At 45.2% G+C, this 138,306-nt stretch overlaps 17 protein-coding genes, 1 long non-coding RNA gene and 1 other non-coding gene across 31 annotated transcripts in view; 12 read left to right on the top strand and 7 right to left on the bottom strand.

The window, feature by feature from the left end:
- LOC100824061 (translocase of chloroplast 132, chloroplastic) overlaps positions 1 to 470 on the bottom strand; it is a 6,570-nt gene extending 6,100 nt beyond the window's left edge. For all 3 annotated transcript variants that reach the window (XR_002963615.1, XR_002963616.1, XM_010232309.3), the window contains exons 1-2: positions 280 to 470; positions 1 to 189 (exon numbers count right to left, since the gene is read on the bottom strand). The exon at positions 1 to 189 is cut by the window's left edge. Coding sequence is in view for 1 of the 3 variants with exons in the window: in XM_010232309.3 (XP_010230611.1) it covers positions 1 to 155 (155 nt within the window). In the remaining 2 variants the exon portion in view is untranslated. The remainder of the gene's footprint in view (positions 190 to 279) is intronic.
- A 2,676-nt stretch (positions 471 to 3,146) lies between these two features.
- LOC100833670 (probable pre-mRNA-splicing factor ATP-dependent RNA helicase DEAH9) lies at positions 3,147 to 14,210 on the bottom strand. Its single transcript, XM_003565401.4, has 23 exons — positions 13,991 to 14,210; positions 13,730 to 13,874; positions 13,052 to 13,126; positions 12,177 to 12,266; positions 11,969 to 12,048; positions 11,673 to 11,742; positions 11,487 to 11,572; positions 11,027 to 11,096; positions 10,844 to 10,939; positions 9,847 to 9,952; positions 9,304 to 9,350; positions 9,123 to 9,206; positions 9,003 to 9,056; positions 8,488 to 8,588; positions 8,264 to 8,354; positions 7,088 to 7,252; positions 5,850 to 5,939; positions 5,690 to 5,761; positions 5,033 to 5,131; positions 4,822 to 4,908; positions 4,289 to 4,342; positions 3,739 to 3,818; positions 3,147 to 3,650 (listed from the first exon to the last, which is right to left on the bottom strand). The coding sequence occupies exons 1-23, from the start codon at positions 14,101 to 14,103 to the stop codon at positions 3,503 to 3,505; spliced, it is 2,103 nt and encodes a 700-aa protein (XP_003565449.1). The 5' UTR covers positions 14,104 to 14,210; the 3' UTR covers positions 3,147 to 3,502.
- Positions 14,211 to 29,787: 15,577 nt separating this feature from the next.
- On the top strand, positions 29,788 to 31,834 carry LOC100823451 (basic leucine zipper 2). Its single transcript, XM_014898327.2, has 4 exons — positions 29,788 to 30,729; positions 30,819 to 30,909; positions 30,998 to 31,124; positions 31,297 to 31,834. The coding sequence occupies exons 1-4, from the start codon at positions 30,158 to 30,160 to the stop codon at positions 31,467 to 31,469; spliced, it is 963 nt and encodes a 320-aa protein (XP_014753813.1). The 5' UTR covers positions 29,788 to 30,157; the 3' UTR covers positions 31,470 to 31,834.
- A 5,285-nt stretch (positions 31,835 to 37,119) lies between these two features.
- On the top strand, positions 37,120 to 37,960 carry LOC104583043. The gene is made up of 3 exons (XM_010234712.1): positions 37,120 to 37,680; positions 37,746 to 37,893; positions 37,947 to 37,960. Exons 1-3 carry the CDS (start codon positions 37,120 to 37,122, stop codon positions 37,958 to 37,960), a joined length of 723 nt encoding a protein of 240 aa, XP_010233014.1.
- A 7,815-nt stretch (positions 37,961 to 45,775) lies between these two features.
- On the bottom strand, positions 45,776 to 47,726 carry LOC100827562 (cytochrome P450 710A1). The gene has a single exon (XM_003565382.4). It carries the CDS (start codon positions 47,632 to 47,634, stop codon positions 46,105 to 46,107), a length of 1,530 nt encoding a protein of 509 aa, XP_003565430.1. The 5' UTR covers positions 47,635 to 47,726; the 3' UTR covers positions 45,776 to 46,104.
- Positions 47,727 to 51,032: 3,306 nt separating this feature from the next.
- LOC100823146 (phospho-N-acetylmuramoyl-pentapeptide-transferase homolog) lies at positions 51,033 to 55,946 on the bottom strand. Of its 3 annotated transcripts, none has more exons than XM_010232308.3 (8): positions 55,591 to 55,946; positions 55,115 to 55,192; positions 54,808 to 55,034; positions 53,905 to 54,355; positions 53,751 to 53,815; positions 52,882 to 53,075; positions 52,206 to 52,414; positions 51,033 to 51,512 (listed from the first exon to the last, which is right to left on the bottom strand). In XM_010232308.3, exons 1-8 carry the CDS (start codon positions 55,741 to 55,743, stop codon positions 51,330 to 51,332), a joined length of 1,560 nt encoding a protein of 519 aa, XP_010230610.1. In that variant the 5' UTR covers positions 55,744 to 55,946; the 3' UTR covers positions 51,033 to 51,329. The 3 variants fall into 3 exon arrangements, with proteins under 3 accessions (XP_010230610.1, XP_024315419.1, XP_024315420.1); XM_024459651.1 differs by lacking the exon at positions 55,591 to 55,946 and adding an exon at positions 55,271 to 55,321; XM_024459652.1 differs by lacking the exons at positions 55,115 to 55,192; positions 55,591 to 55,946 and having other exon boundaries at positions 53,905 to 54,212; positions 54,808 to 54,947.
- Positions 55,947 to 56,993: 1,047 nt separating this feature from the next.
- On the bottom strand, positions 56,994 to 65,775 carry LOC104582518. Of its 6 annotated transcripts, none has more exons than XR_002963612.1 (6): positions 65,190 to 65,775; positions 62,712 to 62,790; positions 62,271 to 62,350; positions 60,896 to 61,185; positions 60,410 to 60,486; positions 56,994 to 57,728 (listed from the first exon to the last, which is right to left on the bottom strand). It is a non-coding gene; the product is annotated as an uncharacterized LOC104582518 (long non-coding RNA). The 6 variants fall into 6 exon arrangements; XR_002963610.1 differs by having other exon boundaries at positions 62,712 to 64,389; positions 65,190 to 65,750; XR_002963613.1 differs by lacking the exon at positions 65,190 to 65,775 and having other exon boundaries at positions 57,054 to 57,401; positions 57,494 to 57,728; positions 62,712 to 62,850.
- LOC100824787 (potassium channel KAT2) lies at positions 58,782 to 63,854 on the top strand. Of its 4 annotated transcripts, none has more exons than XM_024459650.1 (11): positions 58,782 to 59,345; positions 59,435 to 59,650; positions 59,755 to 59,910; positions 59,984 to 60,041; positions 60,149 to 60,466; positions 60,916 to 61,155; positions 61,261 to 61,359; positions 61,443 to 61,475; positions 61,556 to 61,741; positions 61,843 to 62,350; positions 62,712 to 63,854. In XM_024459650.1, the coding sequence occupies exons 1-11, from the start codon at positions 59,230 to 59,232 to the stop codon at positions 62,750 to 62,752; spliced, it is 1,971 nt and encodes a 656-aa protein (XP_024315418.1). In that variant the 5' UTR covers positions 58,782 to 59,229; the 3' UTR covers positions 62,753 to 63,854. The 4 variants fall into 4 exon arrangements, with proteins under 4 accessions (XP_024315418.1, XP_024315417.1, XP_010230608.1 ...); XM_024459649.1 differs by having other exon boundaries at positions 58,783 to 59,345; positions 61,843 to 62,476; positions 63,365 to 63,854; XM_010232306.3 differs by having other exon boundaries at positions 58,784 to 59,345; positions 61,843 to 62,476; positions 63,360 to 63,854.
- Positions 65,776 to 67,651: 1,876 nt separating the features above from the next.
- LOC100822009 lies at positions 67,652 to 68,620 on the top strand. Its single transcript, XM_003565367.4, has one exon. The coding sequence runs from the start codon at positions 67,875 to 67,877 to the stop codon at positions 68,367 to 68,369; it is 495 nt and encodes a 164-aa protein (XP_003565415.1). The 5' UTR covers positions 67,652 to 67,874; the 3' UTR covers positions 68,370 to 68,620.
- A 1,306-nt stretch (positions 68,621 to 69,926) lies between these two features.
- Positions 69,927 to 70,943, top strand: LOC100845676 (heme-binding protein 2). Its single transcript, XM_003565360.4, has 2 exons — positions 69,927 to 70,262; positions 70,386 to 70,943. Exons 1-2 carry the CDS (start codon positions 70,039 to 70,041, stop codon positions 70,822 to 70,824), a joined length of 663 nt encoding a protein of 220 aa, XP_003565408.1. The 5' UTR covers positions 69,927 to 70,038; the 3' UTR covers positions 70,825 to 70,943.
- A 996-nt stretch (positions 70,944 to 71,939) lies between these two features.
- On the top strand, positions 71,940 to 74,849 carry LOC100843247. Its single transcript, XM_010232305.2, has 4 exons — positions 71,940 to 72,341; positions 72,548 to 72,751; positions 73,644 to 74,225; positions 74,330 to 74,849. Exons 1-4 carry the CDS (start codon positions 72,056 to 72,058, stop codon positions 74,653 to 74,655), a joined length of 1,398 nt encoding a protein of 465 aa, XP_010230607.1. The 5' UTR covers positions 71,940 to 72,055; the 3' UTR covers positions 74,656 to 74,849.
- A 3,473-nt stretch (positions 74,850 to 78,322) lies between these two features.
- LOC100822837 (protein FAR1-RELATED SEQUENCE 5-like) lies at positions 78,323 to 81,003 on the top strand. The gene is made up of 6 exons (XM_010234711.1): positions 78,323 to 78,339; positions 78,436 to 78,562; positions 78,773 to 79,819; positions 80,260 to 80,559; positions 80,651 to 80,857; positions 80,944 to 81,003. Exons 1-6 carry the CDS (start codon positions 78,323 to 78,325, stop codon positions 81,001 to 81,003), a joined length of 1,758 nt encoding a protein of 585 aa, XP_010233013.1.
- A 2,211-nt stretch (positions 81,004 to 83,214) lies between these two features.
- Positions 83,215 to 84,964, bottom strand: LOC100822525. The gene is made up of 4 exons (XM_003565437.4): positions 84,252 to 84,964; positions 84,012 to 84,128; positions 83,816 to 83,896; positions 83,215 to 83,699 (listed from the first exon to the last, which is right to left on the bottom strand). Exons 1-4 carry the CDS (start codon positions 84,753 to 84,755, stop codon positions 83,541 to 83,543), a joined length of 861 nt encoding a protein of 286 aa, XP_003565485.2. The 5' UTR covers positions 84,756 to 84,964; the 3' UTR covers positions 83,215 to 83,540.
- A 5,843-nt stretch (positions 84,965 to 90,807) lies between these two features.
- On the top strand, positions 90,808 to 92,927 carry LOC100822215 (cationic amino acid transporter 5). Its single transcript, XM_003565436.4, has one exon. It carries the CDS (start codon positions 90,886 to 90,888, stop codon positions 92,749 to 92,751), a length of 1,866 nt encoding a protein of 621 aa, XP_003565484.1. The 5' UTR covers positions 90,808 to 90,885; the 3' UTR covers positions 92,752 to 92,927.
- A 2,637-nt stretch (positions 92,928 to 95,564) lies between these two features.
- On the bottom strand, positions 95,565 to 98,266 carry LOC112271067. Its single transcript, XM_024459974.1, has 2 exons — positions 96,695 to 98,266; positions 95,565 to 95,637 (listed from the first exon to the last, which is right to left on the bottom strand). The coding sequence occupies exon 1, from the start codon at positions 97,626 to 97,628 to the stop codon at positions 96,696 to 96,698; it is 933 nt and encodes a 310-aa protein (XP_024315742.1). The 5' UTR covers positions 97,629 to 98,266; the 3' UTR covers positions 95,565 to 95,637; position 96,695.
- Positions 98,267 to 105,426: 7,160 nt separating this feature from the next.
- On the top strand, positions 105,427 to 105,499 carry TRNAR-ACG. Its single transcript has one exon. It is a non-coding gene; the product is annotated as a tRNA-Arg (tRNA).
- A 270-nt stretch (positions 105,500 to 105,769) lies between these two features.
- LOC100829473 (2-hydroxyacyl-CoA lyase) lies at positions 105,770 to 109,883 on the top strand. Its single transcript, XM_003565318.4, has 2 exons — positions 105,770 to 107,370; positions 109,176 to 109,883. The coding sequence occupies exons 1-2, from the start codon at positions 105,961 to 105,963 to the stop codon at positions 109,488 to 109,490; spliced, it is 1,725 nt and encodes a 574-aa protein (XP_003565366.1). The 5' UTR covers positions 105,770 to 105,960; the 3' UTR covers positions 109,491 to 109,883.
- Positions 109,884 to 114,261: 4,378 nt separating this feature from the next.
- LOC104582516 lies at positions 114,262 to 120,664 on the top strand. Its single transcript, XM_014898505.2, has 6 exons — positions 114,262 to 114,300; positions 115,432 to 115,754; positions 115,914 to 115,921; positions 116,554 to 116,637; positions 118,313 to 118,396; positions 119,388 to 120,664. Exons 1-6 carry the CDS (start codon positions 114,262 to 114,264, stop codon positions 119,444 to 119,446), a joined length of 597 nt encoding a protein of 198 aa, XP_014753991.1. The 3' UTR covers positions 119,447 to 120,664.
- A 6,552-nt stretch (positions 120,665 to 127,216) lies between these two features.
- LOC100826640 (gibberellin 2-beta-dioxygenase 1) lies at positions 127,217 to 130,435 on the top strand. The gene is made up of 3 exons (XM_003565308.4): positions 127,217 to 127,833; positions 128,939 to 129,290; positions 129,872 to 130,435. Exons 1-3 carry the CDS (start codon positions 127,352 to 127,354, stop codon positions 130,112 to 130,114), a joined length of 1,077 nt encoding a protein of 358 aa, XP_003565356.1. The 5' UTR covers positions 127,217 to 127,351; the 3' UTR covers positions 130,115 to 130,435.
- The last annotated feature ends 7,871 nt before the right edge of the window (positions 130,436 to 138,306 follow it).

The following is a 138,306-nucleotide window of genomic DNA, read 5'->3' as shown; positions in this document are numbered from 1 at the left end:
CCACCCAAGATCCTGCCACCACCACCCTCGTTCGCCGCCGTCACATCGGGCGCCGGGTCGACGCCGACCTGCGCAGCCGCCGCTTCCTCCTCGGCGACCCCGCCAGGGCCTCCCCGATGCCCCGCCTCGGGCAGGGGCTTCTCCCTGTTGTCCATCGCGATCCCCGGTCGCGCGGAGCGAAACCCTAGCCTGCCACCAATACAGACGGGACGGATCAAACGACAGCGACAGGGGCGCGGATAGGAAATGGAACGAATAATAAAATTGTAATGGCGGCACCTTTGTGGTCGCGTTGGGTAGGTCAGTCGCGTCCGCGGATCGTCGAGCCCACCAACCTCGTCGGCGGCGAAGGCGTGGGAGATCGGAATACGGAACGGGACGCACGCGGTAGGGTGCTGGCGTGTTGCCTCGCGCGGCGCGGTCAGGAGAGGAGAGAGAGGCCGGGATGGCTCCGGGACGTTCGACTGGCTCAGGACGTCTGTAAATAGAGAATTGCCATGCTACCACTGCCAAGAAGCAATAAAGAACCAAATGTCCCCAAATACCACTCAAATAATTGCTTTCTTCAAAATACAACTACAATTTGGTTTTTGGACGCAAAGCAGCACTACTGTCAAATGTCCATCACATTCTATTAGTCAGATCCGTATGTCCATCACATTTTGTTAGTCACACTGTTAAAAAAAGATGTCCGTATCATTGGGATGCCGAAATTACTCTTCTCCTCCTATGTATTTTTTGTACCCATCCTTTTATCCCTGACCTTACCAGCCATGGCGCGACGACCAACTCCAACGCATGTATGATTTTGTTTGTTGCTAGATAAATTGCTAAATTATATGCACGAGCATTCTTCTTTAAATAGATGACACTGCTTAGTTATGAGGAAACTTTCACGTGTATATCCTTCGGATCATGCCACTATCATAACTTCAAGCCATCACATGTATAAATGCTAATTATGAACTTTTGTTTTTTAATTAATTAAGAGTCAATCACAGACAATTGTTATTTTTTAGAAAAAAGACAGTCGATTTCGTCATTCGATTAGATAGAAAAGAACGCCATAGATGTCCCAAGAGAGAAGGGGAGGAGTAAAAGAAGCAAAAAAAAATAGCCTGCCAACAATAGACACTTGTCAATGATTGTACTCCCTCCGATTCATAAAAAGTGTCGCTCATTTTATACTAAGTAAGTACAAATTTTGTACCAAGTGAAAGACACTTTTTATGTATCGGAGCAAGTATTTTATTTGCTTCAGATTTTGCAATCGAAAGAAAAAGGATGATACAATACTCATTAATCTCTAAACTAATTTTTTTGTTTCTGCTCAAGGACGAGCAGGACAACGTGGGAACACGCGTCATGAGTACGAAGACGTAGATCCTCTACCCAAGGAAACCTCGCTCATTTCCCCGATGAGAGTTTCCACGTGGGTTTTGCACCTAGAAACATAGTTGGGATCCAAATGGGATTACTAGCAACCGAACAAACCGCAACCGTAGGAAACTCCAACACTTGTTGCAAGGGAAACACATAACTTATTTTCTTCCTTTCTTGACTTGCCGATGTTTTGTTTCTTCTAAGGTTTTGTTTGGCACTAGTGTATACTATATTGGGTATTCATTCAATACTCTGAAAACCCCCTTCCACTACAAAACACTGGTATGAAAAATGTTTTTAATTGGTAAAAATGAGATGTTTTGTACGGAAATCTAGGAATAATCCGTTGCAATCCACCCCTACAAAACAAATCATTTGGGGGTTATAGTGTTTTTGAATTTTGAGGGGATAAAATTTTGAAAAACACCAGTGCCAAATAAGGTCTAAAGTGATAAGAATCTAGTGGTTATAATCCTGATAGAAAAGTTGAACTTGGAACATAACCGGAAACTCGGAAGATTCTGGCAGTAAGAAATGCAGCCAAAGCCGTCTCCGAAAGATGCTGACAGTAAGATATGCAGCCAAAGCCGATGTTATTTCCCAAGGAAGAAACAAGACATGTTTTCAACCAGTAAAAAATAGCGCGGTTTAGCATTGATATAGCGGATCTGAAGAGGCCACGTTACGTTTAAGCAATTTGGCTCGCTGTAACGCTGTTTGCAAAGTACTGACACTGAACCACACTAAACGTCCTAGTATGTAGTGTACCACTCCTTGTGGGTTGTAGATGTAACTACCTTAAAACTATTTAGTCCTTTAATCTTGACCGTGTTTATGAATTTATGTCTCATATTTGTGCTAATGCCATGGATTTGGTCCCGTAGACAATTGGAGAATTTTTTTTTGTTGGTTATGCGTTCATAGACAAGTTTTAGCTGTTGAAATCTTTTTTATTTTTTTTTATTTTTGGGCTATCTCGCAGTTTTTTTTTGCAGTAAGCTATTTGAAGTAACGCACGCTAGTGTTTATAGCATCTGGAGGCCGCCTCCGCTAAATCTGTTAGCACGCTATTTCAAACCTTAATTACCAGATGAACTTACGGTGTTTTTTTTTTCCATAGACAAGAAGAGACATCAGCGGCTGAGTTGGTTATGTGTCAGCTAATAGAAGAGAGCGAATTGTTGATAGCTACATACCTCACCTAGATCTGTTAGTATTGCTAGAGAATCTAGGCGCATGATCACTGAATAACTACCAATATCCACATATGTCATTATGTCCTTTTAAGTCCTATGTAATGAGTACTGAAAACCCCAAAGTGCAGATCATAAACTTAGAGTAGCTAGTTAACTTAAACTATTTATGTTTCATGTGCTGCACAATACCCTTCAACCGGGTTATTCTATTCTACTTCTAGATGGAGAAAAAAACAAAAGGGGAATGAATGAAGAAAGACAGTTTGGAAGTTAGCTGGAAGTTAGACCCTTTTATAAGACAAGTACCAGTACGTACAAAATGAATGGCGGTACCATATTGGCAGAAAAACGGGTGACAACAGTAGATATGTTAGGAAAAAACGCAGCTACGATTGTAACAAAATGAGAGGCATTCAACGGTTAAGAAAGCTAAGAAAGCTGATACCCGCTGTGCCATGAGCCCATGACATGCTATAGAGGATGAAGAATCTCCTGGTAAGACTGCAATGACGCATATCAGCAAATATTCAGCATAGATGGCAGAAAAAAAAATAACCATAAGTTTAGTTTATATACAAACATGATCGTTCCTTTCCATTGGCAAAATCGTGCCACTTAGAAAATGAAGTTCTCCGCATATAAAAAATACATCAAATCAATGTCTTTGCCCCAATTGATTGTCATCAAAGCAACTAATATTTAAAATAAAAGCAGGTTACACTGATCTTTATACTTTCCAGCTGAACTAATGAACTGACAGAAAGGGTGAAACCCCAGCCAACCTTAAGTATAATAGCCAACACAACAAAATGTGAAATTCCTCAGTCTTGCCCACAGCGCAGCAGGGCACTTAACTTCAGACCATTGTTACAATGAATAAATGGAGGGTAAACACAGTTGAGTAAGAAGTTACTACAATAAAGTTAGTGTGGAGCTGGATTGGGTGTTCGGTATTGATAAAAATGTGGTGCAGCTTCGGTAAGCCACGATGGTTCAATTGCGATAACATTACGCATATAGTGCTTGTCAGTTGAAACAAGAGACTGGTAGACAACCCACTTTGGATTAACCCTGAAATATCAGAATGATGTCATGAAGTGCACAAGGACTATACCACAAAGACAGCCAACAAATATTAGTAAATTTTTAAGGAACTCACCTAAAGAGCACGGAAGATGGATGGATGTAAACTTCTTGCGATGTCCTAATTGTTTTATACATTCCATTCTGGCCATATTCCTGCATAGTGGAGAAAGTCAGCAGGGTGACAGACAAATTACATATCAACTACATACATGCAGCGGATAGCAGCGCTTCTTAAAGATAAATGAAAAAATGTGCAAGGGAACGTCAACCACAAAGAAGTTAAGTTTTGTTTTTAAGTACTTGGAAGTGTGGTCATCCCAGGGCTTTTGCCCTTTATGTGCTTGTTGGTATTCTCATCTGTAACCTAAACTATCACTTTCCAGTGTCTAATAATTAAAGGACTTTTTTTGTGGGGTGAGGAGTGCTGGCCAGCTGAACCAAAAATAATCTTAGGATGATAGCTGCAGGGGAATTTCATTCCCGATATTTTGGCCAGTCTGGGCTCATACAATTCTATCAACCAATTTATATATAGCAGGCTTTTGTGGGGGAAAACAGGCTTTCGCCTACGTAATGTATGATAACATCAAATCTGCCGTATAATGTAATATCTGAGAAAATACCTCCAGATGACATGAATTAGCAAATGAACCAGCAATAATGGCCTTCCTAACTGCCTGCAAAATGTTGAGAAACAGAGCAACTAGAATAAGCACATGAAAGGTTCAATAATCTCTGGGCATTATAGATCAGAAATAATTGATTCAAGCAGGATAATTTTAAGCACCTCCATCACTATGTAGTATGAACTGGGGAAAAATATCATACAGAGCTGACACTGGAAACACTAATTTTAAAATAATAAATATGGACTAATCATTGTTGCACAAGATATCCCCCCAAAGGCCCAACCCCCCACAAACAAGCAATTAGTTGAACTATCTGGGTGGTGCTGATGCTTAACTGTCCAAATTGTGCAGTGTATATATATTATCCGTCTGTGGTGGATTGGATATAAGAAATGATAACATGGATCATAGGGATAAGAACCTTTTCTTTTTTGCACAATGGCATTAGCCCTAGTATCCCTAGTATGCACAGAGAACTTGTGCCGTAAGTATCAAACAAAAAATAATTTAAACTGGAAACATCCTACCTGCATATCTCTGTCGCATGATTTCAGCGGAATGCCAAACCTTTTCATTACCCTGACAAGCTGCGCCCTGATCTCAATAACCTTTTTCTGCACCAAAGAGCACAAAACATTATTAAAAAAAAGGAGGTGTGCAACAAAAGAGAACATTGCTTTGGATATGCAGGTATTCTTGATAAACATTAATTATGTCCTTGTACAATATAACACAGACCAATGCTTGGTGATTCAAAAAGTTCTTGTAACACCACTGACTAGATTTTCCAGACTGGTGAAATCCTTTGTAGATATTCAGGAACGTTACATGATCTCCCTGTGTTACAGTATATATAAAAGAGTCAAGACCATTAGCAAAGATGAAGAAGCAACCAAGAGCAAATCTAATCAAGCACACTTTTGAGAATTTGCACATGCATGTGCAGAAACACATGAAGGAGGCTCTTAAATAGGGATGGTGTTGGTCATAGCCTTTTCATGTTCTAATTTTTCATGTTTTGTTCAGTAACACCAATGCTAAGTTACCCAAAAGTCATTGGGTCTTGAACTAGAGGGTCTGTTACCAGTACCAGCTTACTGCTTGCATGCCCATAAGATCAGTGCATGAAAGCGTTTAAGCGGAATAATATTCATTAAGGATTTTGCTCAAATCTGAAAGCATGAATTGTCTAGTGTCTACTTTAAGAATTTGATCATAAACTAACTGAACTGAAGACAAAGATTTCAGTGACATGATATTCCTGTAATATGGTCTATGTCTGTCATATAATACTAGACCGCACTAAGCACTATATGAGCTTCAATATTAACAACTAACTAACATCAGGGTTCCTAAGTAAACAAACAAATTTGGCAGCAACGCGATCTTACGAACCTCAGCAGCAGCAAACCGAAGTTTGGCCTCATCAAATTCCTTCTTCACTCCCCTCATAGAAACCCACACAGACTATAAATTGGCGGGTGTCAGAACAATTCAAAGATTAAATTAATATAGCACAAAAAAAGAGGGACGCATGAGATATAAAAACCCTAACCTGAACAGATAGAAATGCTGCTATAGTCAATATCTCATCAGAGCATCCAAAATCATTGGCTGACAAGATCATTTTTGAAATCATGGGGTCCTACAAAAAAAATAGAAGTATTTTTAACAACCTCTTAACTTGAGAAGAGAGCGATATTCACCAGAAATGTAAGTAAAAAAATATGTACATAGCTCGTGCAAGTATAATAGGATATGCTGGTGCAAGTGTAAATAGACATAAAAGAGTAATTAGATGGCCAAAAAAGCATCATAATTTTCACATGTTACCATCAACTACATTCAGCAGAGTAACATTATATGCCTGATGGTTAAGTAGATCAACAAAGCATCGTAAGAATATAGACAAACTCGTCAAACAAGAGGGTGCAAGAACTAGAGTTCCTAAAGCTAGCCACGAAGTAAAGCATGTCAAAATCATTTTGGGTGCACCAGATACATCAGAATATGTAACCATATCGTACTATGAACCATAACTAGAAGTCTTCAAGGCAAACACGTACAGACGATATTCTTGAACATTAACATTAGTAAATTAATATTTGAACCTTACCTAGCAATCTACAAAGAAAAAAAATATCAGAGGTATTCTTGTAGCATTTTAAAATAGTAATTTCGACAAGCATGGATGCCTTTTTTCTTCTTAAGTAAATAGTGTCCTGTGCAATTGAACTTATTGATCCGTTCAGGTCACACTGACCTTAATCATGTTATATTTTTTACTTTGAGTATCTTTCATCGTATATACTTGTAGACTGAGATCTAACAGCAATCTAGGTACTCACTACATGATTTTGATAACCATAAGTCCAAATTCCTGGTCCACAGTCAGAAGCTACCGACATAACTAGCAATTTCCTGCTGGGAACCGGCAGTCACCGGCTCGGTCACTCTAAAGCTCCAACTCCCAGCAAAATTTAGTCAGATTTTGAGCATTTCACCTAGATTTCTATGGCTTGCACAATGTTTTTCCTAGAAGTATACCATTAATTTAAATTTTCATAGATGAACAGCCCAGAACTGAGACTGGCTAGCGAAAATGACTAACTTGCACGTGGCAAGTTCAGGAGCAAATCATTTGACTCAGTAGTCAACTAGTCATGACAGAACGCCTCGGTAGTCTGTGCATGTAGCAAACATCATTTACACCCGGATCCGTTTCCGTAAAAGGTTGGGGAAAAAACAAGAATATGTACGCAACAGAAAATAAATAAATTAAGATACACATACCAGAGGCATCTCAGCAACTTGAAAACCAATGGGAACTGTTAGTTTGGCATCTTCATCAAGGATTCCAAGTGAAAACAGAATTTCGAGAGCCCGAATCATTGCCTCGGGTGATGGAGAAGCTGGCCAATCAAATCCCAAAATGTTGTCTATTCCTAGTGCTTTTAACTGTCATCCGAGAACATAATTTAATAAATGGTATACAATTGCTCATAAATATTACATTATGTGCAAAAACCCTATCAACACTTTCCATTGTATGTCTCAGGAAATTAATTAAATCAATCATATTCAATGTGGAGGACATGCTTCAGTGCACACTTTTCAAAGAGATTGTGCCTGATAAACTACAGTATCTCTTATGGATTACATTTTTGTGGGCAACTGAAGCATTTTCCTGGTTTCATGACTCAGCAAGCCAAGTGTAAGAATAAATAATTGCATTGCAAACTATGGAAATTATACATGATGCAAGAAACTGACACATTTGTCATAACTCATAAGTTAAACATCCAGGGATGCTCGGTTCTAATCGTTGTTGTTTAGACAGAAGTGAAGACAAGCCCTAACAGTCTAGCTTAGTTGATGTGCTGATGAACATGAGATACTAATATATTTTTTATTAGTAAGTGTGTCTTCAATGACTTCCATAGATTAATGTTGCAGATAGTAACAATAAAGATTTAAATTTACTAACACATTATTTTGGTAATTGTATATTCGATATATACATGAAGACAATTTTATACTGCAGCATGACACGATATGCCATGCGTATGTCTTTTGCAATTTTATTCATACAAAGCCAAAAGTGACAAAAGTGCATGTGTACCGCATAAGCACCGAAAAGTAGGGTGACTGGTTGCAAGCTTGCCTACCATCTTTTATAATAATAACAATGCAGATTATGGCAAGTACTCCCTCCATTCCATAAAACAACTCATGTAAATTTCTGCACTTCAACCAAGATGAGCTCTCGTTTCTAGTGTATGGCCAACCAAGTTGATTTAGAAGTAAATGAGTGCGGGCACTTATTGGCTTGCAGCGGGAGTCAATGATAAATGAGGTACATAGGGGAATAAATAGAAAAAATAATATATGAGCTGTTAGAGTATGTGTTATCTACTTATCCTTTTACAGTATAACTAAAAGAATCACGAAACAGACCAGCCAAGATACCTGTATTATGCAGGAAACGAGGTTAGACCTTTGCATTTCTGGAATTCCATCTGCCTGCATTTCATTTAGGTAATATTCCTCTGTATAAAGCCTGCAGGAGATATAGCTTCTGAGATGCAAACAAATGGCACAATATTTAACACCAAGGTGAACAATGATAAATCAAGGACTGCCATAGAGGAGGCTCTCAATAACAAGCTCAATAACAAAACTGCTCAACATACCTAAAGCACTTCCCGGGTCGTACCCTTCCAGCTCTGCCTGCTCTTTGCCTTGCAGATGCTTTGGATATTGGTGCAACAACTAAACTCTCGATGTCAGAAATCTGCAAAAGAAATAGAGCTAAGCTGCGACAAGAAAGGCTAGACCAAACAACTACACGAAAAAAATTACACCAAACAATTTGATCTCGGTTTCACTTGCCATCAGGAATGTCAGTCACAAATAACTTCCAAATATTAACAGATCCACTATATTTATTTTAATAAGAAAAAAAAGAGAGGGTTCCTTAAGTAACTCGTCTGGATTGGCTCTTACAGATAGAGGTTAGTTACTAGATTGGCGAGTCAAGAGTTTTCTGATGGACACGCAAGTGAATGAGCACTGAGAAGCCACAGATTGAAGATTATTGTAGCAGTCGGCATTCAAATTTCAGCATTAGAAAAAGAAACAAAAGTAAAGCTAAGCTACATCTAGGATAGCCAGTTTGAAATATTAAAATAGAATGAATAGAATGTACCGGGTTATAACACTTCTGCTTGGAAAATCCACTATCAACAACATACACCACGCCCTACACAATATTGAGAGAAATCAGTTACAGTCAACATGGTATTTTGTGAGAATAGCCATGCAGTACCTCCAGAGTCAATGACGTCTCAGCGATGTTGGTTGATATCACAACTTTCCTTTTCCCTTTTGGAGTAGGAGCAAAAATTAGATCCTAGAAAGCCAATGAACACTAGATAGTATCAACATGGAATGGCATCTAATGACAACATAATTTATTATAACATGAATTAGGAGTGAGGACTACTTACTTGGTCTCCACGTGGAAGGCCAGAATATAAAGGCAGAATCACCAAATCTGACAATAAAGTAATCTGAATGCATTAGAAAACAAAATATACTACCGCAAGCAGGTAAAAGATTTGGCAATACATGGGTTTGCAAGGACCAGACATCATTTGAAGAACCTATTTTATCGTAAACATGAACATGATTTTTTAGTTAACTATTCTATAATCCCTCCTTCCCAAATTAAACGTCGTTTTAGGATTTTTTTATTTTTCCCAGAAAAAATGTCGTATTAGGCAATCGAGGCCAGCCAGCCCTTAACACTAATTAAGACTGTGAAGAAAAAGGCCTTTCGGCTGCATGCGTGGCCATGCAGTGGCTCAGAGTCCTGCATGCAGGAGCGTTCACATCTCTGCATGCCGACCAAAGAGACCTTTTGCCTTCCACCTACCGATATTACTCGTTGGTAAACGTCGTGCAGCCAGCGAATAAATCTCCTTGGTATCCGAGATAGAACTAAAACGATGTTTAATTTGGGAGGGAGGGAGTATGTGGAAAAGAGTTACCAAAATAGTGTTTTCGAAGGTGTTGAATTTCATCATTTAGCAACTTAAGAGCAGCGTCTATGTCATCCTGGCCTGTTAAAAACACCAAAATATCCCCTGGTGGTTCCTGCAGAAATTACATGATAGTGGAGATGAAAGAAAGCTATTGAATATTCAATGAATGGGAAGAGTATTTTTTTTTACGATAATACTACAAAGATGAATGATGATAGCTCCAAATTCACCTCAGAGAATACAACATTATCAAAAGAAACAGAAGGTAGTGCCTGTTTATCTGATGGACTATGGCCATATCAGCTTTGTGTTCCTTTAACCACTTTGTCTGATGTTATAAACTAATATTGATAAGAGGCACACCAATGCTTGCTGTGCAAGGTAAATTTGTCTGCAAATCTCTCTTAATTAAAAGTGATATAATAAGATATGTTTTTTTTGTCAACTTGGTTCCTCTGTAACTATTGTAGTTAATTATGTGATTTTGTCTCTTAATCAACAGCTATCATTTTGATGTGTACATTGTAAATTTTGATTTTTGTGGGCAGACATATTCACATTAGCTAATCAAGTATAGTTTGAGCTTTAATGCTTGCAAGATTGAGCATATAATTGCCCACATAACTTGTGCTAAACCCATAGGGTGACAAACAATTGACCACATGCATATAAGTCAGTGGTACCAAAACCTGAATATGCTTACGATTTGTACTCCCTCCGATCCAAAATAAGTGTCTTGGATTTAGTACAACTTTGATAAGTGTCTTGGATTTAGTACAACTTTAATACAAAGTTGTACTAAATCCAAGACACTTATTTTGGATCAAAGGGAGTATCATTTAAGAGAAGTAAACAATAACTGCTGAGTGACACAAAACAATGAATTCACAGACCAAGCAAATCAAACAGAAGTTCCCAAATTATCAAAAACATCTTAAGAAGCATAATAATCGGAGGGAGTAGATCACATCTTGTCTTTGTTAAACAGCATGAAACAACTAACCTTTTCATGAATAATAAGGACAGTACTGACAGCAGCCAGCAAGTAGTCTGAGACAGGTTCTTCCACGTAATGAGTTTCCACTGTGTACCCTCTACCCTACAGAACCAAATTATAATCAAATTCCACTTTCATCAATGAGGAGAACCCTTCCACATCTATACTTCAGCTACAAGTAAAACATACTTCAACAGAAAGGATAGCAGGTTCTGGGTTGGGTAAATCATCAGCAGACTCAGGCAAGGAATTCTTCCGCCTGTGGGTGAAAGAATATAAAAGAGATCAGTCCCTCACTAACTTGCTAGCGCAATTCGAAGTGTATATGATGCTTAAGCACAAGACAACAGTGCATTTATCAGAGTTAACAATTGCATCTTGATGATACCGCGTAGCGACTTCGTGGATACTGCAAAGGTAACCACGAATTGGGAACAATTAGCAACCATGGCCCGTGAGTGGAGAATATATAAGTTTTACTATATTTGGTAGCCAATTGTGTTCTTTGACCATCTTTATGACTAAAATTACTTTCTCGAGAATTTCCTGGTAGATGCACTGTACTGCATTTACTTGCTTCAGTTGCATAAAAAGTAACAAGTGCAAAGATGAAGGATGCAAAACTAGTTCTTACTAGACAGGGACTGACCTAATGCTGAAAAAGGTTGACATGGATCTTGCTTCAATTGTTGCCGAGGAGATGATAAGACGCAACTCTGGTCGACGGCGTTGAATCTGGCCAGATGATATAAAGAAGCATGCAAAGCAGGAAACAAAAACATTATCCACAGCCGAGTTCAAGAGAAATCAAACTTGCATATTCAAAAGCGCGAACCTTTTTTAGGAGTCCCAGCAAGATGTCGGTTGAAATGGATCTTTCATGAGCTTCATCTATCATAATTACACTAATACAACAGAAAACATGGATTGCTATGTGAATAAAATAAAACCAGCATAGAACAGTCCAACTGGAAAAGGAGTTCTCACTCCATTAAGAATATCATCACCAATGTATAACCAGGATAAAGATATACAATTGGATTGAACATGGTTGAGTAATCATGACAACGAGACATGTGACAAGTTGGACTTCAAGCTTATTATCTAACATTGAGGGTCATAGCAAGGTACCTATATTTGGTCAAAAGAGGATCTTCCATCATTTCTCTAATCAGTACCCCATCTGTGAGAAATTTGATCATGGTCATACCCTGTCAAACCGAGTAGGTCATAAGCAGAGTAATAGATTAAGAGAGCACAAAGCCGATAGAAAACAATGTGTTTCATGCTGGAGCATTCAGACAAAGAAACCAGTGAAAGGAGAAAAACTTAATCATACCGGGTTTGTTTGATCCTCAAATCGGATTGTATAACCTACTTCTTCTCCAAGTTTTACACCAACTTCTTCAGCTACTCTTGATGCAACCGTCTGTTCACATTATCAAGATGGGTTGAAAAAAGAAATGATCATAAAAACGAAAACATCTGCAAATGTAGTCTAACAGAAAATAAATTATGGAACATAAAAATTAAGAAAGAGTTTATAAGAACAGTAAAAAAATACTCAGACATCCTCAGTAAAACATATGGTTGGAATAAGCTGACTTCTTATAACTACTGGACCACGAGAGGTTGTCAGAAGAATGCTTTCCAACGCTGCATTGCTACATAGAGTAGTTCTCAAAGGTCACGATTTTGCCAGCATAAGTCCTTTTATGGACACATTTTTTGGCACCATAAAATTGCAACCCTGGGACGCACGCATGGACGGAGGGGGAGAGGGTGGATAAACCTTCATGCCCAAGAAAGACCAAGCGTATCTTTACAAAGTTATTTATCACTATGATGAAGATAGTCAAGAAAAGCCAAGCTTATCTTTACGAAGTTGCCTAACCCTATTATGATGAAGATATGTATCTCTATTTCTTAGTTCTGTATTGTTACGATTTGGTGTGTTCCAATTTAGGGTGGACCGTATGCTCTATAAAGAAAGGTAGATAGTGCTAGAGTCTAGAGATCATCCAGAAGAAAAAGATAAATTTGCCTCAAAGATGAGTAGCTAAGAGCCTCGCACCGTTGCATGCCATGGCTAGGGACGTATCCAAAAGAATAATATGGTGCATGCTCTTATAAGACAGTGAAATAGAGAGACCTAACTTTAAATAGCATCCAGAGAATGATGTGCAGCTGAATGAGATTAAAAACATTTGATACCTGCACAGCCAATCGCCTTGGCTGGGTGCAACCTATAAGTCGACCACCCTCAGCCCAGCCGGCCTCCTTAAGATACTGGTTCAAAATACAGTGAGGTAAGAAAGGAAAAATCATATGCAAGTAAGATAATGAGATATCAGGTAGTGCTTGCTCTTTTCAGGGGCTATTAGGCAATAGCCATAAGCGTTTGGTCGTTTGTCTCTTTACAATATTAGAAAAATAGCATATTAACCAACAAAAAATGAACTTTCTATTCAACCTTCAACTATGCAGGTTGAAATTCAAAATTTTGTAGCATATAGGTACAACCAAGCAAAGTATTATGGCTTCATTGTGGAGTTAATATATAAAAAATCCAAAATTAATTACGAAGATACATCTCAATTCAGCCTACCTTCATACAAATATTTGAGCCCAAACTACTGTGGCATACGGCGGTAAGACATGTGCACACGTAAAGACCCTCTAGGTGGTATGTACTGTTGTGTGACCGTTCACAAATTATCTTACATACCGCCATAAAGATCCTCATAGTAGGATAGCATGAACAATCAGCACACGCACACTCTGACACGCACATCAACTGTTCGACCAAATGCCCAGCACACAACCAATTCTCAAATGATCTGGGCACCCACTGTCCGTTCGAGGTGTGAAAAAAAAGCCTGGAGCACGTACTTGGGGGATTTGTGTGGACTTGCCGCTGCCGGTCTCGCCGACGACGATGGTCGTGGCATGCCGCTCGACAAGGTAGAGGATAGCCTTGCGGTACTTGTACACCGGCAGCCGCTGCCTTTGCCTCTCCAAGGACGCGTACCCAAACCTACCACCAACCAAAACAGAAGCAGCAGCTCTCAGGTGCAAGTTTAGGAACCTCAAGTAGGGAGCGCAAGTGAGAGGGGGGAGAAGGCACAGGGTTTAGGGTTTGGGGCAGCGCACCCTGAGGAGGAAGAAGAGTTGGTGTTGGTCGGGAGGAGCAGTACACCACCCTCCTCGTCGTCGACGAGCGAGGCGCTCGGCTTCTCCGACCCCGGTCTCCAGAACCTCGACATGGCTGCTGCTTCTCGTCGCTTGGCAACGGCTGATGGCGGGGTCGGTGCCTCCGCCTCGGTGTGGCAGAGGAAGCGGGGGACAACGACCAACGAGAAGCTCCGTTAGAAACTCTGAATTCTTTTCTGCCCATTAACCGTTGGTTTATGTGTTTGAGTGGGCTGTGGCCCATCAACAGCCCATCATTGATGGGCCACAGCCCACTGGGCGAATGACCTTCACTTCGATAGTCTCACTTACAACGACGGCATCCTCTAAAAAAATTTACAATGACGGCATGGCCCACTTGCAACGAGGCGATTTGGTCATTTCGCGTCAGGGACGGCCCCCCCACCCCAAACAATTCTGCCGCAAGGTAACGAATAGTGGTATTTTAAAGCAAGAAATGAAAAATTGCTAGAACCTAAGCTTAATTGCCCGTTCCAATCTTTCGGTGTTCTTATTTGCTCTCCTTACGATTCAATTCTGGCTCCGTCCCTGTTTGGCGTATTTTACTTTGCAGTTTGGTCATTTGTCCTATCTTGTCTCACTTACAAGTGGCCACATATCTCATATGTAAGTGGCACATGGCTAGTCAAATCACCGAAGTGTAAAGTAAAGTGAGACATATGATCAAATCTGTTAATATTACAAGTGATGCTCACACCAATACACTAAGTCTTACTGTCCTAGTAAAAGGCACACTAGATATAAAATGGAGCTCGTTGCGAGACACAGGATTTAGAATTGAACGCGCACATGTAGGAATGGCACACGCTCTTGAATGATTGAACCAAAGTTCGTCGATAGACCTATACGACGACATGGCTTAGCGGTGAATGGTGCCTCGCTTTGGTATTCTCTTGCGCGGAGCACTTGCCTTATGATGTTACATGATGTTTTGGTATGAAATCGTGAAAATCCAACTTAAATTTATGATGTCATAAGAAAATGTAACCTTGACGAGATCTAAATTAAACAAGATTCATGGATGTGAAATACCCACAATGCCTTGCATTGGACGGTTGATCTGGCTTGTTACCACTCGCCCATGGCACTAGTAAATCATGTTGTAAAGGACATACGGAAAATATACTCCCTCCGTCCAACAAAAGATGTCTCAAGTTTGTCAAAATTTGGATGTATTTAGACATAACTTAGTGTATAGATGAATTCAAATTTGGTCAAAGTTGAGACATTCTCTGTTGGATGGAGGGAGTACATATTGTTTTCATCCGGTCAAAATATTTTTTGAAATATAAATACGGAGGGTCAGACCAAAACAATACCCAAAATGTCATATTTTGTAGACTGGAGTACCTTTTCCGTGTGATTGGAAGGCCCATATGTACACATGCATGCTTCATTCGCATCACGCTCATGCGACCATACGTCCATGGCACATGCAGAGTCTCCTTCGCAGCGAGTGTTGGATCATTACTAAATATAATGATGTTTTTGTCCTAAGTTAAACTTAGTTTGACCAAGTTTATGCAAGTGTACACTGATATATACACTGACCTAAATATATACACTGATAAAATAGTGTACCACAAAATTGTACACCATGACAAATTCCGATTTAACAAAGCTAATTTGGATAATTTGTGGATGGTTAGATTGCTCTACAAATCGGTCAAATTTTATCAAGTTTGTTTTAGAGCAAAGCTAGGACATGTTTTATGCTTCCTCCGTCCGGAAAGATGTGACGTGGACCGAGTGAGTACTTAGAAACAGAGTTGAGTTGGATCTCAACAATAGAAACTTGGATTTGTTTCGAGAGCAGAGTCCTGACAGGCTTGTGCGTTCTCCCGTTAGAACATGCAGCGGTAATTAAGCACCTCTCGGCCAGTAAGTTCATTGGAGTACGTACACCATAACGCCAAACGGCAACAAACGTCAAACGCCTGCCACGACGCCCGTGCATGACTTCCATCTAGGCTCTAGCCTTCTTTACATTGCGCTCGAGGATTCACCGGCCACTGGCATGTGGCTACACGGCCGGCCGGCCAGTAGCTTTTGCGATGTTTTCCATGGTTCCAACCACATCGAGTTAACCGGTGATCACGTACGTGTGCGCTCGTATTGTTGAATAATTAGATAATTTTGATGAATATTTTATTCAGAAAAATAATGTGTAAAATAAGTAGCATATTATATCATGTAAACTATACAAATTAAATACCAACGTACTGCAATAAAACTCATCTAATTTCACGGTATGAATAATAGAACTAATAATCAAAATCAACAAGAAAGAACAGATTACGTACGGTACTGTACTTTTTTCTTGTGTTTGTTTGTTGAGGTCGCTGACGAGTCCGGTGGCGTCGATGTTCACGCCGGCAGCAGCAGCAGCCTTGACTACCTCCTGGGCAGCGGGCAGCGCCTGCGCTTGCGCCTGTACAGCAGCAGTTGCCTGGGTTTGGAGTTGGGCAGCCTGCTGCTACGGATCTAGAGCGGTAGCCTGAGCCGCGGGATCTCCGAGGTCGTCGGCCATTGGTGATGAAGATGCCGACGAAACAGGGACGTGAAGAAGCGAGCAGTCACGTAAGAACGCTCCCCAAAAGCCTTATCGACCGTCTCCCGGGCAGGATCTCGAAGGTCGGGGTTCCGGAGGCCTGCTCTCCCGACGATCTGTGCACGAGGTCGACGGGATGAAGTACCAGTTATCGGCGAACGGCAAGATTGGATCGTGGGCGTGACGGCTAGGGTTGTGGCATGGTACGTCCGGAGGCCGCGATCGTCTTATTATATAGGCACACAGGCGGACTTCGGTTTGGTTTAGGAAATAAAAACCGAGTCCGCAATTATCGGGATTTGTTACGCGTCTGCAAGGGATTCCGATTGCCAAAAAAATAAGCACGACCTCGCCCCGCCCCGCACCGCACCGACCCGGCACGGCTCGAAATCAAAATCGATCCACGAAGCGCGCGCGCGTCGTGACGAGGCGAGGCGAGCGGAGGAGGACGAGGAGGAGCGCGCGTGGGGATTTTCCTTACTCACTTGCTCAAGAGGTGAGAACCAACATATCTTATATATTGGTCCAACTCCCCCTAAACTAGCAAGGTGAGACTATTCCCACTTCCTCATCCCACTCCATGAAGGGGTTTTTGAGATTTTCCAGAAATTAATTTCAGATTGGGCCTTGGGCCTTACCCAAAATTCAAACAATCCTCCACAATATCTCATAAGCACATACAATTGCCCTTGATCCAAAACTCTGTTTTTGATATACCAGCGTTTCAGTGGAGACCGGTTAAGGTTGAACATCCACCTAAACAAATAGCTTCACTCACGCACAACTGAACAATGGACAAATCTTGAATTGTCAGTTTTCTGTGTTAGAGCTTCGCTAAATTGTTGTTTGTTACTGGGCTGCCGAATGCTACCCCGCGGTGTGGAGCATATAAGTCATTCTCCAGGCTTTTTCATGAGCTTACTAGAGACCACCCAAATCTCATAGACTGTGACCAACAGTCAGGCTCATATAGGTGTGTTCTTTAGAGACTACTCTGTTGACAGTATCTCCCTTGCAAATTAATGCAACGCGTTAGAACACATTAAGTTAACAACTCACCATACAGTACACGAGAGTAATGCATCGTCAAGGGAGTGGGATAAAGAATGTACACTCTTCTCAATTATCCAATGACTTGTTTCCCAGGTCCTAATTCACGGGATCTCCGATCACATAGGTTGGTTTACCGCCATGGTAACTCACGTGGGTCGCAACCCCATCTCCCTTGATGCAGATTCTATCACATTCCTTGATAGACCCTTTGTAAAGGGATCTGCCAGATTTTTAGCCGTTGGGATATATCCCAATGCTATTATTCCGGAATTTCTCATTGCTCTGACAGATTTCAGACGTCTCCTAACGTGTCTTGATGACTTCATGTTATCTTTAGAACTGTTCACTTTGACTATCACAGTTTGATTGTCACAGTTCATAAGAATCGCTGGTATTGGTTTTTCAACAATCGGCAAGTCCATCAAGAGCTCACGAAGCCAGTCGGCTTCAACCGTGGATGTATCTAATGCTGAAAGTTCTGCTTCCACTGTTGATCTGGTTAAGATCGTTTGCTTGCAAGATTTCCATGAAACAGCGCCCCCTCCGAGTGTGAACACATATCCACTCGTGGCCTTTAGCTCATCAACATCAGATATCCAGTTTGAATCACTATAACCCTCAAGTACCTTGGGGTACCCAGTATAGTGTATACCATAGCTCATTATGCCCTTTAGATAGCGCATGACCCTCTCGAGTGCACTCCAATGATCATCTCCCGGATTCTTATTGAACCGATTCAGTTTGCTCACAGCAAAAGAGATGTCAGGTCTAGTTGCGCTAGCCAAATACATGAGTGAACCAATAATCTGAGAATATCTCAGTTGGTTTCTTCCAATTCTGTGATTCTTTCGAAGCAGAACGCTTGGATCATAAGGAGTTCGAGAATGTTTACAATCAGCATAGCCGAAACGACTCAAGATCTTCTCCACATAGTGAGATTGCAACAAAGTGATCTCACCATTGTCGCCTCTCACGAGCTTGATATTCAGAATAACATCAGCTACACCAAAGTCTTTCATGTCAAAGCACTTCGACAAGAAAGTCTTAACCTCTTCAATCACTTTGAGGTTAGTTCCAACTATTAGTATGTCATCGACGTACAAACAAAGTATAACTCCCTCACCCCCACCATGGCGGTAGTATACACATTTGTCAGCTTCGTTTACAACAAAGCTGACAGATGTTAAAGTTTTGTCAAACTTCTCATGCCATTGCTTAGGAGCTTGTTTCAGGCCATATAGAGACTTTAATAACTTACAACTTTGCCTTCATGATCCTTTATTACAAATCCATCTAACTGGTTCATGTAAATTTCCTCGTCCAACTCTCCGTCAAGGAAAGCTGTCTTAACGTCCATTTGATGGACGATCAGATCATATGAGGAGGCAGCCAGTGATAGTAATATTCTGATTGTGGTCAATCGAGCTACAGGTGAGTAAGTATCAAAGAAATCTTCACCTTCTTTCTAGGTAAAACCCTTGGCCACAAGCCGCGCATTGTACTTCTCAATAGTACCATCAGGCCTAAGCTTTTTTTTGAATATCCACTTGCATCCTACAGGTTTGCACCCGTACGGATGGTCAACGACCTCCCAAGTACCATTAGCCATGATAGAATCCATCTCACTACGAATGGATTCCTTCCAATAGTCTGCATCCGGAGATGCAAAGGCCTCATTAATGGTTTTAAGGTTGTCATCCACAAGGTACACAATGAAATCATCACCAAAGTATTTAGCAATCCTTTGTCGCTTACCCTTAATAGGGGCTTCATTGTCATACCACTCAGGAATCTCATCAAGTGTTTGTTCAAAATTTTCCACTGGGATGGCTGGTTCAGGAGCTACACCATGATCCTGATTTTCCTCTGAACTGACGAATTCAGCAGGTACATCATGATCCTCTCTAGATGTGCTATACATATCTCTCATGGGAAATATGTCCTCAAAGAATGTAGCATCCCTGGACTCCATAATTGTACCAACGCTAATGTCAAGTACTACAGAATTTACAACCAAGAATCTATAGCCAACACTCCGAAGTGCGTAGCCAAGAAAGACACAATCAACGATTTTTGGTCCAAGCTTATGTTTCTTGATAATTGGCACATTGACTTTCTCCAAACAACCCCAAGTCCGTAAGTAAGAAAGTGTGAGTCTGTTCTTTTCCCATAGCTCGTATGGGGTGACTTCTTTATCTTTTGTGGGAACACGATTTAGGACATGACATGAAGTCAATAGCGCCTCCCCCCACCATGCCTTGGATAAACCAGCCGTGTCTAACATGGCGTTGACCAAGTCAGTCAGTGTGCGGTTTTTCCTCTCAGCAACCCTGTTTGACTGGGGCGAATAGGGAGGCGTCCTCTCATGGACTATGCCATGTTCCTCATAAAATGAATTAAACTCACTGGAGAAATATTCTCCACCGCGGTCAGACTGCAAACGTTTAATTTTCTTCTCAAGTTGATTGTCGACTTCAGCTTTATAGATCTTAAAATAATGCAATGCTTCATCCTTTGATTTTAATAAATACACATAACAGAATCTAGTCGCATCATCAATGAAAGTCATAAAGTAACGTTTTCCACCTTTGGTTAATACACCGTTCATCTCACAAAGATCAGAATGTATGAGCTCTAACGGTGCTAGGTTCCTCTCCTCAGCAGCCTTGTGAGGCTTGCGAGGCTACTTCGCTTGCACTTCGAACCTTTAGCCACAATGATTTTAGGGATTAAACTCAAATTTGCTAATCACGTCATGCAACCAAAATTAATGTGACAAAGTCGTGAATGCCAAAAATTAGACTCGTTATTAATAGAATTGACGCTGTTCACGACCTTATTACAAAAATCCGAAAGGGATAAGCGGAACAAGCCTCCACACTCATAACCTTTACCAATAAATTGTCCATACTTAGATACAATAACTTTATTGGACTCAAACACTAACTTAAATCCGTCCTTGCAAAGGAGGGATCCACTAACAAGATTCTTCTGAATGGAGGGCACATGATGCATGTTCCTCAGCTGCACGATCTTTCCCGAAGTAAACTTCAGATCCACCATGCCAACACCATGAACAGAAGCATCGGCGCCGTTCCCCATCGTCACTGAGGAGCTGACGGCCTGATATGAAGAAAACAAGGAAATATCAACACACACATGAATAGTTGCACCTGTATCGACCCACCAATCGGTGGACTGACATACAAAAAATATAGTAAATAAATTACCATACCCGCCTGCATCTTCATTGTTGCCAATGATAAAATTAGCAAACTTTTGCCGAATCTGTCCTCCTTTGCGCTCCTTGCAGTTACTCGCCCTGTGGCCGAGTCCTCCGCACACAAAGCAAGGATCCTTGTCCTTGTTGCCCCCTTTCTTCTTATTATTGAAAGTGGTAGTGTTCTTTGGACCAACATTGTTGAATGCCTTTCTCTTTCCCTTGTTGTTACTGTTGTTGTGGTTGTTCCTCTGAACCATGTTGACAGTGGACGTACCTTCTTGTGTGTTGCCTTTGGGGCCAGCATCTTTTACTCTCGCCTTCTCCTCAACATCAAGAGTCCTAATCAGGTTCTCCAGAGAGATTTCTTGTCTCTTGTGTTTTAGTGAAGTAGCAAAGTTCCTCCACGAGGGGGGAAGCTTGGCGATGATGCCCCCGCCGACAAACTTGTCGGGTAGTGGACACTTGAATTGTTCAAGTTCCTTAGCCATAGTCAGTAACTCATGAGTTTGTTCCACTACAGATCGGTTTGCAACCATCTTATAGTCAAAAAACTGCTCCATGACGTATAGCTCACTACCAGCGTCAGATGCGCCAAACTTAGCATCGAGCGCATCTCACAACTCTTTGGCATCCTGATAGTGCAGATAAGCATCAACGAGCTTATCTCCAAGCACATTACAAATCGCACCGACGACTACAACACAAGCCTCAACATACAACTGCTGAGGAGCAATTGTTTGAGTCTTCCCGTGTTGTACCGCCCACCATGCGCCCATAACCACGAGCCACATATGACATTTATAGTGCCATCTCTTAAAGTGCAGTCCAGTAAACATAAGTGGTTTCAATGCGACAACAAATTGAGACATCAAAAAATGCTTACACGAATAAGGTTTTTGGATTGTTAAATAATTAGGTAATTTCGATGAATATTTAATCCAGAAAAACAATGTGTAAAACAAGTAGCATATTATATCATGCAAACTAGACAAATTAAATAGCAACGCGCATCAATAAAACTCATCTAATTTCACGGCATGAATAATAGAACTATTAATCAAAATCAACAAGAAAGAGCAGATTACGTACGGTGCTGTACTCTTTTCTTGTGTTTGTTTGTTGAGGTCGGTGACGAGTCCGGCGGCGTCGATGTTCACGCCGGCAGCAGCAGCAGCCTTGACTACCTCCTGGGCAGCGGGCAGCGCCTGCGCTTGCGCCTGTGCAGCAGCAGTTGCCTGAGGTTGGAGTTGGGCAGCCTGCTGCTGTGTTTGGAGTTGGACAGCCTGTTGCTGCGGAGCTAGAGTGGCAGCCTGAGCCGCGGGATCTCTGAGGTCGTCGGCCATTGGTGATGAAGATGTCGACGAAACAGGGACGTGAAGAAGCGAGCAGTCGCGTGAGAACGTCCCCCAAAAACTTTATCGACCGTCTCCCGGTCAAGATCTCGAAGGTCCGACGATCTGTGCACGCAGTCGACGGGATGGAGTAGCAGTTGGCGGCGAACAGCCAGATTGAATTTTGGACGTGACGGCTAAGGTTGTGGCGTGGTACGTCCGGAGGCCGCAGTCGTCTTATTATATAGGCAGAGCGCGCGTGGGGGTTTCTATTACTCACTTGCTCAAGAGATGAGAACCAACATACCTTATATATTGTTCCAACCCCTAAACTAGTAAGGTGAGACTATTCTCACTTTCTCGTCTCACTAAGGTTTTTCAAGATTTTTCAGAAATTAATTTCAAATTAAAATTAGTACTTTGTCATGACCCAAAATTCCAACACATATCACATCCATCGATTGGTCGAAAGAGGGCCGGTGTGTTAAAAGGCGACACGTCAATTGGTGACCGAGGCTCCGTGCATATATATATGCACGCACGTCACCTCATCATTGGAGATGTCCGTAGTTGCACTGCACGGCAAAAGCTGACCGGGGGCGGGAGATGTTGGGCGTACTAGACTGAAGGGACAATCCCAGTAAAATACTCGATCGGCGGTTTATCGAGTCTAATCGTCTCTGCCTGGCCTTGTAGCAGCCGTGTCTTTGTGCCAATTTCGTGCATGGTGTGTCACATCAGGATTGGATATCGATTAGCCTAGCACCTAGCTAGATCCATTATTTTGGTGAGCAGGACCCAAGAATTAGATATTCAGGGGACAGGTAATTGTGTCCGTACTTCTTAATCATCCCCCACATGCGACTGTTCTACAGCTCCCCTCTGTTACTTCCGTGCTAAGTACTAGTTTATACAAAACATAGCAATATAATTGGACATTCAATCAAAATGATCTCGGAACCGATGCTAGCAGCCGCGGCCACGGACATGGCACCCAGTCCACACCGTCAGAGCACACGGTGGTGCAGTGCACGAGGAACGGTGGATAGCGCCGATCAGTCCTGGACCCTTTTGCTCGTCTCTTGCACGATAATCTAATCTGGCGCCGACGCGTATCGAGAGCGGTCACCGCAGGGAGGTGCTACGCGGTCAGTTGAGTCGGCGGCGGCGGCCTGAGAAGGCAGCGCTGTGAAAATAGAAAAAAGAAGGTTCGATAGAGTGTAAGGAGACACGAAAAATCAGAACATGCACGGAAATTGATGCACGGCGGACGACGACGAAGAAAACCTTCCTGCTTTTATTATTAAGGATAGACTCCACGGTCCAACAACAGGAGTCAGTTGATCAATCCTTTGACCACAAGTTACTTCATGAATATGTGACTAAGTGATCAAAATCATAGCCTATAAACAAATATATTTGAGTAGAAATATAATGAATATGAATCTATATCATATAATTATTTATTAATAAATAATTTATAGTAAACTAATACGTCTAGTATTGTTGGACCAGTACTCCAAAAGACCTCTCATCTCGTCATGTGTGCTTGTCGTATACAGCAGCCATCGTCATGTGCCGTTGGCAGCCCGTGTACGTCCCACACTGCTCCGTGCTGTCGAAGGGGGCTAATAATGTATTATACAGTAAATTCACCGACATTGCACTGCATGATTGCGCAGCGCAGTGAAAAGCTCAGAGGAGAGCCGTTGTTTGCGAATTTGTGAGGGAGAATCCATTGTACTACTCCGTACTAGAGTATTCCACACAGGGATTTTGGGAAAGAAAATCAGAAGCTATAGCTAGCTAGCTAGTACTGGTAGTGGATCGTACAGGTCCGTTCCTGCAGCCGTACCCATAAACGTCCTTGCTACTTGCTGCTGCTAGCTCTGTCGGGTTGTGTTCTTAATGACTTCCTTTTCTTAATTTGAGGCTGACATGGCAGGATTTCCAAGATCTGGAGAAACACGTTCAGCCTGCGCCCAGATCTGGAACTCGTTGGTACTGCATGGTGCGGAGAGGATAACACTGGTACTTAAGACTAATGGCCAACTGAAAACAGGCATCTGGTACGTACGATCAATCCATAAAGCAAACCACGATTTGCACTTGGCAGCTCATGTCATTGCAACCCAGCGTCGAAGGCGTCGACCCGCCAGAAGGAAAAAGTTCGTTCGGCCGGCACAAAGCACCATCGTCTGACGTCTGTACGTATTCAGCTCTAGTCTCACCAAGCATAAAACCGTGAAGAACACCGTCGACGGTAGGTAGAGGTGCTAGCTATAGGCGCTAGCGGAGAAAACAATACAACTCGTTTGTCAGCCCTCGTTTCATTTCATTTGGTGAAAATAAGTCTTTTGAGAGGATCTAATTTGGTTGAATTTGAATTTCAGATGCAAAAACAATTATGTCATCTCTAAAAAAAACTGTCTGACACAAAAATTTGTAGAATGAGAGACAAGTCCAAGGAAATAATTTCTTTTTGGAGAGGAACTTGGGTTTGGTATAGGTGCAACTCCACGAAAATTCAAATTGAAATCATGTACCCAATCATATGTGTCAGTCAAACAACTTGGTTCTTGAAATCCAAAATAGATATCAGGATTCTATGCCCAAATGATGGGAACCAAACGATTTCTTAAGGCTTCTCCATCTTGTTGGTGTCACTTTCCACAAGTAAACTACAAACAACCATCAACTCTAGCTTCGTCTCATGCAAATCTAACTTCCATTGTTTTTGGCTGCACCTCTATTCTTGCTCCTGTGTCGTTTTTTTACTCCAGGTCTTGCGTCTATGATGACGTGTCACGACGCATTTTGGTACCAAGTAATGTTATGTTATCGATGTTTTCTCTTCAACAACCGTACGTCCGACGTGGAGCAGTTCCTATGTTCCATCTCATGGCCGGAGAATGGTCGGATAGAAATTGGACACAGGAACGCGCTATGCACAACAATTTCGTCCGAACTTCGAAACGGAGACGCCGTTAATTCGGTCTTCCGCTTTGTGTTCTGGACTTCCGATGTCCGAAAAAAAAGGCATTGTGTTCCGGCGTGAGGTTTTTTCCTCTTCAAGACGAGGAGGAAAAAGTTCCATAATTCCTCATTGCAGTTTTACGTAATCGATTTGCAGCGTTTGAAAACCAAACATACAGGGGTGTACAACAAATCCGATGAATTACGTGCAGCATCAGCAAATTCTGGACCAAATTAAGATTACGTACCCGCCCATGAGAATTAACGTATCTTTGGCGCCCACTGTGGCGCGTGCATGTGTGGAATTGATTGACATCTAGCGTTGTTCGATCGAGATTTCGTGACCGGCGGGGTTTCCGCGTGTGCGATCATGGCTGGTAGGTGGCGGCACGTGGGAGGGGACGTCACATGCATGCAGCCGCCCCAACTAATCCCATGCAAAGCCTTGATACCGCCCGCCGTCCCTCGACCGTTTAGCTTTGTTAATTAATTAATTCGGACAAAACTTCACCAGAGCCGCTCCACGAGAATTTTTAGGCTACGTATAAACGGAGTATGTCCTCCACTGCTCGACGTGGATTTGCACGTCATTTATTTTCCGGACGGAGTTAGTAGACGAAGACCATGCACTAATATATCCTGATTAACCAATATATGCACCTTGCTACGTGCCCTCATTATATATCCAACCAAACGCCGCGCCGGACGACTCATCATTTTCTCCTTTCCTTGATCAGTTAACTAAGCAGCATGATCGCCATCACTCACCTCACATGCACGATCACATCACATGATCAAGCATGACCTCTCTATCGATCTATGATCCATCGTCCCAGTTGTAGTTTTGCCTCGCCCCCATGCCATGCACGCGTCCTTTCACCATCAACATGCGCACACAAATTAACATCGATCATAGCCATACGTGTCGCCAATATCATCCACGCATGCATACTCGAGCTAGCTAGCTACTCACTGTCTCAGTGTTCATGCACGGAAGGGGAGAGGCCAGGACGGACGACCACACGAGTACTGATCCCAATCCAACCACTGTAGGCGGCAGCCAGTAAGCAGGGCGCAGCAAATGCAGAAAAGAAGAAGGTCGACAAGAAAGCTGGACACAGGACACACGCTGCATGCATATGGAAGCTCCAGAGGGCCCGCCATGCAAGTAGTTGCTAGCTGCCGGGGAAGCCCATCAATATTGCATTAAAACGAAAAAGGGACACGGCGCGCGGCAGTGCAATACATGATTAATTAGGACGCAGGATTACGGCTATATCAACATGTTGATAGAGATATATTGTCACTACTTCACTACAGGTTAGAGCATGTATGGTTAATCTTCTATATCTAAGTAGAAGCAACCCACTACTAGATTTTTCTAAACATGCAAGGATGCCACATCATCATGTAATTAATTTGTTCACACATATTTAGTGAAAAAATCATATTTTGCACATGCATGCATATTACTTCCATCAACTATCCCCACTAAGTGAAAAATGTACAGTTTCATTATATTTTTCAATTTTGAATACTCTTCGTGTTAACTAAATTTTTTCGCAACAACATGCGGGACATCATCTAGTTAATGGAATGTGACATCCGCGGCTGTCTTAATTAAGCTTCGATACATTTGTGGTATTTGTCTATAATATTAGGTGATGCATGCTACAATGATATACTCCTATATATGGCGGCGTACGCGAAAGAAACTTTTTAATCTACTAATGGAGCAAATGAACAAGTTCTGAAAGGTGGGCAAATTAAGCAAATTCATTTTACAAAAGGCATAAGAGAACGAAAGAAAGCATGCATGTGTGGTGCATGTGGTGGATCATGGCTAGCTTGAGGGGACCAACAAGGGGTTGGAGATTAATCGGTGTCTGTGTGTGTGATCGATGCCACGAGGAGGTGGCACATGGTGGAGACACCACTTAGTACGTACGCCTATACCATGCATGGACATCCATCCATATACTCCAATCTTGCTGTCTGTTCCTGTCCTGTTATTCTTTCTCCGTAGATCATCAAGGAATAGTATGTATCATGTCAATGTCGAACCGTCGAGGTCAAGTTCTAATTTGTAGCTCCGCGCAAAAGCTAGCTAGTGCATGCTATTTCTCTAGCTCTGTTGTGTGATAACATTATTGATCCGATCCTTGGGTAGAATTAATTGATCCCTAGGAACGTGCTATAACTGAGTAACTAGCCTATATATATGTACAATACATGAATGCAGCACCGTACTTAAACACCCTTTGGATTTCTGTTCAACGGCCCACCGTTGGCCCTTGGTTTCTAAGAACGACCACCGGAGGGCGTCCACCAGAGCTATATTCTGGCGCAGTGATAGTGTCGTGGAGTAAGTCGATCGATCGAGTAACATCTTGACAACAAAAGGACTGGACCTCAAGGTGATTTTGGGAGGGCAGATTTATTCGTTGGAGTTACTACTATTATTTTTTTCCGGAGAATTATTCACTGGAGTTTTCCCTTAATCTTGGGTGGAATGGAGTTATAGTTAGAGTGACTGGCAGGTATATATGGTGGCATGCATGCACTACGGTTGCAAGTTGCTAACATTAAGAACCGCTCCAATTATCCAGAAGCTAGAGAACTGGAAACGCTCACCAAACACAGCACTAGTAGATCCGGAGGACGAAGGACCAGAGCTACTACGAGACAAGCTGCTGGCTGAGCCTAGCATGCACAAACCACAAGAGCTGCACGCATGGGGGCGCAAATTTATGTGGCGCAACGCGCGCATGCATAGATCTAAAGCAAACTTATAGCAAGCCAAATACGAGCCAATTGATCCTGCACTTTGTGGTCCACTGATCATACTAACGCTTTGTCTGCTGCGGGCCCGTACGTACCAAAATACTTTTTTTGGAAGAATTTTTTTGGGAAGAAAAATAACCAAAATAGTCAGCTTCTCTATCTGTTCTATAACCAATATACTCCTGGATTTTGTTAACCAAAAATGCCCAATGTTCTATAACCAATATACTCCTGGATATGTGTTATACTGCCGGAGATCTATAGGTCAAAACATTACTCCGATCCTACGCAATACACAACTCGATCGATTTATGATGTCTTCATGACTGATATGCAAGGGACACCCCTACCACAGAATTGCAACGCAGAGCAATTCCCCCTGAGCTTCCTGATGATTTCTCGTTGTAGCTCGACACAACACGAGAGGGGAGGCCGGTCAATGGGCCCAATAATGAACATGTAGAAAAAGTAAAGATAAAAACACAATCAAACCGAGAGGCGGCCGAGCCCACCGGAAAACCCTATGGGTCACGTCAGCACGTGGGGGCCGGTCCCGCCCGTCCCGTTTAATTTAACCGCCCGCCGGCCATGACTTTCGAGCGCAGCCGTTTAGTCCCAGTGGGTTTCAGTTTAATCCGGCCGGTGGCGGCCTACGGACCGAGTCCATGGCGCGCCTTCCTGCGCCGATCCCGATCCGTCCATCTGCATGCGCGCGAAGGTCCCCGGGAGCCGTCCGTACCTCGATCGGTGAAAAGGGTCTAAAAGCGCTGTTCATGAATCATGTTTTTTTCTTTCCTTGCGAGCTCGGTACTTTATGTCACGGTTTCATGATAAAAACAAGCGATTTTGTGGTTTTGCATGAATGTTTTTGATTATTGGGCAAGCAGTGTTTGAGTATAAATCTCGTTTGGGGATCCAAGCCCCTTTTGCCAACTTCGGAACCAAATGCGTTCTATATTTCATTTTTGCTATTTTTAAGACGACCGAGAAATAACTATTTCTAATTTCATGCTAACTCATTGGGATTCGTGCAAAAACAAAAGGTGAGAACAGTATTAATTGGATGGTCGTGATTGTCAATGAGAAATAATTATTTCTTAGACGACCGAGAAATAGGGGTACCATTCTCTTTGCAATCCATATATATTTACATGTAAAATCCTAAATTTTCTCTAAATATGAACCACATATTAGATCTTAGAAGCAAACCCACTGATCTCTCGTCTGCCCATTGTCTGCGTGTGACAGCTCAGCTTATCACCAACCTCCTCTTTTCGTGTTAGATATAGTATTTTCCATTGACAAATAACCATCGTTTTCAATTCGACCATGCGACACAACTCATTATAGAAAATGTGTTTTTTTTTGTTGCTCTCTTTTGCTCACTCCCACACCATTGAGGTTGGATGGGGCTGAGATCAACGGTTCACAAGCAATGAGCCTGTGGCTGTTTGCTGGGGTGAAACTTCATCTCCGTGCGGAGGGATGGCCCAACATTTTCAACAAAGTTGGTTAAATCATTTTTTTTTACTTAAAACAAAAACCTAGAGGTATACTCTTTCGTCGAAGGAAGGTGTACCCATCGTCGCCCTCCGCTCTTCCTACCATCTTTCACTCTTGCTAAGCTGCCTTGACGCCAAATTGCAAGTCATTTGACAGCACAAGAACGCGCGGGCCCACGTAGCAGCGAAACTTGGTCTACCAGTGAACCCCATGGGCCTATTCCAGGCAGCAAGCGTTCTTCGTTCTCCTCCCGCCACTTCACCTTGATCTAGCCAACAGCTGGTGCTAGCTGTTTCTCTCCTCTCGTCCATGTGACCTCCCCCTCTCTCTCCGCCAGTACTATTTCTCTCCGCGCAGCCCAAATCGAGTTGCTCCTCTCTCTCTCTCCTCTGTCCCTATCATTCCAAATTGCCCGATTTAGTTCAGTGACGAGCCGAAGGCACCCCCCCCCCCCCCCCCTTCCTCCTCCTTCTCGCCATCCATTCCGCCGTTGTTCGCGCTGCAGCGGCGGCGGCGGGCGGCGCGCGGCAGCAACATAAACGTGAGCTAAAACGTGGACCGCACAATCTCCGGCACCCCCAACCTACATTACCGCCGGAGCCCCCGGCGCTGCAAAGGTTTGGGCGTTGCGCCATCGATCGCACAGGCTCGCGGTTGCGGTCGGTTGATCGGTGCTTCCTCCGGCCATGGCGCAGCTGCCGCCCAAGATCCCCACCATGGCGCCGGCCTGGCCGGAGTTCGGGGGCGGGCACCACCACAGCGCCCGCCACCACCATCACCACCAGCGCAGCCCCTCCATGGGCGCCTTCCTCGCTGCGCCGTTGCCGCCTCTCCCGCTCCCGCCCCCGGCGCCGGCCGCGAACGGGGCGCAGCAGCAGCAGCAGCCGTCGTGGGTCGACGAGTTCCTAGACTTCTCGGCCGCCAAGCGCGGCGCGCACCGCCGCACCGTGAGCGACTCCGTCGCCTTCCTCGACGACGACAATGCCGGCGCCGGCGCGGCCGCGCACGAGTTCGAGCGCCTCGACGACGCCCAGCTCATGTCCATGTTCTCCGACGACCTCACGCCGCCGCCGCCGCCACAGCAGCCCGCGGCGCCGAGCGCGTCGTCGCCGTCCGATCACAACAGCAACATCAACGATGAGAAGCAGGACAACAAGGGCGGCGAAGCCGAGGAGGCGCAGAGCGGCTGCAATGGCGGCGGCGGCGGCTCGGCGGCGCCCTACTCACCCGCCACGGTCGATCCCAAGCGGGTCAAGAGGTGATTCCCCCCGCGCAATGCGCGTCTCCAAATGGCAGAATTCTCCCCAAAAATTTCTGAGCTTGTCGTGGCCGCATGAAACCCCGCAGGATCCTGGCGAACCGGCAGTCGGCGCAGCGGTCGCGTGTGCGCAAGCTGCAGTACATCTCGGAGCTGGAGCGCAGCGTCACGTCGCTCCAGGTACGTAGTACGGAGCTTCTGAATGCCCAATTTCGAGCTTAAAATTGCCCGACAGACACCGTGAATTTGCTTCCCCCGATCCAAACAGACGGAGGTGTCGGCGTTGTCACCGCGCGTCGCGTTCCTCGACCACCAACGCTCGCTGCTGACGCTGGGGAACAGCCACCTCAAGCAGCGCATCGCGGCGCTCGCGCAGGACAATATCTTCAAAGATGGTGACCGCCATTGCATTGCATAGCATTACATTGTCAACTCAATTATTATTCCTTGCTTCTACCAGCATCGCCAGTCATTGTCCGATGTCAGCTCACGCTGCAGCGGCCATGATGATGCTTGCTTTCTGGAAAGAGTATCTAACACTGACTGCATTTTTTGTGATCTGCTCAGCTCATCAGGAGGCACTGAAGAAGGAGATAGAGAGGCTGAGGCAAATCTACCAGCAACAGAGCCCGAAGAATGCGGAATCCCCAACGCCCGACGCCCCCCTGCAGGTCCGCAGCGACAACGGCTTGATAGCAAACGAAGGGACCGCCGGGCCTGCGCCCTGCCTGCCCTCGTGATCGAGATCCGGCTTGGACCGGAGGCGTCGGCCTCAGGACAACAAATCAAGTGTTGTCGCTGTTCTTCCTCTTGTCGTCTTCGTCGTCGTCGTTAGGATCGATCGGTCGATTTGGTGTGTTGGTTGGATTTGTTGCATTCTTTGGGGTGTGATGTATGTAACTCGATTTGTTCATTCCGGTTCCTTTTTTCTGTCCATTCTTGCATCCCTCTGATTCTTCTCTACTTCCCTGATTTGTGATTTTTTGTCCCGGCATTTTGGGCGAAGGTTGTAGCTAAGAATTGTAATTCAGTTTGGTTGAGGTCGAGTGTTCTCCGTCTGGCTGGTCCTGTATCTAATCAATCATCAAATGCATGCTTTTCTACATCTCGGTTTCTGCCTCTCCTTCTTTTTTACTACCTTTTTCTCTTCTGTTAACCTTTTGATCAACCGACGACCGATCATGATGAAGCTCGTATAAAGCAATCTTCGTGTCTTAACTTACCTCACTGTAAGATTATGTATAGCGACTTTGCAATTAAGCTGATTTATTACCGTGTCACATGCAAGGCGATTGGGCCCTGAATCGAACATGCAGGCATCTCATTCCTTGCTGTTCCGTCACAGGATTTTAAAACACAGCGACAGCGAGAGGTGGTGCTCGCCTTGATGCCTTCCTTTTGCTGCAAGGGATAGGCATGTTCCTCTGTGCCAAGCGCATGTGCGTGCCCCCGGTGTTGTGCCCGTATCCCCCGGTGCAAGTTACACCGCCACGGCAATAACACTGGTTTTGGGTCTTGCGTAGATACCCGGTATCCGGCTGTGTTGGTACGGTTGGTTCTTATCGTCAGCTTGCCCAAGAGGGGCAAACATTTTGGACTAGTCCCCAGGTACCCCATGCCATTTTGCCAGTAATGGATTGCGACTCATGTTCTGCCTTTGCCCAGTATAATGTAATACTCGCTCCGATCATAAACTGTTGTCGAAATATTACATTTATCCAGACGTTTTTTAATAATAAATGCATTCATATTTTTTTTAAGAAACACAGTACACTATGAGCATCTTCGGGAGACTGGTCCTCGTCCGGCACATCATCTTGAGATTGACGAAGTCAACATAGGTGAAAGCACAATGCCGGTTAGGTTCGGTTAGTTTCCACCACAAGGACCCAATCATCTGAGCTACGCTCAGTTCGCAGATACATTCATATTTGAGCAAACTAGCATGGTGTCCCGCGCAATCGCGCGGGAAATATCTTTAATACATATTTAATATTTTGATTAACGTAAACATATATATTGTTGTATTATTTCAAACGCCTAGCAAATAAATGATAGGTGTATGTGTCATCTGTATGTGCTATTTGATCAGTATGAAAACGAAATTGCATCTCAGATCATGAGCATGATTGTTGTTAGGAACGAAAATTAGTAAACCGCACTACATATATGCACTCAAGTAAAGTTCGAAGAGCGCTCGCTATATAGTCAGCTAAACAACATATGTGTTTTGAATATGACACAATATTGTTTATGTGGTTTTAGATCATAGCACATAATTTAAAGTTCACAACATGTTACTTGATCAATTTTTGCATCGAATTAATTGATCGTTGAGGTGATATTAGTTGTGTATTTCGATTAAAGTCCGGATCACGTGCGAGGCGATGGTCCTTACCTAAGGTGACTAATCATGTGTGGTATATAAATCACATATGTTCAAAACAAAAGGTTGGCAAGCCAAATTGGTCAATCACTTGATTGCGCCGATGGGTCATGTGTACGCCAAACTATATTAGTAGGTGAATTCTTTTTGCTGAAAATCATGATGTGAGATTAAATTTTTACGCAATTATGATATCGATACCTATATTTCCGTTTAGATCGTGAGCTAATCGTTTGGTTTTTGACTTTGTAGCGAAATATGATTAGTAAATGCTTTCTCATTTGTTATCTAGCCAGTCGCTCGTATGTGATGTTAATTAGTAGCCATAGATAAATTTAGATCATGTGTTGGAAGTAGAATTATAATTCTTTTAATACTTGTTAATAAATCTTGTTTACATAATATAGACTTTGGCAAATTGAGTGAGCTTCTTACTTAATATTCTCGTGATTCGTGGAAAGAACAATGAAAAATTTGTCATGATCGGCTAATGCAGAATATTGAGTTTAACACTATACATATAAATTTTGGGCTTAGTTAGCATTGGGCCTATGTGGGCCTCAAACCATTTTGATGTTTTGTTCCTAATCCATCAAATATGTCCTCTGACGGATCCAGAGCAAGAGGATATCTGGGTGCATCCATTACAAACCCTGATTATTCCACATTCCTTCACACAAATACTACTCCCTTTGGCCGGAATTACTTGTCAAAATATTACATGTATCTAGACGCGTTTTACACATAGATACATCCGTTTTTTATCAAATTTGAGACAAGTAATACGAGTCGGAGGGAGTACTATATTTCTATTTACTTTCTGTGATTTTTGTGGGACCTTACCTTCAGAGCTTTCAAGGAATATTTTATTCTTGTTGGACATAGAACTAAACCAAGTCTGAAAGAGGTCATGAGTGCTTGGGTGACTCTTTGTGATTCCCTTTCATGTTACCCTGTCTATAACCTTTGTACATACCATATTAAATCTATATAAAATGAGGGACTTCCCCACTGTTTTTTGTCAAAAAAAAATGTGGGACGTGGATCCGTCACGGGACATACCCAACGTAAATTCAAATGACGTGGATCGGTGTGAAGCCTTCTCTCGATACCCTCATATTGATTTTAGTTATGTAATAGATAGATAATAGATATGAAACGTAATTATATATAGATTTTAGTTTCTAATACTCTGTCTGATTCATAATAAGTATTTCAGATTTAGTACAACTTTGTACCAAGTTAGTACAAAATTTAAGAAAGTTTCTATGAATAGGAAGGAGAATTAGATTTCATGGCCGTATGAAAACTTGAAAAGTGAGCTTTGCTAATTCACCAAATAACCCGTAGTCCCAATTCGTGAGTGTAGTTAGTGAAAGCACTTAATTGCTCTCGACAAATGCCCGTAGTATTTTTTTTTTACATCATAATACATGTCCGTAGTTGCATATAGGCTGAGCAGTGAATTGATCGATGAAGCATGCATGCACATGCCTTGACTCGCCCGGCGATTCTCCTGAGCTCTCACCGATGGATGGGTTCAGCGCATGGACGTGACCGGTGGATGGGTTCAGGGCATGGACGGGTATGTATGGATGCAAACTGCACGTACCGCGTCTGTTTCAAAAATAAAATAAAATAAAAATAAAAAAACAAACTGCACGTACAGCGTTGGAGACTTGGAGTCCGTTAGGATTAAGATACACGTGACGTTAAATCCGGTTTACGTTTAAAAAAAATTGTGTGTCACGTAGATCCAACGGTTGTCTTTCTGTATATCTCAGATCTAACGACCATAATAATTCAGCTGATGTGGATCAACGTGGTGGTTCCTCTCGGTACCCCTCATATTGCTTTTAGTATATAATAAATTTGAGTGAAGAATTTAGAATAAGAGTAGCAGTTTAGCCTCTTTCTCGGAGGCTGGCTGGCCTGAGCTTGCTTATGTTCAATAGCCAGTATGTGTTCTTTTTCTTTTCCGAAGGTACATATGTACAGCACAAGTAGTGTAAACCGTATCGGAGATAGAAGGAATACGATGAAAACATAACGGACAGTTTCGTCTGTTATGGGAAAAAAGGGAAACGGAATTCAAGTCCAGAAACAGAAATTCATGTGACGAATGAAGATTTTCTTCAAGAAATAGAAACAGAGATGTTTTTTTTAGAATAAGAAACAGAGATGTAAACTGAATTTCCGTATACCGTGCAGAAACTTCTGTTTTTCTTATGCATCCCATAGTGGGTAGACAAATGGCCCAAAGGCCGAGGCCCAACTCTCCGGATCGAGCATTCGAGCCCCCTTTCTTCCCGGTCATGCACCGCCCCCTGGCTGCTGGCCTGTACCAGATCAACCGGCGTGCCTTCTCGCCAAGGCTGCGTCCGTTTTTATACGGGTTAATTGGATTTATACCACTCTCTATTTCACCGGTTGGAGATATGCCACTCTCTATTTCACCCAACAACCAATCTTCTATCCCCGAACCAACCCCGTCTACAGCCTCCAGATCCAGGCGTCCTCATTGCAATGGTGGCGGCAAACAACCTTGGCGCCAGCGGTAGGGGTGCCAAGCGTGACGATGTGGAGGATCTCCTCCAGAAACTCCAGATCGGCAATGAGAGCTTTAATGACCTCAACCTTGACGAAGAATCGGAAGATCTAACGATCAAGACGAAGTGGCTGGCGCTGGCCATGGTTCACTCTCCAAAAACGTTTAGCGTGACGGCCTTCCAGGATACCATGCGCTTTGCATGGAACCTGGCGAAGGAGGCTGAGGTCCAAGAACTTGGTGACAACCTCTTCATGCTGCAGATGTTCTGTCTTGGAGATTGGCAGCGTGTGATGGATGAAGGCCCCTGGAACTTCAAGAAGTTTGCGGTTGTGATCGTGGAGTATGATGGTGTAACGAAACCATCTCTGGTGGCTCTAGATCGCACGCCGTGGTGGATCCAGATCCATGATCTGCCGCCACAGTACAAGACCGAGAAGCTCATTCGGGCTCTTGCGAGTAAGGTCGGGGAGGTGATCAAGATCGATGAGACCCCAACCCGCGGGAACTATGTGAGGATCCGCGTCTGGTTGGTGGTGGCGAAGGTGCTAACCCAGTTATCGACGGTCATCAAGGACGGGCGACGCCAGGCGTTCAAGATCCGGTACGAAAAATTACCGAGGTTCTGCGCGGTCTGTGGTCATCTTGGCCACGGCCACCTGGAGTGTGGTGACAGCGTGCATCCGCCGGAGAGCCTAATATTCGAAGATTGGCTTGTTGCTGATCCAGTCTGGCGTCCTCGTCAGACGTCCCGGGGTGGACGTGGTAGGGGACGCGGAGATGGTCGAGCCCAGGAATATAGACCTGTCCCAAATTCCTATGATGCTGATGATGATGATGGCAATGAAGTCATGGACTATGAGATCAATGATCCAGCTAAGTCGGCACGCAAGCGGCTTGCCCTCGAGAAGTCGCAACCCAAATCCTCGGATGTTCCCATGCTGGCAGATGGTGCAGACGGAAGGTCAAGAGAGGAGCTGCTGGCAAGCAACCAGAGCACACCACAGAAAAATCAAGATAAGAAACGCATGAAGAAAGGAGGTGAGGACGAAACTTCTGACAACGGTGGACCGACGGACTCCTTCGAGGAGTACCGCCGGGCTCAATGAAAACCTTGAGTTGGAACTGCCATGGCCTTTTATCGGACGCGGTAGTTCGTGCACTTCTAGACCTCCAGAAGGAAGTTAAGGCTGATGTTATTTTTCTTTCTGAAACGCACCTAAATAGAGATCGGGCAGATGTAGTCCGCATTAAATTAGGTTTTTATTTCATGTTGGTAGATGAGAGTGATGGTCGTAGTGGTGGCCTTGTTTTACTTTGGAATAAAGAAAATAAAGTACGTTTGCAGTATATGTGTCCCAATTTCATTGATGTCGTGATCGGCCAGCCGGGTGCTGAATGGAGGCTTACTGGTTTTTATGGGGAACCTAGCTGGGAGAATCGTGACAAATCCTAGATGTACATCAGGCAACTTAATGAAGAGCTTGATCTTCCATGGCTCATGCTCGGAGCTTTTAATGAAATAATGTATGCTTATGAGAAGGATGGTGGTAATCCGCGACCTTTGATTATGATGCAAAAATTCAGAGAATGCATTGCGGACTGTGGCCTGGAGGATATGGGTTTCTTTGGTGATGTTTTCACTTGGAGCAGAAATGGAATCAGAGAGCGGCTAGACCGAGCTGTCTGTAACGAGAGATGGGCGGCCTTGTTTCCCATGTTTGGAGTAATTAATGAAGCCCCTGTCCATTCAGATCATCGTCCCATTGTGGTGGATACTGAGGTCCATGCTGGGGCTCTTGCTCCATGGAGCAGTGGCACAAAATTCTTTGAAGCTCGCTGGCTAAAGGAGGAGACTGTTGAAACTATTGTTAATACTGCTTGGGCCAAGGCTGTGGCTAGTGGCGCGAGAGGCATTGCTGCTATAACTAAGCTTGTTCATGAAGACATGCATACTTGGGATTGCCGTGTTTTGAAAGGTCCAGTGAACAGAATCAAGAGATTGAAGCAGGAACTTGTACTGCTGATTCCATTGCAAAGCAGAAAGAATTGCAAGTGACTATTGAGAACTTACTGGAGCAGGAGGAAATATACTGGATGCAGAGAGGTCGTGCTAATTGGCTCCTCCATGGAGACAGGAATAATGCCTTCTTCCATCATTCTGCTACTCAAAGGAAGAAGCGGAACCACATTACCAAGTTGATTGATGAGTCGGGTATTTGGCATGAAGGTACGATACCTTTGAATAATCTGATCTCTAATTATTTTGTGAATTTGTTTCAGTCGGAGGTTCATGATCCTGACCCGGCTGTGATTAATAAAGTCAAGCCGATCGTTTCGGCTGAAATGAATGAATTTCTTCTGGCCCCTTTCTCTAAAGAATAAGTTAAAAAAGCCCTCTTTTCAATTGGGGATATGAAAGCTCCTGGTCCGGATGGACTTCATGCCATTTTTTTCAAAAGATTTTGGCATATTCTTGAAGAAGATTTGGTCCGCGAAGTTCTTCATGCTGTTAATACGGGTGTGATTCCTCCTGGATGGAATGATACGGTTATTGTTCTGATCCCCAAAGTCCAGAGTCCGGAGAAAGTGACACAATTCCGCTCTATTAGCTTGTGCAATGTGGTGTATAAAGTTATATCTAAGATGTTGGCTGCCCGTCTGAAAGTCTTGCTTCCGGAAGTGATTAGTCCAACGCAGAGTGCTTTTGTTCTAGGTCGTCTGATCACTGATAATGTGTTGGTTGCATATGAATGTTTCCACACGATTAAGAAGAAAAGAGATGGTAAATCAGACCTTTGTGCAGTCAAGCTTGATATGCATAAAGCATATGACCGAGTTGAATGGACTTTTTTAGAGAAAATCATGCTGAAGTTGGGGTTTCATGAGAGATGGGTCAAACTTATCATGTCTTGTGTTACTTCTGTCGAGTACTCGATCAGAATCAATTCCCAAGAAACAGATGGTTTTAAGCCGACACGGGGCCTTCGCCAAGGTGATCCCTTATCACCATATTTATTCTTGCTTTGTTCGTAAGGTCTTACAGCCTTGCTTGCCCACGCTGAAACCTCTGGTCAGTTGCAAGGTGTTCAAGTTTGTAGAGATGCTCCTGCCGTGTCCAATCTTTTATTTGCGGACGACTCTCTAATCTTGATGAAAGCTGATGTCCAAAATGCCAATTGTCTGAAGTCTGTTTTAGATCAATATTGTGCTGCTTTCGGTCAGCTCGTCAGTGAGGCTAAGTCCTGTATTTTTTTCAGTCCATCTACTCCCGCTGACCGGCGAGAGCAAGTTTGCACCATCCTAAACATTTTGACTGAATCTCTGACGGATAAATATTTGGGGCTGCCTACCCATGTTGGTGCTTAAAGAAGTGATTGTTTTCAATATCTTGTCGACAGGGTCAGTCAACGGATCAATGGATGGAAGGAGAAAACTCTCTCACTCGGAGGGAAAGAGGTGCTTCTCAAATCTGTTGCACAAGCCATACCATCGTATGCAATGTCTGTGTTTAAAATCCCTAAAACCATTTGTAAAGGGATAACCGACACAATATCGCATTACTGGTGGGGTGACGAGGAAAACCAGAAGAAGATGCATTGGATGGCGTGGTGGAAGCTATGTGTGCCAAAAGAGAAAGGGGGAATGGGCTTCCGGGATATCCATTGTTTTAATTTGGCTATGCTAGCTAAACAAGCGTGGAGACTCATTGACAATCCCGAGTCTTTGTGTGCAAAGATTCTGAAGGCTAAATATTATCCGCATACCGATCTCACTTCAGCCAAACTTAAGAAAGGGGCGTCTTTTACTTGGCAGAACATTATGGCAGGTCTTCAGATGCTGAAGCGTGGCTGCATTTGGCGAGTAGGCGATGGCACTAAGATTAATATTTGGGAGGACCCTTGGATCCCACAGAATCAGTCGAGGAAGATTATCAATGTCCTTCTGTCCAAAGTCAGCGAATTAATTGATCCGGCGACCGGGCAATGGGATATAGAGCTCGTGGAAGATTTGTTCTGGCCAGTGGGTGCTAATAGTATTCTGCAAATTCCAGTGAGCAACTCTATGGAGGATTTTGTTGGTTGGCACTACAACCCCTCAGGCACCTTTTTCGTTCGTTCTGCTTACCATGTAGAATGGCAACATCAACATGGGAAGCGACTGGTACGGAGTTCTGGTCAGGACTATGCGACACTTAACCCTGTGTGGAAAAAACTGTGGCAGATCCGGGTCCCGGCAAAGGTGAAGATTTTCTGCTCGAAAGCACTTCACAGTACAATTCCGGCAAGAGCCATTTTGGCAGATCGTCACATCAAGGTTAGCCCCCAATGTCCTGCTTGTTGTAAAGGACCGGAGGATATACGACACGCCATGTTCACCTGTGATCGAGCGCAATCTGTTTGGAAGCATCTAGGACTGCAATCGATCATTGACGAAGCCTGCTCGGTGGACAGATCAGGTTCTGTGTCGCTAGAACATCTTATTTGCCACAAGAATTCCAAGTCTCCCATTCTGGGCCATCATCCGCTTCAACCGCTTGTTGCAGTCATGGCGTGGTATCTTTGGTGGGAACGCCGGCAAGTTGTGAAGGGTGAGCAGGTGCAGGAGACTAAGCGGGCTGCTGCATCAATCCTTTCCCTAACGGTGAATTATGTCAAATCATACAAAAAGGATGCTGCTCCTCGTCGCCATGGTTGGTCGAAACCTACAGGTGGTATGGTGAAACTCAATACAGATGCAGCTTTTAATGTTGAATTGGGCAGGGGAGCTACAGGAGCTGTTATTCGGGACTCGGCAGGCATTTTTCTCGGCGCTTCGAGCCATATGCTGATGAATGCTGCAGATGTGATCACAGCTGAAGCCTGGGGACTCCTTCATGGCCTTCAGCTCGCTGGACAGATTGGATGTACTCGGGTGATAGTCAACTGTGATAACCTGAGCCTAATCCAAGATCTCCGACAAGGCTACTCCAGAGGTCCAGCTGCGGCTGTTGTTGATGAGTGCCTGACACTTACCAAGGATTTCAATAAGGTGGTGTTCGAGTACTGTCCCCGCGAAGCTAATAATGTTGCTGATCAATTGGCACATGATGTTACTCTTCTTGATCAATTTTGGCTTGATGATCCCCCCAATTCTATAATTCCCCTGTTGCTCAAAGATGTAACCATTATTTGATGAATGAAAGTTTTACCCATTCAAAAAAAAAACTTGACTTGGAAAAATGCTGCTCTAACTTTCTCATACCTCTATCAATGTCATTATATCCACTTAAGACCAATAAGTGTTCATAAAATACATGTATTTCAGCGTGTACAACAATATTTACCATAATAGCCAGTACGTTCGAATCTTCCAGGCGCCATAAAGGTAAAAAAAAAGTCAAATTTGGCCCAAAATTCAATCTTCTCAGAAAATCTATAAAAATTACAAAAAAAAACAGTAATATGAGTCCACCGTTGAGGACAGGATATGAGGAGCGCGTGGGGAATAAGAGGAATAGAACTGTTTGACTTGGGATGGAAAAAAAAACTGTTCCTGTAGAGCTATGTCTATACGTATTTAGACAGTATACGTGCTGGTATTGGACAAAATGGCATGAATAGAGTTATAAAAAAGCTAGTGTCATTTCTCCAAGTCAAGTTCTTGTGATGACATATCTCCAATTGGTGGAAATTATAATGGCATAGATCCAATTAACCCTTTTTGTATTGCTTTTGTTGTTGTTTCCAACAAGGTTTCCAGGGATTTTGTTCTCTGGTAGACTTTCACTTTCATTTTTTAGGCGACCGAGAAAAAACTACTCCCTCCGTCCCATATTAAGTGACTTTTTATTCCATGTATCTGGATGCATTTTAGTATATAAATACGTCCATATTTAGACAAATTGGAGTCACTTAATATGGGACGGAGGGAGTATTTCTCAGTCGATGAATAACAACATTTTGATTCAATCATTGAGATTCGTGTAAGATTAATATAGGTCCGATGGATAAAAAATCTTCATTGGATGACTACGATTGTCAAGTGAGAAATACTATTTCTTAGTCAGCTGAGAAATAGACGCACCCGACTGAGAAATAGACACACCCTTTTTTTAATGTATTCACTCTATGTTTGTTTCTGACGCTATTCCATCCCGTATTTGTTCCGAGATTTATGTGTTTTCGCTTCCACACAAAAAATGAAATGGTGCAAACTGCAGAGTTTTTTTTCTTTTAGTGGATGCGAACTGCAGAGTTTAATACTCCACATGTTCCGGACTGGCAGAATACGCCCCCACATTTTGAAGCCCAACATTAGTGGATAACAAAGCCCAAATCGTTTAATGTTGGATTTTCGATCCCCAACAAGCGAAACTAGAAAACGATGGGTGTAGTCCAGTGGATAATTTTCAAGCCTGCTGCGTACGAATAATCTGTTGCAGCAAGAAAAATATGTCCATGCATTACTAGTGCATATTTGCATAACACGTTAGAGCATCAGCCTAACCGTACATGATTCTAAAAAAAATCAGCATGACCGTACATAGGAACTAATCACGTGCCACACACGAACGGAATACCGAAACCCTAGCAGCCGGCCGACCAAAGAGTCCACACTGAGATTTGTGTGTTTCGGTGACAACGTGATATTTGTGGAGATGGCTTGGTAGTCATTAGTTTGTAGTTGTTGAAGCTGTTTTGAAACATACATACGAAGGTAGAGAAACGTTGTTTAGCCGAACAGGTAAAACAAATGAGACTTTAAAAGTCCACCGCAATACCAGATTCGGCTGTTTTTGGCGTTGAGGTGGACTATGATGATAATCCAGCCTATCCAACCAACTTTTGCCTATTGTTCTATTTGGCTTACAACTTTTTTTTTGTTTTCATGTGTTTTTTCCCATAGTAGATTGTAAAATATGTTCAACACAAGTACACAACACAGTTCAGCAATGCCAATCTAAAGCTCTCCATGCATCTCGATGATCCCATGACTTTTGAGTCTTCTTCCTCATCGAACTTCTAGACTGTCCTACTCGTGGTCCTGCGTCTATATCTGACAGTTTCGCTTCCTAGTAGTTTATATATTAGGATCAAATTACAAATGTTCTGACTTCAAACCTAACCATTCGTGTACATGAGTCCAACTGTAGTCCATGAACATATTTACCACGACTTCAATAGGGTTCATCTAAAAAACATGGAGTGATATCAATATGCGGGCGAAGAAGTTTGAGATGTGTACTTCAACAAATTTTGATGCAACCTTTAGTTGCCCCTTTAGTTTTTGGAGTTTTTATTAGGTATCTTTGTTGTTCGTTTTTTCTTTCTTTGATCCATTCTATTTTGTTATTGGATGAACCGAACAATTATTTTTAGAAGGAAAAAAAATCTGTAGGAAACACTCGATGTGTGGCGGCGGCTCATAAGTACATTGATCGAACGGTTGCACTCCCAGTATCCGCGATAATGGCTAGGACTCTTGATTCTAAAATATAACGCGTTTAAATTTGTGGACGTAAAAAATTATGAAGATTTACCAAGCTTATAAAATGATATAAACATCCACTTTACCAAATCAATACATCGTGAAAACATATTTCATAATGGATCTGCTGATGTTGGTTTAATCCCTAAGATGTTGATAACTTTTGCTATAAATTTGGTCAAACTCTGTAAAATTTACTGGGCAAATTTATACTGAAAACAAAGGTACTAACACGTAAGTTCAGTTTGCACGTGTTACATGCAGATTGTTGGGTGCATTTGACTAGGCGCATACATGGTTGTCTGTTGTCGTGGCAGTGGCACTCGACGGCGCGTGATGCATTCTGTGTCGATCTTGGCCCGTGCAGTGCTTGCAAACACGATGGCTTCAACCACACCCGCGGATGCTGATGTCAATCAGTCGATTACTTTATCACTTTACTTGCAATTTCTTTTTCTAGGCCCACTTTACTTGCAATTTCGATCTACCCGACAGGCACACGACTACACGAGTGCTTTGTCAGATCCAGTGCGCACCCTGACAGGATATTCATACATCAGAGTATCATACATACCCCTCGGATGATCAACCGACCGATTATAAAAACATCTGGAACTCGTGGATCGATCGATCCTGGATGCATCTCACGTGCAAGCTTGCAGCGGTGTCGCGGCCATGTCAGCGGCTATCATCAAATCCATCCACCACAGATCACGAATCCTGTCCTGTGCACGCCGTATGTAATTTGCGAGCAAATATATGGCCAAAACAACATTAGCCCTTTTTCAAAAAGTTGAGACAAAATAACCCTTCTTCCAAACTATTTTTAAATCTGATTTTTTTTGAAAACGTCACTCGTCCTGGCGTTTTCGATTTGACTGAAACGCCACACCTTATGGCGTTACGTCCGATGGGGCAATAATTTTGCGGTGCGGCGGCGGTGGCCGTGCCGTCTCGTCTGCTCCTTGAGTTTTTTTAGCTGTCGTTGAGGTTGTTTTGATTGGGGTGCAAACATAGACTAAGGTGAGGGGGACTAGGAAAAAAAAGACTGTCTGACGTGACGTCTTACATGTGGGCCGTAGTTATCGGTTTTGCCGTTATAGACACTAAACCGGGTGTTTTCGGTTTTCTGAAAATAATTACCCCAAAACCTATGGCAAACTGTTACAAACCATTAGACCTCTGTCTCCGTGAAATTCTAATCCCAAAACCTGTGGCTTTCTGAAATTTACTCATTAGAAATCGAGTTACAGAGTTTTTTTTTTCTCATATCTGGCTCGCAACCATATCGAATCACTTTGATCGGTTAAATAATTGGGAACTTTCACAGTCTATCAACCAGTTGTGCAACAGACACACACAAACAGAAAAAGTATATGCATTTTCCACTTTGTGTTTGGAAGTAAAAGACCGAAGGGTCCTAAAATGTAGGGTATGAAAGAGTAGCGGATTAGGAGTGTTGTCCTAATCCACGGGTTAGGGTTTCCTAGTGTGACTAATTGCTGCCCATCACCCATTCAGAACGCCACTTTTCGACATTGTACATTCCGCTGTTGGAAAAGCAACAATCGAACAATCATTTTGACGCAAGAACCAAGCCACACGTGCCCTGCTTTCACCAATTTCAAAACCTTACAAAGTCGACGCTCAGGAATTTTTTTAGTTCCTATATCTTCCCACACAAAGGTTTTGGACGTGCTCTGCACCGGTTGGCACAGATCACCGTGCATTCGTGCGGCATCGCCTTACGTGCGTCTGTCGGGTCCCTTGCCGTCTAGTCTGTTCGTTTTCGTGCTAACCCAGCTCCGACTTGTTGCTGTATCTTACTCTGCAATAGAGTTAACATGCAACGTAGGAATTGACTAATCACCCATTTAACTGCTCCAGTATGCGACTATAGAGAAAGGCTATATCATCTTCTGGTTGGTAGAGCTCTCTCTCTTTAGGAAAAGAAGACTATGATTGGTAGTACTGTAGTAGGGTAGCTGGATACGTGCCACCATATATATATATACAGAGTATATTTTGCTTCAACTCGTCTCACATTTGACATTTTGGCATTGGTGTCTCGCCTCTTTAGGAAACCTGGCAAAGAGATGCCGTCTAAAGAGTGGCCCAACTACATATTGCGTCGTTGGGTTAATCTTTAATTCTTGTCTCGTCTGGAGGAGAACACCTTAACCAGCAAGCCGTTCGCTGGTGAGAGCTCACATACTCAAGTGAGTATAGACAAATGGAGTATGTAGGACCTATGGTTTCTTTTATAAGTAGAAATCCGAGGGAGCCCCACTCCTTTTTCAGAAAGTAAAATATCAATGTGATCGATATCGTCATGGATCATGCTAGGTCCGGAAGCATAAACAAAGTAGCCCAGCAAACCCAATAATACCTGAAACAAACGTACTATAGTTTTTCTTTTATTTACTCATGTTGGCGGGAATGGCTGGTTATGGCATCACAAATAACATACTCCCTCCGTCCAACATCCGACAAAAGATGTCTCAATTTTGACTAAATCTGAATGCATTTATATTGACAAACTTGAAACATCTTTTATTAGACGGAGAGAGTACCACTATCGGTGAACAGACAAAAAAAAAGGCACAATACTGCTGCAGACATAAAGACCAAGACAAGAGTCGTCGACCCAAGCCAATCGAGCAATTCCATTTCAGATATGATGAGTATGACCAGTTTAACTTTAACACTACCTGCAGTACACCACAGTCCACAGCAACCAAACCAAACCCATTTGTATTCTGCCAGTCTACGAAACCAATAACAAACGAAACAATCGATGAATGGACCAACCCCCACTGGACAACAACGCACCGGCTGACCAGTGCCTACAAATCATCATCACATCGGCACGGCACGACCGGATAACAGGAGAAAAGAGAAACAAAACACGAAACGGAGCGTTGGGGGGAGCAAGGGGACAAAGAGACAGACAGACGGAGACGCGACGAGATCAGAAGGACGGGAATCTGGCGCACCGCTGCTGGAGGTACACGGCGCAGCCGTCCCTGGGCACGATGGTGGGCATGTACACGGGGTCGTCGCAGCCCTCCGTCCGGTCCCGGCGGAAGTCGGCGACGGAGACGAAGAGCGCCATGAAGAGCACGAGGTGGTTGAGCGCGTACCGCTGCCCGACGCACTGGTGCGCGCCGGCGCCGAAGGCCAGGAAGTTGCGCCTGTAGGCCACGTCCTCCCTGCGGTCCTCCGAGAAGAACCGGTCCGGATCGAACGCCTCCGCCTCCGGGAACCCCTGGAACGACGACTCGTACACCGACGGGAACACGATGGCGCCCTTGGGCACCGTGTACCACTCCGTCAGCTGGAACGATTCCCCGGCCACGTGCGGCACCAGCGTCGCCGGCGGCCGGTGCCGGATCACCTCGCGCGCCACCGCCTGCGTGTACTTCATGTTTTGGATCTTCTCGGCGGTGATGGGCTCGCAGGACTCGGGCGACCAGGCCGCGGCCACCTCGGCGCGCACGCGGGCGAGCACGTCCGGGTGCGCGTCGAGCGCGGACACCGCCCAGCAGAGGGACGAGGTGGACGCGTCCTGGGCGGCGAAGAGGAAGTCGAAGAGGAACCCCCCGAGCTCCTCGTCGCCCGTGTGCGCCGGCGGCTCACGCCCGGCCGCCGCGGCCTCGTCGGCCTCGCGCAGCGTCTCCTGCATCCAGTAGTCCACCAGGCACTCGGGCTCCCCGCCGGCGCGCATCCGCGCCTTGCTGGCCCGCGCGCACGCGCCGAGCGTGCGCACCAGCCGGGCCACGGCCAGCCTCGCGCGCCGGAACGCAAACCCGGGGAGGTCCACGGGCATGGCCATGAGGCCGACGTTGAAGAGCGTGTAGTCCTTGGCGAACCGCTCCCTCGCCTTTTCGGTGAGATACGGCCCAACGAAGACCGTCTGGGAGGTCTCCAGGTTCATGTCGCGGCAGGGCACCCGGATCGGCATCGGCATGGCCCCGGCGCCGGCGCTGCTCTGCTCGTCGAGCCACCTGCGGAGGTGGGCGAGGATGACCCGCTGCTGGAGCGCGGCGTAGGTGGAGAGAGCGCGCGGGGTGAAGTTGGGCGCGATCCGGCGGCGCAGGTCCTTGTGGTCCTCGCCGAACATGTAGATGAGGTTGTGGTCGCCGAAGAGCTTCTTCCCGAACGGGTGGCCGATGAGGTGGAAGGCGTCGGGCCTGACGTTGGCGAACACGCGGTGGGACAGCTCCGAGTCGCGGATGAAGACGATGAAGCGGCCGATGAGGAAGTCGGCGGCGAGCCCGGCGCCGGACTCGCGAGCCCGCGCCGCCTGCGCGTCCCAGAACCCGGTCGGGTCGCGGACCATGCGCGCCACGCTGCCGAGGAACGGCACCACGAGAGGAGGGCCTGGCAGGGGGCCCTTCTTGCGGTGGTAGGAGAGCTGCTCGGCCAGGAAGTAGAGCGCCACCGCCGCCGCCAGGAACGGCGCCAGGTCTGAGAAACCGGCGGACAGCAGCTCCACCATTGCGGCCAATGCTGGCTGGGTGGCTCCCAGAGGTTGTCGTGGAGCTCAAGGCTCAAACTCTCTTCTTCTTCCAAACCTGTACACTAAGACTAAGAACACGGGTTTTGTGTTGTACGATGTGTCAACCGGGGAAGGCATATTTATGCCATGCGTGGAAGCAGGGGAAGGAAGGTCGGGGCGGGCATTGGTGGTCACTGGTCAAAGGCTGGCTGGCGCTGGGCAAACGAAAGGAGGCTGGCTGCATCAGGGGCCTCGGCCTGATTGGCTGATGCATGGCTGCCGCGCCGCATGCGTCAGGAGTACAAAACAGCCGTCGTCTGCTTGCGCGTTGTAGATGGTTCTTTTCGGTTTTACGGAACCGGAACGGGGAATCGCGAATCCTAGGTTGGTAGCGACAGCAGGATGTGGGCGATCTGGGTGGCGGGTAGCCGGAATTTGAAAAAAGGCTTTTTACGTTGCAGCGGGAAAGTTTTCTCCGAGCCGAGACTGGACTACCGTGTTCCGGCCGGGTGAGGATGCGTCTAGTCTAGAAGAGAGGACACATGAAAAATGCGTCAAACGAACTCGAAACTCGAAAGTCGATAAAGGCGTCCATGCCGATTCTCTTCGTTTCGTCCTGCAGGATTATTCCTTTGCTCCGGAAGTCTCGTAGCAGCAAGTTTTTCTTGGCCTCGGAAGCTCCAGAAATTCTCCCTTTTTCCGTTGTTTCAAACCTAGGATGCGTACAATTTTGATCGCTTCCTCTTCATACAGTAGGAGTACAGTATACGACGTTTCCTTAATCGGTTAATCGGTTGGGTGCAGACGCCATGGATGATGACAAACCGGCCACCACCAAAGCGACAAAGTCACAGCTCTCCGAGTCCATCAGTCCATGGTCCAAACCGTTGGCGCCTCACCGTGCTGTCATGCATGGCGCGCGCTGCCACACCCCCAGCGCTCGATTGATAACAGCGATCCTCGTCCGACGACTGGCTGGTTGCCTGAGATTGATTCCTGCAGCTACTCATCTGTGACGGCGACGTTTTCTGTAAAATTGCCTTCGACCGATTCGGATCGACTTTGACCCCGGCGGCGTAGAAAGCTGGCTCCTGCAACAAGTTAAAAACCAGCGCGCGGAACGTTCTGGAGTGGCGGCTTGGATTGGATGGAAATGGACGGTCGAAGCGTTGAAATGAAGTTTAGTCGTTGGATACATTCATTTCATGCATGCCCGCTACGGCCTTAAAACGGGGTCAAACGTGTCACTATATTTTTTTTAACTTTTGAAAGTACTATTGTGTGATGCGCCTGACGCTAGGTATTGCTGTAGAGAGAATTTCATATCTGCCACTCAAACTTTGCTCCTATGTCCAAATGTCATAATTATTGCCAAACGAATTTAATATACCTCCCGATATTCAATGCTTGAACCCATGGAAAAGACATAGCAAAATTTAAACATAGATACATCCATATTTGGGTAAATTTGAGACAAGTAATATGTATGGGAGGGAACAGAACATCTTATGATACGTAGCCTTGTGAGTAGATTTTGTCACAGTACGGCACTGCAGCATCGACATCCATCCCACCAGCGCGTGACTCACGTTTCTTGGGTGCCCATATTTTTTGTTAGCACGGACCCTACCACATATACCACATCCGTCCGTCGTGCTTGAGCGGTCGAGCCCACTGCAACGCACGTACACGCCACTGTGCAATGCACGTACACGCCACCGTGCAAATGCAATGCAAACTCCACTGCTAGCAGAGGACGTGCAGGTATATTGCAGAGGACGGCAAGGCCTGCGCCGCAAGCCCGTAAGCATGCGCGCACCCACGCACGCGCTGCTGCTGCTGCGCGGTGCGTAATTCGTTCAGAAGTTCACGTAATCACGTAAGATGGAAGGAGAAGCGACACATGCGCGTCAGGCCGTCAGCTCGGTGATATGCACATTCTAGATTAACTCTTTTGACGGGCCTGGCAGTTGTACTGCCTTCATTCTAGATTAACTCTCAACGTCGGACTTGAGAAAGTTCCCAATCTCATCTACTCGTGTCTCGAGGGGATCAAAAGGAAGTACTCCAGTATGAGACTAAAGTATTACACAGATACCGAGATTTTGGGATTCCTCAGGTCTCAGTTTAATGGGTCTGCCGGCAGCTAGCCGCGTCATCTGATATATACTGTACCCATGTATGCACTGATACGCCTGACGCTCGCGTACCGTTCCGCGTTTCTGGATGGAATTTCGAGCAGTGAAGGCAATGATTGGAAGTCAGCTATAGCTTTAGTTTCATAGTGCTCGTGTACCAATTGATGCTTTCATGCTTAGATTGCTAAGCACATGTGCTGCAGGTCAAAATTGAAGCTTCAAGGTCTCCCACTGCTGTGGCATAAGTTAATCGTGGACACGCCTCCAAGCTGACCCATATAGCCATTGCGATCAAGATTCCTACGCCCATTGGTTGGGCTATCCCTATACGAGAAGCTGACCAGCCGAAGGCTAGATCCCATCCAGTAATGATCTTATAAACAAAGGACGCACATGCAGCGCAACGGGGTTACCGCCCGCCCGAAGCCACCCATATTAGAGTCTGACGTTCGACGTCAGGTGTGCCCCTCCGGACGTTCGCTCTGTGCATAAACTAGACAAAGATGTAGCTTAGGGGACACCCCTCTGAATATACAGTATCCCACGTTATATCACATTGAGTTTTGATAAGAATATTTCAGGACCTGCAGTGTTACAGAATTAGGCGAGGAATATTTGCTTTCGCAGTTGTGGGGTGATATCTAAGCAACTGAGCAAATTCTTAATGCTTCTGACCAGATACATTTGCCTGATCGGCTGGCACAGAGGATAACACAGAATGGTCAATCCATAGTAACTTCCGTTCGCGGTGTGCATAAACTAGACAAAGATGTAGCTTAGGGGGAACTCCTCTGAATATACAGTAACCCACGTTATATGACATGAGTTTTGATAAGAATATTTCAGGACATGCAGTCTTACAGAATAAGGCGAGGAATATTTGCGTTCGCAGTTGTGGGGAGATATGTAAGCAGCTGAGCAAATTCTTAATGCCTGCCTGTGACCAGATACATTTGTCTGACCACAAGGATAGGCTGGTACAGAGGTTAACACAGTGCCGCGTACCAGAGGAGTAAACCCAGGTCTGTAGACACTTTGCATTCCGCACCAAAATGCCACTGGTAGTCTTTGGGCTGAATTGCTTCATAAGCTGAAGACCCGCCACAACACACTACCAGACACTACGGAGTGCTACACCCTACCCCAACCCAATCTCAACCATTTTAGTGATTATAATCAGCAATTCAACTTACACTATATCGTTTCATCTTTCAAGTTGGCACCATTGATATCTCTGTGCTGAAAAGAACAAATGCAGAGTAAAGCTTATCTCCGTTGTGAGTTCTTTTATTGTTGAGAAAAGGGAACTATATTCTGTAAGTTGTAACAACAGTGGTTCAGTTTACTAAAAGTAAAAGGTTACAATTTTGTGCAAGTCGGAGGATACCACGGGCCATGGTGTACCATACTGGCACGGTTTCATTTGAGGTGTTCTACAAACTCCACATGACAAAATTTCTGCAATTCTGCGTATCAATGATTCGTATAGGTTGGGCAATGCTGAAGAAGCTGCCATTCTACAGGCACACTAGAAATTAGATAGAGGTATCTTTCTATTTACGCTGAGACAAGACCAAGGTATCCTGCCAATACTGTTAAGAAGCATGACATGACGTATGCACCTGCCACGATATAAGGTTCCTTTACACCCCACAATCTAAGATAGTAATGAGAGGGAAGAGTTCGCAGGAAATATCTGTTAGTCCCATGGACGTGCTTCAGAGTCAAATTTAAAGGAACCTGAGACAGAAAAGGAGATGGAACATTAATGATCTTTGCCAGCGGAAATGCTAGAATCAAATAAATACGGTTTCAAAGGCCACGATCTACAAAGTGTTATGTTCCTTACAAGATAAAATGGTGAAAATTATTAGCAAACATATATACAAACCCATATACAAATATGTAGCAAACATAATTAAGACCTGAAACCTTTTAGTAAAGATGGAAATAAACTAGGATGATCAGGGTGTTACAGGATGATCAGGACACGACACGATGAAACCAACAAAAATACATCCATGGCGCAAAAGAACAAAGTAGGGTATTAAGGAAATTTAACATCTCCTCTTCTTATGCTAAATTAATTCCAAACTCATTTGTGATTAATTTTGGCAACTCGAAACAAAATACTTTATTGAAATCGAGTATGTTGCAACATCCTTCGCTTAAAAAAAATTGAACCCTGAAAATCAGGATGTTACAGTTTGCTTGTTCTAATCAGAGCAAATATCGATTATGACTAGATACAGGTTCATGAGAAAAGAAGGTGTAAAGCAATACCATAATTTAACCACAATCCAAATGAAAGCAAATAAATATCATTGCTTAATTCATGCAGATGCAAATCTCGTAGAACAGTAACTAAAGGGAATCAACAATAAGCAAGTATCATAATATTAGGTAAAACAAGAAATACAAATAGTACTATACCTGCAATATTACCAACAATAACTCGAGAAAGAAGACACTAGATGCAATTAGCATAGGAATGAACATTCCACTACATGCTGCAATGGTAGCAAGTGCTCCTCCAAGCGCAAAAGAACCAACTCGACCCATAACTATTGAGGCCCTATACCTGTTATGAAAAAGAAAGCCAGTGCAAGCGCCTGCCATTGATGTTCCAAAAACACTCAGTTCTGCAATAATCATGAATAGATGATTCAGCCAAAACCTTACTAGAATCAACACTAAGTATTAAACTTGCAAGTGTTTTTAGTAGAACTAAAAGATCAAGGAGATGGATTAGACAAAGTTAACAGGATAGTATCCATTTAGCACAAGTTAAATTCAGACATGCCATCTATCCTGACTAATGACTACACATAACATCTTTTTTTCCAAACTTCTTTTCCCTTGTTATTTTCCATATTATACACTGCAAGAAGACTGCACTGAACCCTTTTCAGCAAATGGATCACGTATCCTTCAAAAGCTCCAAAAATAAGTAAATTAAATGGGTACAATGCACCATTGACATGTGTCATGAGTTAAAGAGGTTTGTTATGATAGCAAGACCAAAAGTTAGTTTGATGTAAGGAATTAATTATGGTGTGGGATTACTAACTTCGAAAAAATATCTTAACAAGATGAAATAACAAAGTACCTGAGCAAATCGGGAGAGCAGCAACAGACAATCCAGAGAGTGCTAAAGCAGCAACACCACCGGCCAAGCCATCAAGACCATCAACCAATGTTACCCCAGTACCCATGGAAAGAGAACATATTGTAGCCAAAACCAGATAAAGTTTTCCCATGAGTGCAAGACCAAAAGGAGGAGGTAGAGGAACGAGGAATTTCCTTCATGAACAAATTGGAATCAGTAAAGTTGAGTGTTCAAAAAGCCTTGAATATTATCATGAACCTGAGTATAGATTATAGAAATGTCACGAAGATTTTGCTTCATATATCTGTTACTTGTGATATGCTTGATCAGAGAATTTAAGGCCATATGATGTGCCCGATATACCAATATATTAGCTAGGGAAATAGTCATCTTTAAAGTACCAATTGGCAGATCACCCATCGGCTCTAAAATTAACATGTAAACATTATTACTAGCTACTGACTTGAGTTGAAAAATCAATATTTGTTGTGTAAGTCAGCAACAATATAAGATGACACCACAGAATTCCACCTAAGAAATAGTACCGTGGGTGTCACTCTTCTAAATGTACCAGTGTTAATTCATATTTTTAAGAGAAGTTTGTTTATTCTAAAGTAGGTTAGTGAAAATTCATTGGTGTCATTTGACACCAATGCTTAAATGGTAGTTCCACCCTGCAGCCTTCATGTGTTGTATGATTCTGTGCTCTATGACAATCGTCTGTATAGGTAGTTAAGATAGATTTTGCTTTTGATGTTAAGAACAACAAATCGGAAAGACAACCACAATCACAAGATCGCATAGTTGATCAAGCTCTAAATCAAACTGCACCTGGATTCAAGGCACATATCAGTTGCCGTAATGCTTACATGCTGTATGGTGTTGAAATATCTGCAGAACCCAACCAGATAAAGAAGTAAATCCCAGCAGCAGTCTGCACAGTGAACAAAGTTGCTTCTAAGTTGCATTCAATGTAACATGTACATGGAACCCAATAGTCTAATATGAGAAATCGCCACTTACCTGAATCAAGAATCTTATCCACTGAGGAACTTTACGTTTGCGATCCATGGTAAGGTTTGAAATATCATCAAGTAACCCAACTATTGCAAATATGAGGGTTATTATAGTTGCTCCATTTACTCCACTTGAGTTGGAACTAACATGTCTTCTTGCAACTAAAATACCAATGGGAATGAAGAACAGCCCTCCCATTGCTGGGGTTGGCTTTCCATAAGATGGAGAAACGGGCTTCCCTCTCCTCCGGAAATGATGAATCTTCATGCTATCAGCAATTGGTGCAAAAATAAATCCAGCTAATGCTGATAGAACTGCCGATATTAAAAAAGGGCGTGTCAAATAAAATGAGTCCAGAGGAAGCCTAACAATCCTCCAAGAACACCAGTCGACAAACAAAAGTAATGTTGCTAGGAAAGCAATCAGTCCAACATTATTCATCAGCCCTTGTTGAGTTCTGGGAATTGATGTAAAAAATTTCAGTCAGAAACTAGCCATACAGTTCTAAAGGCCTATCTTCTTATTAGTTGCCTTTCTGTTCCACTTAGTACAAAGAAAAGCCTATTTGTTCATATTGGTTTGATAGCTTTTGTGTTTCACTAACCACAAAGAACAAGATTTATATGATCTTTCATAGCATATTCTCTTAATGTATTACTATTACTCCACAGTAGTATTTAACTGTGTACTATTCCAGGAAATTACACTACGGAATCTGTTGCCAAATAACGCTGATACCTAGCCATATTCCTATGATAGTATATGACTTTGTCTTTACAACTGCCTGAATTAGCTACAATTGTTTGTATTTCACTTGCCAGATGCAAGTACTTCATCCATCTTATAAACAAGGGGGGTCTACATAAGCAGCCTCTGAATAAGTAATATATGAAAAGCCAGATATCTTACCTGCTCTTCCTGTGCCCTTTCTCAATGCTGGCGAGCCTATGGGCAGCAATAGTTATCGCACCCTCTGCCCCCTTGAAGCGTCTATCAGTCATCACTGGTAACTCAACATCAGCAATTTGAGTTAACACAGCCTCATCATCGCTCCATTCGCTCTCACTTGAATATAGGGCAACACCAAATGCCTCATCCCCATCGTCATGATGCACCAGTGAGAAATCCCCAAGATCCTACACCAAGTCACTTCAACTAGTAAGATATTCGTGGTGTATGTAACACTGCTATTTGAAGAAGAGAAACAAAACAGTACCTCGTCAAATGCTGTGGCAATCTGAACAGAACCACGCCTCCTTGCGGGTCTTGATGCCATGCTTCCGAATTGGGACTCCTGCAAAAGGTAATGGCAGCGAGATCAATTCAACCGCACTTCCATCTGATGAGATGCAGGTGAATTACAGCCGCATACATTAGTTTGACGCTGCAACACAATCCGCATACCCATCATACCACTACCGACCCAAAATGCGTTATGCTGCCATGATACTGCAACAGTAACCAACCTGAATATTGTACATTCAAATCTGAATAAAATAGCATCGAATCGAATCACGCAGACAACCTTGCGACAACTTGGATTATGTAAATTAAAAAAGAGAGATCACTAGGCGCGACGCCGCCACCGGCCACCCGTGCCGACGCTTTGGCGAATACCAGATAGGCGGCAATCACGAGGCGAAAGCCTAGCTATACGGGGAATGGGGTTCCGCGGGAGATCTAGAAGCTCACCTGCACGGGGGAGGATCGGCGGGAGGACGACGTCGAGGAGGAACGCAGCCGTGGGGGAGGCGGCGGCCGAGGAGATCGCCGGAAGCGCGGGCGTGTGTGGTGGGGTGCGGGGTATGAGGAGGAGTAGGAGGAAGAGGAGGGAGGAGAAGCCATAGCTTGCGGCTCGTCGGCGGTGGGGAAAGGGGAGCAGGAGATGGCCCGGAGATCGATCCCAGGGGTTTGTAACGTATGTTCAGACCGCGACCGGAGGACAGCGACTACTGTTCTTCTTCGACCGTGGCATCGCAAGGAGAATTGGTTATGGCAACCTTTTTCGTTTCGGACTTTTCGCTGGTCGCTTTGCTTGCTTCTATGCGTTGGACCCTTTTGGGAATGTCGAAAGGAAGCTTTGCCTTGAGCAACTCCCGTATGCATCCATGCCCGATCGTATTCGTCCAGCTGCTACCAGCTCTCTCGTGTATAACTGCTGAACTCTCGTGCTTAATTTGGTGAAAACCAGTGCTACGAGTTGTGAAAGCTATGAAAATGTTACAGTACCATGTATGTGGAGAATGCGTAGAAACCTGTCCCTGAAAATCATGATAAGGGAATCTGAACATTGGCGTGCTCTGCAAAAGTCATAAATTGAGTCGGGGTCTCTTTAATTCAAATAAATTTTATGGGAATTTTGAGAATTCTATTCCTAAGCAAATTTTCCTACTCCATATACTAATTGCTTGAGTTGTAGGATATGAAACCATAGAATTCTTTCCTATGAACTTTTTTGCATGCCGGAAATTTTAGTGAGGCCCAGCCTCATTAAAAAATGTCTTTGTTGCTATGACAAACATGGCTAGCAAGTAGGATCTAATCTAATCCTTCAAGTAAGTTCCAGTATTTCTTTATGTGCTACAATCAAATGTCGGGGACTTGGTACAAAGTATCATTTATATCTGTAAGGCATTTGGTGAATACAATTATAGTCAAAGTTGTAAGAGAGGACAATGTGCACTGGGGACCCATGAAAACATTGTGCAACACAGAAAATAAGTATTTAGATTATATTAAATGGGGAAATATGTTTCAGTAAGTTTTTGAGGGAAAAAATTTAGAAATGTTTTTGGGACATGTTTTGGAAAAATCTCATTTGTAATGAACTATTGTGGGTTTCATATGGGCCAAATAGGTTGGGTTTGAGGCCCATATTGTTAACACTTTTCTTGGTTTTCCGAACCACGGGACGACCGTGGTACAGTAATTATCACGATTTCGCTAAAAAAGTAATTATCACGATTATCCTAAGAGAGCGTTGAATTCCTTGAAAACGTTGGATTTATTATAGGCATACTAGCGACCAGGGAGGACGGTCGAATCTGGTGTCGCCGTGGCAGCACGACTTATTTTTTTTCTTTCGAAACGGAGGCAACCAAACAGTTCTGACTTTAATTACAGTATTATTTTGTGACAGTAACAGACCCGACTTATTTAGTTCGATTGTGAACGAAGGCATTGGATTTTTCAGTAAAAGATCAGGATCAACTCAGTCAAAGCTAACTGCCTATTCCCAATTCCATATGTTTTTCTTGGAGATGCATCCAGTGCAGTCTTGACTCTTGACCGGTAACGAGCTACAGTACATTCGTTCATAATTTCAGAGCCCGAAAAACATGCAACATCTGCAAGCTGACACTTCAATCCAACCGGTCAGTAATTTCCCAATTCCAAACATATACGGAGTTCCTGGTTAACAGTATGCAAGACAGTTCTGCACAAATGAGCTCGAGAGAAAGCACAGAATCATCTCCTTACACCGCGAATAGGCATTTCTTTGCCTGAAAGTTCAAAAAAAGAAATCATTTCCAGATGACAGTCTCTAGAATTCAAGTTAGCAAAAACTGAAGGTGACATATGAAAGAAAGACAACCATCAAATAGCTACACGTGATGAAGCTGGAAAAAGTATTGGACACAGATAAAGGTCGCTCCACCAGGCTTCTAGACAGATGCAAGCTCCCAGGAAGCCCGTGATGGAAGTCTGTGGATTGTGAGGCAAGTTAAGCTGAAGCCTTGTACATTTGCTATTTATTTATTTTTCAGCTCCAGTACCATAACCCAGACTGTTTGGCAAACTCCTGATGGTAAACTTCACTTTTAACAATCCTGCAAAGGCAAATCAGTAAGACATTCAATACAATACAATACAATACAATACTTCCAATTTTTTTCATGTGATTGTAAGTTTTCCAGTAACAGACATGCGTTGCAAGAAAGGTGTATCAGGTTGTGCAATCATGGAGATAATGTTCAAGTACCGTGTACAAGGGTTTATTTCACCTAAAATAGCAATTCTTACCCAAGTTTTAGAGAGAACAGAACAATTTGTATACCAAATAACACGAGATTCTTCGCCAGCAGCCAACGAGGACAGATATTTATTTTCTGGTTCATGTATAGATTGCTCAGGGATCATAAAGTAATGATAGTGTTGACGATCATTTACACTATTATCGAAATGGTCTCAGGCATATTCAATAGACCTATTTACTGACCAGAAGAAGTACGACGTAACTGGCAAAAATGCAGACCGAGGAAAAGGAAGACTTGCAACGACTTTTAAGCTTGCCTCGTGTTGTTACATTGACAGCATCACAGATCACAAGCTAAAAGCAAATGGGGAGCAATTCTAGTTAGATAAACACTCAAGCAAAAGAGGAACTTTGTAACACAGTACACTTTGTGGTTATGTCCTCCCATTTCTTAAGAACAAGTACAGTAGATGCATGGTGTAAACCACTCTTCACGAAGGGGGCACAAGTTGAATTTTCTTGTCATTTAACCCAGAACCTTTGGATTTTAAAAAAAAGATCCAGAACCTTTCTGAGGCATTGACCATAACAATGGTTCAACCATGCTTAGCTAGCATGTATGTATCAATCTTTTCTCTCCATGTAGTAATATTATATCCAGTTGATATCTTCAGATGCCACTAAAATGATTTCAAATAACTTCACAGCAAAAAGTAGAAGCTCGTAGAGCATGACTTCATGCTGATAACAAAACACGATTATTTATCTTGGGAACAAACTTTCACTTCACTACTAGGGAGTCCTTACAAACAACATAAGAATGAACCAAATAAATGATATTTTATCTTCTAAACTTCAAAATTGTATGCCTTTAATTAATTCAGCCTACAACTCTGCAAGACCTGTCTGTCAAATCTGAAAAGACTTCCCAAAAGACTGGCATACACCTTCTCCTAAACCCTGACCACACTTGGTACACCAGAACATTTACAGCCCATTCATAGCTAACCTACCAAAATCATGAGTAGTAAGCCCAGACCACTTATTTGTTTTATTTTCAAGTAGAAACAAATAAAACGTCACTATCTTTTGAAGTCCACATCAAGGATCTTACTTCCGGTGTTTCATTCATCCTCTTCTTTCTTGGAGCTAAACCCAAATCTTATTTATGCTGCACTCACCACGCATCAAAATTCAAAGGCATGCCAATTGCCAAGATCAATATCTTCCGCAGTCCAAACATCTCGTAGGAACTAGCATCATTGAGTTAGGTAAATCCTGCTTCTAACTAGAAACTCCAATGGAAAAGTCCATCAAGTAGGAACTAGGAACGTCAGTTCTAACTAGACACTCCAATGGAAAATGTTAGCAATATCTTCCACAATGACCTACTCCCATCTCTAGGAGCAAGAGCAAACCAGTCTATCAAGTTGAGGAAATTCATCATTTCTCCTTATGATTCCCGTTACAGGTAAAATCACATTCTTTGTTTTCTCTCACTTCATATGTGCATGTTTATATGAATACTTAACATAATTTCTCGCTCTTCTGTGTCTGTAGGACCTGGGAGACGTTCTTGCTTGTGCTTGTTGTTTATTCAGCATGGAACTACCCATTTGAACTAGCATTTCTGAGGCATATGTCATGGAAACTTTTCCTGGTTGAGAACATTGTCAACAGTTTCTTTGCAATTGATATTGTTCTCACCTTTTTTCTAGCCTATCTTGATCGCAAGTCTTATCTTCTAGTGGATAATCCAAAACAGATAGCAGCTAGGTTGGCACTTGCACCTCAAGTATTCTCAACTATGTTACTCTGAATGGTAAAACACAAACGCGAAGTTAACAATTTGAAGAAAACTGACAAAAGCCTTTACGCAGATATCTCTCTTCATGGTTCATTTTTGACGTTTGCTCAACTATTCCATATCAACCATTTGGGCTACTATTTAACAAGCATGGAAATGGCCTTACTTATAGGATACTTAACATGCTTCGATTATGGCGTCTTCGGCGCCTCAGTGCTTTATTTGCCAGGTGCATATCTTTTTTTACTTGAAACTTGAAAATAAGATGGATGTAAATTAATAATTTAAATCTCCCCCTCTAGGCTTGAAAAGGATATCCGATTAAACTACTACTGGATAAGGTGCACCAAACTAATTTCTGTAAGTTTGCATGCTCTCTTCTCCAAGACTCCAAGTATGAAATAAATCGACGTATTACTGCCCCAATGAAGGAAACTTAATCTTATATGTTTGAGTGAACATTGCAGGTTACTCTTTTTGCAGCACATTGTTCAGGATGTTTCATTTACTTAATAGCTGATAGATACCCTGATCCAACAAGAACCTGGATAGGAGCAGCAATACCAAACTACAGATCAGAGAGTCTATGGGTTAGATATATTACAGCAATTTATTGGTCCATTACAACACTCACGACAACTGGTTATGGGGATTTACACGCAGAAAATCCAAGAGAAATGTCATTTAGCATATGCTTCATGCTATTTAACCTGGGATTGACGGCATACCTCATTGGAAACATGACAAATCTGGTTGTCCAGGGAAGTTGCCGTACCAGGAATTTTGTACGTACTCTTCCAAATACCTTCAAAAAGTATTGTTGTTATTCTGGTGATGTGCTTAGCTTTAGAAAAGGACTGGAATAAATAATGAAAGTAAGAGGTTATTTGTTTCTGTGGGATGATCTTATCAAAGGGAAGTTACATGCTAACTTGATTGTAATTAACATAATGCAAATGCACCTATAGATTATAGGCCAGGATAAGTTAAAATAAAATAAAATAATACCTCGCTTATACATATGTTGCTAGCATGTCTTGACTCTGGATTCCCAGTTGCCCAAAGGCCTTGCATGTTCAGATATGCGCAAAGACTCTAGCTAACTGAACACACATAAACACGCCTGTGCACTCCCACATGTATCGACATGCATAGATGCAAGACCTTCTATTTCAAGAATACCATACGGAATAGTGTTTTTTGTACCTACTAACCTTTCTGGTCAATTCTTCAGAGGGATACCATCCATGCAGCCTCTCAGTTTGCTGCAAGAAATCAGTTACCAGCACAAATTAGGGATGAAATGCTAGCTCATATCTGCCTAAGGTATAAGACAGAGGAGCTGAAACAGAAAGAAACATTGGATAGTCTTCCCAAGGCAATCCGTTCAAGCATAGCATGCCACTTATTCCTCCCTGTCCTAGAAAAGATACATCTTTTCCATGGTGTTTCCTTCACTTGCATGCTCCAATTGGTATGAGCACATGAAAGCTAGTTTGTTATCCTAGAGCAATTGTAAAATAGCGCACCATGAATACAATCAACAACTGCAAGGTCATACATTACTGTTTGAATGTAGGTTAACGCAATGGAAGCAGAGTACTACCCACCAAGAGAAACGGTCATACTCCAAAATGAAACACCGACAGATGTTTACATATTAGTCTCAGGAGCAGTGGTTAGTCTAACTATAATTTTCACAATTCTGCAGTTTCTTACATCCATGTATGCTATTGTAAGTTTTGCTATTTTATTTGGCAGGAAGAACGGATAATGATTGATGGGACAGAAAAGGTACGAGACAAAAAAAATGTCATATGATTTAAAGGACAGAAGTTAATCCAGAATTTGATGTGTATCATTACAAAATCCAGGTTCAGGAAATACTATCTGGTGCTGACATATTTGGTGAAATAGGAGTTCTCTGCAACATTCCCCAGCCATCCACTTTCCGCACTTCCAGAGTTTCCCAACTACTAAGGCTGAACACAACAGTGCTCAAAAACATAATTCAGGAAAACAAACATGACAAAGAAATCATAATAAACAATCTTTATCAGGTGAGTTCGCGATTTGTCATCTTTATGGCATCATGTTTTGATAATTTAGTTGTCTATGCAGAAAGAAAATTGGTGATTTAGTATTATTGTGCATTTGGCAGAAAATGAACACAGATCAAAGGCTCTCTACTGAGATAGCGGACATATGTCAAGGGATGCTCAATCAACACTCTGGAAAGTACAACAGACGTTCTGCATTCAATCAAGTCAATGAAAACAATGAATCAAAAGCAAGAGAAACAGTAACATTATGTTGCAGTGGAGAACACCATAATGAACACAATGGATCAGATAGACATGGAGACATTTGCAAGACTGTCAGTAGAAACATTTATTGGCCTGATAAAGGTGAAGGCATGGAAGATCATATATTTACAAATTGTGTTATGGACAAAGGAAAGGCCAATGCACATCAACAAATATTAAACGGCAACAACACAACAGGAGATATAGAGGCCCATGACAGGTTTAAAAACACATGGCATGACACAAAAACAAGACAGTCAAGGATCCCATGTGAAATGCTTACATGCTCAGTTGCTGAAGAACTCCAGGAGATCACAGATATACACACAGAAGGTGGAATTTGCTCACATGATTATGATGGTTCTGTGGTGTCAGAAAGAAAAAGAGTGATAATTCATATCCATACCCAACAGAACCAAAGTTCAGGGGGTCCATGTGCAAAAGTTATAAATTTACCAGGATCTCTTGATCAACTTTTCAGCATAGCTCGTAAGTATTCATTAATCAAATACATGATTAATATTTAAACTCCATATACAAGGCCTTAGCTTTTTCCAAAAGACAGCTTCTCAGATATTTGGTCCAGAGGGGCTTCAGCTTCTCAGTATATTTGGTTGCTTAGGTTTCTAATAGCCTATCACTAGTTTTTTTTTACTCTAAATTTATATGAGAACTGAAAAGAGCTGTATAGTGCTACATCATAACCAGAGCATAACTTTCTTACACAGTATTCGTCCGGAAACACCACTTCCAGGCTCCAGCTGATAACCTGTCTTAGATCAGTATGCTAATATACTTGCCTGCTACAGAAACACTTAAAGGTTAAGCTGTCCAAGTTTTAGTTATAATACTCTTGCCTGCTAAAGAAACATTTAAGGTTAAGCTGTCGAAGTTTTAGTTACAATTATTCAACTAAATCTTACTCCAGTAAGAATTTAAAGTAGTCCTGCAACTGAGTTTAAGTGGACCCCGTTGCAGGGCCCTAGCCCAGTAAGTAAAGTGATGTCCATAATTCTAAAGGACCAACTTCTGGCCCTAGGTAACACAAGAGTTTTGATTTCAATGCTAAGTTGATGAATCGATGCCGCACTGGGTTTGTATTAGCCCAGTTAGCTAATAATGCAACCTTGTAGCATCTGTCATTCATAGTTGATATCATAGTGGAACATTTTCTGGATAGAGTTGTGCCCTGGCTTCTTTTGGAGTTCTTCAGTTCTTTTGCCATCCCAAAAAACAGCAGCAGTTGTACTAAGCAAATAGCATGAAAGCCTAATTAGGCATAATTCAAGATACTAGCACTGGGTACTATCTAAATCACACAGAGCATTCCTTGTTTTAGTTCCAATATACTTATCCTGCAATTTTTCTGTAGGTCAGAAGTTTGCCGGTTATTATCCTACGAAACTGTTAAGTCGAGATCTTGCTGAAATCGATGATATTACAGTAATTCGAGATGGCGACCATTTGTTTCTTATGGAGATTTGATTAAGGAAGCTGAAAATCATAAACTGTACAAAGAGTAATGCATGGGGATTGGGGAGTGCGGTAGGGCTCGGATTTGAGAAAGTTGCCAGTTTTAGATTGAGCAAACAAACTGAGCAACTTGACGAAGTCATGAAGAAAATGCCAACCAGGAATTAATTGGAGTTCCAGTTTATTTTAGAATGTAAATATGAAGAAGTGATGGAAAACGTTTTAAATCTGCTCTTTTTTTCATAGAAGTTTTAAATCTGGTCTACAGACCAAATGTTTGAGGAGGGAGGCGTCGACTAGATAAATCTAGTGAGAGAATATCATCTCTCCTTGAAAAACGATTACAAGCACTGCATGTTGGACCTGGTATTAATTCTAGCTAGAAGGTTGATCATGTACTGGGATTGAGACAGTGACAAGCAGTCTCCCATTCAAGTTATTAACCTCTGTGCTTTGAGATCACAGCAACTATTTAGATGATAATCATAAATATATGGTCAAATTCTTCAACATATTAGCAACGGTAAAAACTGACATTTCAAGTTGTAAGAATTACTTAATTTTTGGGGATTTTTCTTATAGACAAAACCTTAAAGATTAAAAACTCTGGAAGTTGCAAGAAGTCATTGTATATCAAAGATTATTTAAATGAGAAAGGGCTTTTCATCCCTGCTTTACTGGAAAACACAAAGGTTCAGTGTGTTGCGGAAACAGGAAAGTTCAGGGAAGACCCAGGAAGCGAAACCCTGAATCTGTGATACAGCAAAAGGAAAACAACAGACATCACAGTTGATCGAGCAAACTAAAGCCAACACTATCTTACGCCCTGCGCCTTGTGCACGCCATCCCTTGAAGTTTAGCTATCACCGCCCAGGGCCTGTCACCGTCATGGCCTCCAGCACTTTTCTTGCAGAAAGCAGTCCCTTCCACTGAGCAAGAAGCAAATTTCTTCGTAAAGAACATGCAGAGGAGATGCACAAAGTTTTGGTTGGAAAATCATTTCATTTGGAGTAGTCCAAACTGATCATAGCACCGCCACAAAGACCCTAACAGCTCGTTTAGCATCCATCCTTTCATTTCATTTGATAAAAACGAAAAGAAATCCATTTTTTGATAGGATTTCATTTGGTTGAATTTGAATTCCGGGTTCAAAAATCATGTATGTCTACCACATGGATTTGAAGAGTGAGAGACAATTCCAGAGAAATGATTGTTTTTAGAGAGGAATTGGGGTTACTTATAGGGTGATTCCATGAAATTTGAGATTGAATTCCTGTCCTGTGGCCAATTCCATGCCAACCAAACAAGTTGGTTTCTGAAATTCAAAATGAATTCGAGAATTCCAGGCCCAAATGATGGGTGCCAAACGAGCTGTAAGGTTATTTATTATTGGTTTTGGCCCTTTCCCATAGCCAGCCCCACGTGAATCAGATCATCAAAGGACACCGGCACATGTCGACACTGTATATATCACAGATTCACAGCAGCAGCTAGGTAGCTACTGTACTTTGGAAAAACAACTGTTAAGTTTAATTTCTGTATTAGCATAACCAGCCTGATGAGGTGAAAGACCATACAGTTATTTGACTACCATTTTGTTAGAACATGACTAAATTTATATGAAATCACACAGATCAATATTGCTAGTCCAACTCACCAAAGTAATCAACTGAAGCTATAAGCCTGCAACTCAGCACATCGAACGAGTCAGTTTAAGGCAGAAACTTACAGCTCTAATCCGACACGGAAAGAGGCCAATTGGAACCAAGTAGCTGGACTGCACATTCAATTTTGGCCCAGAGTCGCTGACGGACGCAGATCGACGCGCCCACTTGAACAGCGCAACGGAAATCGACTTGTCAAAATTACAGGTCGAATCCGAGATCAGTGGCAGCGAGATGGGGCCATTTCCAGCTCCAGACCTCCCCACACTTCAGGAGCCAACTCGACGTGCTCCCACCAATAGCCCCCTCTCCCCCGCGCCTGTTTGAAAAACGAATCCATGCGCTCCTCGACCGCGGCCGCCATTCGCCGCTGCTACTCTAGGGCTAGCAGGTAGGCGCGGGTGCGCCGCCGCTGCCGGGGGTTTCTAGAAGGTTCTGTCGCGGGGACCGGGGAAGAACGGCTGGCGGGCGAGCAGCCGCGGTGTGCAAATCTGAACAGCCCACAGCGCAGCACACGGGACTTGAAGGCTAGGCCGTTAGATAGGAAATCAACTATCCGGATCGAGCGGGTAGCCCATCGCAAATTCGCAATCGCTGATAAGCTTGACACGATGGTGAAGTGGTGATGCATGTCTGTACCAGCTTCGTCATGCGCTTCTTGTTTTCTACGCAAGCCATCGATAAGATTTTAGAAAGTGCACTACGTACATGAATATTAACACTGTAGAGAAAATATGTGTACTTCCAACCACACGAGAGCATTCACGCAGAGTCCAGACTCAAGAGCCACACGAAAAACGGTTTTGAGTGCATGAACCCCAGAATTCAGAGTTGCCAACTGTTGAGCAGTACCACCAGCACCATCTCGTACTTGTTTCAAGGAAATTGCACATTGAATCGGGTAGTTGTGACTATCAGGCGCGTGATTGATCCCCAGTCGCTACTGGCCATCGATCATGGAAACTATTCCTTCCCCTTTTTTTTTAGCTTGTATTCCCTTCCCTTGTTTGTTTATTGGGCTCGTCTTGAAAAACACCATAACCAAGATAGAACTAGAGCAAACACAACCTTTGAGGTTGAAGGGGTCATGGATGGGATCAGACAAACATCGCCCTTCTTGCATCAGTCGAGAAAAAAACCAGCATGCGGAGATGCAAAGTCCAAGACGCATCTAGTCCCTACACTAAAACCATGCCAAAATTTTAGAAATTTAGAATCGGAGGTAGTAGCAAATTATGATATCCTGATTTTGAAGATGAGCTTAATCAACTAAAAAGGAGGAAGTATTTCGCTATAGTAGCAAAATTCCACGCTCATGACTGTCTATTCATGCATGCATCCAAGAATATTTTAGATCGTCCCAGCCTATCTAGCCATCTTTATCTTGATCCACGTTTTCTAAAGTTTTACCATAATGACTTCCATATAAGAAAATGGAGAAGATGGTTGACAGACTACTTTCCATCAGTTGACATCTTTATTTTTACTGAAACTAGTACATTACACGTGCGCTTCTATAAAAATACATTAACCACACTTTGAGAAAATACTTGGAGTAGAATGATTCACTATATAATTTATCATCTGTTGGGACATAGAATTTTTGTCTTAAGACCTTGTAGACCATTTATGTGGTTTCGTTAATGAAGCCGAAATATTCCTTTTTTCAATGAAAAAAGGATTTATTATCTCGGATCAAACATTTCTTATTTGTTTTCATCTCAATGTTAATGTTGGCGCGGGGTTGTTGAACCGCTACAACCAATTAAGATCTTAATACTGTTGAAGAATATTATGTCCTCATGGCAGAAGCATAACCTAAACACGTTAAAAAAAAAGAGAGAAACATAACCTAAACAACTTCGCGACATTCTTGTTCAGATGGCAAACTCAAGCTGGCTTCTGGCCTTTTATTGGTGGGAGTAACATTGTGAAAAGATTGTGTTTAAATCCGAAAGCTCATCGTGTATCCGATCCGAGAATCCAAATTTTGTGTAAAGTTCATGTTCGAATTGTGAGAGTTTGTTGTTTAATTCGCAAGTTTGTCCTCGGAGTATTTTTTTTGTTCAGAGCTCCAGCGATCACAGTCTATCCATAGCAGGAGAATGCCACACCCCAAATTAGCAGCTCCTAAGAAAGGCAAATTCTTTTTTATTTTAAACTAAATAAAAGAGGCAAATTCATTTGAGGGGACAAGCCCTGATCGTGGCGTTCATTAAGAAAGAACAGCGGCGTGCTTGCGACACCCAACTAACTCGTAATCTCGTACAGTTGCCCTTCCCGGTCACTCGTTTAAATAGGCTTGCACGGTTAACAAGCCGATTCGACCGTACGCGGCGGACAAACTAACCCTGGACTCCAAAGTCTCCGGTAATCAAACCCTCTCCCGCACCTGCATCCATCCACCTCCGCCGCACGCGTCGGAGAGTTGGAGACCGACCCGGCCTGAGAGAGACCCAACCCAACCCCCACATGCCCAACACCCCGCGCCATTAATAAACCCTCGCCTTAAATCCCCCTCCCAACCGTCTTCCTCCCCGACTCCGCCTTCTTCTATTCATCCCGGAACGGGAAGCACCAATCCAACTTCCTCCTATAAAATCCGCCTCTCCCCCAGCTTCCCCAATCCCACAAACCACCACAAGCCGTCAAATCTCGCTAGACCCAAAAAAAGCCCCGGCAACCGAAGTCGAGCTCGAGTTAAATCTGAGCTTACTTTCGAGGGGATCCAGCCAGCCAACCAAACCGAGATGGGGTCTCAGGCGATCGAGGCGAACAGGGAGGGCGCCGAGGTGTACCGCGGCGCGGCGCTGTGCCAGGAGAAGTCGGTGGAGCTGCTGGCGGAGACCAACATGCCGCTGGGCCTGCTGCCGCTGGCGGAGATGGAGGAGGTCGGCTACAACCGCGCCACGGGCTTCGTGTGGCTCCGCCAGAAGAAGGCGCTCACGCACACCTTCAAGCAGATCGGCCGCCAGGTCTCGTACGCCGCCGAGGTCACCGCCTACGTCGAGGACCGCAAGATGAAGCGCATGACCGGGGTCAAGACCAAGGAGCTCCTCATCTGGGTCTCGCTCTGCGACATGTACATCGACAAGGACGACCGCTCCAAGATCACCTTCAAGACGCCCTCCGGCCTCGGCAGGACCTACCCCGTCTCCGCCTTCGCCAAGGAGGGCGCCGCCGCCGACGGCAAGGCCAAGGCCCCCGCCGCCGCCAACGGCAGCGAGACCGCCGTCGCCAAGTAAGGAGGCCCACGTCTGCGAAGGTTGAAAGAGTGCTCCATGTTTATGCTTTCTCAATTGCTACTACTATTCCGGTAAAACTGTTCGTAATAAACAATTATTAAGTCTGTAATACTACTCGGCTCCGCTGGGTTGCCGAGGGCTGTATCATATAAATCGTCAGCTGCTTATTTTTATGTGCTGTGTACCAAAGAAGCGTGAAGCGATCGTGTGAATCTTTTGGTGTCACGAGGGGTACGTGACTACGTGTTTCAGATTTTATTCTGGGCTTCAAAAGTTCCTCTCCGCCTTTCCCCTTTCCAGACACAGGCCCACAGCCCACAGGGACAGTTGCTCGCTTCTCTGTATTTTTAAGTGATGTCACGTATGGGTAGATAAGTACAGCTATCAGCCCAGTTAATACAGGTCTGTGAGTGAAGTCACATACAGTAGTCAGATAAGTATAGTTGTCGACCAGTTAATGCAGTGTGCTATTCTCAAAAAAAAAGTTAATGCAGTGTGCTAGCTCGCCTCAAACGAAAAGGGTCTTAGGATGACTAAACGAGGCTTTACGTACTCCATCTGATTCTAAATTTTTTATGTGATTTTAGTATAAATTTGAACTAAAACCATGATAAAAATTTAGAATCGAAGTGAGTACAATTTTGATAAGACCTACAGCCAAAATTAATCCTTTCTGCACGATAACCGCCCGAGATCTTTCGCCACGATTGCTGTCAGATTAGTAGGTGTGAAGATCTTTTTGCTTAGCAAGAACAGACCTGATGTTGAGCACCAAAAGTAATGGGTTTTTTTACATTTCAAGCCGAGTTGAGCAAGCAACTTCGCTTTGACCGGCAAGCGTGTAAACATTGATATTATACTCCCAGCGACACCGATGTTACTTACCGAGGGGGTTTGTTTGGATGCCCCACACAGGCAGTCAGGCACATTCGTTGGTGAAGTCGAGAAGTCGAGAATGTTCCTGGCCGCGCTGCGCTGTTAAGGAAAGAAAAAGGAAAAAGAAAAAAAGAAAACTCCTGGTCCGTTGTAAAATTGATTCTTCAGCCGAGGTAAACTGATTCTTCAACGGTGTGACGACTGACGATGCAGAATTCGTCAATTCGTTTTCAGAAGCTTTAATCATCTGATGGCTACACAGAATTCCAGTGAAGGCTACGTGCACCAGTTTCTTTTGTTCACTGCACAACTTGTCCAGTTGAATCTACGCTAGTACGTCCGATTCTAAAGCAATTCGCTCGAATGTCTCTAGCATCCTCAAATTTCAGAGAAATCCAAAGGTAGAGTAGCAAAGAAGAACGAATTCGTCCCGTCATGCATGATGATCTACAGAATTCAGTGAATACGGTGCGGATGTGTACGCCGTACGCAGAAACCCGACCATCACGGCTTCACGGAGGAAATCTCAGAAACAGCCAAACGGTGGCGAGATGTTTCTGCTCTCTACGGTTGTGTTTCCCCTCCACGCTTCGCAGTCTCAATCCCCAAACTCGAACGATGAAGGCCAAGTGCTTGAACCCCATCGACGTGGAAGCACCGCCGCCGCGACCGTCCTGTGCCGAAGCGTGTATTTATCCCACCAACCAATCGATACCCAGAACCCCACAAATTCAATCACAACCCGCTCCGCTCCACAGCCTTCAGCTCTGCAAGCGAGGGAGATAAACAAACTATGGCGAGGCGGAGCGGCATGTTCCTCCTGATCGCCGCGGCCGCCCTGCTTGCCGCCGGCGCGGCCGTGCCGCCGTCGTGCGAGCGCAGCGAGTGCCCGGCGTACGACGTGGTCGACGCCGCCAACGGGTTCGAGATCCGGCGGTACAAGGACGCCATGTGGGCCTCCACCGCGCCCATCGAGGACATCTCCTTGGTCGCCGCCACCCGCTCCGGCTTCCTCCAGTAAGCAGCACGCCGCCTCTCCCTCCCACCATTGTTGCCATGTCACAACCTGGAACTTCTTGGGCTGGGCTTAATTCACCATGGGCCTGAGCTGAACACCTGTTGTCTTTTTCTCTGGGCCAGGCTTTTCAAGTACATCCAGGGGAAGAACGCGTACAACGCGACGATCGAGATGACGGCGCCGGTGCTGACGCGGGTGTCACCCAGCGACGGGCCCTTCTGCGCCTCCTCCTTCGTCGTCAGCTTCTACGTGCCGGAGAAGAACCAGGCGGACCCGCCGCCGGCCGAGGGCCTGAGCGTGCAGAGGTGGGCCGGCGCCAGGTACGCCGCCGTGCGCCGGTTCGGCGGCTTCGTGGCCGACTCCGACGTCGGCGAGCAGGCCGCGATGCTCGACGCCAGCCTGCAGGGGACCAGGTGGGCCGCCCCCGTGTCCGACGGCCGCAGGGCCGACGCGGCGACCGCGTACACCGTGGCGCAGTACAACTCGCCCTTCGAGTTCAGCGGCAGGGTCAACGAGATATGGATGCTCTTCGACGGCAACGACGCATCTTCTGACATGTAATGTGTGAGCTAGCTAGCTGCTGCACAAATTAGAGTGGCATGATCTTTAAGCTCCTGAGGCGACGAATAATGTTTAGCTTAAAAACTGCGAGTAAATAAAGTGCATCTTTTGGGGGGAAATGTTTGCAACTTGGTCACCAGGCTCGCGGTAAATTGATCTGCATGTTTTGTTTAGTTTTCAAATAAGATTTGGGAAGCTTTTTCTGATGATACGTATCCTATGACGTCCCTCGACCATCACACTGCCACTGCTGCTATTCGTTGCAACTGAACACACGGGAAGAATCGAACAGAGGTGGCCGAATCACTGATTTCGTATCGATCGTACTATGTTTGGCGACGTTGAATTCCTCCCAATCGTTTAACTAAACTATGGTTGAATGATTTATGATTGGATACTACAGTCGAGGCCATTTCCGAAGAAAAGAGAGGGGGTGTAGCCGAGGCAGAATGGAAGAGCAGATCTGGTAACCTTATCACAGTTGACCCTCTCTGCCTTCTGCACGCTCCGAACTACAGCACTGTAGTCCTTATGTCTCTAGTCTCAATGATTGTTTATTCACTTGATTCAGGGTTCGGACTCAGCAAGTGGAAGGTTCATCAAATATAGGCAGAGCTGTTAGCTTGCATGAAGTGACGAAAACATGGCAAAACCGCCCCATCGGCAACGCGAATCCACTCTGAAAAGTTCTTCGTATCAGAACATTAAGACCCGACAAATAATTCCTCTCGTGATTCAGCTAATCGCTGAAATAAATGTGAAATCCATCACTGGACGCTGGCGCCCGGCGGCAGTGCAATAGCTCGTGGTCAAAGCAGGGGAGGCCGTGGAGGAACAGCCACTTCAACGACTGGCCTCTTGCTCTAGCCTCTAGGACCACCGTCACCGACTCACCGCAATTCTTGCAGGATTATGCGGCTCGTCGCTGGCCGTTGCATGCGGGCATAGCCGCTTGTGCCCGCGGAGAGGGCAGGCCCGCGCGGCTTGTAGCTTGTTGTACCCCTAATTTGAACCCCTCCGCAACGCAAGGATCGCGGGGAGGACTGACGGAACCTCGTTCTTTTTCCCCCTCCGTTATACACGCACACGATCCGATCATGACTCAAAAGGTCAAAACAACCACACGCCACGCTCCCGGTGCACTCGTAGCGGTTGCAGCGTGCGACCCGCCACTCTACCCGCGCGCCCGTTGCCAAGGCAAGGCATAGCAAGTGATGTGATCTGAGACGCGATGGGGTGGTTGCGGATGCGGGTGCGGAGTCCCCCGTTGCTGCAGTCCAAGCTGCTCTGCCTCTCCCTGCTCTACCTCCTCACCACGCTCCCGCTCGCGCTCTACGTCTCCTTCTCCGACCCCTCCCGCTGCCCTCTCCTCCACCTCCTCATCCCTTCTTCCTCCTCCGCCTCCTCCTCGACGACGACGAAGACGAAGCTCTTCCACTACCCGCGCGACTACGGCGAGCACAAGCACGCGCTCCCCGCCCCGCGCGCGCTCTGCTCCGACCCCGCCGTCTTCTCAGGTCCCCCTCCTCGTCTCTTGGTGGCTCCTTCACCTTTTCTCCATCTTCCATTTTGGACTTGTTGTTCCTTTCCTTTTACTACATTTCTAATCTATTGACGTACGTATGCGAGCAAGAAAGACGGTGGTACTGTTTCATTCCGTTTCTGACGGATCGATCATGTTGATCTGGAAAAGTGATCCGCGAATCTTTGCTTCTTGGAGCAGACTACAGGACTGTTTTGGAAGGGATCAATGGCCTCTGCCGCGGCAACCTCTCGGCGTCCCCCGCGTTGCGGTACCAGAACGGCAGGAAGGGCTCGTTTGCCGGAAATCTGTCCACCGAGGAACGGAGATCGTTCTTCGGTCGCACGGACGGTGCGGTGGAAATCCCCTGTGGGTTCTTCAAGGAGTTCCCCGTGACACAAGCAGGTGAGCTCTTCCACCTCATTAACATTTGCACACTCCCTCCGTCCCATATTACATGTCTCAAATTTTCTTAAACATAGATGTATCTATAACTAAAAAACATCTAGATACATGTAATATTTTGACATTTAATATGGGACGGAGGGGTATATATTACGGAGTAATAATTATTCGGAATGTCCTTGTAGCGCAATATTTCTCTCCATGATTCATGATAATCCCTCGAGGCGCATAGCATACACCATTCGTTTTGTTTTCATGTTTTTTTTTCTTTTTGCCCTACAAGTCAACTGCATTAACGCATCATGTGGTCTTTTGTAATCAGACAAGTTTGAGCCTCAAATGTGTTTAGTAAATGATACAGGTTTCGTCCCTCAAAAGATTGCAAAGTTCTTTAAATAACATGTCACTGCCAATGATTTCGCACACGTGGTAGCCATTCACCATGCAAAGTAACCAGAAATATCTGGAGCAGTTAAGGAAAAATGTAGAAAAATAGAAATCCTCACACCAGAAAATCCACCAATTTTGATTTTCTTGATATGCATATTCCTTAGTACTACATGTGAATTTTCTTGATTTTCCTTGTTTTAAAGGATAATTATGATCTCTTTTCCTGGTTCTCTTTTCTTTCTTTTTTGATTCCAGATCCCTTAAAAAGTTGGAGTTTCCGCTAAAAGAGCGAAATTTGGTCTGTTACGTGCGTGAATGAAAGCACCTCCATGCCATTGAAAAATGTGTTGCGACGGTTCCGAATAAAAAAGATGTCTTGCAACGATCTAAGAGTCAAAACAATTCTGATTTACATCTCAATTTCCTTCTGATTTTCAATTTCAGAAAGCAAATAAGCAATACTCCCAAAGTGTGCTACTTCAACGTTGATGATTTGTTTCAGACAGACTGGCCATGGAGAGCTGCAGAGGCGTGGTGGTGGCCTCGGCGATCCTGAACGACCACGACAAGGTCCGGCAGCCCAAGGGGCTCGGCTCCGCGACGCTCAAGACGGCTTGCTTCTTCATGTTCGTCGACGACCGTACCCACGGGGTCCTCACTAGCCACGGCATCCTGAAACCAGACGACCCTCTCGCACCGTCCAGCACGGTCGTCGGCGCGTGGCGCGTGGTGAAGCTGCAGCAGGAAAAGCTCCCCTACGAGAGCCCCGCCATGAACGGCGTCGTGGTGAAGCACCTGCTGCACAGGCTGTTCCCCAACGCCAGGTTCAGCGTGTGGGTGGACGGGAAGATGCAGCTGACGGTGGACCCGCTGCTGCTGGTGCACTCGCTGCTCCTCCTGGGCAAGCAGGGCGCCGACATGGCCGTCTCCAAGCACCCGTTCAACCTCCACACCATGGAGGAGGCCATCGCCACGGCGCGGTGGCATAAATGGGGCGACGCCGACGCCATCCGGGCGCAGATGGAGACCTACTGCCGCAACGGCCTCTCGCCATGGTCCCCCAGCAAGCTCCCCTATCCTTCAGGCATGCACTTGAGAATCGATCGAGAAAGAGACAGAATTGCTTCCTCTGCATGCGTTTCTCGTTCGATTCTGATTCGTTTGTCGTTTGCCTTGGCGGTGTCACAGATGTGCCGGACACGGCGATCATCATCAGGAGGCACGGCTCGGCCAGCGACCACTTCTCCTGCCTGCTGTTCAACGAGCTAGAGGCGTTCAACCCGCGGGACCAGCTCGCGTTCGCCTACGTCCGGGACCAGATGAGCCCCAGGGTGAGGATCAACATGTTCGAGGCCGAGGTGTTGGAGCACATCGCCGTCGAGTACCGGCACAACCTGAAGCGCGGCAACGGCGGGAGGAAGCAGGGGATCGCCAGGATGGCGTCCTCACGAGACATCACGGGGAGCAGCTGCGAGAAGTACCTTATGAAGATGTGGGGGGAGCCAACTGAATAAGGTGTATGAAAAATGCAGCATTTCATTCGTTTATTTTTGTCCGAAGATTGCGTTTCCGTAAATACATATTGTAGGAACTGAGAGAGTATATATTAGTATTTGCTTGGTTTTAGTAATCACAGAATGCAAATTCAGTGTTCCACTGTCTCCTTTTCCAGTTCTAAATATATTACCGGGACAAATTTTCTTATGTATCTAAGTAGGGGATCCCCAGTGTCCTATTTTCCTGCCCTCCCGTGAGTCCACGTCATCCACTCACCTTAATCTTCCACTCTGTGCGTGCATCGTTTAACTTGGATGTAAGTTTCCTGTGAGAGTCTTAGCAAGCTTTTGGTCCAAAGTTATTTCCATAGAAAATTCTTTCTCACACTTCTGAGCAGAGAGAGCTGCGGGTACTTGAAGATGATTTTCTTGTTGTTGCTCTTAATTTTGCAGCACATATCCTAGTTTCAACTGTGCTCTTCGGATCATGTTGTTTGTCTTTGATCAAACTTTTTTTTTGTTGGATGTAATTTCTGGGCTTTATTCGTATAGTAGATCTGTTTTCATGACAGTTGTGGAAAGAAAATCCTAAAAGAGGGCGTAGAACGAAAATGCTTTTCAGGTCCCGATCGACTGACCTCCATTTATCCTGCACGCAGAAGTCTCATCGAGATCCAGCTTGTTCGGACCCCGCGCGTTTGTATTCGGCCGGCCCACCCAGTATTCCTGCGTATCCTTTCCCTCCCCAACGGTAGCATGACCCATCCAAAGTGGCACCACTAGTCAAAACATTAACAACATTCTAGATGCTGATTGGGGGGGGGGGGGGGGGGGGGGCGAGCGCCCTACGCTGTCAGTGGAGGGGGGCTCTGGCCCCCTTCGGGACATACTGTATAACTTTATGTGAGTTTGTTTTTCGGTGTTTCTGATTACATCGTAAATAGTTATGGAACGTAACTTGTGTCACTACATAACAAAAACTACAACTTTTGTTGCAAAAGTGTTTTATAGTGGTGCCGGAATGTACCGGCGCATCCTCCTTCCTCTCGATTGGTGCTGCCAGATAGTTGCGTCAGACCGTATCCAGTATACTACCTGTATTTCTTCTTTTCCGCAGCTCGGCGTTTTGTGGGCCGTGCGTGGGGCTGCCGAGAACCAAAACTACTCCCGTCTCTTTCCTCCTCAGTGGGTCCCATCTTCAGTTATCTGCGCCCGAACAAATTAACATGTTGGGAGCGGGGAGCCGGGGAGACACAGCTGGACCTGGCGGCCCTCCTTGATGGATTTCATTTTCAACTTTGTACCTAGGCGTTGGTGGTTTCTATAAATTATTTGAAAGTTCAAATGAAGTCCGAATCCAATGAAATTTTGAGAGTTGGTTTAGGATGGTGTTATCCAGTTCCAGTAAAAGTTTCAATTATTTTGAAGCAAGTTAGAAAATCTGGAATTTATGTGATTTCGAAAATGGTTTAATTAAGTATTTAAGTAATTCTGCTTGATTTGAAATTTTGAGGGGGATCAAACTCTATATATATACTTAATTCGCTTGTACACAAAGTTTCAGGTCAACAATTTGTGGCGCAGGATTTTGAGGAAATTGATGAAATGTCATTATGCCGCGCTAGCCACGCGTCGTCACCTACCGGTGGCATGCCGTGCTAGCCACGCGCCGCCTTGTGTTGCCCAACATACCATTTGTATATCAATTTTCGGGTCATTACACTGAGGTTCTCAAATTTGTCGAAATACCATTTGTATATCATACACAACATACCAATGAAATATACCATTCATATACCACAAACCAAATAAATATACCATTCATACATCATGTACCAATAAAATATACCAGTGAGATACCGTCGTAATATCATATACCATTTGTATATCATATAACACCGTAATATCATATACCACGTACCAATGAAATATATCATTCATATACCATGTACCAATAAAATATACCAGTGAGATACCGACGTAATATCATGTACCATACGAATGTAGTATACCATTTTTATATCATATAACACCGTAATATCATATACCGCATACCAATGAAATATACCATTCATATACCACATACCAAATAAATATACCATTCATATACCATGTACTAATGAAATATACTAGCGAGATACCACTTAATTTCATATACCACAAACCAATGAAGAAAATAATATCTTCAACCTTGTCCCGTCGACTTAAAACTTTTTGGACAAGCTCACATATATATAGTTCGAGCCTCTACAAAATTTCAAGTTAAGCTGGATTACTTTAATACCCTTTTTGAATTAAAGGATTTTCGAGGTCACATAAATCCCTGAATTTCAAACTTGCTCCAAAATAATTGAGAATTTTACTGGAGGTGGATAACACCATCAGAAACCAACCCTCAAAATTTCATTGGATTCGGACTTCATTTGGACTTTCAAATTATTTGTAGAAACCACCGAACGTGTAAGTACAAAGTTGAAAACGAAATCAATCAGGTGACCCCACATGTCATAATCTCACGTCTAACTTATTCTCTTTCTCAGTTCTCTTCTTCTCTCCGCAGCATGACACGCGCCGGAACTTAAACCGCATCGCCACTGCCTGACATCGCTCGCCATAGTGTGTGCCGAGGCCTGCCCATCTACTCGCATTGCGCACTCCAGCGGAGATGTCAGCCACGGATCCCGCCGGATTTGGAGAACAACGCGGCGGCGGCGCACTCCGGCGGCGCGGCTCGCGATCTTGGGAAGAACGGCACAACGACGCACTACGGGAAAGTAATTGGGGCAGCAATGGATCCGGGGAAGAACTGCGTGGCGGCTCGGTCCAGTGGCTCGCGACTATTGGGAAGAACGGCACAACAGCGCACTGCGGGAAAGAAATTGGGGCGGAAATGGATCCGGGGAAGAACAGCATGGCGGCGCGTCGATGAAGCCCCCTGCGGCAGTGGCATAGGTGGCGACGATGCTAGGCACCTCCGGCGATAGGAGGGAGGGAACAACGCGATGGCGGACAGGCGGAGGGAGACTGGGAGAGAGATGACAGTACGATGGAAACCAGCCAAAATATCTGCTCCGTGAAGGACAGCGACAAACTCGAGTGGGCCCAGTAGCAACAAGTACGATACACAACTGAAATACCGACTGGGGCGTGCGTTGATTTCATAGCGCTCATGGGGACCCGGATCGTCTAACGTGAAAAAAGAAAGTCAGACGTTTGGCCTAATATCTGCCGTTGGCTGCACGTGAAATACATCCAACGAGTCTGGCGAGTCCTTGATTGTTCTCGGTCGATGGCGCGCAAACAAAGAGCTCCACAGCGCGCGAAATCCTTAAATGGCTCTTTGCCTTCTTGTTTTTCTGGCGCCAAAACAAAAACGTGGTTGATCATCTAAACTTGGACGGCGGAAGAAGCCGACGGCTCAGAGCACCGCACGTCGTCGCCGCCGCCGCACTGCGCTCCGTTGTTACTGCCGTCGTTGTAGACCTGTAGTTGCTGTCAACTGCTCTCGATCTCCAATAAGGTAAACGACGATGAGATCGTTGGCTTTTCTTTTTCTCATCTTCTTCCTTGGACTTCCTTCTTCCTCTCACCTTGTTTCCTACTCTTGCTTGTTTTCTTCGTCGGACCAGTACATCGAATTGTTAAAACCATTATGGATAGCGAGATCAACGAGGAAAAGCAGGCCATGGCCGGTTTGAACAGGTAAGTGACGAGCATTTACTAATTTTCAGGCAAAAAGTTCGCACTCAGCTAAATATTGGTTATTGATTTACTATTTTTTATTTTACTATTGTACAGAACAAATGACATACCAAGTTGGGTACCACAAATTGGCATGAAATTCAACACTTTGGATGAGGCTTGGTATTTTTGGCAGCATTACGGGGTTAGGATTGGGTTTGGTGTCAGGAAGAGATACTCAAATGTAAGCAAGTTTGATGGAACAATTACTTCAAGCAGATTTGTGTGTCGTAAAGAGGGTCTTCGGGCAAAAGACAAAAGAGATAAGCACATTAAGCAACCTTGAGCAGACATTAGGACCAATTGCCAAGTTCGTATGAGTCTTATAATAGACCGAGAACTTGGAAATTATGAAGTTTATGATCTTGATCTTGTACACAACCACATGTTGCAGCTGCAAGAAACATGCCACCTCATGCCATCACAGCGAAAAATATCTGAAATTCAAGTTATCGAGATTGACATTGCTGATGATTCAGGCATTCAGCCCAAAGTTGCACATGAGGCAGCTAGCCGGCGAGTTAGTGGATCATCCTTTATTACCTATACTCGCCAGGATCACAAAAATTACTTGCGTACCAAGCGCCAAAGGGAGCTAGCATATGGTGAAGCAGGGAGTATGTTGAAGTATTTTCAAGATAGAATTGCTGAGAACACATCATTCCAATATGCCATACAATTGGACTGTGAAGAGCAGATCACAGATATATTTTGGGCTGATGCTAAGATGATAATTGATTATGCTAATTTCGGTGATGTTGTAACTTTTGACACTACTTTTGGAACAAATAAAGAACATAGGCCGTTTGGTGTATTTGTTGGGTTCAACCATTTCAGAGAAACAATTATTTTTGGTGCTTGCCTTTTGTATGATGAAACATTTGATTCTTTCAAATGGCTTTTTGAAACGTTTGTGTCAATTCATAATCAGAGGCACCCTAGAACCATCTATACAGATCAAGATGCTGCAATGGGAAAGGCAGTGGAGCATGTATTTTCAACAACACAACATGGGTTATGCACTTTTCACATAATGCAAAATGCTGTGAAACATCTATCTCGTCACAGGGAGAAGGAAGAGGAAGAGGAAGAGGAAGAGGATGATGGGTCAAATATTCTTGCAGATTTCAGTGCTTGCATGTTCGAGTATGAGGACAAGGCAAAATTTGAGGAAGCTTTTGACATCATGAGAACTAAAGTAGAGAAGCATACTTGGTTTGATAGCATCTATAAGGTGAAAGAGAAGTGGGCTGAATGTTATATGAGAGATGCTTTTACCTTGGGAATGAGAAGTACACAACTAAGTGAAAGCTTGAACAATGACCTCAAGCATCATTTGAAAGCAAATCTTGATGTGATTCGTTTTTTCAAGCATTTTGAAAGAGCTGTGCAAGGGAAACGAGACATTGAGTTGGATTCAGAGTTTGAGTCAAAGGAACTAGTACCTCGGATCAAAATGAGAACACCCATGCGGTCCAGGCAAGTCAAATTTACACTCCTGGTATATTTGAATGTTTCCAAACAGAATATGAGAGATCTATGGCAGCCTGCACTAAACAACTGAATGCAGACTACGAGTTTGCTGTAACAATTAGTAGTCCTTTTGTAGACCCAACATACGAAGAAGAATGCAAAGTTATTGGCAATCCATTTGAACAAAGGGCATCATGCAGTTGTGGACAATTTGAGAGAGCAGGGATATTATGTGCACATGCCCTGCGGGTTCTTGATTTGATGAGTATCAAGTTAATACCAACACATTATATTTTGAAGCGATGGACTCGGGAAGCACGGTCCAGAACTATTCAGGACAGAAGCGGAAGGAATGTTATTGAGAATCCAAAGTTGGATGCTGTTTGGCGCTACAAATTTCTTCAACAGAAATTTTCAAACTTGACCACTAAGGTAGCTGGTTCCCAAGAATGCTGTATTTTACTTGAGAATGCACTTGATACTGTTGGTAAGGAGGTTGAGGCTAGAATGAAAAACGGAAGTGAAAGTAAAGACAATGAAGGATGTGATACGCAAGTGATGCCTGAATCAAATGAACTTTTATCAGCTGCACGCCTAAAGAAAAAATCTCCAAAGAAGAAAACTGCAAAGAGAAAGCTAAGTTGGGTTGACAAGTTTCACAAGAAAAGGAAGACAGGACGAGCTACTGGATCACAAGAGTTACCAAAGGTGCAACAAAGTAATTACTTACATTTTATTGGTTTTCCACATATATAGAATAATAATTTGCTAGAATTCTTATGCTCTATTTGGTTTGCAGCAACAAGAAAATAGGAGGAAAACTTCCCAGCGGCAACATAATGATAGGAGGAAAAAAACCCAGCAACAAGAAAATAGACCAAAAACTTCCCAGCAAGAGGAAAACAGAATGGAGACATCACAAAGTCAATCAGAGAGTGGTCTTGGGAGCATTCTGAATGATTCTGAAGGTCATGGATTCCTTACAAGTTTCACTGATTTGCTGACGGTATATTTTAATTACCAAGAGTTTTGAGCTACTATAGTAAATCATGTTTCATTGTTCTAAAATATCAATTGTTTTTAACCCTGCAGGTTGGGAGTGTCGACATTGATGCAGAAGAATTTTTTCTGTCACATGGCAAACTTCAGTAGTTAGTTTTGACTTTTAGTTTGTCTGTAGTTGCATGCTTCAGTTAAGAAAAGACATTGGCCGTGATGTATGCTTCAGTTTAAACCTGAACCCAGTACCAAATCATCCAGATTTCGCATGCATGTTTTACTTTAAATCTGAACTGAGTTCACTTGTTATGATATCTTCTGCGAGCAAGAGAGCAACGAGAATTTGTTTTTACCTATTATACTCTGATTTTGGGCCGCAACTTGTATTTTGCACGCAGCTGTTACTCTCGTATCTGGGAGACTCGAATTGGAATCGCTAGGCTCGTTGGATGGATTTCACGTGCAGCCAACTGCGGATATTAGGCCAAAAGTCAGTTATGACTTCCCTCTTTCACGTTAGACGATCCGGGTCCCGCTAATGGACGGTTCGTAGGGTGTGACACCGCTACAATCGCCGGTTTGAACTTTTGTTATGTAGTTGATGTAAAAGGTGGTGTAAACAAATAAAAATGATAGGCTGTTTATCTCTGTTCAGTGCAAACCTCGAGTTTAACATGTTCATTTACAATCTTTCTGAATGTAATTGAGAAATGATTATGGAAAATTTCCATTTGACTATATTTTTTATTTTTTCTAATGACACTAACTTTTGTTGATCTATTATTATCAGGTCACACTCTAATAGCCACGAAGGAAATGACACCTGTTGTGGCTTTGGTTATTCTCACATCAGCCACATCTGCAAGCTCGAGTAGGGACTATTACTGTGTCGGCGTGAACTATACAATTCCCATCAGTTACTAGCAAAACATCTCCTTCAAGAGAACTTCCCAAGCCAGTATCATCCTCGCCTTCCTTGTCTTACGGTCAAGTTATCAATTCAATAGCAAGATGTATGCCCCGACATTGTCGTGCTGATACAAAAGCATCTACACACAAGAGATCTAACGCAAGCCTCCGAGGATAGACGACTAGTATGCTCATTTTGGAACAGGGCTTACATGTACTTGAATCGTGCACTCTTGCACTCGTTGAGGAGGACATCCTGTCTCGAGATTACCGATTGATCAAATGGGCCATTAAGGCCTATGGTCCTCAGCTGGCTCTCAGTGCACGTTGATGAGATGATCCATTCGTTGGTAATGAACGCAACAGATGCTCCTAAAAATGTTTTCCATCGGACTTAAGGATTTAGATGAAGATGAACACAAGCTACCTAAATTGTTAGCTGCTCATTGTCAAGCCTAATGGGGAGATTTGATGGTTATACTTGATTTTGGTGAGTGTGAGTGGAGATCTGCACTATAATTAATACAAGTGGACAATTTGCCAAAAAAAATTATACAAGCGTACAAGAAGTTACCACGTTTGTGCATGTAAGCTAAAAATATGTGCTCCGTTGCTATTATTATTTTTAGAAAAGAGGCTATCGCCCTGCTTTAGTAGCTGTTGATATTGATTTTAAAAGTTGTGATTAAAATATTAAAGAACACATACAACAACGATAGCGCATACAAGTATATTGCCGGCCATGTCCAACCGTACTCGATCCATCGGGATGTTGTACTCACTCAGGCATGTACAACGATGTGGAACAGCCATGGTTGGCCATGTACACGACGTCCTAGCCACGAAGGACACATCACAAGTTTCCATGCATCTAACACAAGGAAAGACAAAAAAAAAATTAGGCCTGCGGGTGGGTGGGGGGACCGGCATCATTTGAAAGAAGAATATGCCCCACCCATACACAGCGGCACCGCGACGCCACGTGAGATCAAAACCGTCTTAACCTGTGCTTTGGTATGAAAACAGACGAGTAGATTTTTTTAAACCCTTCGGTCTGAAATTCGCTTCCAATGGGAGTCGAACCGAGTACGAGAGGGATGCTACTAGAAACTCTAGACATTACGCTAGAAGCCCGTTCACTACAAGGAGAGACACTTGCCTGAATCCGAACTTGGCAAGACCAACATGTAAATGGAAAACCAGACAAAGCACACGCTGACCACAATCCGTCGAAACATCCAATACACCTCAGCGTTTCCATGAACGAAACAGGGGTCACCAGGATGGCGTCCTCACGGACATCATAGGGAGCAGCTGCGAGAAGTACCTTTATGAAGATGCGGGGGGAGGCTACTGAATAAGGTATATGAAAAATGCAGCATTTCTTCACTTATTTTGGTCCGAAGATTGCATCTCTGTGAATATTTTGAAGGGACCTTTGGAAAAATACTCTTATTTTCTTGGTTAAAAATCACTAGTGAATAAGGTGCATACAAATTCAGTATTCCATCGTCTCCTTTTTCAGTTCTGAATATACTGCCGGCATGATTTTCTAAACACAACTAGCCGAATATAAATTTCGGTAAGTAATTACAATATGAAACATATAACACTTTTTTTTGGAAACACAAACAAATAGGGCTTGGTGAGTACATTTCGGTCACAAGCATGGAAGCAACTTCACACGCAACTACGCTGTTAAGACACAACGAAGACCAGAAACTTCAACACTCAACACTCAACAGAAAGCTTTGGCTTCAGGCAAGCACTGTATCAGGTGGTCAGGCGCTGGACTCCGTTGCTCCCTTGGCTAACTCGTACTTGTTCTTGAATTCTTTCCAGGCGTCCATGGCGTTCTTGGACATCTTCTCGATTTCATCAGCGGTGGCCGTTTCCGGAGACAGCATGGTCTCCACTGCCATCATCATGTTAATGACAGCCTGGGCAAAACAGTACATATTATTCAGAAATGAGCACTCAGAAGAAGAAAAGTTGAGTTGAGAAATTGATCACATGCACGATCGATGTGCAGGAGCAGTAAGAAGACAGTCATTACCAAATGTAGGTATGGCCTCGAGTCACGTTGGTAGCGCCCCGTCAGTTGCTGGCAAACTTCTTTTGCCCTTTGCCACTCTCTCTGTACATGATTAAACAGAGTGCTGACTCGAGGGATTAATATTGCTAGCTAAATGGAGCAGATAACCGTATAACAAGCACAATAAAACGGAAGACCTAGGGTGAGAAGAGCTGACCTGGTTGACGAGCACATCAGTGAGCAGCAGGCCGAGGTCGAGCTTCCTTTCCGAGTCGCGGGACGCCGCCCACTCCTTCTGCAGCAGGCTCGTCAGCTTTCCCCTGTCGCCGATGTGCTGCGCCATGGCATAAACAGAAGCTCCAACTCATTTTCACGTAATGTGCGTTGTATAATAGTCGCATTTGAGGCACGATCTTGATTACGAGTAGATTGAGTAACTGGGAAAGATGAAAGAGACCTCCTTGGTGACTTGCTCAAAGACGAGGTCCGTGAGGGTGGCGCGGTCCCTGGGCGCGTCCTCGCGCCGGAACAGCGAGTCCGAGAGCGCGTCCACGCTCGTCCTCACGCCGGGCACCGCCGCCGGGATACCGGCGCCGCCCCGCTCCGCCCCGTCCGCGACGGCATTGAGCGTGCACATCAAAGCGGCCGGCTGCACGAGGGCGGTCCCGGCGCCCCCGCCGCCGCGCCAGGGCGGCGCCGCCCACGACGCGCTGCCCAATGCCAGAGCGAGCGCCACGCCGGCGCCCACCCTCAGCGCGGTCGTCCTGGGCAGCGCTGCCTGGGGCTCTGGCTCCGGCTCCGGCGCCCTTGAATGCGCGCGCACGGCGCGAGCCCTCAGGCGTCCTGGCTGCAGCAGCGACAGGGACGGCGACGTGCTGGCACGGCGCGGGGAAGCCGTCGACGGAGCGGCATGCGCTCTGGTCGCCATCGCGTGAGATGGTGTGCAGAGCGAGGATTCCATGTGCTAGGTTGGTCTCTCAGCGCGGCTGACGGCTGCAATCTGGGTGGGGTTCAGGGATCGTCTTGGTGATCCGGCGTTATGTTCGTTCCGTTTCACTAATTTGCTTTTAGGATGTGTTGTGGCACCATGATCTCTGCATGCACGCATGGCGCTTTGGTGACTTTGCGACTTTTGCTGCCGCAAGCAAGGCATCCAGTGCGCTCTTCCTTTCGAAACTAATCAGCCAGGGCTAGAGCCTAGATGCTCAACCCCGTGCTGCAACTAATTCAAACCTCACTACCTTGTGGAAGACAAACTAGCTCAAGTATATAGGTGCTACCATTTCCAAAAGTGCAAGCGCTGCAATCTAACAACTGGAATAATGCATGGAACTGTGCGCTTACTTTGCAGAAAGCTGCCCATGTCCTCCAGAATCTCTCTGAGATTTTCCGGATTGAAGCGGGCAGTGCTGAATGTGTTGCAGCGATACTAACGTGGCAGATGAACTTCCATATTTACCTACATCTTCAGCATGAGGAAAAAAAAATCAGAGTCTCGATGAGCCTTGGGAATGAACGTGGAATCGGCATAATTCTCTCGTGCGCTCAATTTTCCTAATCTTGGGCCTTCAGGAATTGTTGCTCCGTGGACAAGCAAAGTATTGTTTACCCATTTGGAGCGGCCCATAGTGAATGAAGCTCTACGGGATTGGTCTTTGTCGGAGCCCAGCCCATGCTTCGACTTATCTGATCCAAAAATGTTGGGCTTTTCGATGCCATCATCAGAATCAGAGCTGCCTGGTTTCCATCACGGCGGCAACTGTTCGGTAGGAAAAATCCAGGATCACAATGCCATTTCCATTCGAACCCTCCACGATTATGTTTGCACCAAAGTTTGTTTGACTGAAAGACAATAAGATCAAAGGAATATTTTCAAAAGGTTTGAGTGGATGCTAAATTTTCTATAAATGTAGAGCGAGGAATCAAAAGAAATCCTATAGGATTCAACCTATGGATCAAACAATCGATGTAGAAAAAATAAGAATTGAGTATAAGAATTTCAATCCTTTCCTAAAGAAAATTCTTTGAATGAAGGAGGCCTGAATGTGCTTCACGTGGCCGTTGCGACGAGGGCTTAGTTCATGATTATCAATGCTGAATCAAAGCTCCCAGCTAGAGAGCATGTTGTGTCAATGACATCTAACAGTAATTTCAGTGACAGTCTTCTTCTGAAAGTATGCGTAGAGCATGTCTTGTAGTACTTTTTTTAGATGATCACGGACAAAAGCTCCTGGTTCCAACTTCCGTTGAAACCTGGAGTGAAACAAACATACCTTCAGGTCAAGCAGTTCTAGAAATTTAAGACTGCAACAAAAAGGAAGATCTTTTCTTTTTAAAGGAAACTACGAACGCAGCCACACCACTTTTAATTAAATGAAAGAATGAGATGCAAGGATTACAACGGCAGCAAATGTCAAAAGAAACACAAGAAAAACCTAGGATCTCGATACATGCCAATTAAAGAAGAAATGCACAACAAGGCGCACCGACGATGTAGTCAAAAGGCATCGATCTGCCGAGTCTAGACACTATGTCATCGCCGTAGCTGAAGGGCAGCACACAACCGAGGCCTCGCCACGACACTTACAATACGAAGTCGGCATAGTCGAAGGGCCATTTGCCGCCAAGACCCACCACGACGCCGATGTGACGCAGATGGAATCGAAGGATGACTCATAGCCGAGATGCAACCTCCACAGTCTTGTAGATGGCATAGTCGAAGGGGCATGCGCCACCGAGACCCGCTGCGACGAAAATGTGTCCCCGATGAAGTCGAAGGGCAAGTCACAACCGAGATCATACCTAAGAGCAATGATATAATTGGTAGCTGGGTCGGCTAATAGCAAAATGTGTGATGTCGTGTCGATGACACCGAAGAGCAAATTAAACCGGCAACTCTCTTGTGGTCAACCAAGGGATCGATGTAATTTTTTTGCTCCCTTGCGGCAGTACTCCGTTCTAGAGTTTCTGAATCAAAGCGCATCTTAAGTTCTTAACCAGCACGTCTGGTAGCAGGAAATGTCGGTGACCCATGACTAAATGCCAACGGTAGAAACTGAGAAAGTACAGGTCATCACACCTCAAGAAGTATTGGCAAGCAAAGAAGCATCACCGTCGGTCTCTTCGTCGATCTTGTCTGCACGTCGTCAGGTCATGGTCTTGGAGCAGCTCGTTCCCGGCAAGAGAATAGGCCGCGATCCACAGGAGCGTGATGGATCAGGAATTGATCGAGCACCGGAAAAGGCTTTTGCTTGATTCCCCGGCACAAGCGTGCACTCCGACTCGGGCCCACCTTGGAGTATCTACAGGTCTTGGAGTAGCCCTTTTTTTTTTCGAAAATGCTTTCTAGTAGCTGTCGATCGCCTGTCGCTGGACTGCTGTACAGCTGTAGTGACCGAAAACCCCATACCCCGTACGTCTTTCTTGCTTTACATGGACGCAAAACTCTGCCATCATCTCTCTCCCGGTCGGTCAGACATTCAGACTCCTCCGTGCGTGTAGGCTAGCAAGCACGAAAGAAACCAACTGCCGGTACATTTTACATTTTCTCTCCGAAGGGTCTTCTGCATATTCTACGCAATCACACGCAGGCCGGATCACCTTCTGGATACGCTCGATCCTGATCAAGTACATAGTCAGACGATGAGTACAAAGATCTCACAATCATGGATACATGGTCACTGCCGCAAACAACCGGTCGGGCGAAACCGTGACGTGCTTTTGCTTGGCCGATGCGCGAGCGAAGCCAAAGCCAAGCACAAGGGAACAAACGCGCATGACCCGGCCGCGAGGACGACCTGCGGATCTTGGATCATCTGCCTGGTTGCTCGCCTCGGCCGTTTTTTGTCTGAATCCTCGCATGTGCTTTCAAGGATCCGGATCTTAGCTAGTTGCCGGGCTACGTACGTACGCGCCCGGACCCATGGGGACGAATCTCGAGCCACTTCGCTGGATCGGCTGCCGGCCGGACACGTCCGGATATTTTAAGTATTGTATCCGGCCTCCCTGTTGCTAGCGTGTGTCCGGATATTAACGGTGGATCGACTGAGGGACGAGTCAGAAGCCGGACTGGAGCTTGGGACTTGTTTACGACTTGTAAAGCTGGAGCTTGTAAGCTTGTGGCACAGTGGACGACAAGTTAGTTAGCATGTGAAGCTGCGCTGCGCTGCACTACTGCGTGGACTCGATCTACGTAGTGTGCGTAACGGGCGGGATAGTTGTTTTCTTTTTTAAGGGGGCAGTGGGTACAGCCCGACCAGCCTTTGCATTCACGTTCTCGTCAGGGCAGATCTTTGGCTCGTCCGCTGCCGGCTGATTTTGATAGGTGACATTTTTTTTTGGCCCTGTATTTTGATAGATGACTTGTCGGTCTAGACATTTTAATTTTTGAATAAATTTCAGAAAACCAAAGTTTGTGGCAGACCGATATTGCGCACCATCATTTAGCTATTGCATTTATTTTTCTCATTGCCGGTCACATGTATGGAACTAACTTCGGAATTGGACACAGTATCAAAGATCTTTTAGAAGCGCATACTCTTCCGAGGGGTCGATTAGGGCGGGGGCATAAGGGCCTTTACGACACAATCAATAATTCGATTCATTTTCAATTAGGTCTTGCTCTAGCTTCTTTAGGTATTATTACTTCCTTAGTAGCTCAACATATGTACTCTTTACCTGCTTATGCATTCATAGCGCAAGACTTTACTACTCAACCTGCTTTATATACTCATCATCAATATATTGCAGGGTTCATCATGACAGGGGCTTTTGCTCATGGAGCTATCTTTTTTACGGAGGCACAAGTTTTGTGGATTGCATAGAAAACCACAAGTTTTCAGTCTAATTGTTTTAGAAAACCCAAATAACCCGGTTTTGTCAATTTGACAGCGAAATCGACAGAGATGGCTCACATGTCAGTTGCCACGTCAGACGAACTATTTCTTCCCCAGCCCCTCATCCAAGTCTATATTTGCACCCAACAACAAATAAAATTTTCCCCGCAAAAAACAACAACAAATAACATTAAAAAAACAGAAAATTAAAATTAACACATCTACCCTTACCTGGCTGCCTCGGTTCCTCCGTACCCGCGGCCACGCCTCCACCTCCGCCGCCGCTCCTCGCGCACCGTCGCCGTCCCCGCGCGCCGCTGCTGCGGGCCGCCGTTCTGGGGCGTGCCGCCGCCGCTGCGCGCCACGGCGGCTCCGCCGCTGCCGCCACTCAGCCCAGCTCATGTCGCTCTCTGTCTCTGGTCGCTTGCTCTTCTGTTTCCAGGTACTCTGCTTCTTTGCAACGTCCACCGCTCTTTGTTTGATTGATGACGCGTCGGCGAGCTGGTCCGGGCGCATGTGGGCGCGCATGCTCTGCTCCCAGGACGTCGCGACCGGCAGGTTCACCTGCGCCACGGGCGACTGCGGCTCGGGCGTCCTCCAGTGCAATGTCGGCGACGCCGCGCCCCCGGCCTTGCACGCTCCCCGTGAAGGAGCCGTGGGCTTGATTAGGATTCGACAACGAGGTCACGGCGGTCGTCGTAACCCATCTCCGGCGGCTTGCTACAAGGCACGGCCGGCCAAAAGATGTGCTAATTTTCTGTTTTTTTATTTGATTTGGAGTTAATTGCAAACTGCAAATATAGACTAAGATGAGGGGCCGGAGAAAAAAGAGTTCGTCTGACATGGCGACTTAACTGTGGGCCCTATCTGTCGGTTTCGCTGTCAAAATGACAAATCCGGATCTTTTGGGTTTTCTGAAACAATTAGGCTCAAAATCTGTGGTTTTCTGTTGTAAACCACAAAACTTGTGCCTCCGTGAAACTCTAGCCCCGAAACCTGTGGTTTTCTGAAATGTACTCTAATTTTTGTTGGAGACGATTTGAGCTACACAGTTAGAGATTGCCAAGCAAATTACAAAAAGAGTTTGCTATTTATATTTAGAAAGAAATGCCATTTCGAACTAGAGAGTTAAACATGAAAAATGCTCTTAACTTTTCTAGAAAAAAATACTCACTTTACCAAGTTCTGCACCATTGCAGCTGACCCTCCGTCCTTTGCCACGAATTGTAATTGTTGATGTATCGGATTAGATGAAGAGAAAAAAAAAATAGAACTGACTCATCGTTACGAGTTACGGTGTTGCTAACTCTTTGGTGCAGAATTATTTAAACACAACTTATATGTGAATTTCCTGAAGAAGAAAAAAACTACTCACTTCGATCGTAAATTCTTGTCGTTGTTTTACTTCAAATAAGATGAATGTCAGGCTGTCATAGCCATCGCGTCGCCTTAATTTGGAATGCCTTGCGCTGTCAGGCCTAAATCGAATCGCCTTAATTTGGAATGCCTTGCGCTGCTGGTCAGGCCTAAAAATCACTCGATGGTTGGGCATGACGAGACTTATCATTTCCGGGCTACTTTACTATTTGCACCGTATAACAAGATAACGGGAGGATATCTTCAAACAAAATACTTCCTCCGACCCAAATTACTCGTCACAGAGTGACAAGTAATTCCGACAGGAAGAATTGGCCGTGTTCATGTGGTGTTCAATCAAGCCATCTTCAAACTTTCAAGCCGAACCATATCCTACTTGTTGGGGTTCCAAACACCTTGGGATTCTCGGAAATACGTGCAATTATTGGGATACCATTGCTGATTGATGTGATCGTCATCAGCCAACCAGTGCGCATCCGTGCAGTTCAGAGCCATGCCAAATTGCCAACGACATAATTCCAATCTATACGAGCTACAGTACTCCATTTCAATCTCCCTACAATCATTTCACACTAATTGGAGCAAGTAAGGTAATGTAAATGCATCACATCGACTCAGAAGCAACAACGACTTGCCGGTTTTCCTGAAGAGCCTTGGCTTCACACGGGAAAAAAAATTCAGATAGGCGATAGCTGATGCAGCCCAATGGGAGAAAGATATCTGTATACGAGCGCAAAACTACAAAAGAAGGGCGTCTCACTCATTGACCAAGCCACGCTCGACGCCCACATATATCGGCACGGCTGAAGCTCACCACACTCCTTCCTCCCCTTTCCTTCCAGTCCACACGAAGGCTTACGGGCATCGAAGCGCGAAGCCATGGCGCCCGTGGAGACGCCGCCGCAGGAGCAGTATGCGTCCAAGCCAGTGGCCGACAGCCGGAGCTACTGGCGTTGGCACAAGGACGACTTCTTCCCCGAGCCGTCGTTTTCGAGCTGGGGCGCGTACCGCTCCGCGCTGGCGGCGACCCCGGCACGGCTCCGTGACCGCTTCACGGGCCGCTCCACCGACGCCATCGAGCTGGGCGCGCTCCGCCGGCGCAGCGAGAACGAGATGCGCCGGTGCCTGACGTGGTGGGACCTGACGTGGTTCGGGTTCGGCTCCGTCATCGGCGCCGGCATCTTCGTGCTCACGGGCCAGGAGGCGCACGACGACGCCGGCCCGGCCATCGTGCTCTCCTACGTGGTGTCCGGCCTCTCCGCCATGCTCTCCGTCTTCTGCTACACCGAGTTCGCCGTGGAGATCCCCGTTGCGGGGGGATCCTTCGCGTACCTCCGCGTGGAGCTCGGCGACGTGGCGGCCTTCATCGCCGCCGCCAACCTCATCCTCGAGAGCATCATCGGCACGGCCGCCGTGGCGCGCTCCTGGACGTCCTACCTGGCTTCGCTCATCAACATGCCGGTGAGCAAGCTGCGGATCCACACGTCGCTTGTCGAAGGGTACAACGAGCTGGACCCGGTGGCCGTGGTGGTGATCGCGGTCACCGCGACCATGGCCATGCTGAGCGCCAAGGGCACATCCAGGATCAACTGGGTGGCGTCCGCGGTGCACGTGGTGGTGATCGCGTTCGTGATCGTGGCCGGATTCATCCACGCCAAGCCGAGCAACCTGACCCCGTTCATGCCGCACGGGGTGCCGGGCGTGTTCCGGGCGGCGGCGATCGTCTACTTCGCGTACGGTGGGTTTGACAACATCGCCACCATGGCGGAGGAGACCAAGAACCCGTCGAGGGACATCCCGCTGGGGCTGCTGGGCTCCATGTCCGTGATCACCGTCATCTACTGCGTGATGGCGCTGGTGCTGAGCATGATGCAGCCGTACACGGCGATCGACCGGAGCGCCGCCTACTCGGTGGCGTTCAGCAGCGTGGGGATGCACTGGGCGCAGTACGTGGTGGCGCTGGGGGCGCTCAAGGGGATGACGACGGTGATGCTGGTGGGTGCGCTGGGGCAGGCGCGGTACACGACGCACATCGCGCGGAGCCACATCATCCCGCCCGTGTTCGCGCTGGTGCACCCGAGGACGGGCACGCCGGTCAACGCCACCATACTCATCGCCGTCCTGGCCGCCTGCATCGCTTTCTTCTCCAGCCTCGACGTGCTGGCCAGCCTGCTGTCCATCAGCACGCTCTTCATCTTCATGATGATGGCCACGGCGCTGCTGGTCAGGAGGTATTACGTCAGGGGCGTCACGACGCGGGCGCACGCGCTGAGGTTCGTGGCGTTCCTGGTTGTGATCATCGCGTCGTCGGCCGGGATCGCGGCGTACTGGGGCGCGGCGCCGGAGAGGTGGGAGGGTTACGTGGTGCTTGTGCCGGCTTGGGTGATCGGGACGCTGGGGATCCAGCTGATGGTGCCCGCGGCGCGCGCGCCCAAGGTCTGGGGCGTGCCGCTCGTGCCGTGGCTGCCCTCGCTCTCCATCGCCACCAATCTCTTCCTCATGGGCTCCCTCGGTGCGCAGGCCTTCGTCCGGTTCGGGGTCTGCACCGCCGTCATGCTCGTTTACTATGTGCTCGTCGGGCTTCATGCCACGTACGACGTCGCGCACGATGACGAGTGCGGCGAGGATGAGCAGCTGGGCTACGGGGACGCCACGGCTGTTGTCGATGCTGCTGATGGGAAGGCGGGGGCGACGACTGGCGACGTGGAGAAGGCCAGCGCGGGGGGAGACGGTGGGCTGCGCTAACATAGCCGGAGGCCCAGAGTTGACCGGAACGGGCTGGACCTGGCCCGTACCTCTCTATCTGGATTCGAATTCTCGTGGCCAATTAAAGCGCGGTTCTGTAGCCACTGCTTTTATTGTAAAAAAAAGGCACTGCTTTTGAACATACTGTCTGAAAACTCGCTATTTGCGCCACGACACCAAGAATCTCCCAGTTTCTCCCTTCGATCCTAAATTATTTAGGTTCGGAAGAATATTTTTTTGCGTGCATGGGGAAGATTGATCGATCATGGTCATCTATAACACCTATTGTCACGTTAGGTATCGAACGAAAGTGAGAGGCAGAGTGTGCTATAGAGAAGGATGATACCACCCTTCCGGTGCATAAAAACTACTCCATTCGCTTATAGTATAAGTCGTGTTAGGTTCCGTAAAGACAAAATTTATCAACATGGTTTATACATATATGAAACTAGTATAATTAGATTCACGTTTTCAAAAGTGCAAATTGAGATATACGGTCTTGTGGTGTCGTCTGCTTGCTCTCGCGTCGCCCAGCTCGGGCAACTCGGGGGCGACCCCTGCCGCCAGCCACCGCCACCCTCCCTCCCTTCCTCTCCCCTCGCCGCCGCTGGAGAAGGCCGCTGGAAATCGTGCGGCCGACGAGGATGGTGGCGGCGGGACTGCTGCTGCTCCATCTCCCGTGCAAGCCGCCCAAAATCGCCCGGACTGCTCTCTGCAGATCTGCCGGCCTGTTCCCCGGATCCGGCGATGCGGCGCGCGCTGCCTGCCGCTCCTCCACACCGCTCCGCTCCACTCCACCTCGAGCTCCTCCTCACCTTCTCCCCTCTTCCACGGATCCGGCTGCTGCTCGTCCAGATCCGGGGGAGCCTCCTACGCCAGCTCTCCCGGCGCCCTCCAGCCGCTCCGCCCCGCATCGCCGTCCATGGGGAGCCTCGGGCTCCTCCCCCCTCCACCCGGCGGCCAGATCCGGCTTCCTCGGCCAAGATCCGGGACCTCCTCGCCCCGTGCGTGTGTGTACCGGCACGGGTCGCGCGTCCCGCGGGCTCCTCGGCCCTACTCCGGCCAACCGCCGCCGTCGGCCTTGCCGCCTGCACCCGCTTCCCCTCGCCATCCATCCCGTGCTCGGTCCCTGCCAAATCCGGGCCTCACCCTCGCCATCCCTCGTCCGGCCGCCTCCACTCCATGCCCCCAGCCATGCGTGGCCGCCGCCGCCAATTTCTGGCTCCGCCACCAACCTCTGTTGCATCCCTCAGGTCTGCACCAGCCTCATCCCCATCCCACCATCACCAGCCCCTTCCCTTGCACCTCACAGTTCAAAAACAACTTGATGTTCACGCTGATTAGAGTGATGCTTCGTGCTCCTTTTTTCTCTCATCGTCCCTCCCTCCGTTGGCTATGGCATTGTCATGCCTTCGGTAACCATGGCTTACAGTTGGCAGCTGTGGTGGCGGCATCGCTTAACGGCTGGTGTCGTGGTTTTGACCTTGAGATCTCTATACAACCTGTGCTGTTGAGCTCTAGGATCCGTGGTTATGCAAATGGCAGCCATGGAAGCGGCATCCTCCTGTCGAAGATGGCCGTGATAGAGGGCGTGTGTGCTGTATGCGGCTTTTGATTTGTGAAACCAACCTTCCACCTTCCACAATGCTCCTGTAGTCCCACTGAGCTCCTCGCCACCGTGTTCAAGCTTAGTACATATCCCCACTGCGCCACAGCTTCATCGCCATTCTTGTCTCCAATGGGCCGTCGCATGTGCTCTTCATTTACACTCCTCGTGGGCTATGCCCTTCCATCTCGTGGAGATGTTTTCACTTGCTGCACTCTTTTTGATCGCGTTCTTCCATTGTGGATGTACCCCCCATCCATTGTGCGTGATCGACGAGCTCGACTCTTCTCCTCTCTCCTACGTACTCACCAACCATCCCTGGAATTTCCGGCGGTGTGTGTGTGGTGGTTGAGGGTTGCTGATTGTGTTGCTGTCGATTGGAAAGAGTTTCGGTTGTTTTGCCTGCTGGCCGTTGGAGTTGTTCGGAACGGCGCAACGCGTGGTTCAAAGTTCATTTCTGTGCTGTCTTCAGGCGTTTGCGCGGCCATTGACAGTCTCCTTTCTCTGCTCGTCGCCCGGTGTCGGCTACAACATGACCTGTGCTGTAATTGGAGTCTCCTAGTCGCAGATGTTTAGGAGTTTTCCTCTTTCGTGTGTATTGGGTTTTTGTATTTTTCATGTGTTCCTTGCTCCGGCAAGGTGAATTGCCCTTCGGGTTTCCTTTTGGGAATATATTCGGGTTTCATCCCCCCGTTGATCTCTCAAAAAAAAGTACAAATTGATAATTATGTTTCTGTATATAAACCGTATATTAATTAAGTAATTTTTGTTCCAAACATTTTTTCAGCAAAACCTAATATTTTTCTAGCAACCCATTGTTCCAGCGAAACCAAATATGCCTCCTATGATGAAACATATGGAGTACACGTTTTGGGCATATACTTGTTGAAAATTTAAGAGAATGACCATTGACATACTACTAAGCCTTATTACCGCCGGACCCAGCTTGCAGAGTATAAAGTCCATTGTTAGCAATCTTTAAAAAAGGGTTAATCTGAAACATGGTGCTGTGAAGAAAAAAAATCTGCATCTGCCCTCTCCAAAGCAGCCTATGTATGCAAGCTGGGAATTATTTGGTTGCCATACTGCTTTGTGCTTTCTATGGAAAAATACTTGCTACTGTTTAACAAGACCTTCAAAAAGACACAGAGTCATTGATGTGCCAATTATTATATATACAGCTTATTACAAACAAGGGAGGAACATGCCTCCATACACAACCAGATTATTTAATTTGAAGGCCTGAATAAAAAGGTCCATTCACCAGGTTGTTCAAATATCTGAAAAACGAACAAAAGCAGCCGTTATGAACAGTAGCAATAGATAAATGTTTGCTTCTACAGGTATTGAAGTTGACGTGGGCCACTTTGGTGTCGATAGTCTATTTACAAACCCACATGCCCTCCACAAAAAATAACACGTTGACAGGCCATGACTGCCAACGCCTTGATTTGGGGTTTTAGAAGATGTTGAAGGTTCTTCTACAATTTTGCTGTTTGTAAGTTGCATGAATTTTTCTTATGTCTAAGCAAATTTACATAACCACTAGATTTATAATTGAGATCAATGTTTCATGTGATTGCATTTATGTTAGCTTTTGCAGCAAAGCCTGAACCTTCAGCTATTATCCTTAAATAAACAGGATAATCAAAGTGCATTATACCTAAACTTATACTAGCAATCATAATTCATAAGTAACGCTAATTAAAATAGATTTGACATACATACTGATAAAAGTGACATAGAGACACATTGCTCGTGTTGTCAAACATTTTCGTATTTTGTTTAGGCTCATTCAAAACAGTATGCTCCAACTTCGACAAGAGTATATTGGGGTAAGGTTTAGGTACAGATGCCAAGAAGTCTAAAACATTTAAAATGGGGGATTACCAAAGCTCGGTAAAGGTATTGCATATTCAGTAAACCTCCCTGTACTTTCAATATGCATGTTTCAGTAAGTTATATGAACATCATAAGCAGATCAAGGCTCAGAACTAAGAATGTTTAGCAGCAGGAAAAGTTCAACATGTTGTATTACTAGACTGTCAAGCTAACAAGAGTTTTCAGTGATGTGAGTTAACTAGAACCAAATGTGCAGCATTGACAATCTGATTGTCTGGATGAATTGTTATGTAAAACTAACTATTTTTATCTGCAAAAAGAATTTATCATAATAGTGTTTGCGTGGCCCAACTGCACAATCATACAAGGGAAAACACATGTTGATTTATACAACCAGTTAAAAGGACTAACTGACAACCTTGGAACATTGGCAACTAACCAAAACACAAAGTCATAGAAAAATGTATACATCCAAGATCAGTAAATTTTACTAACCTCAAGTAAGTGATGGTCGAATCCAAACTGGTGGTGGCCCATTCAATCGTGAGTTGGGGAGCGACAAATCAGTGAAACTGTTATCTTCCATATTGAATACGACAACCTCCCGAAGACTAATTCTATGGCAGAAGATATAATAATGCAGGTCATCTGTATAGTAGATGCTGTTTGGAATCAACATGCAGAAATCTTTCACTGGAACAAAGAATGGAGAATTGAAACCAATGAACAACGCATGATCTCGGAGGCTATTTACTTGGACAAGCTTTTGTCCAACAAAGTCAATCTTGTACACAAAATTTTTGGATGTCACCTTGCCGTCTTTCTCCGCACTAAAGTCATCATGCCTCCATATCTGATAGAAATCTCCCCACGGTGCTCGAGCAATGTACTTATTGCTGTTTATATAGGGTACCATCTGTTTCAATATGACCTTTACCACAGGAGAGGGTCCATTAAGATCAATAGAATGGACCGTACCATTACCACGTAGAGCATAGAACAAGCCATCATGGCCACTATGTATAATGCCATGGTAGTCCCAGCATTCTGTATCAGTATCAATCCATGTCCACGCGGTGTCCCCCACCCTGGCATAGGACAACTGATAACCTGGCAAATGCACACGAAGCACAATACAATTTCCACTAGATGGATCACAGGATATGGCGACCCTCACATAGAAGTAGAAGCGTCCTTCTTCCAGTGAAAGGTCATCATCTGGCTCGGTTTTTGTATCGAAATCCCGCGACGACAGATCCATGTAAAGAAGGTCATAGCCATCCAGCTCGCCTTCTGCATTGTAACGAAGTCTGACATTCCTCATGGTTTCAGGTGGAGGCATGGCGATCTGAGCAAGAGTGGCAGGGTTAACAAAGATCAGATTTGACTGCTCGTCGGCAGTGATGAGCCAGCCGTGGGAGGAGCCCATGACGTAGCGGCTGCGGAAGGCAGGCTCTGTGAGGGTGATGTGGTAGAGCTTGTTGGTGGACAGATTGTGCAGAGTGGCCGTGTTAGCTTCACGGTCGCCGGATGAATAAACAAGGCACGGGCTTTGATTCGGCGACCAGAGCCGGAGCCGGCGGACCACGAGATAATTGGGGAGCCAGGATCGGCAGACGGCACCGGAGCTGAAAAGATCTGGGATATCAAGCGTGCCAAATATGCGGATAAGCAAACACGGTTGGAGCTGGAAATTCCGGAGAAACAGAAGCTTGCTCCATCGATTCTCCAGCTCCTTGCTAATGATTTGGTGATCCCGGCAGCTTATTACAGCGATACCTGCCGCGCGCTAATAACAAAACAGAGGATTGCTCAGAGGGGACAGGGGTTATTCCGGCTCCGAGTTAGCAAGGCTGCAAACCGATCTGCAAAAGGATACCGAGTTACCGACCACTACCAAAGATTTGGACGATTGGTGACTAGCAGAGTGCGTTCCTGCTGAACAACAAAAATAAAAGGCAAAATTGGTTACAAGACATCGTCATTTTATGGCCTTTGTCAAAACACAATGTCGGATTATGCCTTTGCCCAGTACCATTACGATTTTATGGTCATTTGCCAGAACACACTCCCTGGCCTAAAACGGAAAGTTTGGGTGGGATGTCACTATTCCCTAATTTAAATGGGATGGATAGTAGTTCTACTTAGACTCTAATTGATGCTATATGTAATAAGGATATCCGGGGGTTTCGACCTCCTTTTAAAATAAATGTAATAAGGATATGAAAAATGTGTTACACAGAACACAGTACTTGCTAGGTGAACGTGTATGTGAAACCTGTGTTTTAAACATGTCATTTTTGGACTGTTCTATTAAGTCTTTTATGAGTTAAACATGTGTTCAATCTGGAATATATGCCTGCATTTTAAACCTACGTTTTTATGAACTGTTATGGTCTGGTTTGACCTTGAGGCTAAATGCTGACCAATTTTTTAGTCAAATAGTATCCAAAATTGACACGTACCTACTGCCTTTTGGGGTCAAAATTTCAACTGGAAAAAAATACTAGTGTTCAAACATCGTTCTCCCAAGCAAAAAACGTCATCCTAAGGAAAAAAATGAGTCAAACTTTCCGTTTTGGGCCAGGCAGTGTGTTGTGGCAAATGACCGTGGAATTGTAATGGTACTGGGCAAAGACGTAATCCGACGATGTGTTTCGGCAAAGGTCGTAAAATAACGGTGTCCAATAGCCAATTTCCCCAAAATAAAATGCCCCACATTGCAATAGAATAACTAATTTGGATTTCTGGAATTAGGGGCGAGCTGAAACTTTTATCAAGTTTAATTGATGTTATAAATAACAGAACATAGAAAAAGACTACATACATCTTCTCTGTTCAAAGCCATAATTTTACAGAAATCACATACTCCCTCCGTCCAATATTAGTTGTCTCAAATTTGTCCAAATATGAATGTATTTGTCCAATATTAGTAGCATCATCATCTTATCTTGTACTTGGACAATAATATCTCCAAATTGCACATTGACAAAATAGTTGCAGGTTGAAAATGCAAGTTCACCGAAAAAATCTGGGAATTACCCACGAAGTACTAACATAACATGGCATTGAATGCGGAGGATGAGGGCGGCGTCGGCACAGATAGAGTCTGCGCCGGCAAGAAGCAACAACAACTGGCGTGCCACAGAGGAGGGGAAGGTCGGCTGTCGTTTGTGGCGTGGCCTGGAAACAGGCGGCGGCAGCGTCGATGGAGGCAGAGGCAGGTGCACGTGACGATCTAGATTGGGAGAGAAAGAATAGCAGCGGTTTTAGATCGTGGGGAAAAAGCCAAGAGAAAAACCAACGCGGGACGGCCGGTTTTTCCAGCGTGGGTGAGGAGAGGAAGAAAAACCGTGCGGGACGCTGGTTTTTCGAGCGTGGGTGCGGACGTGCGGGGAGGAGAGCGGACAAGGTAAGTACTGTAAATTAATTGAATGGTGTCACACCCTAAGGTAGCCGGCGGTGAGGCTGTAGCCGCGGAACCTTAGACCACGACGAAGGCGTTGCCAGGAGCAAGGAAGAAGAACGGTAGCAGGAGTTAATTCTTTTTCATCGATGGTCATCTTACAGATGCTCGACAACCCTTTAAGCCTCGCCTCCTCTCAACACCTGCGCCACCCCGGCCCGGCCAAGGTCGCACAAGTTCACACAACACTTGACAAGCCCAGTAAAGAAAAAGAAATACAAATCCCATACAACACCACCCAGCTACAGAGAGCTACTCATGCACCGTCAGGTGTGACATTGCCTTCCCCACAAGATCCAGCTGGTCTCCAGGCCGGTGCATTTGGAAAAACTTTGCTTCAGCACATCATGGTCTTCCCAGGTAGCAGACGACTCGGGTCGCGGCGACCACTTGATTTGCACTTGAAGATAAGCCTTGTTGCCCTTTTTTTTAGACGACGATCAAGCACCTTTTCAGGAAACACCTCAGCAGCATCCAGAACAATTGGTACTGGCAGTTCTGTAGATTTTGCTGTATATTTAGGCATAAATGGCTTGAGTTGAGAGATATGAAATACTGGGTGGATCATGCTTGATGGAGGCAGGTCCAGTTTATATGCCACACTGCCCACTCGATTTGCCACAGTGAATGGACCATAAAACTTGTATGCAAGCTTGGGGCAAGGACGACTGACCACAGTTGTTTGAGAGTATGGTTGAAGTTTCAGAAGAACCTGCTCACCAATCTGGAAGGAACGATCTGTCCTCTTGCGATCAGCCATGTTTTTCATTCGAAGCTGTGCCTTCTCCAAGTGAGTTCTCAGAAAAGTGGAATTTTGCTGGCGTTCTTGCAGCATGTCCTGAACTTGGTGATCCTGAACAGAGACAAGATCTGGCATGATACCATATGATGCATCATAACCATATAAGGCTCTGAAAGGAGAGCAGCCAATAGCACTATGAAAACTTGTGTTATACCAAAATTCGGCAAGGGCAAGCCAGCTGAACCACTTCTTAGGATGATCATGTGTTGCACACCTTAAGTACATCTCAATACATTGATTGGCCCGTTCAGTCTGGCCATCCGTTTGTGGGTGATTAGCTGTGCTCATGTTCAATTTAGTATGAAGCTGATCAAAGAGCTCTGTCCAAAACTTGCTTGTAAACACCGGGTCATGGTTAGATGTAATAGTCAATGGCATGCCATGTAGCCTGACCACGTTGTGGAGGAAAGCCTTGGCAACAACAGAAGCCGTGAAGGGGTGTTTGAGTGCAATAAAGTGGGTAAACTTGGTGTAGCAATCAACAACCACAAGAATTACTTCATATCCTTCACTCTTTGGTAAGCCTGTAATGAAATCCATGGAGAGATCTTGCCAAGGTCTTTTTGGTACAGGCAGGGGCTGTAGGAGCCCTGCTGGCTTAGTGAGCTCATGCTTGGCCTGTTGGCAAATTTTGCACTGTTGCACATACTCCTCAACAGCTTGCTTCTGTCCAGCCCAACTGAATAATTTCTTCAGACGTTGGTAAGTTGCAAGTTGACATGAGTGTCCTCTCACATCTCAGTCATGCATAGCCTCAATCAGTTTTGTTTGCAGACCAACATTGCTCCCAATCCACACCCGGCCATTGTGTTTGATCAATCCTCCCTCCAAGCTATACCCTGTGCCATCAGCACTTGAGACGGCAAGTTGTTGCAGTAAAGTTTGAGCTTGTGGGTCAACAACATAAGAATTTAAAACTTCTTGAATCCAGACAGGTTTGCCCTGAGAGACAGCACAGACAGAGATAGGATGTGGCATGCGAGAGAGAGCATCCGCAACAATATTCTCTGGCCTTTTCTTGTATTTAATGTTGAACTGAAGGCCAACCAACTTGGTCATGGCTTTGCGTTGTAAGTCTGTGCTAAGGTGTTGATCCATCAAATTGCATAAGCTTTGATGATCTGTGCGAATTGTGAATGGGACCCTTGCCAAATAAGATCGCCACTTGTCCACCGCCAACATTATTGCCATGAATTCCTTCTCATATGCTGATAATTTCTGGTTGTGCACCCCTAGGGCCTTGCTAAGGTAAGCAATTGGGTGATTGTCTTGAAGGAGAACTGCACAAATTCCAATATCCGAAGCATCAGTTTCAACAAAGAACGGACGAGAGAAATCAGGAATACCTAAGACAGGGGTTGTGCTCATGGCGTACTTGAGGCGTTCGAACGCAAGTTGTGCAGCAGGTGTCCACTGAAATGTTTTGTGCTGTAGAAGTGTTGTCAGTGGCTTCGCAAGTACCCCATAGCGGTGAACGAACCGGTGGTAGTAGCCTGTCAAACCCAAGAACCCACACAGATCCGTGAAAGACATAGGTACAGGCTGCTGAAGCATCGCCTCTGTTTTTTTGGGATCTGTCGCAACACCCTTGTCAGATATAATATGCCCCAGATACTCGAGTTGCGACTTAGCAAAGGAACATTTGGTCATCTTCGCATACAGCTGATTGGCACAGAGAATTCCGAGCACCTGACGAAGATGATCTTCATGGGCTTGTAAGGACGGGCTGAAAACGAGGATGTCATCCATGAAGACCAGAACTGATTTGCGAATCAGGGAGGCAAAAAGTGAATTCATAGCACACTGGAAGGTCGCAGGCGCATTTGTAAGACCGAAGGGCATCACATGAAAATGGATAGCCCATGATGAGTCTTGAATGCCGTCTTCTGTTCATCTTCTTCCAGCATGCGAATTTGATGGTAACCTGCGCGCAGATCAAGCTTTGAGAAAAATCTCGCACCTGCCAATTCATCAAGGAGTTCTTCAATTACTGGCATTGGAAACTTGCTCTTGATTGACAGATCATTCAATTTTCGGTAGTCCACGCAGAAGCGCCAGGTGCCATCTTTCTTTTTGACAAGAAGAACAGGGCTAGCATACGGGCTCATATTGGGCACAACCGTGCCCGCAGCCAATATTTCAGACACCTGCCGCTCGATCTCATCTTTTTGTTGAGGAGAGTAACGGTAAGGTCGACAGTTGACAGGCGATTAGCCATGGAGAATAGAGATAGAATGATCAAACTGTCGGTGAGGCGGCAGGGAAGTGGGTTCCTGAAAGACATCCTTGAATTGCTCTAGCAAATGCCGTAAGGAAGGGCACATATCCAATTTATCCACAACGGGTAGTTCTTCTTGATGAAGCAGCACAGTTGCATAAATGTCATTTCCTGCCACACTCTTCCACAGTTGTGTCGCCGAAATTTCCTGAACTTTCTGCTGAGCTGGGCGAATACCTTGTAAAGTAATCTAGTCCCCATTGCACTGAAGTTTGATGTAACGCTGATCCCAATTGCAAGGCATCTCACCCCATTGCCTCAGCCAGTCCATGCCTAGAATGGCATCATAGCCCCCCAATCGCAGAACTTTCATTGTGTGTGTGAAAGTATGCCCTTGTATCCACCACTGGAACTTGGGAACCTCAGCAGCACAAGTTTCCGTTCCCCCATTTGCAACTCGGAAAATACGAGGAGCAATTGTAGTGGTGGAACATCTAAGAATATCCACCGATTCAGCGTTAAGATAACTATGTGAGCTACCCGAGTCTAGCAGCATTAACAAAGCTTTGTTGCCCACTAACACGTGGAGCTGAATTGCCTCAATATTCTCTGGATCAGTGATGGCATTGAGAGATAAGTGCATGTCTGACTCATCAGCCCCATCAGTAGCACAGAGAGCATCCAATAGGTCGTCCGAGAGAATTTCTTGCATTTGAATAGCATGGCCTTGAGCTTCAATAGGAGTTTGGAGTTGTTGTCCACATGTATGGCCAGGAGTGTATTTTTCGCCACATTTGTAACATAGACCGTTCGCCTTGCGATACTCCTTTAATTGACGTGCTTTCCAAACGTCACCTTTGTCATACTTTGTGGAGGACTGACGAGCGCGATCATAGTTAGTTGGTGGTTGTGCGGCAGGTTTATGATAATCTTTGCTGAAACTCTGATTTTTTTCACGCTCAAGGACACCCTCTTGAACAGCCGCAAAGGCCGCAGCTTGAGCAACTGTTTCTGGCAACTGAACCTCCACGGCAACGCGCAGCTCGTTTTTGAGACCGAGAATGAAACGAGTAACCAACATAAGGCCACCTACAGAGGGAGCATATAACTTGACATGGTAGAGCAACATGTTGAAGTGGCGCAAATACTCATCGACAGTGCCAGTTTGCTTCAGAGTGGATAGGTCTCGCATACGATCTCTGGACACATTTCCCTCAAATTCAGCTAAGATTGCCTCTTTGAATTGGGGCCACCCAAAGCATGGTTGAGTGAGTTTGAACGCTTGGTACCAATGAGCTGCGTTATGAACCAAGTTCATAGTAGCGGCTGAAACCTTGGAAGTCTCGGTAATCCAGTACATGTTGAAGAATGTCTCACATTGATCAATCCAAATACGAACATTTGTGCCATCAAACTTGGGAAAGTCCATCTTGGGCATGTAAGGACGGCGAGGACCATGATGCGCGTGTTCTGGCATTTGGTCGAACACTTGGTGGGGGTTGGCCTGATGACCTTTATGAAAGTGCTGAGGTTTTCAAGGCCTGGGTGCCCTTGCTGGTTGGCACTAGGTTGGTGATCCGGCCGAGAGGAGCCTGGATCAGGTGGTGGTCCTCGCCCACCATGGAGATTTCTGGCAAGCTCTCGCTGTTCCTGCTGCACCTCGGCAATTGCGTCCATCGACATGTCAACCTTGGTCTGAAACAAGTCGAGGCGATCTGAGTGGTGTTGCAGTTTCTCGTCAACGCGACGGAGGTTGGTGCTGATGTCGCCGACTGTGGTGTCAATGGCCTGAAGACGGGTGCCCATCTCTGCGAGCAGCTTGGCAATACCTTCGTCCAGCAAGGCTTTGAGAGAAGCCTCGAGCTTGTCCATCGCATCCAACACAAAATGGGTCTGTGCCGAGGGTTTGGAGACCGGAGCCGTTGCGGCCTCCTCTACGTTGGTCAAACGCCGCCAGGATTTAGGGGGATCAACCTGAAGGTGTTCCCCTACCAAGCGGTCGATGTTACTGACCGACGGCGAGATTGCGAAGCGTGCCGAGGACCGAGAGTCTCTGATACCAAGTTGTCACACCCTAACGTAGCCGGCGGTGAGGCTGTAGCCGCAGAACCTTAGACCACGACGAAGGCGCCGCCAGGAGCAAGGAAGAAGAACGGTAGCAGGAGTTAATTCTTTTTCATCGATGGTCATCTTACAGATGCTCGACAGCCCTTTAAGCCTCGCCTCCTCTCAACACCTGCGCCACCCCGACCCGGCCAAGGCCCACACACACACAAGTTCACACAACACTTGACAAGCCCAGTAAAAAAAAAGAAATACAAATCCCATACAACACCGTCCAGCTACAGAGTGACAAATGGAGTACTTGATTAACACGGTCGGCAGGGGATTAGTTACCAATGATCTTATTGTGCCGGAGCTGGATTTGGGGCTCTGGGTGGCCTTGGCGGTGACCCTGGGATTCTGGGAAGGAGAAGGGGGGCTTTGCTTCCGCTGCTGCTTGGCCTCGCCGTGGTCTGCGACAGGAGTGATACCATTGCCATCTCGTGCTCGAGCTCTCTGAGTCCAAGGATTCTTCCCTCCTCTGTTGCTACTTGCTACCACTAGCAAACAGTCCTGGACTCGACGAGCAAGTTGCAGAACTTGTGTCTTGCTTCTTTTTAGCGGACTTGTGTGTCTTGTTGATCATGCCCTGATACGTATATCCAAATAAAAATCTCTCGCAATATTCGTCGAGAAGTGACTCCGTGGCCCAATGGATAAGGCGCTGGTCTACGGAACCAGAGATTCTGGGTTCGATCCCCAGCGGAGTCGCAAGTTTTTTTAAATTATTTTGCTGCCCTTCTTTGGGCCCAAATACGAGTGCGCGGCTCTCTCGTGAAAGACCAATTAGCCATGGCAGCCCCACACAAAATACAATATCTAAAAGAAATGCTAACCAGGCGGGCCCAAGCCGGGTCGCGGCCTGTTTTTCTTTTTGAAAATGGCCCAGCGCGTTGGCCAATAGTGGTGGCCTCGCGTGTGTAGATTAGTCAAAGAAAATCCTCTCAAAAAAAAAGGAAAAACACCTGTTCTCTCCTTTGGTTTCACCAGATGCGCCGCTGCCTGGCTGCCTCCGCGCAGGCGCAGGCCACCAGGCGTCATCTGCTCTGCCTCGCCGCCGCGCCCTTTATTACCCCCTCAATCGTCGGCAATCGACGAAGCAAACCAGTCGGCATTCGACGAAGCAAACCAACAACCAAAAACTTGGAGAACCCATCCCCATCGACCAAAAAATGGCGCCCGACTCCGCCCTGCCCGCGACGGTCGACGGCAGCGCCCTCGCGGGACTAGCACTCGCCGCGGCCGGCGCACGGCATATGTTCGGGGTGGTCGGCATCCCTGTCACCTCCCTCGCCTCCCGCGCCGCCGCCGCAGGGGTCCGCTTCCTCGCCTTCCGCAACGAGCAGTCCGCGGGCTACGCCGCCGCCGCCTACGGCTTCCTCACCGGCTCCCCTGGCCTGCTCCTTACCGTCTCCGGGCCCGGCTGCGTCCACGGACTCGCGGGCCTCTCCCACGCCACCGCCAACGCCTGGCCGCTCCTCCTGATCTCAGGCTCCTGCTCCCAGCACGACGCCGGCAAGGGCGACTTCCAGGAGCTCGACCAGATCGCCGCCACCAAGCCCTTCGCCAAGCTCGCCGTCAAGGCCACCTCCATCGCAGACATCCCCCGCCTTGTCTTCCAGGCCCTTGCCGCCACCGTCGCGGGCCGCCCCGGCGGGTGCTACCTGGACATCCCATCTGACGTCCTCCACCAAACCCTCACCGGATCCGAGGCAGCCTCTCTTATAGCCGCGGCCGCGGCGGCCGATTCTGCCGATTCTTCCCCACCGAAGGACAAGGCCCTAGGCGAGGGTATCGTGAAGGCCGCAGAGCTGCTCCGGCGGGCGGAACGGCCTCTGGTTGTAGTTGGGAAAGGTGCAGCATACGCCCGTGCTGAGGAAGTGATCCAGAAGCTCGTGGACACCACAGGCATCCCCTTCCTCCCGACTCCGATGGGGAAGGGCGTCGTGCCAGATGTGCACCCACTGTCTGCCACCGCCGCCCGTTCCCTCGCGATTGGGCAGTGCGATGTGGCGCTTGTTGTCGGTGCGAGGCTGAATTGGTTGCTTCACTTTGGTGAACCGCCCAAGTGGTCCAAGGATGTGACGTTCATACTTGTGGACGTCTGTGAGGATGAGATTGAGCTTCGGAAGCCGCAAGTGGGTCTTGTTGGGGATGCAAAGAGAGTCATTGAGCTCCTCAACAGGGAGATCAAGGACCAGCCATTCTGCTTGGCACGGTCGCACCCATGGGTTGATGCAATCACCAAGAAGACAAAGGATAATGTGCTTAAGATGGAGGCACAACTTGTGAAGGATGTTGTGCCATTCAATTTCATGACACCCATGCGGATTATTCGAGATGCAATCCTTGCGGAGGGGAGCCCTGCTCCAGTAGTAGTCTCAGAAGGAGCGAATACCATGGACGTTGGCAGGGCTGTGCTTGTGCAGAATGAGCCAAGGACAAGATTGGATGCAGGGACATGGGGGACAATGGGTGTCGGGTTGGGGTACTGTGTTGCGGCTGCAGTGGCTGAGCCAGGACGACTTGTGGTTGCTGTTGAGGGCGATTCTGGATTTGGATTCAGTGCAATGGAGGTTGAGGTATGCATAATCACATTCACCGCTTATTTGGTTTAATTTGCATAAACTTATATTTTGCACCATTTGATGTTTCCTGCTGTTAGTTACTACTTTTGCTATCATCATGATGTGCTGTCGTGAGTAGGAATGCAAGCAGGATCCTTCTTATGTCTCTCTTCTAGGTCATTTAGGACTTGCTAGTTCAAAAGATTTATTTAAAATTTTAGAGATTGACCTAGACACGGGACCTATGTGGGATCCCGCTTGCATCCCTAGTTGTGAGCTGATACTAACACAATTTGACTGTTGACAATGAGGCACTATTTGGGTTGAGACAAGCAAGGGTGGTAGTCAATTGGGCACTTCATGTTTCTAGTGTAAATGGCCTTTTCTACCGTGATTGGGCGGTACCACGAGGACTGGTACCTTCTCACCAAAAAATAAGTACCTCTCTTGGATCAGAAATGATTTGTGCAAGAGCACGATTGACCTTTCCTGCCCCCCCAAACATCAGCCACCACCATTAACAGATGTGTGCTCAAATCAACTCTGAGAAGTGCTTACAACTTCTCTGATTCGCATCTCTAACTCATCAACACTAGAAACACACACTAAATATCAGTGTTCTATAATCTATACTGCACAGACAGTCAATAGGTAAACCGAGATATAGAATTGGAGGCAGAGGATCGTGGGCCGCAAGATCGACAAGGGGGTCAAGCTCTGTCTGGAGTCATCCCACAATGTTGCAGTGCGCGACTGAGGTTGACCAACAACGGTGAGCACGCGCCGTTCACCATGCCACTGCGCTCGCTACTCCTCAGTCGGACTTGTAGAAGGGAAGCGAAGCGGGGGTGAGAGGTGATCTAGCTAGGGGAAGTGAGGGAGGAGCAGGGAATATTTTTTTCAGAGGGGGGAGGAGCAGGGATTGACAGTAAGGTTGCACTTAATTCTAGATGTATAGGCATAGAGGGGAATTCGGGATTGCTTCGTCTAAGGTTTGTGCTCTCATGAAGTTTTTTCAAGTAGACACTAAGGGAGGGAAGGAATTATCCCCAATGGAGTCTTCGTGATCAGAAGATGCCGAGAAACACTGTGATTCTACCCATGAGACTTGGTACCTCCATCTTCACAACTTCTCTTCATGAAGTAGTACTAGGAGGTAACAAGTGATTATAGCTAGTAGATGGACAATATATGAGCTGCTTAGGTGCCTTTCAAGGATGCATATATTACTCTCCCAGATATTATTATGCTAATATGATATCATGGCAAAAAAGGCTCTAATGGATATGCAAAGTTGGCTTGTTATTCACTGAGTAGATCTTACAAACTACTCTTTGCATAAACTATTAAGAAACCACATTTTTAAATCCAATTTCACAAAACATGTTTCCATGCGAAACGTTGCGCATAATTACACATTTCGCATTTCTGTTAATTATGTGCAATTTTTCTTAAATGGAAATATAGTTCTGTGAAATTATCTTAGAAGTGTGCGTTTTTGACAGTTTTGACAAAGTTAATGTAGTTTTGTCAAATTTACTCATTTACATTGTGTGTCCAAGGATTGTTCATAGTTATTTAAGTGAACTTCATTGGTTAGGTATATGCTTTTTGTTTGTCTACCAGCTTCATTTAGATGGCCTTCATTATTCCTACAAATTGGCCTTGTTTTTTCTGCTTCTAACTGATAACTTGTCTCACCTTGAAGAAACAGTTTTTTTCTTCTAAAATGGATGTAGAACATACGTAGCTTTTATTTTGACTATGTTGTACCAAATATTAATCTCCTGGTTATTTATACTCTGCTTTTCACTTTGCAGACATTAGTAAGGTACCAGCTTCCTGTTGTTGTAATTGTTTTCAACAACAATGGTGTCTACGGTGGTGACAGAAGAAGCCCTGATGAATTAACCGGACCATACAAAGATGACCCTGCCCCAACTTCTTTCGTTCCTGCTGCAGCCTACCACAAAATGATGGAAGCTTTTGGAGGAAAAGGTTATCTTGTTGAGACACCAGAAGAGCTAAAGTCTGCTCTTTCAGAATCATTTCATGCCAGGAAGCCAGCAGTGATTAATGTCATCATTGATCCTTACGCGGGTGCAGAGAGTGGCCGAATGCAACATAAGAACTGAATGCCTTACTGTACCATATCCTAGCAGGATGCAGGTGCTGAGTTAATAAGCTTAATGTCCTTCACGGAATCGTTTGTGTATGCAGACACACACCCTATCAAAATTAAAATGGACCGCCAAGGATCTAGATCTCAACTTATTTCTTGCTGCCCCTGAAATAAGTAAGCCCTTCTGGATAGTCTTTGCCCTGGTCTATAGTACGTCATGGGCATCATATTGTCCCTTTGTGCAATGTATTGTGTTTGTGGACATGTAAGCATAAGTGGAGTATAGTAAAATATGTTGATACACTCTTGGCATGGATGGTGCACAAGTTTGTGGACACATCACACATGTATGTATAATTCGTGCTATTCAAGTCACCAGACCTCACGTTAACCTTTTGCCAGAAAAGTTGTGTTGTGCTGCTTCTGCAACTCCTTATAACAAGTGAGACCCTCCAGGAGAGTTGGAGAGCAATCACTATTACAGTTTCTGCCTCCAACTGGACAATCCATCTGTTGTGCGTACTGTAAATGATATTGGTCTCAGTTGCTTTTAGTAGTCTATGTCGCTTATTCTTGGGGCCATTTTGTGTGCTCTGCTTGCCTTGTACTTTTGCACCTTATTTAAAAATCAGTATGGTGTCAAGTATATTTACCTACAAGTTTGGTTCCACTTTTGCTTGGTTTACTTCGGTTTATGTTGCTACTTATATTGCTTTCACTTTGGCTGTCACAGGTGAGAGCACTGCTCTGTCTTAGGATCTGCTAGTGTAATGCTCAATTTATCTTCTAATGATGTCTTTCTTATCATGCATTCCTCTGATCCCCCATCACTATGTTTTAATTATGACAGTGCCGGACTATATTCAGGACAGCCATGGAAAAAGCTGGTATTTTCTCCAATACATTGGCAGTTGAGTCCCTTCTGAATTAGGAGGTCATCCCATTGGCTGTCCATTACTCTGGTGTGGTCCATTTTCTTACCAATCTTACTTTCATAGTGTACATACTGTTAAATACTTAAACAATGAGCAACTTGAAGTTCAGAATTATGGTAAATATTTAAAGAGTGAGTACATATATGGATCCCATTCTTTGGAGAAATGCCATCGTAGAGTGGAAATGCACAGCTGATGTTACTTTTTTTTTCTCCAATACACTAACTGAACATTAGGGTCTGATACACTTGGACAAATTGTGATACTATCTTTTGCGTGTGTATATTTTCATCTCTTTGCCAAAAGAAAATGATACTTTAGAAAGTGTTAAACAGGACACAAAGTTATGCTTCATAGGTTTGGTGAACGTCAGCTGGCAATTGATACTTGCATACACCATAAGTTGATTTTGTTAAATATTTTTTGATCTGTTAACTGCATTTTTTTAACAACTTGCGCACAGTACGAGGATGTTCTCAAAACCCGAATTAGCCCTGCCTACCTGAACTTTGGGCAAACTGTTATATTTAGGTCATCAGTATTATCCACTGTAATTGTTTTGAGCTCATATGGTGTAATGAGTGGTACTGTTGTCGGTGATTTGGTAATTCTGTATGCGCGGTTTGTGTTTTATCTTCTCCTGTTTCATTTCTTTACTCAGTTTGACACATTTTGGTAATTGCGCATCCACATCAGAGCAGAAAGATAAATAACCGTGGCATAGTATTATTTGTCCAATATTACATTATGCTACCAACAGGAGAATTGTTAGATGTAAAAAGCTGTACCTGGAAAATAAATCATTGAAGGATGACTTCATTGAAACTTCAGTTCTTGTCATTTTCTGTTTTCTTATTCTTGCAGTTTCCTCCGATTAATTTGATGAAATCTTGGCTTACAGGCCATGGTTAATGGACTTCTATTCCAGCTCTCAGTTCCTCTGAACTTCATTGGGCTTTTCTAATGAGAATGTAGACAATGCCTTGTTAACATGAAGTGTTTCAATTGCTCGAGGTAAAACCTTTGTAGTCATAGACTCATATTGTCTAGTGCCTAATGACATGCAGTTTTAATTTATCGTGGTGTCAGATACTGAACTGAATCAGGGTGTCAGAGACTGAACTATTATTTGCTTGCTTTTTTAAGAAAATCCTGCCATAAAGGATGTGCCTCATGCACAACCATTGCAGTTCAAGGTAGGATGTATTGAATTTGAGAACCTGCATTTTGGGCAAGTTTCGTCCTATGCTAACTTGTTAAATGCCGATAAGCGCTTATATAATTTCCTAAATGAAAGCACACAGGTTTAAAAGCTGCTGCGCACCAAGGAGTTTATTTTCTTTAACAATTGATGCTCTGTTAGGTTCTACTGTTTCCCCCAGTATATTTGGGTTTCTTTAAACTTCTTTCAGCAGTGAACATATAGTAATGAAGTGGTTCTAGGTAATCTAAATTTAGTGATTCCCTTTGTAATATTTGAATCTCTCTAGTAATCTCTATCGTCATCTCCAAACATTTCAAACAGGTGAAATATTGCCAACTTGGATCATCTAACAAATAACTCTTGCTGCATGTAATCTGGGTAAATATCACTGTTTCAGATTCTGGCACATTAGGGATTTACATTCTCAGCTAAGACTTGAACTTATTTGGACTCCTTTAATAAGCTAAATTCTGGTGAGCAGTCACTGCGCACAATGGGTTGCACCATAGTTAACAATAATTGATATAAGATATATTTGTAAGTAATCAACCAAAGCTTTAAATTGAATTATGCAAATCTGATTTCTTCCAGGTATGTACCAGAAAGGAAGATTCTTGATGGGGTCTCTTTCACTGTACTGGCAGGAAAAAGTGTGGTAATTGTTGGAAATAGTGGCAGCGGTAAAACATTTTTTTCATTTGCTAAATACTGTTCATGCATTTAGCAACAGACTTCAAAATTGAAGGTTTCTGTTAACAAAAATATGGCATTTGTAGTCAATATTGGCTTCATTGCCTCACGGGTTTTGTGGCCAAACCACACGGTGCCACCCCAACTATCTACCCCCACGATGGGTACCAACCACGTGTCCCACGGTACTCTCTCTCCTTGCTTCTTAATCTTGATTAGCATATGATCGTGGGTCCCAGCGGTACCCGCTCGTCAGAAGCCCACGCTCCTTCTCTCGTTTTCTCTCTCGTCCTCTCTCTGACCCAAGCGGCCGAGGTTGTGCTCTTCTCCTCCCGTGAGGCTGTCCTGGCCGCCGACCCAGCCGGTGCCGGCTTCGACCTCCCCCGTCGCCCCAGCCCGCGCCGGTTGCTGTCCCAGGCTTCGCCAACGCGCCGGCCGCCGCCTCGGCCCGCGTGTGCGTGCCTCGTCGTCGCCCCTTCGCCGTCTCCCCAGCCCCACCCATGTCCGCCGCCTCCCAAGCCCCTCCTGTGTCCACCGCCGTGGCCTAGGACGTGGAAGCCCCCGCGCGCCGTGGAGGTGACGGAGAGATTTGTTTTTGGTTCATTTTTTCTCCTGGTTTGAGGTTTGAGGATTGACCAAGTACTACTTGATTTTTGAAGATCGACATGGACGTTGAACTTGTACTTGATTTGAGGTTTGAGGATCGAATTTGTACTTGTTGGTACCGTGATTTTGTCCTGGTACATGATGTACCTCGCTTCAATTCCTTTTTTCTATGTTAGATTCATGAGATACTGTGTTTTTTTTGCGGGGATGAGGTACTGTGTTTTGATGACTGTTCGTACTGTGATTAAGTCTTTGTACATGATGTACTACTCTTTGAATTTTTTCCATGTTAGATGATTGGTACCGTGTTTCGATGATTGTTTGTACTGTGATTTAGTACACGATGTACTGTTATGAATTGATGTACAAAGTCTTCATATGACGAAGTACTTAGATTGTTTCTTCTTCTTTTTTCTATCTCCATTGAAAATTGAGGAGGTACTTATCATGTAATGTGATGTAATTTATCGTTGACGAGGTACTTATTAATTGTATGAGTTGAGAACTGTCATGTACCTTGATGTATCTTCATGTACTTGTCATATGCCTTGATGTATCTGTCATGTGCATGAGGTACTTCAAAAACTGTTAAAATGCATGTGATGTATCATACGATGTAGTTGTATCATAAGTTCATGTACAGGGGCATTCAAAAACTGATATGGTACAGTTCATATAACCTAATGTACTAAATATGTACTTAAAAATATTTCATATACCACAATGTACTTAAAAGTGGGGAGAGAGAAAGAAAGAAAGAAAAAAAGAGAAAGTTGTCAGGTGGTAATACTGTTAATTTTGCAATCTAATTTAAAGTGTCAGAAATTAACTAAGAGAGAGAAAAAGAAGAAAGCTAAACATGTGCTACAAAGGGGGTGCAAATACTTGGGGTGGCACAGCCACCGTGTTAGGTTTTGTGGTGTCAAGCAGAACCGTTAGCATCCCATTTTGTAGACCTGTATCACTTTTGTGTTGATATCACAATAATTTAGGTCACTTTTGGAAAACTGAGATCAGTATGGACTTTAAGGGAGTTAAATTTGGAACTATAAACCCCTGTTTAAGTACCCCCTCTGCATAATTATACAAGAGGTGATACACCATTATTAGTTGTTAGTACTGTAAAGACCTTCTGTGTAGAGTTTGGAGTTTACACGGCACACTCGTGCTACCTTACCACCTGCTACTTGCGCTGTTGTGGAAGCTCACTTGGAAGACTTGGGCACCTTGTAAAGTGAAATTCTTCTACTGGTTGGCCAACCTTAGTCGCTTCTTGACTGGGGACCGCCTCGAGCATCACGGCTTGCTGTGAGCCACTTTGAGTGCTGTGCGAGCAGCACCCCTAGACCATGCAACACCTGCTCGTCGATTGCCCCTTTCCGCAGCAGGTATGGCACAGCATTTTTGTTAACCGAGTCCTGTGATGCACACTAATTGCGTTCTCGCATGCGTTTGTACCCAGCCTCTCTAGGCTTGTAAATACTATACCCACCTTTCTAATACATCAAGACACAATGTTTTTTGCGTTTACTTGAAGAAGGAAAAGAACACAAGAGAAGTTCCTATGGATACTGGAAAAATATTGTGCCTCCTTACGAAAACTTTCTCAGAGTAGTAAAACTGTGCAGTAGATTGTTTGTTCTGTCAATACCTTTTTAGGGAATTAGGTCAATTTATTTTACCACTTGGCATGCATGGTTCCCAACAGTACCAAGCTTACACCATTAATACCATTGCAAGTACTTTTCCATGACACAGTTAAGCATAATATACAATATGCGTGGTTCTCAGCAAAAGATGAGGAGGTAGGCTGTTTTTCCAGTACACTGGAGTTACATGGCTGTATATATGTCTGCTACGTAAAGATAATGTTTATTTCCAGTTCTCCATGCAGGTTTATGATGCCGCTCGACGTGCTTCTATCCATGAACATTTACAAACTTTCCTGACAGGTATGACACGGTTGTCAGAGCGGCATGGATTGAAAGTAAAACACGGTTTCATTATGCTCAAAACTAGAAATGTTGTGGCCTGTTTCTCTCTAGACATAGTACTGTATAGACAGAAGCCTAGCATATATCAAGAACTGTGGTTTGGTCGTACATGCGATTAAGAGTCTCTCTCTCATATTTGGATTTCAGTTTCACCTGAGAAATTGCACGTGTAAGTTTGTCAGTGTTTCCCAGTCAAAAAATAGCTTGTCAGTGTTTGGTTACTAGGTAGCATCGTTGTCTTGTCAGCAGTTAATATTGGTTTGTAGGCTTAGATCGTAGTATCATGACATTATGATGCTATGGGATTTCTTTTGTTCTTCTAACAGCAAGCCCAACAGCTCCTCTATCGTCTCCCAGATAACGTTTTTTCTGTTACTTATAAAGGCACCAACATATTCTTTTTTATAACTCCTTACAAAACGTACACGGACCATTTCCACCTCACAATTAACAAATAATTAGGTCCAATAATCAGCTCTAACAACTAACATTTAGCCTGCATATTTTTTTACTGTGTAAGCTTAGCCATTAATTAACGTCCGACTACTCTGCCTCCCGACGTCCGCAATCCCGATCCCGATCAGCGTACCTCTTCGTCTCTTCTTCCTCGCGCCCTGCCATCACCTCGCGCGCCCGCCGCTGCCCTCACGCCTCCTCGCGTGCCTGCCGCTCCCTCTCGCGGCCCCCACGCGCCCGCGCTGCCTCGCGCCCCCCACGCGCCCTCGCGCCCCGGCCGCCGCATCTCACTCCCCCGCGCGGCCGCCGCCCCATACCGTCGGGTCCAACACCGCAACGCTCCGCGGACGCCGCCCAGACAAGGCTCCGCCACCCCGTCCAGATGGCTGGAGGTGAATTTCCTGCTACATCCTCCTCCTTTTCCCTTGTCCCATAGAAGATTCCAAATTGCAGTGGTATTATACTGCTAATGAACGGGATCAACTAATTGCGATACCTCTTTGTACCATATTAATCTGGATTGGCTTCTTCACCCTTGCTGTACTGAACAGTCCAAAAGGTGAGCAGTTCTGATCTTTAATTAATTCGATTCTACCATTTAGGAAATACTGACCACCTTCTCATTGTTTAATCGATCTAGCTAGATGGAACACATTTCTCATGTGTTTATCTTGCTTTGAATAATGTGATCATCTTTAATTAATGGCTGGAGAATCTCAGCATCATTTACCTTTTTGATTTCTCATGAGCAGTGGAGCATGAATAATTGATGAATTTGGGGGCGAATTTTATAATACTTTACACCACAGTGTTTGTACTAACTACTAAAGTCATTCTATAACACTGTTAACATGTTTGATTTCAAAGATACTTGAAGTGTTTTAATTCAACACCATGTGAAGCATAAATTTTGTGGCGCTGTCAAGGGCAAACATTAATTCATTATACTCAAAATAGGAAAGCTGGGGGTATGCATTTTGTTGTCAAGAATTTGTGCAATAAAATAGTGCCACTATTCTATAGGCAGCAGTGCTCACTAAATGGAAATATTAGTTAGTCAGAGTCTTGTATGTGTTATCATGATTGAATGCTCATGGTAATTACAAAATTCCTTTGATTTGGACTGATGTAAATAAAATATGTACATTGCATTACAATTTTTTGCTCTTCCATGTGCTTGTGACATGACAGAGAACGAAGCTATTAACATGTCATCTCGCAAACGCACTGGGCCTCCCACCCCATTCCAAGATATAAGTAACGACCAAGACTTGGGTAAGTAACAGCTACCAGTGCCTACCAATTGCGACATAACACTTTAGTGTAATGAACGCTATTGTTTCAGACATGCAAAATTGGTGCATGTGACTATGAACAAGCTAAGGAGTAAAAGGGTCTAAAAAAAAGCTAAGGAGTTAAAGAATCAGAGGAACGGAGAATACTATTATGCACGTAATAGAGACAATATTCTGGCTAGACGGCGTCAAGCCAACGAAAATAAACAAGCTTCAACTGCAGTTAACAATGGCACAGACACTGTGCCACATACACCCCTAGCCATTTCACAGGGTACTGTTCATATATGCATTCTTTTATTTATTTCAAGTTCATATGCCATGTCTTCTTAATCTGCGCGATGATTAAATCTGACACACGTTCATACAAATCTGGAAGTCACACCTTCATTGATATTCTAACAGGCCACATCTGACTTGTAACATTTTAGTATTTCTTCACTTGTTTGTAATCTCAGTTTAGTTTTCAGCTGCAATGCACCAGCTGTTTGTTTAACATTTAAGTTTAGCATCTTTGTATCCAGCATGTAAGTCTCAAATGCAATGCATCAGCTGTTTGTTTAACTTTCCAGATTTGTGCAGAACACCTTACTTTGCCAAGTATTTGATGAAAATTGTCTACATGTTTGGAAAATGCAGAGATAGCACCATCCGTAGGACACCGCTGCGCACTTTCGCTGGCCGCGTCGTGCCGTTCCACTAGTAATTATGGAAACTTGATGTACGGAGTACTGCGCATCGGTTTATCTTCTTCGTTGCTGCAATGCTGCTCGTCTTAGCAGCAGGGTCATTGCATAAAACCACTAAGTTCATGCCCGTCCAGTCCCCTGGAACTGAGCTTCTTGCTATACCCTTCTCCTCTCCCCTTGATTTCTTATGCAGTTCGTTCGCAATTAGTCAATTCCCCGGGTGGTTGATTAGAGTTTGCTTAGCTTCGATGGTTGATTAGAGTTTGGGCTGGATGATTTATTTGTTAGGATGTTGGATTCACCAAACTGGGTTGGGTGTGGTGAAAAAATTCATGAGGTTGCAAGATTGAGATCCACAAAGAACTCTAATGATATGAGTATAGGCTTCATGATTTAGTAATGAACAATAAGGTTGGACTTGGGCGCTGATTCTGTGCGTATTGATCAAATGGCCGTGTTGTTTAATTACTTCAAAATCTTACTGTTCTGCAGCTCAGTTCACAATCAATATGTCTATCAACATGCTGATTATGATGCTTCAATTGTGCACACCAGATGCTTGTCAAAATGACAAGATGGATGTCCCAACTCCTGATACTGAAGTTTTATTTGCAAGGCTTGGGATCGATGTTGTTGCAGCGACAAGGAAATATAACAATGTGCAGCTCGATGTCAAACCTATGAAAATGAGATGATTGTCTGAATCGGGTCCTGGCAGTTCACATTTCAGATAATGACAATAATAATAATGCCATTATTGCTCAAAGCAGGGTTGTACCTTTAATATTTAGGAATTCTAGCAGGGCCTTGGTCATTATAGCATATCCTGACTCTCATCAAGTGAGTCATTATGGCCAATGATGACTTGTTGCAAAATTAAAATTGGATTGCATTCTTAAGCACAACAACTAACCAACACCGTTCAATCTTGTGGAATATGTCATCTGAAGGCACGAGATGATGCAGGTCTCTATCAGCACCTCATGAAGCAAACCAAACCCAGTGACCTGTTTTTCGAGTTCATTGCCCTTGAGAGGTCTGGACTTGCAGGTACCACATTGCACTTGTACCATACATATTTATGTATTCGTATCATTACTGCCAACTTCCTATCATGGAAAAAAATAAACTCTTGCTCATCTGATGTGCTTCACTAGATTATTTAAAAAAACAAAATATAGGACAGATCAACTTCCTCTGTAGAGAGGCTGGAGGGTGCTCAGACTTCTTTTATTGTTGCTCTTTGTACTATGGCAGTTAATAAAATTTTAGAAACTTTAGAACATTGCCAAGTCCGTAATCTGAATTGGAATGGTCAACCTCATTTTTCTCTATTTCAATTTAGTGTTACCATATTCTTTTTCAACACCTCATCTGTGCAGAGTGAGATGAGATGGAAGGATGCTTGCTTTGTGCTGTTCACATGACATATTATACAAACTGGTCCCTGCTAATAAGCGACAGCAAGGGACTTGGGGTGCGTTTGGATCTCAGGCTAGGCGTGCCGTAACCTTGCCGGGCTTGGATGATCGTTTGGTAGGGATTAAGAAGTCTTGCTTTGCTTGGCAAGATAGCCCGTAACTGCTCCAAAAAAGCTTGCCATCGGAGGAGAGCCAATTCGGCTCTCTCGCACGGGCAAGCGCACGTCGCTGCTTTTTGTTATGCACACCGTTGCTGACGTTGTGCTTGCAATGGATATTAACCAAACTACAAGCCTTGCTCCTCCTATCTATGACCAGCTGAGCTTGCTTTTTCTAGCCTAGCTAAGCAAGGTAAGGTAGAGATCCAAACGGACCACAAGGTCTGCTGGTTTGTCCCTCCCTCTCTAATTTGTGGTATATTGACATGATTGGACTCTAGGACAATGTATATTGACATTCTCTGTTAATGTATTACAATTTGGTTATTCAAGAATCAAACATAAGTTTCAAACTTTATGTGCTACAGTTTCTTGTTTCTTGGGTATATTAATTGTATGAGTCATACTTTTAGCATCCGGTGAAACTTAAGTGATTGGGTATAAATAATTGTAATTGGTCAGATTGTGAAGGGGAAGAATTCCAACACAAGCTAAACCAAGGAGCTGCTGATGATATCTGAAGCTTTACGAACTGGAGGTTGCACATATTTACGAACTGGCTTGACTTCATATATTTGCTTCGTTTGCTGCTTCATATAGCAGGAGCCCACCATGTGGTAATTTTAAGAGTTTCAAGGTTAGAGATGGAATTTATTTTTTCTATTTACAATACCTTTTCTGCCTCTTGCAAAGTTCGATATTCTGAAGTAGCCAATCTTTTCATTTCACGAGTTGTTGGACATTCAAAGGCTGAGTCCATTACGAATGAGCATGTAATATACTTGTAGTAATATTGCCGAGTAGTTGTCTTTAAGTATCGCTTTAAACTGGGGTTGATCGTAATATTTCTTCAACTAATTCTAATTTATTGTGTCCGTGGATTTTATGTGATGCAATGTACATGGATCGTATACTGGACGTGCGGGTTTATATAGATAGACCATGCCATCTATTTGAGTGCCCAATAAAAAAATACTAAATTGAAGATCAATGAAAATCAAAAGACATGCTTTAAATTTTAAAGATGTGCGTGCACGTGCACACTCACTAGTAAGGGAGAAAAATGCAAAAACGAGCATCCAGCAGTTCCCTATCGATCCCCTGAAAAATCGGCATCCCCAATCCACGCCTCCTTCTCCCCTATAGATCGGGCGGCGGAGGCCTCCCCTATCCACGCCCAGGAAGCAACCGTCGCTCGCGGAATCTTCCTTCCCACCACCAGGCGCGCCAACAGGTTCGTCCCCGCCCTTGTTTCTCTTCAGCCTCGTTGTTCTCGAGCTTGAATCGGCAGTCGATTTCTCTTCAATTTCCTGGAGAGGAGGCCACGGGCAAGGCGCGGCCACCTGAGAGGAGGAGAGGGGCGGGTCGCGGCGTTCCTGGAGAAGGGCAACGGCTTGTCGCGGCGGGCCTGGAGAGGGGCAGGGGCAGGTTGCGGCGGGCTGGAGAGGAGAGGAGGGGCAGGTCACAGCGGCGCCATGGATTCGTGGCGGGCGATGAGGAGGTGCGAGGGGCCGAGGCGTGTGGCCGTGGAGAGGGAATCTCCACGGGGAATCGTTTTAGCTGCTGCATGTTGATTCCATTTTGCACAACGACTAGCAGATTGTTGTCAATTTCTGACATACTGGAGTTCCTTTGGTCCTAGAATTTGTTGTAGCTGCTGCATGTTCATTCGATGATGCTAATTAAACAAGACATTGGTATGGGAATGAGCAATATACAGGGGAGATATATTAGGAGAACTGCCGGAGTTGGTCAATTTTTAGGGGAGAATATTTTTAGGAGAGACTCTCATTTTGAGATATAGGAAAGATATTTTAGGAGAACTGCTGGACTTGCCCTAAGTATAATAATTTGCTTATTGTGGGAAAATACCTAAAATGGATTGTCCACCGAATTATCTAAACAAACAGAGTAATTTGCTTATGTCGTTAGTCAATTAATGACACGCTAAAGTAATTAAACATACACACACACATAAGTTCCAAAGCAACACTTACGATGTTTTTGACATTTAAAATGTTGTTTTTCCCTCTGGAGCACGATCACGAGAGAGAAATGGGGAATTTGCTCAGATCCAGAAGAGCCCTGTATTATATTGTATAATTGGAGTATTTGGTCAATTGACTTGATCTATCTCCGAGGTTTTTGGGTTTTGCAAAACTCCATAGACATGCAGAAGAGAAATGCTATCCCCACTCCGATCAAGACATAACTTTTACCAAAAGTTTATTGTGATCTTTTTGTTCAAATAACAATTAAGGTGAAGCAGGTCAGAAACAACGAATCTCTTTATGATAAACAGATCCATTTTGCAAGTTCGTTATTACGGGTAGTTCCTACAAAGAATCGGACTAAGACGTATACAAAGGAAATAGCATAGCCTTACGCAATATATATAGGCGGGAAATAACACTGCAGTAAAAGCAGAAGTAACGACAATAGCTACATCTACTACATTAAAGGTATCTTGCTCGAGAGCTTCATAGCCATCGGATGTCGTCGATCACCATGGAGCGTTAGCTGAAGAATTATACAGAACTGAACACCAGACCATCTTCTGATACAGGCAGTCGGGCATACAGGGTCTTGCGACTTACGAGTGCTCCTGGGCACCATTTTGAATTTCTGATGATCGAGCTGGTGTTGTATCTAATCATTTTTCTCGACGGATCACTTGGTCTGAACGCCAGAACAGCGAACTATCTACAGGGATGATTGAATTAGTCTCTCTCTTTTTGGTTGAGTTAGTCTAAAATGCAATGCAGACTTTGTACTGATCTGAGAACCTTGGCTGTCGTTGGCTTATCGCTAGGGTGTTCCTAGATTAATGGTCAATGGTGTGCTTCAGTTTCTGTTTTGAACTTATTTATGTAAGGGAACATGGTTTGTTTTAAAGAAATTGGAGGAGAAGCCTCTGTTGTGTTATTAAAAAAAACTATGTACAAAATCCCGTGGAATACAGTATGCTTTGTTATTTCTCTACTCAATGAATAAAGTCAGGTTGACTGGCAGTTCACGAATAAATAATTAAAAGAGTGTCTTTCTCACAAAGTGAGGCCACTTCTCAGCCTATGCATATATCGATGTAAACGAGCATCTCAACTAATGATTACATTTTTACGATTTACTATCTTCGTTTCTAAATATAAAATGTTCTAATTTTGTTTTAAGCAAGTCATGTTGACTGTTAGTTCACGAATAAATAATTAAAAGAGTGTCTTTCTCACAAAGTGAGGCCACTTCTCAGCATATGCATCTATCGATGTAAACGAGCATCTCAACTAATGATTACATTTCTACGATCTACTATCTTCGTTTCTAAATATAAGATGTTCTAATTTTGTTTTAAGCAAGTCAGGTTGACTGTTAGTTCATGAATAAATTATTAAAAGAGTGTCTTTCTCACAAAGTGAGGCCACTTCTCAGCCTATGCATCTATCGATGTAAACGAGCATAACAACTAATGAGTACATTTCTACCATCTACTATCTTCGTTTCTAAATATAAAATGTTCTAATTTTGTTTTAAGCCCAAAAAATAACTTTGTCAGATTTTAGAAAAAAAAATACTAATCTACAATATCAAATAAAAATACTACGAAAATAAAACTAAGAGTCGCTGGTAGCCTTTTTCCTACAATTTGATCAAAATTTTAAAAAATCTGACGTAGAACAAAATAAGAACATTTAGGAACGACTGAGTAAATTAATACCCTGCCACTCACTTAACCAAAGATAGCATACAACATGGATCGAGCGAACCACTCAAAGCAACATACACACATGACATTGGTTTGCGGTTAAGAATTAGTATAACCTACTTGAAGTCTTGAACCATCTGCATTCCGAATGCATAGGACGGTTAAGGTATGAACAATGGTTGATTGGCCGTCTACTCTTATATGCTTCGCGTCATTTAGTACAATAAATCATCTCTTAATGTCGTATTTTACAATTAATGTCTAGATTAATAAAGCTAATCAATTTTACTCCGACAGGTGAAAGCTAATACTCCCTCTGTCCCATATCAAGTGACTCAAATTTGCACAAATATGGACGTATCTATACCTAAAAAACGTCTAGATACATGTAATATTTTGTCACTTAACATGAGACGGAGGGAGTATAATGGATTGTTCAACTTTTCTTTGTCTTATCCTTCTAACACTTCATCTCTTAACTAAGAGAAGGCTCGTTGTTTTTTCCGGCCTTCTCTTCTTCAAACCAACAATCATCCTACGTGACTAATTTAAAAAAATGCTGACGTCATCCTGTTGTACACCTCCCTAGCATCATGATGATTCGAAGAATTTAAAACGAACCAAATTCTCTTGGCGTTCGATCCCTGTTAACAAAAAGAAAACGTCCATCTGTCTCCAGACTACGACACTCTAGATTCCCTACCGTACGCCGGCGGTACACGTATGCATTATCATAGCTAGCCACGCGGGCAAAAAGAATATCTTGACCGCGCTCCCATCGCCAATTAGGCTCTCGCTGACGGCGAGGTCGGCCGTATTTTCCGCTACGAAGCCTAGTGTACAATACGGTGTTTCTACAGCTGGCTGGTACTTGTATTTTCAGATTTCTTCATTTCTAATCTTCAATTTCGTATGCGGAAAGGGAGGACGGAACTCTGTGCAAGTTGTGCCACATGCGACGCTCGTCCCGGCGCGGTCAGCGGCGGGAGGCCGGTTCCGGCGACAGGCCGACAGCGACGGTTGGGGCCCAGCCCACGCGGGGACACAGTACCTTTCCCGGGCCCATCTTTGACCCCGACGACCGGCCGCTGGGGGACAGCCACGTCTACCCCTACGTGCGCGCCGGGGGACGATAATTGCTCACGCGCGAGCGGGTCCCGCAGCCGCGCGTACGTGGCCGGCGGCGAGGCCATCAGGCCAGCCCGCGGCGTGCGCACACCTACGTGGAGGCTCCTGGCTCGGTCCGTCGCGTGCAGGGCTCGCCAACCTACGCGAACTGATCGACTGATCACGCATTAACGCATACTACATGCATTGCATCCCGTACGATCGACAACGTTACACGATCGATCGATCCTCATCCAAGCATCCCAATCCGGGCATGTCATGAACGAACGGCCAAGGAACACAGGCTAAAATACAGAACGCCGTCAGCAGATCAACTCGTCATCATTGTACTCAGTTTCGGTCAGTTTAAGCACGAGGGAGAGGCCGGATTCAGTCCACGTCACTTTGTTTCGGGACGGACGGATGAAGTATTACGGTACACTTCAACTCGACGGGGATTCTCGCAGAAAACCACTGGGTGCATGCATGCATGTCTTCCGTGTTGATCGATCTTTAGCACAGTGGCCGGGAAAATGATCGGCATTCATGCTCAGGGGCCGACCGGCCCCCTTCGCGGAACAATTTCGTCAATGACAGTCGACAGCAGACAGCGACATGTATACTCCGTATATGCAATTATCGACCCGCCGGCCCGGCGTTGACTTTTCTACCCCTCCCCCGCTAGCTTTGCCACTGGCTAAACCGAAGCACCTGTTTCGAATTTTTTTTTCAGTGTGCAGGAAAAAGGAGGCACAGCAACAGTTCTCGGCTAGCAAATCAGCAGTGATTGTTTGGTTCGAGTACACAGTATGTTTCCATCGCATAGCTGAATTGCATATGGAGTATCTTAATCCCCCACCGTCGAATCCCAACGTCTCCTCGTTGTCACGTCGATTAATCGATCGACCGATTTGGACCCCTTTCAATTAAGTTACTGTCGAAATCTAACGAGACAGCGAGCTGGTGCGGAACGTGACAGCTTTGTGTGGGAGATGGCCGGAGCTGATGCCCCAATCAGCTGACACACAGAAAGCTACGTACTGACAGTTACAACGAAAAAAAAGTATGCAACGGGACCGGCTTCAAGCTAGATTTTTTTTTGTACGTTTTTGTTATTACAAGGAAAAGTGAAAAGAAAACGAGGCCTCACCAATACTTTCTGATCGAAAATGCTGTTGCCGATAGTACGAATTAATGTTGCATTTCGTGCTACCAAACAACAAATATATAGATAGGCATTGGGTATTTATGGTGCACGTTAGGTAGCAAAACAACCAGATTTTACTTTCCCTTTGTATTTTTGGGTCACAATTCTGAAGTTCCTTTCGAGGATCATCAGCATCCCAATTCAAGAAAACAGAACCCAATACGCCTCCCTTTGATTATCCTGTAAAGCATTAGAAGATGAGTACGGTTTTGCACGAAAAAATAAGACGAGTGCAATTTTTGTTGCTCCTTGCCAAAAAGATGAGTGCATTGCTGTTGCGCTCTTTGCCACCGTATCAAGTTGGTACAGGCGTGCAGCCAGTTACAAGCGTGTTTCTCATTTATGCGCTGTCACATGCATGCACCCAACTGAAAAAATAAATTAAGGGGGTAATGGCAGGTGCTCCGCCTTTTCACTTAGAAGAGTCGCAGCTGAAAAATTAGACAAAGAGAAATACGTTTGTGTAAAAACTATTGACGGATCCATCGCCCAACTTACCATTTGCAGTAAAAAGGTCGAGCAGCTAAACCTAGATAGCCACTGCAAATGGGAATGATCATCCTCATAACGCTTTCGAGATTTCAAAGGCTCATTGTACTTGCAATAACATTGATCTGACAACACCGTGTCTACTAATCGGTTGTACTCTCTCCGTCCCGAAACAAGTATTCGGATTTATCTAGATTCTTATGTATCTAGATGTGCTTTGCCGTATACAAATCCGAGTCATTTATTTTTGAACAGAGGAAATATAAATTTTTTTAGACATGACGCATCTTTCTGAGCTACGACTCGTCGGATCGACACAAGATATACTTGTCTCCAAGCCACTCAGGTATCTACGAACTAAAATTTACATGGACATTTCTCAAGAGGGTTCAACTTCAAAGATTGAAATTTTAGGCTCAACCATGTACGATTTTAGGTGACTGAGATTTTCGAAGTTTGCAGGCAACCAAGAATTAGCAAAAGTGATACAAAAAATAGACAAGCTATTTATGGTCACATGTAAGGTCGTAAGCCCAGCGTCTAGTTAAGTTTCTTAAGGAACCACTTTATGTGAGTGCTTGTATTTTTTGGCAAGGACAGCTAGCTCACCCGAGAGCTCCTTGTTTTTGCAATACCCCTTCTGTTTTTTAAAAGGAAAATGACTTCAATCGTGTTAACCTTGTGGTCCTCCAATAAGCAAGTGCTACGAAAATACACTTTCTATTCTACTAGTTCTTGTGCTATCACGCCACATCAATTGACACAAGTTGTTGCTCCCTGTTATACTCATTGTGGTCGTCATGATCTTGGTAGCGTGTGGATCTAGAATCAGCTGATTTTCATTAACTTGCCTCTAGAATGATGTAAACGTATAATAAAGATGTTCTCCCTAAGTTCCCTAAGTTCGACGAGAAAATTGACACGAACTTAACGAAAATAGTTATAAAATGGCAAATCAGGGTGACTAAGGAGGTTGAAAATGGCCCAAGCTGCATCCATCATTCTAATGACTCTTTTTGCCTTTTAGGCGAAGTGTAACCTTGACAAACTAAATCTGAGTGAAGTGTAATCTTGATCTTTCAACAATCTTGCTTCTTCCTATGCTGAATCGAAGATAACAATCGTATATCCCGAGCGCTTAAGCCGTTATCACTGACGTACTCCCTCTCCTAATTAATTGGCGTCAGAAATCGCAAAAAAAAATTTTGCTATTTTTCGAAATCGACTTGCAGTCAACGTTCTACCAGAAGTTTTGCAAAAAATCTTGTACTTTTTCAAAATCAAGGAATTAATAAGATTTTTTTGCAAAATGACTGGAGCCAAAGCCAAACCGACGGAGTAGATACATAAGACACGTACCACACGAACACGCCTACGCACAGAGGTGAAACTAGCAGTCTACGAAATGAATTTTCCTGAGTCCTTCCCAAACCTTCGGATTGGATCTCGAATGGCAAGGATTAACCTTCGCAGACGCCCATCTACAGTAGCCTCCGTTTAAAAAAGAAACAAATTCTACAGTAGCAATGAGAAAACAGTTGCTGGCGAACAAAAGCAATGAGAAAACAGTAGCCGTCAGCACTCAGCAGCCCTACAGCACGAAGCACCGATCCAGCCACCACCTATGCTGGATCGAACGGCCCAGATCAACGGACTATAGCGGCACAGACCGCACGGCCGTGGAACGCGTGGAATATTCAGGTTGTACTTGCGAAGCTTTGCACCAAGTCACCAACCAAGACGCGGCTCGCTCGGACGCTCTCGCCGCTCCCTTATATATAGGAGAAGAAGGGAGCTCGACTCGCATCACTGAACTTCAAAGCTCTCCCGCTTACCCCATCGATCAAAACCTCTGCTCTGCCTTCTCCTCTGTTTCCTCAAGCCTCAAGAAAGAAGAGACCGGATCGACCGACACCGACCGACATGGTGGTCCTTGCCAAGGGCGAGCTGGAGCAGATAGCCCTCCCGGCAGCGCAGTCGCCGCCGGCCAACGTACAGGCAGTCGACCTCTCGTCCGCGCGCCGCTCGGGCCCCGGCCGCGCGGCCGCGGCGCGCGCGCTGGTGGCGGCGTGCGAGGAGCAGGGCTTCTTCAAGGTGACCGGCCACGGCGTGGCGCCGGCGCTGGTGCGCGCCCTGGACGCCGCGGCGGCCGCCTTCTTCGCGCTGCCGCAGGCCGAGAAGGAGGCCGCGGCCGGGCGGCCCGTCGGGTACGCCAGCAAGCGGATCGGCACGGCCGGCGACCTCGGCTGGATCGAGTACCTCCTGCTCTGCGTCGCCCCCGGCGCCGGCCAAGCCCTGCCCGTCCCGGCCTCTGCCTCCTTCTCCACATTGCCGTGCGCCGCCGCCGCCGCCGCCGCCGCCGCGTCGTTGTCCGGCTCCGAGCCCGAGTCCTCCTGCCCCTTACGGTGAGTCGCTCGCCAGCCACCCGAGCACTTCCTCACATCACACGTACGCTTTCATTTCTACATAGTACGGTTAATTAGTCGGTCTGCGGAAATGAAAGTATTTCGGGCGTAGAACGAACCAGAAAGAAAGGTGACATCTACGTCCGCGTTGCGCCGGCATCGCTGTTGCTTGCTCCTGCGCTGACAGAGTGCATTTCACGTTTTTTTCCCGCCGTCTGTTGCATTTGTAAATTCCGGTCGAATTTTCTTTCCTTCTTGTAAGGAAAGAAGAGCTCGGCCTGGTCAGCTCGAGAAATGCGTGTTCGAAACAGTCTGAGCACATGCCGTGACTAGGAGCTTTAGGCTAGCGTTTTTCTTTTCTGGGAGAGTGGCTTAAGCTAGTGTAACTTCCCTCTGTGAGATACTTATACGAGAATTAAAAAAATCAAAAGAAAATAATTTTGTTCGTACGATTGTACACATCAGCCTAGCTCGGGGCCTGCACCTGTCAGTCAGATCATTGCCCCCGAAGCGTACCTGGGTGGACTTTAGCACCACTAGTCAATTCAGCCAAGGTCTCTAAAGAAAGTTCAATGAACTCAAATACGGAGCCGTAGAAGAATTCCTTAAACTCCTGAAAAGCTAAAAAAAAATGTCTCACAAGGAAAATAAATAAAATAATACGAGGAGTCCGTGGATAAGATTGGCCGTGTCGTGGCAGCGCGTGGCTTCACTATTTTTCTTGCGGCCGACGTACGGAGCCGTGCTTGATCCCGTTCGGGGGATCTGTTTGACCCACGTGCGGTTCAGCCATGTCACGAACTCCCCCGCTCTTTTTCGATGTGTGCTCCGTGCGTACGTGTCGCGGCGTACTCGTGTCAATCCGTTGAGCCGCGCGCGTGCGTTCGTACACGTACGGTGCGCGTTACTACACGCTGCTTAGCCTTTTGCCGCCGGCCGCACCATCCGGTGACGTGCCGCCGTTTACTCGGAGCGCCCCCCCATCCCTGTCCGGTTCTCTTGACATCGTCATCATCAGTCCATCACCCCTCCAGTACCGTCGAGCAGTGCAAAAGTAAAACCACGAATTTAATTCGCCCCTAATTTCTGATCGTTTTCTTCGCAGGGGGCTGTTGGAGGAGTACGCGGCGGCGTTGCGGCGGATGGCGTGCGAGGTGCTGGAGCTGATGGCGGAAGGGCTGGGGCTCGCCCCGTCGGACGCGATCTCGCGGCTCGTGTCCGACGGCGGCAGCGACAACATGCTCCGGGTGAACCACTACCCGCCGCGGCCCGAGCTACAAGCTGGGAAGAACCAGTTGTTGACGGGGTTCGGCGAGCACACGGACCCGCAGATCATCTCCGTGCTCCGCTCCAACGGCACCTCCGGGCTGGAGATCGCCTCCCCGCGCGACGGCGCCTGGGCCTCCGTCCCGCCCGACGCCGACTCCTTCTTCATCAACGTCGGCGACGTCCTTCAGGTACTTGATTCCGTGTGCATGCATACGTTGCTGCTATATGAAATTAATTAATCCTTCCGTTCCGTAAAGAGTGACACGGTATTAAGATATAGCTGGCTACATTAAATCATTATAAACTGAGGGAGGAGTATCAGTTTTCATGATCGAGAATTCGAGATAAGAAAGGTCTGTCACTTTTACTGTGAGCACACGTCGCGTCGGTCGGCCGGATCTCCAAGCTGTAGCTACCGATAGTCGAGTCGACCCGGCGCGCTAAAACGGGCCAATCATCGGTCGGTGATCAGTGCCTGGGTCTCGAGGGTTCTCTCGGCGCAAGTCCACATCAAACAGGGGCAGCACGCGCGCGGCTATATATGTCTGCCTGTGCTGTGCATGCATATTTTGCAAACTAGTGGCATCACGCAAACGTGTACGGGGGCCCAGGTCGAGGCCTGGATCGATCGATGCACGTGAAAACGCTGGCACGATGCCGGTTATAATACGGACATGATAAGGATAAGAGCTCTATATTTGTCACAGCTCGTTTGGGTTAGTCCTGTGATGGATTGATATATAATTGTGTAACCTATACGTGCGTGCAGGTGTTGACGAACGGGAGGTTCAGGAGCGTGAAGCACAGGGTGGTGGTGAACAGCGAGAGGCCCAGGATGTCCATGATCTTCTTCGGCGGGCCGCCGCCCGGCGAGAGGCTGGCGCCGCTGCGGGAGCTGCTGGGAGACGACGGGGGGCGGAGCCGCTACAGGGAGTTCACCTGGAAGGAGTACAAGAGCACCGGCTGCAGGGGCAGGCTCGCTGAGGACCGGCTCTGCCTCTTCGAGAACTAGGCTAGCGACCAGTGTCTGACAAGCTCCCGTCCGGCCGGCCGTGTCAATATAGCTTAATTAGTTTCTGCAGGGTTGCAGACGTAATGCATGCAAAAGGTTTATAGTTGCTGGCTATAGCTAGTTAATTAATTATAGCTTCGTGTTATAATATCGGTCGTGAAAGATATGATGAAGCACGTGATGCTCACCGAAATTATTCCTGGTCCTAGTGCTCTTGTATATACGGCACGGTATGTGTGGTGCATATATATAGCTTGGAGAGCAAAATAGCTTGTGCTCGATCGTGAGCCGTCTCGTCGTAAATGGACGCAGTTATATTAATTGCCGGTGCGTTTATTTGGTTCGTGCACACGTCACGCGTGCAGTCACAATATATATTTCGACCGTCAGAAGGTTAATGCTGACAGATGTGTTGGACGCGTTAATCGGAACTTGTAGTCTACTAGAGCATATATGTGGAAAACCTCAGTCACTAGTGTCTTTACCCCCCAATTTCAGCTTATCATCATTTGCATCGAACAGAACGCTCTTGACCACATCGCAGCAGAGGGTACATATCTAGCTACATTTTGCGGAGTGCACAGCCACACAGGAAGAGATGATCCAAGAAATCTCATCTCGATCATGTCCCTCCGGTCTGGCTCGCGGGGTCAAATAACATGTACTTGCAGCTCTGACGGGACAAAAGGGCAATTATTTCGACTTTCAAGGGAGGCTTCCCATGGAAAACGGCACCATTGGCACGAATCGGCCGGCCGACAGTAACGTGCAGTGCACCTCCCCCTGCACAGCTCCACACACGGAGAAAAAGTGAAGCAAGCGCGTCACACCAATGGATTGGGGATAATAAAGTAGAGGCTAGTGTTTAAACTCATAAGCTAGATGAGATGTTGATATGACGACACACTGTCACATACATCAGTCCTGAAGAATTTCAGTTCACAAGTCACAGCGATGGTCTGGAGGATGATCTTTTTCCCAGGGTTCTATGGATTTGTGGCGTCGCCCGTTGGTTTTCAGTCCGGTTCAAGACATGTCGGGTCATACTCGCGTGAAACAGACTTGTCCAGGTCAAATTTCTTCTCCCCCGGAAAAGATCTCTTTTATGAGTACTTATTTATTGTCGCTGCTGTGCACACGCCTCCCGGCCCTCCGTTCTGTCGAACCGATCAGTTTTATGGTTCTACATTCTACATTCCTACTCGATGGCCGTTCATTGCTCACAGTCCAATAGTCTGCATGGGAGCAGTACTGGATCTGCGAGCTCAAATCAGCCCATTCGAGAAGGGACGCACCCGCATATTCTACATGCATGGGAGCAGTGGTACAGCACTCGACACTGTCACTGGTCTACCTGACTAGCTAGGCAAGGGCCTCGACAGCCCTGAGGAGACAGATGTAGCCATCGTGCGTGCTGCGTGCCGGGCCGCCTTGCTGGTGCCGCTACTAGCGCCAGTGACAGCCATCGACTGTTCCGGATCCACTGCACCTTTCATCCGTGCATTGGCGCCAGTGGAGGCCGCCTATAGGGGAGCCGCCTCCCATCCACCGTCAAGTCGGACGGACGGCAACGAATCTACTCGGCACCCACACGTACAGCAGCAGGTTTAGAAGAATAAGAATGAAACGGCAGGTTATTTTTGAACGCATGTTTATGAGTACAGATTACACCTCCCAACATCTGAAATCTGCACAGGTTTATATAAGAACAATAGTTCATCAACTCTAATTTCTTTACAAATCTGCAGTCCCAAATCTGAACAGTTGACAGATTGAAAGTTGGAAGCACTTAGCACAGGAATTTGTTCTTACATGATCAATTAGGCCACAAAAGACTACATTTAGCCACAAAATCCAAAATACTATAGTCAACTATGTCCAAAATACTAGTCGACATTGTCCAAAACCTAAAATACTATAGGTCGTACACGCTAGAAGATATGCTCATCATAAATGGCGTCCGTCAAGAGCTGCGTGTAACTGATGATGGCGTCACTCCCTTGAATCTCTAGATCTGCTCCTTTATTGTTATCATCCTTCTCCACTCCTACTTGAGATTCTATACCATCATGTTTCTTTGGTTGCTGCCAATAAAACAAATTGTAGAAAATAGTTTAGAAATGAATGGTAACAACATAGGAGCTCCAACAACATATAACGTAAATATTGCAACGTACCTTTGCTCCTCTGTTTTTGGATGCAACAACTTGAATTGGCCGCCTCCCCTTGAGTAACTTATCAAGCCAAGTTTTCTTTCTCCTTAAATTTTTTGATGGAACCTCCTTTTTCTTAAGCATTGCAGCAGTAAGAAACTCATTTGTTTGCTGAAGATTTGGGTCAACATTTTCTTGGCCACTACCTTGCTTATCCATAGTATTGGTAGTTGCATTGAGTTTATCCTCTAGTTGAGGACCAATGTTGTCAAGTGCATTTTCTAACATGAGACAACATTCCAGTTGACTACTTTATATGCCATTGTGTGAAATTTGTGAGACAAATTCTTGTACCGAAGCTGAGCTTCCAACTTTGGATTTTCTACCACGTTCCTTCCTTGGTTAGCACCAACATAGGTGTGTGCATCTTGATTCTTGGTAACTTCTTCCTTGCCTCAAATTCAGATTGCAATTCCGTTCTTCCTTTTACTTCTACCGTCCTCTCAAAATGCATCAAGAACCGAACAATATGAAAATCTGATTTCAAATGGTTTTTCAATGAATTATTGAAGCTCTCACTAAGTTGTGTACTTCTCACTCCCAAATTGAAAACATCTCTCATGTAACATTCAGCCCATTTTTCTTTCAACTTGTAGATACTATCTAACCAAGATTGCTTATGCACCTTTTGTCTCATATTGTCAAATGCTTCTTCAAATTCGTCTTTGTTCTCATAACCATACATACAATGACTAAAATCAGTGAGAATATGAGACTCCTCGTCTTCATCTTTCCCCTCATCTTTCTCTTTACCTTGATCATTTTCTTGACCCTTCACTTGAGTTAAATGTTTGACAGCATTCTGCATTATATGAAAGGTGCACAATCCATGATATGATTCCGTGAAGACTTTCCCAATAGCTTTCCCCATCACGCATCTTGATCCGTGTAAATAGTTCTAGGTTGCCTTCCATTATGTGCAGCTAGAAAAGTCTCGAAAAGCCATGTAAATGAGTCACACGTTTCATCAAATAGCAGTGCAGCACCGAAAATGGTGGTTTCTCTGAATTGATTGAGCCCAAGAAAAACACCAAATGGCCTATATTCTTTGTTTGTGCCAAAAGTAGTATCAAATGTGACAACATCACCAAAGTGTGCATAGTCAAGAACCATTTTAGCATCAGCCCAGAATATGTTGGTTATATGCTCCTCAGAATCCAACTGCAAAGCATATTGGAAAGATGGGTTCTCAACGATTTTGTCATGGAAATATTTCAACATACTACCGGCTTGTCCAAAAGCCAACTCCCTCTGCCGCTTGCTTCGTAAATGATTCTTTTGGTCACGACAAGTGTAGCCGAGGTTAAGTGGTCCACCAACTTGACGACAAGCAAACTCGTGTGCAGCTTTTGGCATAATTCCAGAATCCTCAGCGATTTCTATTTCAAAAGCTTGCATTTCAGAAATCTTCCTTTGTGATGCCATCAAGTGACATGTTTGTGGTAATTGAAGAAAGTGACTGTGTTCCAACACAACATCAGTGATTTCATAATTTCTTGCAAGTCGATTCAACGTTATAGTCATCTGAGCTTTGCAATCTGTCCTAGTTTTAGCCCTAAAACGCTTTGGCACATGATCAAATATTTCTCTTTTTTTCCGAATACCCTCATTGGAACAAACAAATCTGCATGACACTACTCGACCATCTAACTTGCTAACATTTTTGTTTCTTTTCCTCACATCAAACCCTGCACGACCCCCATATGCAACCCAAAACACCCCAGCTTCATCTGGATTTTTAAACCGCATGCCTACTTGAGGCATTGCTTTATCAATGTCTACCATTGCACAAATGCTGAAATTCGCACAACAGATCACCCAAATCAACACGAATTTGCACAATTAGGTAGCACACACATCACAAAATTCAAAAAAAAAAAGAAGCAAAATGCATACCTGCTGCTTCTGGAGGCCGGCAGAGATGGGGTTTCTCCCACCGTTGGAGCCGGGAGCGGGGGGATCCAGGAGAGAGGGGGAGCGGGGCCTCAGGAAGTCGACGAAGGGCTGAGGAGAGGCCGTCGGACCCGAGAGAGGTGGGCGGACGAGGCCGTCGGGGCGGGAGCTCCGTCGGGTCGGGGAGAGGCGGTGTGGGGGAGGCCGTCGAGGCGCTGAGAGGAGGGGTGATGGAGGCCGTCGGACGGGGGCGGAGGAGCCACTGGAGGCCGTCGGACGGGGGCGGAGGAGCCACTGGAGGCCGATGGAGCTTGCTCTCCTCCGCCTCCCGTGGTGGCGGCGGCGGCGATGATGGCGGGAGAGCCCAGAAGCCTGCGAAGAATTTGCCTCTTGCTTCTTTCCTCTGTTGCGCTCGGGTAGACAGGTAGGTGAGGATCAAGCTGCTAGCCGTCCGATATAATTAAACGGTGGATGGGAGGCTGCAGGGCACGCGGTGCCTTCACCACAGTAAGGCACTGGATCCGGCTCTGCCTATAGGAGGGCCTGCGTACCCAAACGGATCGATCATAGCCGGTGCAAGCAATGCCGAATTTGCAACGCGAGGAGAACGTGCCCAGTCAACACACGTACTCCCCTCCTCAATCCGTCGGTTTCGTACTGATCGGAGTAGTCACGTACAGGCGTACGGCCTACTACACTTGTTCTCATGGGCTGTGCGGCTCCTGCGGCTCATCGAGGGGTGGGCCGGGTTCGCTGCCGCGCGGATCCTATGTAACGTGTCCCGCTAGGCGGCACGGCGCGTGGTTCTGCCCTTTGTGTCCGGAATCGCTTCGCAGGGACACGCAGTGGGTGTTGTTTGGTTCATTGTTTGTGGTCTCGATCGACCGGGTCAAGATTTGCTGGGCAAGATGGGACTGGTTTCAGCAGGCGCGCCATGTATGTACGTGGGCAACCAATGGGAGGAACGAGAGCTGACCGGGAGTTTCGAAAAGAAGAAAAAGCTGACCGGGAGGTACTACGATGTAGGGGGCTCATGGAAAATGGAAGTTGTATATTTCCCAAACTTTTGGTATTTGTAATTAATTTCAAACGCATGCCCACACAATTAAGAGAGAATTCCATATTTGCCACTGAAAAATTGCTCAGATGTTCAAACGCCATTGAGAATTTGCCTGTTTCAAATATGCCACTCAAAATTTGCATGAGATACAAATATGACACCACCGTTAATTGACCGCTAGTTGACCGTTAAGTCAATTGTCAGTTTTTTCATATAGACTGATATACCCCTGGATCCATAGGTCAGAAAAACAAAAAAGAAAACTAAAATACCCCTTAGCCTCTCTCAGTCTCTCTCGTCTCTCCCAAATTCCTAGCCCGACCCCGTGACCCGACCCCTTTTCTCTTCCCAAGGCGGTCGGCGGCGGCAGCTCTCCCGGCAGGTGCGCCGGCGGTGGGATCCATGGCGCGGTCCCGGCTGCGGCGGGATCCACGGCGGGTGCAGCGACGGCGGGCTTGGCCGCGGGGATCTTCCACGGCTCGCTTGCGTGTTTCCCCGTCGAAGGGGTAGAAGGTCTTGCCATCGTCGTTGCAGTAGGTGATGCTGCTGACCTCGGCGAGCTGCGGGCACTCGACTGGGTTCCATCGCGTCGTCGATCCCTCGTCGCCGGCCGGCAGAAGAAGGCGCACAGCGCGCCCTTGCCCCGCGCGACCACGACGCCGGCGGGTCGGACTAGCTCATCGTGATGTGCCTCCGTGCGGGCAGCGCCAAGGCGTATTTCTTTCGATTGATGGAACGTCCAAGGAGCTACAGAGTGCTCTGATCTGCGATCATTGCTCATTTGACTTGTAGAATTCCTCGAAGACCTTTTTTCTGACACTAGACTCCTTGATCTTAAATTATTATCGTTGTTTTACTGCAACATAATAATTTAGGATCGGATGAATATTATCTTTTGAACATTAGGTGGTTGGAATGCTTGTGAGCACGTGTGGTGAAATTATTATGGGTTTTAGTATATTTTTTTGCTGAATGTATTATGAATTTTGTGACATTAAGTAAAATCAAGCAAAATGATGTTGAAATTTTTAATTTTTCACGCCAAAATAAATAGTGCTGAAAATTACTCCAAAAAGGTGTGCTACCGACGTCTTAAAAACCTGTAATTATAAGTTCTTTAAAATTAGTATTTTGTTGTAAAGCGAAAATAAACTTACTACCTATGGGCAAAATTGTCTTTTTCATCTCTTATTTAACGGTCAACTAGCGGTCAAATTAACGGCAGTGGCATATTTGTACCTCATGCAAAATTTGAATGTCATATTTGGAACAGGCAAATTCTCAGTGGCATTTGATCATCTGGACAAATTTTCAGTGGCAAATATGGAATTTTCTCCACAATTAATTTACCCTCAGCCAGCTACAATTTGTTGCACGTTTTGGAGTATTTCCTAAAACTTGTGGAAAGTCGCGTGCAGAGGAGCTACTTTGAGCTCGTTGTTTGACCGAAGCGTGCAGCATGGTCTCATTTACCTGCTGACGATTCTAAAATTTGTTGCACTTTATTTTTTCATAAAAGTTTGCTATTCATGAGTTCACATTGTATATTTCTCCCAAACTGACTTAAATTTCTGGGTCTTTTTCACGTGCAGGTTTGGAATTATAAATAGCAATGAAACGTTCACACTAACAAAAATTCAAAAGTCATCTCTAATTTTGTGGACGAGTCGGTCCATGGTGGAACAACTCCATGCATACATACATATATCAGGTATGTAGGTGGCCCCATGGGCTCTATTGGGCCAGCGAGAGAGTTTAGTATACGGACTAGCCCATACTGCACTCCTCGGCCTTGAATTCTTCGGAACTACACATCTGAAACATGACGGCCCGGTCCACAGGGATTTTTTCTAGAAGCAGGTCTCTCTGAAAGTTTTTGTTTTTTTAAATACTCTCTGAAAGGTTTTTGACGCAGTAACACTCTCGAGTAGCGTTTGCTGTCAAAAAAACACTTGAATTACTGGTGCATCTCATATTTCCGTTCATTCTGACTGGCAGCAAACCTTTGCCTACGTGAAGAGATGTGTCAGGAAAATGATCCTGGGTAGGGACATGACGACACACCTTAACCGAGATAACGAAGACAAAGCCGGCACAGGCATGTACGCCGGTATCCTAAAATCGGACTAATGCTAAACCAGCATACCAAATGTACGCCGGCATAACTATCTTGTCTTATGTGATTGCAGGTTAAGGACGAGTATTCTGATCTCGGCCACCGCCGAGATGGCTCAACGGTCTTATCGTTATCTCTTGGCGCAAAGTAAAGCAAGCGTTCTCTTTATCATGGGAAATCAGTCGCCGCTTACGTTACGGTGTCAGGCGACTGCATAAAGAAGCACCGAAGAGAATCGGTGACGGAATCCGGTAGCTGGCAGCAGTACTGGTTGCAGGGCGTCAGGAAAAGTAAAATAGTCTTGTCCCTGCGGTGCCACCCGTAGGAAACCAAAGCGCGTGCTCAGCGGAGCCCTTAGAAGATAGCGTTAGCCCTTGACCCACAGGTCAGTGGGACATGGGCGGTTCATAAATAGATCACTGCCCCTCCCAGGAGAGGGGCGATCACTTAGACATCTAGGGTTTTCGCCTTCTTCTTTTTCTTTCTCAAGAATACAGCTTAAGGAGCACCATTGTAAGATCTCGGTATCTCGGCTATTACAGCAAAGCAAGAGTAGGAGTGTTACCTTGACAAGAGGGTTCCGAACCTGAGTAAATCTGTGTGTACTTGTGTGCTTGTGCATGTTTCTCTTCACGTCCTCGCTCCTCTAGATTCTCTTTCGTTCATCGGCCCCAACATAAGCCGTCCTATGGCATCTGCCGTGACACCACCACGACAAGATGTTGCAAGTCTGTTCAGATAACTCAGATTCTCAACCTACGACCCAAAGATACACACAAACAAATCAGAAGGAAACAGAAATAGCAGTCTATGGCTCCAGCACAGTCCCTAATTATTAAAACCCACCATTTTTATAAAAGAAAAACCAGCCCCAGCTGCCTCTGGCCCTGCTCATCGAACAACAAATGCA

This window comes from Brachypodium distachyon, chromosome 2, assembly GCF_000005505.3.
Source record: "Brachypodium distachyon strain Bd21 chromosome 2, Brachypodium_distachyon_v3.0, whole genome shotgun sequence".
Taxonomy (NCBI): domain Eukaryota; kingdom Viridiplantae; phylum Streptophyta; class Magnoliopsida; order Poales; family Poaceae; genus Brachypodium; species Brachypodium distachyon.
This window is presented reverse-complemented; position numbering and strand designations above follow the sequence as displayed.

Excerpts from the sequence above, each read along its gene's own strand:
- LOC100824787 (XM_010232306.3), top strand. The coding sequence starts at position 59,230 with ATGGAAAATGTTAGCAATATCTTCCACAATGACCTACTCCCATCTCTA. Across the intron at positions 59,651-59,754 it reads CCAAAACAGATAGCAGCTAG|ATATCTCTCTTCATGGTTCA; the intron begins GTTGGCACTTGC and ends GCCTTTACGCAG. Across the intron at positions 60,042-60,148 it reads GGTGCACCAAACTAATTTCT|GTTACTCTTTTTGCAGCACA; the intron begins GTAAGTTTGCAT and ends TGAACATTGCAG.
- LOC100845676 (XM_003565360.4), top strand. The coding sequence starts at position 70,039 with ATGGCGAGGCGGAGCGGCATGTTCCTCCTGATCGCCGCGGCCGCCCTG. Across the intron at positions 70,263-70,385 it reads ACCCGCTCCGGCTTCCTCCA|GCTTTTCAAGTACATCCAGG; the intron begins GTAAGCAGCACG and ends TCTCTGGGCCAG.
- LOC100827562 (XM_003565382.4), bottom strand. The coding sequence starts at position 47,634 with ATGGTGGAGCTGCTGTCCGCCGGTTTCTCAGACCTGGCGCCGTTCCTG.
- LOC100833670 (XM_003565401.4), bottom strand. The coding sequence starts at position 14,103 with ATGTCGAGGTTCTGGAGACCGGGGTCGGAGAAGCCGAGCGCCTCGCTC. Across the intron at positions 11,573-11,672 it reads TGCTGGGACTCCTAAAAAAG|ATTCAACGCCGTCGACCAGA; the intron begins GTTCGCGCTTTT and ends TCATCTGGCCAG. Across the intron at positions 5,132-5,689 it reads TTCGGTTTGCTGCTGCTGAG|GGAGATCATGTAACGTTCCT; the intron begins GTTCGTAAGATC and ends ACTGTAACACAG.
- LOC100829473 (XM_003565318.4), top strand. The coding sequence starts at position 105,961 with ATGGCGCCCGACTCCGCCCTGCCCGCGACGGTCGACGGCAGCGCCCTC. Across the intron at positions 107,371-109,175 it reads TCAGTGCAATGGAGGTTGAG|ACATTAGTAAGGTACCAGCT; the intron begins GTATGCATAATC and ends TTCACTTTGCAG.
- LOC104582516 (XM_014898505.2), top strand. The coding sequence starts at position 114,262 with ATGCAACACCTGCTCGTCGATTGCCCCTTTCCGCAGCAG. Across the intron at positions 116,638-118,312 it reads AAGTAACGACCAAGACTTGG|GTCTCTATCAGCACCTCATG; the intron begins GTAAGTAACAGC and ends GAGATGATGCAG. Across the intron at positions 118,397-119,387 it reads TGAGAGGTCTGGACTTGCAG|ATTGTGAAGGGGAAGAATTC; the intron begins GTACCACATTGC and ends GTAATTGGTCAG.
- LOC100822525 (XM_003565437.4), bottom strand. The coding sequence starts at position 84,755 with ATGGAATCCTCGCTCTGCACACCATCTCACGCGATGGCGACCAGAGCG. Across the intron at positions 84,129-84,251 it reads TTGAGCAAGTCACCAAGGAG|CACATCGGCGACAGGGGAAA; the intron begins GTCTCTTTCATC and ends GCCATGGCGCAG. Across the intron at positions 83,897-84,011 it reads CTGATGTGCTCGTCAACCAG|AGAGAGTGGCAAAGGGCAAA; the intron begins GTCAGCTCTTCT and ends AATCATGTACAG.
- LOC100822009 (XM_003565367.4), top strand. The coding sequence starts at position 67,875 with ATGGGGTCTCAGGCGATCGAGGCGAACAGGGAGGGCGCCGAGGTGTAC.
- LOC100822215 (XM_003565436.4), top strand. The coding sequence starts at position 90,886 with ATGGCGCCCGTGGAGACGCCGCCGCAGGAGCAGTATGCGTCCAAGCCA.
- LOC100843247 (XM_010232305.2), top strand. The coding sequence starts at position 72,056 with ATGGGGTGGTTGCGGATGCGGGTGCGGAGTCCCCCGTTGCTGCAGTCC. Across the intron at positions 72,342-72,547 it reads CGACCCCGCCGTCTTCTCAG|ACTACAGGACTGTTTTGGAA; the intron begins GTCCCCCTCCTC and ends TTCTTGGAGCAG. Across the intron at positions 74,226-74,329 it reads CAAGCTCCCCTATCCTTCAG|ATGTGCCGGACACGGCGATC; the intron begins GCATGCACTTGA and ends GCGGTGTCACAG.
- LOC100822837 (XM_010234711.1), top strand. Across the intron at positions 78,563-78,772 it reads TCAGGAAGAGATACTCAAAT|CTGCAAGAAACATGCCACCT; the intron begins GTAAGCAAGTTT and ends CACATGTTGCAG. Across the intron at positions 80,858-80,943 it reads GTTTCACTGATTTGCTGACG|GTTGGGAGTGTCGACATTGA; the intron begins GTATATTTTAAT and ends TTAACCCTGCAG.
- LOC100826640 (XM_003565308.4), top strand. The coding sequence starts at position 127,352 with ATGGTGGTCCTTGCCAAGGGCGAGCTGGAGCAGATAGCCCTCCCGGCA. Across the intron at positions 127,834-128,938 it reads GAGTCCTCCTGCCCCTTACG|GGGGCTGTTGGAGGAGTACG; the intron begins GTGAGTCGCTCG and ends TTTTCTTCGCAG. Across the intron at positions 129,291-129,871 it reads ACGTCGGCGACGTCCTTCAG|GTGTTGACGAACGGGAGGTT; the intron begins GTACTTGATTCC and ends ACGTGCGTGCAG.
- LOC100823146 (XM_010232308.3), bottom strand. The coding sequence starts at position 55,743 with ATGGCTTCTCCTCCCTCCTCTTCCTCCTACTCCTCCTCATACCCCGCA. Across the intron at positions 55,193-55,590 it reads GCCGATCCTCCCCCGTGCAG|GAGTCCCAATTCGGAAGCAT; the intron begins GTGAGCTTCTAG and ends TACCTTTTGCAG. Across the intron at positions 53,076-53,750 it reads ATTTCAACACCATACAGCAT|GAAATTCCTCGTTCCTCTAC; the intron begins GTAAGCATTACG and ends TTGTTCATGAAG.
- LOC112271067 (XM_024459974.1), bottom strand. The coding sequence starts at position 97,628 with ATGGGCTCCTCCCACGGCTGGCTCATCACTGCCGACGAGCAGTCAAAT.
- LOC104583043 (XM_010234712.1), top strand. The coding sequence starts at position 37,120 with ATGTACATCAGGCAACTTAATGAAGAGCTTGATCTTCCATGGCTCATG. Across the intron at positions 37,681-37,745 it reads AGAGATTGAAGCAGGAACTT|GAGGAAATATACTGGATGCA; the intron begins GTACTGCTGATT and ends TTACTGGAGCAG.
- LOC100823451 (XM_014898327.2), top strand. The coding sequence starts at position 30,158 with ATGGCGCAGCTGCCGCCCAAGATCCCCACCATGGCGCCGGCCTGGCCG. Across the intron at positions 30,730-30,818 it reads GATCCCAAGCGGGTCAAGAG|GATCCTGGCGAACCGGCAGT; the intron begins GTGATTCCCCCC and ends GAAACCCCGCAG. Across the intron at positions 31,125-31,296 it reads GGACAATATCTTCAAAGATG|CTCATCAGGAGGCACTGAAG; the intron begins GTGACCGCCATT and ends TGATCTGCTCAG.